The sequence below is a fragment of the Anopheles moucheti genome, chromosome 2 (assembly GCF_943734755.1).
Source record: "Anopheles moucheti chromosome 2, idAnoMoucSN_F20_07, whole genome shotgun sequence".
NCBI lineage: Eukaryota > Metazoa > Arthropoda > Insecta > Diptera > Culicidae > Anopheles > Anopheles moucheti.
Window position 1 is genome coordinate 63,718,601 of NC_069140.1, and position 121,896 is coordinate 63,840,496.

At 39.6% G+C, this 121,896-nt stretch overlaps 21 protein-coding genes and 1 pseudogene across 26 annotated transcripts; 7 read left to right on the forward strand and 15 right to left on the reverse strand.

Annotated features, from left to right (window-relative positions):
- The first annotated feature begins 6,116 nt into the window (after positions 1–6,116).
- Positions 6,117–7,474, forward strand: LOC128299379 (thymidylate synthase). The gene is made up of 3 exons (XM_053035326.1): positions 6,117–6,545; positions 6,642–6,988; positions 7,056–7,474. Exons 1-3 carry the CDS (start codon positions 6,185–6,187, stop codon positions 7,263–7,265), a joined length of 918 nt encoding a protein of 305 aa, XP_052891286.1. The 5' UTR covers positions 6,117–6,184; the 3' UTR covers positions 7,266–7,474.
- Positions 7,475–19,617: 12,143 nt separating this feature from the next.
- LOC128298208 (ninjurin-2-like) lies at positions 19,618–20,375 on the forward strand. The gene is made up of 3 exons (XM_053033953.1): positions 19,618–19,736; positions 19,809–19,994; positions 20,067–20,375. Exons 1-3 carry the CDS (start codon positions 19,647–19,649, stop codon positions 20,250–20,252), a joined length of 462 nt encoding a protein of 153 aa, XP_052889913.1. The 5' UTR covers positions 19,618–19,646; the 3' UTR covers positions 20,253–20,375.
- Positions 20,376–21,566: 1,191 nt separating this feature from the next.
- Positions 21,567–24,566, reverse strand: LOC128296819 (transcriptional adapter 3). The gene is made up of 4 exons (XM_053032307.1): positions 24,019–24,566; positions 23,268–23,952; positions 22,361–22,757; positions 21,567–22,292 (listed from the first exon to the last, which is right to left on the reverse strand). The coding sequence occupies exons 1-4, from the start codon at positions 24,278–24,280 to the stop codon at positions 22,128–22,130; spliced, it is 1,509 nt and encodes a 502-aa protein (XP_052888267.1). The 5' UTR covers positions 24,281–24,566; the 3' UTR covers positions 21,567–22,127.
- A 441-nt stretch (positions 24,567–25,007) lies between these two features.
- On the reverse strand, positions 25,008–26,270 carry LOC128297887 (uncharacterized). Its single transcript, XM_053033601.1, has 4 exons — positions 26,036–26,270; positions 25,800–25,960; positions 25,521–25,731; positions 25,008–25,454 (listed from the first exon to the last, which is right to left on the reverse strand). Exons 1-4 carry the CDS (start codon positions 26,105–26,107, stop codon positions 25,362–25,364), a joined length of 537 nt encoding a protein of 178 aa, XP_052889561.1. The 5' UTR covers positions 26,108–26,270; the 3' UTR covers positions 25,008–25,361.
- A 243-nt stretch (positions 26,271–26,513) lies between these two features.
- Positions 26,514–27,966, reverse strand: LOC128309641 (histone H1-like). Its single transcript, XM_053046075.1, has one exon. The coding sequence runs from the start codon at positions 27,869–27,871 to the stop codon at positions 27,143–27,145; it is 729 nt and encodes a 242-aa protein (XP_052902035.1). The 5' UTR covers positions 27,872–27,966; the 3' UTR covers positions 26,514–27,142.
- A 2,197-nt stretch (positions 27,967–30,163) lies between these two features.
- On the forward strand, positions 30,164–31,085 carry LOC128310108 (histone H1-like). Its single transcript, XM_053046660.1, has one exon. It carries the CDS (start codon positions 30,259–30,261, stop codon positions 30,985–30,987), a length of 729 nt encoding a protein of 242 aa, XP_052902620.1. The 5' UTR covers positions 30,164–30,258; the 3' UTR covers positions 30,988–31,085.
- Positions 31,086–32,289: 1,204 nt separating this feature from the next.
- Positions 32,290–39,870, reverse strand: LOC128300946 (ATP-dependent helicase brm). Its single transcript, XM_053037212.1, has 3 exons — positions 39,161–39,870; positions 33,312–37,635; positions 32,290–33,236 (listed from the first exon to the last, which is right to left on the reverse strand). The coding sequence occupies exons 1-3, from the start codon at positions 39,677–39,679 to the stop codon at positions 33,073–33,075; spliced, it is 5,007 nt and encodes a 1,668-aa protein (XP_052893172.1). The 5' UTR covers positions 39,680–39,870; the 3' UTR covers positions 32,290–33,072.
- Positions 39,871–40,528: 658 nt separating this feature from the next.
- Positions 40,529–41,999, reverse strand: LOC128310163 (acyl carrier protein, mitochondrial). 2 transcript variants are annotated; one of them, XM_053046733.1, is made up of 4 exons: positions 41,743–41,999; positions 41,549–41,659; positions 41,092–41,179; positions 40,529–41,023 (listed from the first exon to the last, which is right to left on the reverse strand). In XM_053046733.1, the coding sequence occupies exons 1-4, from the start codon at positions 41,905–41,907 to the stop codon at positions 40,932–40,934; spliced, it is 456 nt and encodes a 151-aa protein (XP_052902693.1). In that variant the 5' UTR covers positions 41,908–41,999; the 3' UTR covers positions 40,529–40,931. The 2 variants fall into 2 exon arrangements, with proteins under 2 accessions (XP_052902693.1, XP_052902692.1); XM_053046732.1 differs by lacking the exon at positions 41,549–41,659 and adding an exon at positions 41,351–41,476 and having other exon boundaries at positions 40,560–41,023.
- A 5,441-nt stretch (positions 42,000–47,440) lies between these two features.
- Positions 47,441–51,038, reverse strand: LOC128301209 (SPRY domain-containing SOCS box protein 3). 3 transcript variants are annotated; one of them, XM_053037583.1, is made up of 3 exons: positions 50,891–51,038; positions 50,417–50,773; positions 47,441–48,315 (listed from the first exon to the last, which is right to left on the reverse strand). In XM_053037583.1, the coding sequence occupies exons 1-3, from the start codon at positions 50,921–50,923 to the stop codon at positions 47,563–47,565; spliced, it is 1,143 nt and encodes a 380-aa protein (XP_052893543.1). In that variant the 5' UTR covers positions 50,924–51,038; the 3' UTR covers positions 47,441–47,562. The 3 variants fall into 3 exon arrangements, with proteins under 3 accessions (XP_052893543.1, XP_052893534.1, XP_052893552.1); XM_053037574.1 differs by having other exon boundaries at positions 50,851–51,010; XM_053037592.1 differs by having other exon boundaries at positions 50,837–51,010.
- A 2,742-nt stretch (positions 51,039–53,780) lies between these two features.
- On the forward strand, positions 53,781–62,432 carry LOC128301227 (transcription factor Sox-1). Of its 3 annotated transcripts, none has more exons than XM_053037611.1 (6): positions 53,781–53,854; positions 57,130–57,254; positions 57,344–57,985; positions 60,282–60,462; positions 60,578–60,736; positions 60,802–62,432. In XM_053037611.1, exons 3-6 carry the CDS (start codon positions 57,405–57,407, stop codon positions 61,018–61,020), a joined length of 1,140 nt encoding a protein of 379 aa, XP_052893571.1. In that variant the 5' UTR covers positions 53,781–53,854; positions 57,130–57,254; positions 57,344–57,404; the 3' UTR covers positions 61,021–62,432. The 3 variants fall into 3 exon arrangements, with proteins under 3 accessions (XP_052893571.1, XP_052893563.1, XP_052893580.1); XM_053037603.1 differs by lacking the exon at positions 53,781–53,854 and adding an exon at positions 56,563–56,823; XM_053037620.1 differs by lacking the exons at positions 53,781–53,854; positions 57,130–57,254 and having other exon boundaries at positions 57,295–57,985.
- A 1,610-nt stretch (positions 62,433–64,042) lies between these two features.
- LOC128297089 (uncharacterized) lies at positions 64,043–83,561 on the reverse strand. Its single transcript, XM_053032656.1, has 9 exons — positions 83,555–83,561; positions 82,853–83,424; positions 81,630–82,678; positions 80,538–81,575; positions 76,644–76,843; positions 76,114–76,334; positions 64,533–65,311; positions 64,355–64,466; positions 64,043–64,279 (listed from the first exon to the last, which is right to left on the reverse strand). Exons 1-9 carry the CDS (start codon positions 83,559–83,561, stop codon positions 64,043–64,045), a joined length of 4,215 nt encoding a protein of 1,404 aa, XP_052888616.1.
- On the forward strand, positions 78,663–79,256 carry LOC128299123 (peritrophin-1-like). Its single transcript, XM_053034993.1, has one exon. The coding sequence runs from the start codon at positions 78,663–78,665 to the stop codon at positions 79,254–79,256; it is 594 nt and encodes a 197-aa protein (XP_052890953.1).
- Positions 83,562–88,973: 5,412 nt separating the features above from the next.
- Positions 88,974–89,974, reverse strand: LOC128299120 (probable chitinase 10). Its single transcript, XM_053034990.1, has 2 exons — positions 89,252–89,974; positions 88,974–89,186 (listed from the first exon to the last, which is right to left on the reverse strand). Exons 1-2 carry the CDS (start codon positions 89,972–89,974, stop codon positions 88,974–88,976), a joined length of 936 nt encoding a protein of 311 aa, XP_052890950.1.
- Positions 89,975–91,718: 1,744 nt separating this feature from the next.
- On the reverse strand, positions 91,719–92,687 carry LOC128299121 (probable chitinase 10). Its single transcript, XM_053034991.1, has 2 exons — positions 92,107–92,687; positions 91,719–92,031 (listed from the first exon to the last, which is right to left on the reverse strand). The coding sequence occupies exons 1-2, from the start codon at positions 92,685–92,687 to the stop codon at positions 91,719–91,721; spliced, it is 894 nt and encodes a 297-aa protein (XP_052890951.1).
- A 3,386-nt stretch (positions 92,688–96,073) lies between these two features.
- LOC128299122 (peritrophin-1-like) lies at positions 96,074–96,682 on the reverse strand. The gene has a single exon (XM_053034992.1). The coding sequence runs from the start codon at positions 96,680–96,682 to the stop codon at positions 96,074–96,076; it is 609 nt and encodes a 202-aa protein (XP_052890952.1).
- A 270-nt stretch (positions 96,683–96,952) lies between these two features.
- Positions 96,953–97,909, reverse strand: LOC128299119 (uncharacterized). Its single transcript, XM_053034989.1, has one exon. The coding sequence runs from the start codon at positions 97,907–97,909 to the stop codon at positions 96,953–96,955; it is 957 nt and encodes a 318-aa protein (XP_052890949.1).
- Positions 97,910–99,304: 1,395 nt separating this feature from the next.
- Positions 99,305–100,805, reverse strand: LOC128297099 (probable chitinase 10; annotated as a pseudogene).
- A 295-nt stretch (positions 100,806–101,100) lies between these two features.
- Positions 101,101–101,799, reverse strand: LOC128297108 (peritrophin-1-like). The gene has a single exon (XM_053032679.1). It carries the CDS (start codon positions 101,797–101,799, stop codon positions 101,101–101,103), a length of 699 nt encoding a protein of 232 aa, XP_052888639.1.
- Positions 101,800–102,005: 206 nt separating this feature from the next.
- On the reverse strand, positions 102,006–103,452 carry LOC128297117 (chondroitin proteoglycan 2-like). Its single transcript, XM_053032690.1, has 2 exons — positions 103,446–103,452; positions 102,006–103,345 (listed from the first exon to the last, which is right to left on the reverse strand). Exons 1-2 carry the CDS (start codon positions 103,450–103,452, stop codon positions 102,006–102,008), a joined length of 1,347 nt encoding a protein of 448 aa, XP_052888650.1.
- A 2,462-nt stretch (positions 103,453–105,914) lies between these two features.
- LOC128297128 (probable chitinase 10) lies at positions 105,915–107,203 on the reverse strand. Its single transcript, XM_053032700.1, has 4 exons — positions 107,197–107,203; positions 107,026–107,159; positions 106,155–106,962; positions 105,915–106,081 (listed from the first exon to the last, which is right to left on the reverse strand). The coding sequence occupies exons 1-4, from the start codon at positions 107,201–107,203 to the stop codon at positions 105,915–105,917; spliced, it is 1,116 nt and encodes a 371-aa protein (XP_052888660.1).
- Positions 107,204–109,064: 1,861 nt separating this feature from the next.
- Positions 109,065–109,777, forward strand: LOC128297138 (peritrophin-44-like). The gene is made up of 2 exons (XM_053032712.1): positions 109,065–109,652; positions 109,727–109,777. Exons 1-2 carry the CDS (start codon positions 109,065–109,067, stop codon positions 109,775–109,777), a joined length of 639 nt encoding a protein of 212 aa, XP_052888672.1.
- Positions 109,778–110,071: 294 nt separating this feature from the next.
- On the forward strand, positions 110,072–110,733 carry LOC128297146 (peritrophin-44-like). The gene is made up of 2 exons (XM_053032724.1): positions 110,072–110,075; positions 110,135–110,733. The coding sequence occupies exons 1-2, from the start codon at positions 110,072–110,074 to the stop codon at positions 110,731–110,733; spliced, it is 603 nt and encodes a 200-aa protein (XP_052888684.1).
- The last annotated feature ends 11,163 nt before the right edge of the window (positions 110,734–121,896 follow it).

Genomic DNA, 121,896 nt, shown 5'->3' on the forward strand with positions numbered 1-121,896 from the left:
GACCATTCCACCATCAGTTCATCATTCAGATACATTTAGATAAGCATTGGCTTTGGATAAGCTTAATGAACCTGAGTTGTATTTCTTTTAACCTCACAGGTATTTTGAAAATAAGTATTTGATTTAAAAATTTGTTTATTTAAATATCAGTTGAAACACAAGCGTTGGTAATAAGGAACGGATCAGATAAACATAAACAAGTACCCCTACGTCGAGAAGCATTCTAGCATGTAGCGATCTGCCGGGTTTGAGTCGATCTCGCCGGGTTTGATACAGGTTGAGTCCAAAGAGCACAGGCGAGTCGATACGATGGTCAAGGAGTCTAGCAATAAATACCCTTTCCGCATTACAATTACGTTGGTGCAACGATTCCAGGCCAAGTTACGAGCAGCGTCCGTCATAATTCTCTTGGATTCTCCATGAACGGATAGCAAACCGAGTGACTTTCCGCTGGATGGACTCAAGTCGCAGCGTTCCCCCCATGGCCATCATACCACAGATGCCATATTCCAACATGGGCCGCACTAGCGAGCAGTACAGCATCTTAACATCCACAGGATCGTTAAGGTCGTGAGCCAGTCGTTTTAGCAGTTCAGCCCTTGGTCACAATGTGCCAAATGCAACCTAATTTTCACAGGTTTATGATCTACAGCATTCAAACATTGAAATGCTTACAACTTAATCTTTAATCAAGACCACTTGGTGATACTTCTTAACTGTTGACTGTTACTGATTGTTGGGTACGTACGCAGCCAGGCACTCATGTGCGCTGTCCACGAGAAGTCTCTCGCTGGATGAGAAGCACGAGTGGCCGTTGAAGCACAAGGAGCAACTAGGACGATCGGGATCGTGGCCTCGATCCCGATCAAGCTGCGGGAGTCGGGTTTGAGCAGCGGGTCGATAAAGTCGAGAACTATGTGACACTGCACGTTTTTAACTTTTAATATAGTATATGTGTTTACCCTGTAACCAAACAGTTTATTTGCGTTGTGTTGTTTTTAAGTGTAAAATATCACCAACGTAAAACTGATGAAGATAAATTAAATAACTCTTGCGTTCTTAGTCTGTTCCCAGGCAGTGTCATTTCAGTAAAAAAATTCTAAATGTCCTGGTAGGTCGAAAAGTTTTGTTTATGCTAAACGCAATCGCCAATGATTATATTTTGGAATTTTTATCTGTCATCTAGCTGTTAAAAATATATTATCTCAACTAATTATTCCCATCCTACGTTTGCTCGATTACAACAAATTCAACAATATCCAGTATCAAACAACATCCGTTGATTCACAGATACCAACAATTGTTTATGTTCTCGCTACATGTATCGCTCTTGCAGTTTGTAAACCACTAAGGAGCACTAGATAAAAATTATAACTTAGTCATAAAAACATACAACAATTCCGTTCCTTTAAAAAAAAATAATGTGATAAACCATGAATGTTACCTTGTATATGCGTAGCCATTAAGTATTTTCACTTTCACATCCCTTTTCAACTCATTACCATTTCCACTTATTTCAAAACCAATACCATGACACATAACTCTTGGTCGCAGTTAGTAAATGTTCCATTGTTTCTCTGTTTGGATCTTAAATCCGTCCGCTTTGCTGACACATCACCCTACAATGCACACTATGCCGTACAATGAAGGTCATTGTTCGTTACCACGTGCAAGTAGAATCTCGCCTCAAGGGAAATACTAAAACGTTTTATCCTTCACCTTCGTGTCTATCACCTTTGCATGGTTTTCTGTTGGTCAGTCGTGTTCATTTCCATCCGACCACGCGCTATCACCCACGCGACACCACGCTCGATCGATGTTTGAAATGCCCGATACAAAATGACCTTGAACGCTTTGTGCGCTGGCCCCAGAACTTTGCAAGCATGTCAAAGCGTACACGGAGGTATGATTCCGGCGGGCCGCGAAACGTAGCTTTGCATTGGCGCCCTAATGTCTGGAATCGATCCGTGCGGGCTCCACAACACATCAACTCTAATACAATCAACTTGAATCTTGTGATAAGGCACTCATGAAGCCTTCCGGATATGCCAACTAATGGTATTATTTGCTTTTATCCTTCAATCCAACATCAGGAATTTCTAGTAGAAACTAAAATATCGAACTTGGAAGCGACTATTCAAATATTTCATTAGGGACAAATCTTGCTAGTACATGATAAGTAAATTGGAAAATTGTGTATTCGGTGCAAACACCGAAATTATATTACATTGATCGTTTCTAATTCAGTTTTAATTTTCCATACTCCCGTTAACTGCTTGTTTCGTCAAACATTGTACATATCTATGCCCTAGTCCATGCCTATTTTACTGTCACTTCCATAAGAGCCTCACAGTTTTTCCGCTCAAACACAACGCAACATTGACTTGTAAATTAATACAACCCTGTAATCCATGCTCGATCGAGTGACCCATTACTCAATGCCACAAAGAAAGTACAAAGTACACACCATGCGGACAACCTCGTAGCAATAAAAATATTTATACTTCGTAACGACTCCAAGCATTACGATGTTCCTGTGTACATGGGGTTTTATTACCTGACTCATTGATGTTTATATGCGAAGGTTCACATTTTCCGCTTGTTCACGGTCCTGCGAGCCAACGTCGAGTGGTGGTGTTTTGCTGTGAAGTTTTGTGCAAATGTATCTTTTTTTTACACTACAGCAAATGGTCGCTGATTTTTGTGCTCTTGTCAGTAGGTTCTTAACAGTAACCGAACGTAACAGAATGCTACGCTTTCGCTAGTTTTTCTTTTGCCAAATGTGCTCTTCGAAGTGAATATTTCATGTATGATCCTTTCGTATGTCCCTTAAAAAAGAAGCGGACTTCTTGAGCTGTCTTTGGCGAGTTGCAAATATTTTATGGAACGAACTTTCTGCAATGCAACTTTGTAATGTTTATCAATTTTTGTAGCAAGTGTGGTTTGCGAAAATCTGATAGTAAATATGTTATATCTTCGGTGGAAGTGAACAGTAAAATGTGCTACCCAGAAGCGAAATTCGTAAAAATCATGGAATTTTTGTTATGTTACATCAGTTTTTAAACAATGTTCTTGATAAATCTTTACTTAATTTGTACCTACATATTATTAGTACATAATTCGTTACATTAGTCATTAATTTATCAGGGTGCTTGTGATCATACACTTTTCACGACAGTCGAAGCTGGAACTACGTAGAGCCTCCAGTGCTCAAACACACATCGGAGGCAATTCGGATAATAGAAAAACTACCTAAGACGCATTCAAGAAGAATATACTCAAAAGGGCTTTTGAGCCCGAACGTGTGCAAGGGTAAAGTACCCTTACCTTACTACAAGTGCTACGAAATAGACTTGTTAGGTTCTGGTAGGCTAGCCACGCGTCCTGAGAATGGCACCGGACAACTTAGTTTGCTATTGTTGGGCTTTCCACATGGACACAGCAGGCATGGTTGGCCCTACTTAAGATGGCACTGACGTGTCCATCTGAATGGCAGATCTGTCGTAATAACACGTACTCAATGACCAAATTGTACTGCATAAAACAAGTGCGGTTGAAATACTTCTTTTGTATTTGATGACTGGAAACTTGAAGGTTTGCTCAAAATATAAATTTTGTTAGAAGATGTATTTATGGCAATTTTTTGAATTTAAAAACAATTATAACCACATTGGAATTCATGCTCCTTTACTGAAGTAGGGGTATCCGAAAGAATATTTCATTTAATATTGAAATTTAAAAGAAGAATCCATTATTATCGTCTCTTACTACAAAGATAAACCTACAATAAAATCTTCAAAATAGCCTAACTATCCCAGAGAGCAACAGGTTACGAAAAAAACGAGTACCCTCCTGGCAGCTGGCAAGCAATAACGTTGATATTCACTAGACATTAAAAACAAACGCTTTAATTTAGCGTTGTATACGGCTTCTTGGAGTGGGTAGTTTTGTCCCATACTTTATGCGTCAGCCCACTGTAGCACTTTCGGTACATCTACCTCACCTAATTCCAGTTCAGCTTGAGAAGTATTCAAAAAAGTGGGCTTCAGCTTTACCACCCCAACCGTAGTAATGATTAATGTAATGAAAATACCAAGAAAACGACTGAAGAACATCAATATACACTTCACTTAATTTGAGCTACCATCGAATGTTACCACTAAAAACGCCGGTTTTCATACACAAAAACACAAAAAAAAAATGGTAAATGAAGTTTTAAGATTGTAATTTCTTCACGACACAATGGCGGTGTCCGCAATACAACCGAATTTGCAATACTGAATTTTTCATTTTCTATAGAACCGAAGTATAGTTGACGGTTAACTCGAAATCATTGTAACCCCCACCAAAATAATCAAATTAGCAAGTTGTAGTAACTATTTTTCTTTGTGTATCGTATTTTTTAAGAAACATATTTTTGGGATGTCCAAATTTAACAAAACTAACAATAAATACTATTTACGTAAAAGGGGCTTCGTTTTAATACTTACCATCTATCTTCACTTTGTCAAAAGTTGAAAATTGGTAATGTTTTAAGTTGCATTCCTGAAATAAACAAGAGAAATATTTCTATTATCAAAAAAAATTATATTTTAACATTTTTCGAATTTATACGTGCTAAGTGGTCTTCGAATAATAACACAGAGGAATCAGTCATTGCACGACAGGTGCAAATCGCAATAATTATCATTCCCTCTTTTGGACAAAACTGGTTCCCATCCGTCTACAGGTAAATAAGGTTAATCTGCGTTAGAATAAGTAAGCCAAAATATCATAAGACTGTGACCAAAAAAGTGGGGGTTTTGGACAAAATACAATTTCAAAACGGCAATTCATTATTTTCATTCATTATATCCCTGCGAAAATAGTTTATGGCGATCAGAGCGCCCTGGGTAAAAAATTACACTTTACACAAGACACAAACTTGCGCCACCTAGGGAGACTATTTCGTCGGAAAGCATGCCACGAAAGTGCAATGTAGGGTTCTCAAAAATTTACAAATTTCATTTTACTTCAAAAATGGACCATTCAAAAAATGGCCCAACAATTGTAACTGGTTTACTAAAGTTTCATTATATTATAAACCCTTAAATTAATTGCAGCTATTTTGTCCGTCAATTGTTTTATAAATTTTGACAGCAATACATCCCAATGCACAGCGGTCTCCGCACAGCTCATATACTGAAAATAAAAAAAAAATAATAATTTCTAAATCCACATAGAAATCTTACCGCTAATATTCTCACCATTTGCCGTATTTAAATTTATGTAGATCGATTAACCGTAGAGTTGTCAACCAAATTTACACACGTAAGTTGGCAACCGGCATACCCGGGTATTCCATACGTTTTGACGTATACAATTAACGGTTTTCGTAGGTAAACAATGCTTCCTATACATTTATATTCTTGCAAATCTGTGAAAATCGGAACGTTAAATGAATATAGAACTATAACGCAATATTATAAACATTTTTTATATCACACATATTATAATAGAAAAAAGAAACAAGTAATAGGAAATGCGTTGTATTACAATCCATTGTTTACATTTTCGCTAATTCAGCATAACCATTGTCTTTATACTTTTAATTTTATGTAATGTATTTATTTACAATTTTTTCATTTATTCTAGACTTTTTGTTGCTTGTGTGTATCTAAAATCTATTTCATTCATTAATTATGTTGTTCTATGTTATGATTAACCTAACGATCCATTTCAAATTTTAAATCGATTGAATTTGAAGAAGAAGAAGAAGAGAAACGTCATTCTCCATACAAAATGTATGGAATACCCGGGTATGCTGGTTGCCAACTTACGTAGTAAAGTTTAAAATAAATCAAAATAAAATACATACTGCTTGTTGAAAATTACAACTTATGCACCAAAAAATCGGAAATAAAAAGTTGGGAGGCTACAGAAATTTTCAGGTCAATACCAGCAATGAATCAAAAGTAATTGCAGTTTAAAGTTGAAAAAAATACCCGGGTATCCGGTTGCCTACTTGAAGGTTAAAATTTCGTATCCTTTTTTGAACAGAAACAATATATTTTTCTAGGAACACCGCTGTGACACTTAATCTGTCAAACACAAAATAATGGCGCCAAATCATTCGTAAAGCGAACACAAACACGCCTGTGGTGTTTCAAAAAGCAGCGTAAAAACAAGAAATAACGTGTGAATTATGGAAAGTGAGAATGGGAATGTAGCTGTTATGGACTGCGAAAGTCAGTGCAATGCGGAGGAGCAAGCATATTTGCAGTTGATTCGGGATATTATCGATAAAGGAAGCAAGCGGCTCGATCGGACAGGCGTCGGCACTTTGTCAATATTCGGCAGTCAAATGCGATTCAGTCTTCGGGATGGAGTCATTCCGCTGTTAACCACGAAAAAGGTATTCTTTAGAGGCGTTGCTGAAGAACTGCTTTGGTTTATCAAGGGTTCAACAAATGCCAAGGAACTACAGGATAAAGGGGTTCGTATCTGGGATGGCAACAGCACTCGCGAATATTTAGATTCGTGCGGTTTTACAGATCGAGAGGAAGGTAAGTTGTCTGCTTATTCCCATATCGTATGACGATCTTACTTTGATACACAGTCATGATAATTTGCACTTTTTGTATGTTTTAACCCATTCGTAGGTGATTTAGGTCCAGTTTACGGCTTTCAGTGGCGTCACTTTGGTGCAAAATACAAAACATGCCACGACGATTATGCCGGACAGGGAATTGATCAGCTGGCAGAAGTGATATACAAAATAAAAAACAATCCTTATGATCGTCGAATCATTATGAGTGCTTGGAATCCTTCCGATATTCCCAACATGGCCCTACCGCCTTGTCACTGCTTGGCACAGTTTTTTGTTGGTGATGGAGAGCTGTCTTGCCAGATGTATCAACGATCGGCCGATGTAGGCTTGGGTGTGCCGTTTAACATTGCTAGCTACTCCTTGCTAACCCATATGATCGCGCATGTCACTGGTCTGAAGGTAAACTAGTGAATAGCTGTTACAATGGGGATGAAAGCAATCATGCAAATGTTTTTAACCGTTTCAGGCAGGAGAATTTATTCATACTACTGGTGACACCCACATTTATCTGAACCATGTCGATGCTCTTCGCGAACAAATAGAGAGGACCCCCAGTAAGTTTCCGTCTCTCGTAATAAACCGTAAGGTAGATTCAATCGATGATTTTAATTTTTCTGATTTTGAGATAGTGAATTACAATCCGCAATCTGCTATAAAAATGAAAATGGCAGTGTAAAGTTAACCTACATTTCAATTCCATTACTAAATTTTAATATCATATAAATTTTCATTCCTACGAAACCGTTTTATTTTATTTGTTATTACTACGGTGCAAGATTACACGACTTAACATACGATTACCAGTCAAAACTGCTTTTTTGTCTACAATTCGGCGAACCAGGATATCTGAACGAAATATTCAATAAAACGAAATATTCACATGCATTATTATAGTCTTTGTCGATTTGACACGTCAAGGGGCACAAACTCTAATAGGAAATTATTTTAGATTAAAGGAATCTTGGGATTGTATCAAATGGTTCATAATATGTGAGAATTATTAAAAATTCCACTGATAAGATAGTTAAACATCCTCCAACCATTATTATATGTTAACTTTCGTAATACAATTCCCACGACAGTAGCACGAAAAGGTTTAATTTGAGCAATGAAATCGTGTTTTCTATAATTGGGTTGTACCTGACCTAAGCGCGCAGCTTCACATTTCATCCACACCCCGATGTTTGCTAACGTCGGTCAGGAAATTGAATTCTTCCAATCTTCCTATTTCCCAATTTCAAACTTCAGAAACGTCTAAAAACATGATTTACGAAGAAACAAAATACACTCCGATCTATGTATCCTATAGCGTTGATAGATTGAATACCCGCGTTATTTTGACTTCGTCATGTTTTATTGCAATGTAAATTTATCAACAATTCGTCCTACTCGCACATAAACCATTGCAATTCAAATGTTGTTTGATTATTGTTCAACATGTCGTGGTTGCGTTACAATGATACGTCGAAAATAATTTATTGCTGATCTAAACGCGTCCTTGAATCGTTCGTTTGGTTGGTTGTTTGAATGGGTACAAAACTGTTAAGAATAACCTTGAAACATAACGAAGAAAACTTAATTTGCTTTTCGTTGCAATCATATATCACAAATCATTGCATTGAGTCTAATAAATTTACCCTTGTTTTTATCGACTACCGGTCGACCAGCCCAATTGGTTGAATTGATGATTATACTACAATAGGTATAAATCGTGTTGACCAAAAAGAAATTTTCACTGGATTCAACAACGTTTGCTTGCATAACTTGATATCAATGATTAATATTGACTATGCTAGTTAATCAATTCATTCGTTCCCATTAAACTGATGCAAAATAATAATTACATATACCGTACTGTTAACTCAATTCTATTATTCCGTTCAATGATCTAGTACGTTGAAGTTAATAAATATTTTGATAGAAGAACTAAACTCATAAGACTATTTTTCTCCAGCATTACATTACATTTAAAATTTACACACACTTATTAACTCGGCCTTGTTTCTATTCCACATTTCAATTTTCACCCGGTCGTGGATAAATCTACAAATAGATACTCGAGCTTGGATACACAAATGGACGGTCGTTAGTTTAAATACAAAGGTAAATGACCATACGTACCTTAATGGTTACTCAAAATAATCCTTATGTAAATTGATTGCACAAAACCACAGCATTTCAACAATTACAGCTTTGCCTACAGGTTTAATTTACAACAGAACAACGCCTCGTTGTAGTTATACTTATGCACTGTTAATGGTCATCAGTCAGTTATTAATAGCACGAATCGAACGTCTACATGCAGTTATCCAAACACAGTTATGAGGTGTCTAACTTGTTTATATCGTTAGTTTTCAGTAAACAGCAGACAACATAATGATAGATATGATAACATTAGCCTAATCACTTGTACATATAATTGCAATTGTTTTTTTTAGGTGGGATGTTGTGTTATTTTGTAGCTGTTTTTAGGAGGTTACACACTTCACCACTGTAGAATCGTGACAGTGATTATTTTTCTAACTTATTTATGTATCTGTAAAACGAAATATTCAGGTACTTCAATTCCACAAAACATACTTTATTGGATTGTTCAATATGTGGATCTTTTTACTCGCTCCATTCAAGCACGCTCTCCAACATATGTGACCAAATTGTTTTAACTATGGCAAAGAACAAAACTAGCAATACGGCATAGCCGTACTTTATGAATAAAACCACATCACTTCATGAAACAGGTCCACACTTTTATAACAGCTAATTGCTAATAAAAAGCAGCACATAGCTGATCAAAATTGTATGGGTTCTGTGAATCATAATTCTACCTTTATGAAACAACTTTCAGTATTTATATTCATAGTATATGCTATATAGTACTCTGTTTCCAATAAATCTATATTTTTCTTTTTTAGTTAGAACGGCCTGGCCGTATCGACAATAAATCTAATATTTAAATGAATCACAATTTAAATCTTCACATTTTAAATATTGTGAAGCTTGTTTCAGGCAGCGCTGTTTCAAATTGAAGTCAGTTATTGCCACTGTAGAATGTACTTCCAGTATATTCTAGTAGTTGTTCCCCTTTTATTCGATTCTAAGTAGCCAACTCAGTTATGACAAAAAAATGAATTACATAAGCCTTCACTGTCCAGCACAGAGTTGCACAATTGTATGGTGTTTTGCTGCAACGTTTCGCTTTCGATTCTTTTATTTTCGCTCTTTCCCACTTTGGCCGATTTTGCCATTTTCCACTCAGCGGTATTCTCAATTCGCATTGTGAACAAATTAGATTTTAATTATTAATCATCTCCACTACGGTGGTTGCTCTGTACGCGGCACAAGAAAATCGCGGAAACTACCTCAATACCGAAACGCTGGACACTGCAGTACCAAGTTTCCTTTGCCCTATCTACTATTCGTTGTCTTTTCCAGCAATACTGCCGTTTGCGTTAGTGGTCGGTTGCCGAAGAAGGAAAATCTAATCAAGTTTGTTCCATTTTTTTCGAATTTTTTGTCTCTTTCGTTCTCTCTCTCTTTTTTCTTTTGATTTGTAGCCAACTCTCTCGTTATGTTTTACCTTTCCCTTTAGTTTTACCCGCTCTCTCGCTCTGGCATTGTCTATCTTTCTCTTGCTCACAATAGTAAAGCTATCTTTCGTTTCAGTTTTACCAGAAGTATGCTGCCATATTTTGTCCCGATTTTTCCAACGAAATTTTAACAGCAAAGGAAAAGTGTCTCATTACTGCATCACCGGAGATTTGCGCGTTGTTATGTTGTAGTTTTTTTTTAACAGAGTCGAGTACATGATAGATTTCAGGAGCTTAAGCAAAAGCTCTAAAACATACTATTGGAAGTAAACGTTTCTATAGTACACCGGTCGCCAGGCTTAATGAGATGATAAAAACACAATATCACAATGGTTTGTAGCTTTACGGCCTATGCAAATGAGATTGGCGTGCGCAACAAAATGTAGTTCAACAGTATAGAGCATAACAAATATTGATGTATGTTTTTCTTTGGTTCCAGAATACGACAGACAAATCATCTCACTGCCAAATCGTATCCACCATACAGCACATAATTCTAAACGAAACTATACAAAAGTCGGTTTTACTTTACAGACACATCATTGCACTGCACTAAAAAAACTTATTCACCTCCATTTATTCACCATTATCTATATCCAATATCTAGTCCCAAAAAAACCATTATATAACGATGAAAACCCCGTTAAGCTTGCCAGGCAAGCACAGAGCACTATTATTTTTCCGTGTCGCGACATCAAACAACCGTTCACATCTTCCCGAAACCACCATTGACCGTGACTTCACCAGCGAATGCGTCCTGAATCAAAATTTTAATCATTTTCCACACACTTTGATCATCGAACGCAAAACCACGAACAAAAAGAAAACTAACTCACTTGTAATCTCACCGTCCGCTTCACTATCCGGCCGCCGTGCACGGGCGGTGGTACACCTTTCTCCTGCAGAAGCTGATGTCCTTTTGAGCTCGGGTGCACATGACAAACGGACTAGCTCCGCCCGAGAACGATCCCGAACACGTACACACTCTCGCGAAAGTCGTCGAAAGCGAGCATGCTTCATGTCGAATGCTACTCCAATTTTCCACCGCATCTATTTGTGTGTTTGTGTGAGAACATGAGCGGTACACAGAGATAGAGAGAGAGAGAGAGAAAATGCAAGAAAAACTGCGCAGGATACAACACATCGTAAACGATTGCGTGACGTCAAGTGCGAGCGTACTCTATTCGGTGTATTAAAATTCTCACAAGTCTGGTACACTTTGCAGGACGCCGGAAAATATGCGAAATGTTTCCAAACGTATGCGCTTCCAGACTGTACTTTAAAGCCCCATTTCAGTGCTTAGTGGCAATGTGCCTTTGTACAAATGGAGATTACATTGTTGAATCACCCCTCATACAGACCAACTCTGTAGGGACTACCCAACACTAATACCGCACGGTTTTTGTATTCGTGGTGCTCGAAGCGATTCATCCTTGAAGTTTTGGAAGGGTAGAAATATGTACAGCCTTCGCCACCTTGTACATTGGTGCTAGGGAATGCAGGCAACCAACCTGCCTATCAGTCAACAAAACAAGGGAAGAGAATGGTACACGTAACTAATACTAACATACTAGTAGGAAGACGCATATTACAGCAACACCATTCATTGGACGATTAATGCGTTTTCCAGCTGGTCCTACTTTAGGATTTTTTGTTTGTTTTGGATTTTCCTTTTTTCGGAACAAGTAAATGTGTATAACTACGTTTGGATTTCCGAACCGATCGATTATTTGCATAAATCTATTGTAGTTCAACATGCAGCGGTATTGTCCAAGGGCCATATAATCTACTGGAATATTTTTGAATGTATATGTGTGTGTTTGTTTTGACTGTGTGTAGTTTAGTAAGTCGGTAGGTGGGGAAGGTTGACTCATTCTTTCGATTTTCCCTGCGTCCATAAGATTTTTTTTTATTCTCTCTATTTCCACTTCTTTATCGGCGAAAAAGGCAACAAACTCGTATAAAACCACGCGAAGGGCAACTCGGAGGGTAGCGCTTTGTTACATAGTGGCTAGACGTAAATAAACCAAAATGAGGTGGATAAAATTTCACTGTAACACGATACTGGTAAGATGCAGAAATCGACAGTACCCACCGTTGCCGACCATTGACAGGATGTCCAATAACGAAGCAGCGTATCCAGGGCATTTCCATAGTTGTACTGTATTTGCACCAATTATTCATAACATTAATGGTCGTTTCTATATGAGACGATACTTGCTATTTTGAGCATTATGCGGTGTAGGTTTATGGAGAAATATCGTCGTTTATGCATGACTCAACAACAACCCAACAACTGGACCATGACCGAATCTTCCACACACAAAACAGACAACTAAGGTATAGGTGGTTGAAGTCACAGATAACCGGTCAGATAGATAGTCCAACACCGACAAGGGCTAGGAAAAAAAATGTAGCGGACAATGTCTATTCAACGCTTCATGTCTAGCACAGTTACACCATGAGTGATAATAATGGTCATATCTCGATGCAACGCATCTCTGAATGCTGACTTTGATACCGTCAAAGTACATTAGGATTTCACAACGAGATATACTACTAACTTCAACATTCACCTATTACCAGAGCCGGTCAGTACGCAACAGGCAAACAGAATTGAACTACTCGCAGAAGAGATTAAACATCATCACGAGCTCATTTATATTAGGCTAAGGTAATATTGGATGTATGAAGGCATCCTTGGAGCAATACTGATGTTAATATATACACGACACTTTCTATACTCTGAACTTCCAAACAAACTGTACGGATCAAATAATTTAACACTTTTATGGCTTTTTCTGACTGCAGTGCGAGCAGTTCTGATTATGTTTTTAACAAAATAAAACCTAGGTAAAATATCAATTAAATAAATAATTTTCAAATACATAAAAAACATTGTTTCAGAAAGTATAAAAAAATTAACAAATTCGTGCTTTTACAAACATTGTTACACATTTTTCAAAAGGTCGTGATTTGTTCCGTGTATCATGTAAACACTATATAATCACTTAGGATATTCCTTTTTTATAAACCGCGAGTTAACAATGAAAACAGTTAACAGTCATGTTAACTACTAAAAAAAGTTAAATTAAACGTATTAAATATTTATGATTAATAGTTAGAATGAAGGAATTCAACTGGTTAAATCGAACAAGATAATATCCCAGTTTTAACCTAATGAATGTATGAAATACCCAACTTATGATAAAATCACGCATTTCAAGCAACAACTAAATATCGATTTAAAATATTAGGTTTAACACCTTTTAATTGCCTTTCTTTTCAACTTAATTTACCACTTAGTGTATGATTGCTATTATTCCAGCGATTTGAACGTGACGGAGTGTATGTTTGTTACTTTAGGTGATTATTTTTCGTTATGTTACCTGCACAGTTTCAACCGCTTAATTTGTTGAATGGAAATGGAAATATACCTCACAACTTGGCTCAATCCGGCTGTTTAAACGCAACCGAGGGCTTCGCATTGGGCATATTTGTATGCATAATTAAGTAGACCAAATACCGAAACCTCAAATGGAGAGAGAAAAAAAGTAATCAAAGCACACCAGGATGAACCTGACCAGCAGTAAGAATCGAAATGCTCCTTAGAGACTTTATGAGCGGCCCACAGTCAGTGTCCGGAAACTCCATAGACGTAAAGCTCAATTAAAATGGCTGCTAGTGGCAGCAAGAGCTAGCAGTGTGCGTTGAGCTTGACTTGCTGGACAGAAGCAAGGTGCCTAATGTTGCTACACTTGAATGAAGGCTCAATAATTGCTCAAACACCCACAAGAAGTTTGTTAGTGAACCAGATGCAATATCCTTGCTTGGGATGTACCGTAACCTTTTCTACACAGCGATACTATACAAGCCGTTTCGGAAAGCATGCACACGAAACAAACAGAACGAACGACGGGAAACAGAGCAAACGTAAAAAGCCGGGAAATGCGAGAAAATCACTGCAGGAAACATGAGCAATAACAGTAAACTAATCCGTGGCATTTATTTTCATTTTAGTTGCAATCGGGCCCACACCTGAAAACAACATAAATTCTTAAGAGTTTCCCGACACCTTGAAAGTGTATTGAAAAAAACGTGGAAACAGAGGATATTTTGTATAGTTTTTATTTTCCTTTTTTTTGCATTCCATCACCTGGTAATCAGTTTGGTGCGTGGCCATCTTTAGTATATATATATATATATATATATAGCAATATGAATTGTATGATACGAAGTAATAATTAATAAGTTTCATAAAAATATATAACCATAAGAATGTGTTTTTGCACTAAATTCGAAGAAATTAAAAAAATTCAAAACATTGTTGGTAAAAAATAAAAAATTGTATTTTTATACATCAGATTTTTGTCTTTTGAATATGCCTAAATGAAAAAATAGTACTCCATCCCACTATTTCCTGTATTTCTGTAATGTACCTGAACGCGACAATTAATGCATTAACAAATAGTTATCAGTTGAAACTCATCATACTTTTCGTTATTGGACGTTGTTTCTCAGCAGCAATTACATATCTATCTATATGAATATAACCTACAACATAGGCGATTTTACAACGTTGCAATGCTTCAGAATATCAACAGGCACCCTTTGCTACCGCTTGTCTGTACTGTATAGCGTACTGGCGAGCCAAAGGTTCCATCTCCGAAACAAATCATTCCTCCTGATGACGCAGAACGGATCTCGATTCACGCATCTAGCGAAAGATGAGAAGTACAATATTGTACAATTTTGTTTTCATTCCGCTTTATATTTATTCATCCCGCAAGAGTGCCCTACTGCTGCTAACACGGTTGCAAATATAAACCTGTGCTCCTTTGCGTAGCGCACAACCCGACAGATACAAACTGCTAAGATATAACTACCGGGAGAGAAAGAAAATAAAGAATCACACCCGCACAGACGAACCGTGGATGGTTCGGAAATAGAGACATTTGGGACATGTCATAAGAAAGACACAAGTCCTAGTTTGCGTGAAAGGACATCTCCCTAAAGGGAAGAAAATTTGCTTTTCCATGTACAGTGTCAGGCGGTGGCACCGCGTGGTCGATGTTTCTATTTCATGAATATATTTATTTCTCGTTTGCAGCCGCCAGAGGGTAGGAGAACTTACGGCTGGAGCCGTGGTTAAGGTACTATTTAAGACAGAAAAACATATAGTCTTCAAGAATCATTGTAATGAAATTGGTGTCCTCCGTCCGAGCTCGGCATCTGTAATGTACGACCTTATTTTACTAATACTTTAGAGTGCGGTTTGCGGTTTGCGGTTGGCATTGCAAAGAAGTTTTAAGATTCGACGAGTGTGCACTCATTTGACTTATCAAAATTTACTAGTGCTTTCAAGCGTTAATTGAACTTGATTCAAGTTCGAAATAATAAAAAAATATAATAGTCCGATTTACACCACCTTCACTTACCGTGTTCAGCAACGGTATTGGTTTCCCCTTTAACCTAATGCTACTTGAATCCCAATTTACACTAAAACATATCGATTTGGGGTACAGCGAGTAGCCGAATGAAGCAAGCTGTTGTAATCGAAGCATGTGATTTCTATGCTCGAATACATTCATGCACGGTGAAAGCTACAAAGATGAAGTTCGGTGGTGTATGCAACCAACAGCTGATTTGCTGATTTCATTTAAATTTTATACCCTCGCTGAATGTTGAATCTAAGCTAACCTTACTGAACCCTGACTGTTCTGAGGGTGCACACAACCGGTAGCTTTCAACAGCCCCTAGTAGTTTGGACAAATGCCAGTCGTGTGAGGAATCTTTTGCACTGGATGCTGTATTCGCACCTGGTTAACATTAGCGACCAGACCTATCCTTGCGGGTTGTTGAAATATTCCACAAACGTGACGGCTGGATGCTAAATTGCAAGGCAAATGTTCTAGTACGGTTCTATGGCTCTTGTGTGGAATTCCATGGCGCAAGAAATGGTGTAGATTTCCAAGAATTAATTTTCCTGATGAATGTAATATATTGATAGAGATATTTTTAAACTTCACTGATTTCAAGTTTGGAGATTTCTTTCGTATTTTTCATTATGAGAATATTTCCAGACAAGAGAGTTATGTATACAAATTAATACATAAATAAAAACATCCATAAGTATCTAGCAAGTTGAGGTAAAAACTTGTTGGAACTTAAAAAAAGTAAGTAATGTATCGTGAAAAAAAAACATGTATTTGTCACAAATCGACTGTTTGATTACTGCAATCATCGTTTTGCTCACATTGTGACCCAGTGAGCTTCACCAGAGACTAATTTGTTTTTATTTTATTTAAAAACAAGCAAAATCATCGTAACTTCATGGTCGATATCGTACAAAGAGTACGGAATGGAAGGAGTACAGATAAATAAAAATAGTCTATAACGTTCATCCTACGTCGTTGTCGGACACTATACCAAAGCTCCAGGCAACCATTGCGCCTGGAACAGCACAATTTCCACCAGGATAGTGACAAATTTCCACAATAACGTTTAGGGCATCGTAACCGAACAGAAATTGTAGGGATGCATTTTCATTATAAAAATCTCAGCTTAACGTTGCAGCAGCTTGTGCAATCTTGTACAACATGTATTCCGTCTATCGCTGCGTGATACTTTGTTTGGCTGGGGTTGCTTGTGGTGTCCAACATCGTTCGCTACAACAGCTACAGCAGTGCCCCACATAAAGGACACATTTCAATGGACAACAATAACTAACCAAATTACAATTGCATAATGTTGGCCTTGTCAAATTGATTTTTTATATGTAATATATAAAGAAACCTTGTAATCACAAAATATAATGTCAACATTACTTTAATCTTTTCCTTAATGTACATACTATTCCTAAATGTACATAAAAAAATAATGCATAAGCCTTAATAATGTATTTGTGTACCAAGAGCATATTGCTAAAAAACTGAACCTGGCAAGTATGTTATGTATAAACTGTAAACTGCATCTGATCTAAATGTAAATCCGATGCATGAAATTTTAAAATTCAATTAAAGTGAAACCTTGCATCAAAACAACCGTAGCAAATAGTTAAAAAAAAAATAAGATTAACACTGACCTAGACCTTAGTACTCGCTTTCAAAAATTTTCACCCATTTATTTGAGGATTAAAAGATTAAGAAAAAAAAGATGTCAATCTTGATGTCAATTGCCTAGAAAAGATGTCAATCTTGATCAACCTATCCTATCCCTAACCATCACTAAATCCTATAAATTTAACAAAAAATCGTGGAAACAGGTTTATTGATGTTAATCATTATGACAGATGAACTATTGTGCTCTACTACTCACTCTACATTGCACGTCGCTAGTTAAGTACCGGTAGCTAGAGCTGTGCTCTTCCCACTCGCGCGAAACATGCATTGTCCGAGTTCCCCACAGGTAGTACAATTTAAGAACGCTTTTATTGCCCGAGTCCCTCTCGGGCAAAGTGGTTAATGGTTAAAAATTAAAACTATTAAAACATAATTAAAGAAATCTAAATTTGTTTATTCTAAGACTCAATGAAAGATGAGTGTATAAATTAGTACAAAAACTACTCTATGAGAAATCTCACTTAAGTACACATGATGTTTCAATAGTGTAAAAAAATAACAAGAATAGCCAGCGTTGCACTGGTACACGGAATATCAAAATCGATTCCACCATTGGGACAACCTTTCCAAAATGATACAACAAGTTCTTTTTGGCTTCATCGCCATCTACCCACTCAGTGGAACCGTAGAAACAGTTCAAGCAACTGCAAGAAATCGCGAGAAGCTTTTTTGCGCATAACCAATAGTTTTCTCGTTCCTATAAAGGGCAAAGCATCGTTATGCATCTGAAATATACATGAAGCATTCACTTCGGTTGTACACGTTCACGGTTTAGCAGAGACGAGAACGCAACTAAATTTAAATTGTGGAAGCTTGCCACATTAATGAAACAGGATAGATTAGTTCAATGGAGTTTGTCCTTTTTGACAAGCTTTTTTGAATGGATAAATGACCAACCATATTTCTATATAAAACAATTTTACATTATATAGAAAAAATAATTGAAACAAAATCCGTTAACATCAAGTAAAAGCTTTACACATAGACAACAAACAATATTGCTCATAATGTTCGATTACAACAGAGTATATGATACGTTCTGTCATTTTTACTGTACTAATAAAAATGGGGCGGTCCGGTGACATGATGGTAGCGGCGCCGGTCTGCACACGACAGGAACGGTCCAAAATCCCATCCGGACAAATCCTACGTACGCAGGACTTTGACTATCCAGCGACGGGGAATTAAAGTTACAGCAAAGCAGAAATGGTGGCAGGTCTAGATCTCACCTCTTGAGGTTGTTGTGCCGATAAAGAAGAATAACACTATAATATAATAATAACCACGAAAACATCAAATATACAAGTAACATTAATCTGAAAAATTTTCAAGAACACCCAACAGAACCAAGTTCTCATTGATTGTGGTGAACTGGAAGTAAATAATAGTTATGCTGTATACAGCTTTCGAAAACCGAAAACCGAAAAGCATAAGCATAAATAGATAGCAAATAGATCTTAAAAACTAATTGAAAACTATAAACCACTTTACTTAAACACGTTTCTACTCTTACCGTTTATAATCCTATTTTAGATGTTAGTTCCGATAGATATGGTCCGTATATGAAGAACACTCATGCACAACGAGCAGCAGGAACTGTTCATCACTCCAGCTAGTTAAATAACCGAGAATATCTCCATTTCGTAGGGATTAATTAATAATGCGCTAATGCATTCCTTCACTCACCAATTCACTACCGTACCCGAATAAACTACGTTTTCGACTGTATGCGTCTTTACACTTTTACAAGCAGATAAAGAAAAACAATCTCCGGCGGGCAAAATATCTTCTCAAATCCATTCAACAAATTGAACTGACCACATATTAGTGGACGATCATTCTTCTTTGACAATTTGGGAAAAACAACAACCTACCAAAGAACCGACGCGACCCAAAAGACCGTCTTTAAAGGAACATGCGCAGTTCTTGCTGTGACAACTAAATCCCTCTAGAATCGATGATTTTAAAAAACGCACCACGAAATACTGCACGAGCATTTCAAACCAACCGTTAAACTACCGTTAGCGCTAAACTTACGTTAAATGTAAAATTACATTGTCCTCAATATTTCTCCTTTGTATCGTTTATCAAAGACGATAGATAACAATTTAAAGTATGTGAAACCAAAACAGTGCCAACGGAATGGCAGTCGTCATTTGTGGGCGTCGTGTAAGTGGGCTATCACACTTTTGTTAGTTGTTCTCCAAAACATCATCTTTGAGACGCGTGACATTATCTTGGAAAGATAAGATTATATTAAAAAGGTTATTGAAAATATTTCATTGGGGACGCGTGCTTTCAGTAGGTAATTGCACAATTAGAGCCACAGCCGCTACCGATAGAGAAGGTATGGCAAACAATAAATTAGGAGAACAGTCCACCAAAAACCAAGATTCTGGACGGCCTGTAGATAGCCCGGACATATCTGCGAAGGATATAGTAAGTAATTGAAGAACTAAGTAAACACTTACCATCAAGCTCTGAATACATTTTCTTTTTCTCCCATTTCAGTTTCAGAGCATCAAGGGTCTGAATCTTAACAGCTATGCAACGCGAAAATCGATTGCACAAGGCATGCTTGACCTTGCGCTACTCACCGCCAATGCTTCACAATTGAAGTACATTTTGACCGTGGGAGAGGCACATCAATTTTACCACTTTCTACTCGTCCTAATCATTGTATCGATTTCACTTCAGGTAAGTTTGCGTTTAAGCGTTTCACAATAGTTCAGATTTTTGTGTTCAGAAAAATTCTCGTTTAATTTTCAGATATTTCAAGCCCTGCTGATTATCGTTCTGGCCGTTGTTTTCGACATTAATAAGGTGGAAGAACAAAAGCGTTCGGATATTGTTAACAATGTATTGATTGCATTCACAGTGATCAGCGTAGTAGTCAACGTGATAATAAGTGCCTTCGATATGAAATCTCAATCGGATGTTTTAAAGCAAAGTTAAGTTATGTAAATCTATTTCTACACATTTAATCCCTTACCCTGTCAAAATAGAACAATTATTTTTAAAAACTTACGATGTGTAATGTACTGATTGTAACATGGATTGGCAGACGACGACCGTCGACAGTGACCGATTTACAGGACTCTTGCAGCAAACACTAATAAAAACGTTGCTCGAAAAATGGTAACCGTTTTTTATGGCCGTTTGCAGTCAGTCTGTTTTGCCTAGAAGTTAAGTTAAGTTAAGTTAGAAGGATTTGATTCTATGTTTAAGTTTTACCCTAAAAGCATTGCCCTTTGACCTAACACAGGGTGTTAGGTCTTAGAATCACTTAGATCTTGAATTTCATCATGAGATTTTGTTGCAATTTACGGTCACGTTTGACACTGATCACGCTAGATTATGTCCGAAATATCAGACCATGTAAAATTTCTTCACTTCGGTAAGACGCCTGCCGTTCGAAGCTATAACAGAAAAATTATTTCAAACTATCATGGTGTTTCATACGTTATTGTCTCATAAAAACGCTGGATATTTTTTTTGTTATAATTAATGCAGGCACGCCGGACAAGTAAAAAAAAACATTATTTTGGCGTAATTTTGAAATGAGCGCTTATTTTCCCTTCGCCGGTCCCTTTTATCCTTTTTCTAGTCCTGGATGGCCAGTGACCCTCGATCGAACCCATTCCCCATTTCCCCATTCTAACAATAATAACCATTTTTTTGTTATTAAAATTCGGTCCGATCAAACCCGACCTCATATTGCTCGACGACAACAATGGCATCTACGTGTAAGCGTTACTACCAACCATAATTTGAATAGCGATGAGTTGTCCACAATTCAGCAGGGAATTCATAAGTGCATACGTTTTGGACAATGTTTGCTATTTCTTGTCTTAAGTGGCTTCCAGTTACTGTAGTTTTAACCCATGCAGCCCACTGGATGTACAGTTTGGAAACCCCTGCCCTGCACCACATATCCTTAGTGGCCACTTATAATTTAGGGTCTAAAGGCATTTTCATCCCTTTTCATTTTCATACTCTGTTACATCCGGGAGTGGGGAAAGTATAGTCAAAGAGGAGATCACGACAAAGTCCGCATATGATACATAAAACATACGGTTCATTTTGAATAACTAAAGTTTCTTTGTTAATACTAGCATGCTAACGCAATGGATCTTAAACTTATAACATTTGCGAAAGGTTTCACTATAAAATATTTGCTTATGTCTGCAAGGACATGCTTCGAAAATGGAATAAACTATATTCATTGCAACACAAATATGTAGCGAAGGCAGAATTGTGAGTTACCATACTTACTCATCAAGCGTTATTTTTTATTTTCCGGTTTCGATCGTCCTACCAAATGTAACATTCTAGGACGTATAATCACGTCTATGTTGTCGATATCAACAGTTAACCCAGAACCCAAGAAGACGGCTTCAAGGATATAATCAACTATATGAACGTCACGTTAGTGTAAATCGCCATTTGTTTGCTGAACTCGCTTTTATACCATTCGTTTCCATCATAATATTGGATTTTGCTTTGTTATTTTCCACCTCGTAATTTTTCGCTGTGTTGAGCATGACACCTAATGTCATCAGCGTATGCCACTACCCCAATTATAAATGTTCTCCAACAATTCAAAATCAACTGGATTTTACCTGTCATGTTTTAGATGCAAAACAAAACATACTCATTTAGCATTTACCTATATTGTTCAAATGAATGCACACATATCGATTTAGAAATTCGAATTTATATAGAAAATAAAATTAATCACCTTCAATTGAATGAGTAATATCGATATACTATTGAATTTGCATTTTGCGTACAAAGTAAAACTAGCAAATTTAGCATTTAATTAAATAATTAATTCGTAGTTCTACCAAATGGACCATGCACAGGCATAAGTTCTAACTGATCTGAAAGACGTTTTTGTTCCTCGGTTAACCGATAAACTTCATCTCTTTCTTGTTTGGTCAACGTTCTACGTTTAAGTCTCGCTGCAATCACCTTCTGATATGTGTCCGTTATCTGAAATGTCAAAGAACAAAAGATTGTAAGCCGAATACAACAAAACCAAACCTATTCAAAACCGTTACCTCTTGATCAACCCGATCCAGCTTCCGTTTGACTTCAATCCGTTTCATTTCATCTTTTGCCATCGATTGTAGTTTACGGATTTCGTTCGAATTATATTCCGCTATAACTGCAAGTTCGGTGCGGACACGGTTGATTTCGGAAAGAATTTCATCATCCTGCTGGCTTTTTGGCATGTCATCTGCATCAAGAATGCCTTGCTCGATTAACTCTCTGCGGAGCCTTCGCTCAATACTTATTCCATTTTTAAGCAATGCGACGGCACTGCGGGCATGATTGCTATGCGTTGCGTCTGAGCTACTGTTACTGTTTTCATTACTACTACAGTCAGGATGCAGGTTCTCTTCCATCAATGCCGATACGAGTCTTTGAGTCAGCGGACCAGTGATCCCTTCTCCCCTGCAAGTAATGGATACAGTAATCAAAAAATTAATACTAATATAATCAATTAAAATAATATTAATAGTAATCAGATAAGCGACATAAATCATTTAGGCAATTATAAACCGCCCAAGTGGATTACAGAGTACTTTGATAGCAATAACACGATCTTGCTTAAACTAAACTTACTTAAACTTAGTATAAAAAATGTGATCAAAACGGAACACTCTAGGAAAGCTGAATTAGAATTTTCTTTAAAAAGTAATCAATTAGTAATTAGGTTAAGTGAGATTAGATTTAGAGGTGATGTATTGATAGCGGCATCGGTCTTCACATTTCAGGACCGGTTCAAAATCCTATTGCTGGGAGAGAAAATTACTTTATTTTATATTATTATATTACTTAACACTGAATACAGTGCAATGCGTAATTGTTGCATTTTTCTTATTTGATTTTTATAAATTATTTTGAGATTGATTTTATGCATAGAACCGGAATAGAACACTATAATGTGAGATATTTACTTACATTATCTTTTCTTTTTTGCTTGTATCGCCGTTTGTCAGGGTTTTGGACTTAGATTTGGATCCAACCGAATTTGCTACACCATCCTGTTCTTCTTTTATATCATCAGCTGCCCATTGAGTGCTGTAATGCGGACCTAGTTCCGGTATGGGCGGAATCAGTGGCCCTGAATATTCCTCCAACAGATCATCCAAAAGCTTTAAATCTTCGTGCGAAATCGGCATACAGTATGGTTCTACCGAGAGCCAAAATTTGTTAGGTGTATCATTTTTTGGCACGATCGGTTTAGTGCTATCACTGCTCAAATGTTGTAGATGATGATTCTGAGGCAGGAACGGAACCGCATCCATGCTGTCATCCGTATTTTGTGACGGTGCCGGAGATGGTGGCACAAGAGTGGACGAGTGCTTCATCTTTGATATCTTCATCTGATGACCAAACAACTTCCCGGCACTTTCTCGCAATTTTTGTTTCTCCTCCAAGCGCTTTCGCTTTCCCGGCGATGCAGGTGCCCGTTCTAAATGCTTTCCTTTGCGTTCGCGACGCTCGTCTGCTTTGTCAATCGTTTCCAGTTCCGCTTTTAAAACCCGAGATCGTAGTGCAACCGTTGACAGAAGCAATTCCAGTTCCAATTGAATGGTATCTAAATCTTCTGCCGGTATCAACTCTTCTGTTGTATTCGCCAACGCTAGTCGAGGTACAAATTACACATTTGAGCATAAAACTAACAAAATAACTGTATGCAATATCTTACCTACGGTATACTTTGGTAACACTCTCGCGTTGTCCAAAGTTTTGATGTGAGGAAACAGTACGGATTGATCGGGAGACCCGGGCGACGGAATGCTCGTAACCAGTGACGGTTTTACCGGCGGAAGCTTGCTACACCCTGGTCCAACACTGGCAGTGCTAGGAACGGATAACGCCCCGGCAGATACACCACCACTACCAGAGGGAAAACTGGCCCGATTTTTTGATGATAATGAAATTCGCTTCAGCAAACCTTTGTCCGTCATGATGCCGACTCCGAAAGTAGCACGACACGATCCAATTTGTTTACAAAAAGAACAACTCGTACAGTAAATACTCCACAATTATTGTTCTGCAGCAGCCCCCACTAACACTACGGCACAGGTTTGAACTGTATGCGACTTCCTAAAATTTCACGAATATCATCATTCCAGCAAGAAGGATTACCGTTGATTTTCTGCTTAATTGGTTACAGTCTTTGCAGTCAACGTTTGCGAAATGCGACTCAAATGTTTAGTGCAAGCCCAAACAAACCCAAGCATCTAGGTACCTTTTTCAGACCACCAAAGCTACAATTTCTGCTGAACATAACCACAAATGTCAAACTAAACGCCAAAGTCGTAACAAAAAACAGGGGCTTTGGCAGGGTTGCCAGTTCACTAGGAAATTATATGTTTATAATCAAAAGCGTTTTCACTGTTGTTTATCGTGAAACCCATATTTCTTCAGGAGTGTTACGATTCGTAATTACATCCGTTAAATTAAGCGCCTCATTTAAAATGATAAAAAGCAACGATCGAAATATTTTATTCATTGAGCGACAAATGGGAAAAATCAAAACGCAATCTCATGATATTTTTGTTTTCAAAAACGAGAATTGTTGAAGTTTTAGCAAAAAATAACACCACTGTGATGTCAGCTCATTAGACGAAAACTGATTATTTACAGCGTGCAAAAGAAACAGTGAACAGGAGTACATTTTTCATAGCGCTTTTTATATTCCTTAACAATATAGATTCGAAAGCTTCAAGTACAACAAGCTCGCTTCGATTTAATGCTTATCTGCTGTGGTATTCCGGCGTTTGTTCTTTTTTTCAATTTACACTTTTTTATGCATCGCTTACAAAATTTGATTATATGGTAATCTTAAGCCGACGATTAGAGCAATGATAGTAATAAACAGTTGATTCTGAGTATATCTCTACGTATGTCCATGCGTGCAGAAATTGTAATCGCCGATTATTCGTAATCGAATGCGACAAACCAGCAGACATTTCACGAACAAACAGAAGACCAACACAGTATAACGTGAACATAAATTTACAAATTCCGCTTGACGGCGTAATATTATGGAATTCGGAAAGGTACGACAAGATTTTCCGTATGGGTCACCTTTATCTCCGATACAGCAACATTAGCTTTTTGTACCATACTTTTAATCTGAAATTAAAACAGTATGGTGTATAGCGAATAGATGATTAATGTTCACATTGTTATTCAACATACCATGGCCAGATCGTCCGAAGCAATCGGTATGGAAGCTAACACTGGCTCTGGATTGGGTATATCCTTCAGCAGGCTTGAGTTCTCTGTCTGGTTCGGGTGGTTTACATTACTCCACTGCTGCTGTAGACGCTGTGTGTACAGCTTGATCCTATCGTTATACTCACTAGCCTCTAGCTTTTGCGTATCCATTGCTGCCACATCTATGATATTTCTACAACAAAAACACAAACCATTAGATACCTCATGCAGTAGAGCTAAAAGAAATGTATCGTCTAGTACTCAGAAGTTTCTTGTAAAATTTTTGCCAATGCTGACTGTTCATCTTTCTTGGGCACTGAATTGGGATACTCCTGCGTAAATGTATCGTTGTCCCGACGTACAGCTGGACTATTGCTAACAGGATCGGCTAGCAAATGAGTTCGTTCGCTTGGTTCGTTACCCTGGCAAAAAGAATACCAGAATTAGCAACAAAATTATTTGCATGCAAACAATACAGCCCACCAAATGCCTTCTACCTGAGTGGAAGAATCTTCTTGGCAAGTGAAACATCTGGAGGCATAACTCCACAGAGACCGAACACATTCCATGCTGAAGCCCTCTTTTCTTTTCTGTTTCCCGATTGGAGCTTCTATGAATGATCGCTTCGCAATAAGTGCGTTGAACGATAGCTGTGAACTCAAAACGATGACGAAAATAGTCGGAGAATGATAACCACTTCAATGAACAAGTAACGTAGCACTGACACTGCCGTCATCTTGCCGTGTTTTGTTTTGATACGAGATGTTAGGTGGCCTTTACACGTACAAAGAAAAGATTGAGTCCTGGCATGACACGCTGTTGCGTGCGATGTTTTTTTTCACTTAATGTTTTTGTTCACTTTCGCAACCTTCTTTAATATATTTTTCTTGCTTAAATTAAAAATAATATTTTTTTGTGAAAAGCATACATTCGAACAACATATGAATAATAATTATTACAAAAAAAGTACCTGTATTATCGGCATCCAGCCCTTTTATGCTTTATTCAATTTTCAATTCTATATTCGTAATTTGGTGTTCACCTTTCACAAGCTGGGCAACGCGGGTAATGTTCCATTCTTTTTAGTGTTACCAAATTTTTTTTTGTACCATCCCAAACATAAGTGTGTCCTTCTTTTTATTTGCATGTGGTTGATTTTTGAGGCATGGTGCGCGTAGTGTTTTACTACCCATAATTCCTATTTCTTCCACGTTCCATTTAACCATGGATTATAGAAAATAATGGAAAAAGCCAACTGCTTAGATACAGTTTAATAAGTTTATTAGCACAACGTACAGTACTTAACTTGAAGCTCCTATCTTCCTTAAAATTAACATGTATGTACATTCTTTACGTTCAAATACGAAACGTTACGTTTGTCAATAATATAAAATAAACTTTGTAACTTCATTGGAGTCGAGATCAAGGAATCTTAAAACGTTGTCCGCCCTTGACCAATTACACATTGGCCATACGAACGATTAATCCAAAATAACCTTTTAGTAATTCAAGCTGTAGTCCTGAAAAGGACTGTTGTTATAGGACACAAATCTGATGGCAGAGAGCACGTATTGTGCGTCTACCAACAATAGTAATCGCTGTTTTTACTTCTTGGCCGCAGTTGGCTTTTTCGCTGCCGCTGCGGGCTTCTTCTTGGCGGGCGCAGCGGCCTTCTTCGGCTTTGGCGTCTTCGGCTTTGGTGCTCCCGTCTTCTTCGAGGGCTTGGTCGCCTTCTGCTTTGGGGCTTTCACTGCTTTCTTTGCAACCTTTTTCGCTCCACTGGCTTTGGTGGCCGCTGCCGCCTTCGGTTTCTTGGCAGCAGTCGTGGCCTTAGCCTTCTTAGCAGCACCACCTTCCGCCTTCTTAGTTACTACCTTCTTCTTCTTCTCGCCAGCAGCCTTCTTGGTCACTGTCTTCTTCTTTTTATCGCCTGCCGAGGCCGATTTCTTCTTCTGCACTGCAGCCTTCTTCTTTTCCACCGCAGGCTTCTTGGCCTCCGCTGACAGCTTGAACGATCCCGACGCTCCAACGCCCTTCGTCTGCACCAGCTTGCCACTGGTCACGCCCGTCTTCAACGCCTTCTTGATGAACGGTCCCAGCTTGGCCACGTCAACCTTGTAGTTGGCCGACAGGTACTTCTTGATGGCCTGCAGTGATGAGCCGTTGCGCTCTTTCAACGCCTTGATGGCGGCCACGATCATCGTGTTTACCGGAGGATGCGTTGCTGGCTTCTTAAGCTTTTTGGGTCCTGCGGCGGCCTTCGCTTTCTTCGGGGGCTTGGCCACGGCAGCCGGAGCTGCTGCTGCTGGAACTTCAGCTACTGTATCAGCCATCGTTGTCTGCGCTACACACTTCGGTACGGTTCTCGCCTTGCTTTGGATTGGTTTGTTTTGTTTAGATTTGCGATTTCACTCACACCAATGTGACGTTTCACTTTTCCTCGATGCTTCGCGCCATGGATAGGCTACTCGAATCCCAAGTCTCGAAAGGTAAACACCACTCATCTAACGTTCACTGTCATGGCGTCGCAGTATGACAATTTTAAAATTACCTTTTCATAATTCCCCTCCAATCGCATTATTTTACTAAAACACTGCTTAATGTAACTACTGATTCTCATGCTCAAGATATCCAGCTGTCTAAAAACGGCCCCAGCTATGATGGTGGAATTGGTTTAGCTGCTGTAAATGGCAATGGAAGTATGGAAAAGCTCATTTTTCAATTGATGGTCCTGATAATATTGTAAATTATAGCTATTTGATACATTGTTCGATGATAAAAATGCACAGAAGGCGCTAGAGGAACATCTACACTCTCGGAAAACACACGGTTAGCTAAGCTGTGATACTTTTTTCGACCATAAATCTACCATCTAGATTGTGACTATCGAACCTGCAACGTCCCATTCTCAGCCAGCAGTACGGCGATGGTGAACAAGTTAAATTTATTTAATTTACACTATTCTTAATATATTTTCTATAATTTGGAGTCTTTGGATTGCTGGAAGTTTGGTTTTCTAAATAGAAAACATTGCAAATAAAGTATAAAGCGCTATTTCACGATATTTCCATCGAAAATCCATTTGCTTGCAATGGCTATGGTGGCGTCGTAGCCAACGTGAAAGAGAGTTAACGTTCAGTATGGATGAATGCAAAACTCAATAGAAAGAATGGATGGTATTTTAAAGATATTATTTTGTTGTCTAATGAACTTTTAAAGCCAATTAATCAAATTTAGTATAGTGTACAACTAGTTTAAATATCTTAATTGAGTTTCATTTAAGGTATATTTCATCGGACATTGTACCATTTATCATCTGCAGCATAGAACGTTGTATTGCTACTTGCAACGTTTTGATTTCGATATTATTTATTTGTGTATTATTTACGAAGTGTATTATTATTTGAATACACATTTGAACAACATTTTTAAAAAGTTGTAAAATGAAATATATGTACAACCTAAAAAAATACTTTCAGAATAATATGTACCTCACATACGCGTATTGCTTAATGGCCTAGTTTCGGATTGGTCATCCGGTAGCTTATCATGCACTATTTCCAGTTAACTTCAAAAATAATTATAGTTAATAAATCAAAAGTATGCTCATTAATTACCTATAGATGAACTGGAATATTTTAAAAATATGTTTCAATACTAAACTTTGTGATTAACCGATGCTGTCATCCAAATATCATCATACCAAATAACATCATCATACCAGAGATATCATCATACCAAAGAAAAACATGAATTATTCAAGATTCTTTTCAGTAGACTACTTTTGAGTCAGTTCCTTATTTAACATATTTGAAATAAATAACAAAGTTACAAAGAATGTGGTTTGGTTAAAAATGATATCACAAAAAAGAATATCAGTTCAAAGGACCACTACCTATACCATTCCGAACAAAGCGCCTCAGCGAAGCAACGCAATTGTACTACGACGCCACCATAGCCATTGCAAGCAAATGGATTTTCGATGGAAATATCGTGAAATAGCGCTTTATACTTTATTTGCAATGTTTTCTATTTAGAAAACCAAACTTCCAGCAATCCAAAGACTCCAAATTATAGAAAATATATTAAGAATAGTGTAAATTAAATAAATTTAACTAGTTCACCATCGCCGTACTGCTGGCTGAGAATGGGACGTTGCAGGTTCGATAGTCACAATCTAGATGGTAGATTTATGGTCGAAAAAAGTATCACAGCTTAGCTAACCGTGTGTTTTCCGAGAGTGTAGATGTTCCTCTAGCGCCTTCTGTGCATTTTTATCATCGAACAATGCATCAAATAGCTATAATTTACAATATTATCAGGACCATCAATTGAAAAATGAGCTTTTCCATACTTCCATTGCCATTTACAGCAGCTAAACCAATTCCACCATCATAGCTGGGGCCGTTTTTAGACAGCTGGATATCTTGAGCATGAGAATCAGTAGTTACATTAAGCAGTGTTTTAGTAAAATAATGCGATTGGAGGGGAATTATGAAAAGGTAATTTTAAAATTGTCATACTGCGACGCCATGACAGTGAACGTTAGATGAGTGGTGTTTACCTTTCGAGACTTGGGATTCGAGTAGCCTATCCATGGCGCGAAGCATCGAGGAAAAGTGAAACGTCACATTGGTGTGAGTGAAATCGCAAATCTAAACAAAACAAACCAATCCAAAGCAAGGCGAGAACCGTACCGAAGTGTGTAGCGCAGACAACGATGGCTGATACAGTAGCTGAAGTTCCAGCAGCAGCAGCTCCGGCTGCCGTGGCCAAGTCCCCGAAGAAAGCGAAGGCCGCCGCAGGACCCAAAAAGCTTAAGAAGCCAGCAACGCATCCTCCGGTAAACACGATGATCGTGGCCGCCATCAAGGCGTTGAAAGAGCGCAACGGCTCATCACTGCAGGCCATCAAGAAGTACCTGTCGGCCAACTACAAGGTTGACGTGGCCAAGCTGGGACCGTTCATCAAGAAGGCGTTGAAGACGGGCGTGACCAGTGGCAAGCTGGTGCAGACGAAGGGCGTTGGAGCGTCGGGATCGTTCAAGCTGTCAGCGGAGGCCAAGAAGCCTGCGGTGGAAAAGAAGAAGGCTGCAGTGCAGAAGAAGAAATCGGCCTCGGCAGGCGATAAAAAGAAGAAGACAGTGACCAAGAAGGCTGCTGGCGAGAAGAAGAAGAAGGTAGCAACTAAGAAGGCGGAAGGTGGTGCTGCTAAGAAGGCTAAGGCCACGACTGCTGCCAAGAAACCGAAGGCGGCAGCGGCCACCAAAGCCAGTGGAGCGAAAAAGGTTGCAAAGAAAGCAGTGAAAGCCCCAAAGCAGAAGGCGACCAAGCCCTCGAAGAAGACGGGAGCACCAAAGCCGAAGACGCCAAAGCCGAAGAAGGCCGCTGCGCCCGCCAAGAAGAAGCCCGCAGCGGCAGCGAAAAAGCCAACTGCGGCCAAGAAGTAAAAACAGCGATTACTATTGTTGGTAGACGCGCATTACGTGCTCTGCCATCAGATTTGTGTCCTATAACAACAGTCCTTTTCAGGACTACAACTTGATTTACAAAAGATATAACGGCTGACTTCTTTCGATACTGTGTGTGGCTACCTAATCAAATTCCTCAGTATATCAGGACTTTTCCATGATCTTTAACAACTAAATGTAACAGAGACGAATGAATTCTTTCGGAATTCAAAGTCTCTATAAGCCATATAACAACAACTGTGTGTGGCTGTGGTACTGTAGCTAGTAAAAGCCTAATTCGAAGGTTGTCATTAAGAATACCGCGATTTTGCTGCGGCTGGGTTGACTCGGGTTGAATCCTGTTTAGAAGAACAGACTGATTGGGCGAAATATTGCTGTGATGCAATCATAACAAGCCATAGACGGTTTATGGATCATTACTCATAAACTTATCATAAAAGATTTTTTCAATTTAAAATCGTGAATATCTTGTTTCAAGATGGCGCCATCATGCCTTGGTCATGTTCAGGGATCAATTAACTTCAGTTCATGTGCTGAAATGGGCAATTTGTTTGTGTTTAGGCAACATTAAATAATTACGTAATAATCGTTGGCGGTAAGCGGGAATAAATGCAACTCAGCAAATTGTATGTCAGGTGAGGAGATAAGGGTGGGATTGTACTTTAAAAAATTTTTTTGCTATGCACGCTTTTTAAGGACACTTGCCACTTTTATAAAAAAAAATATGTTCTTGTTTAAGCAATTTCATGAACATTGCGAAGATGCTTTCGATATCCAGTGGAACACACTACACTACACTAAAACAAAGCACATTTTATTTTTTGTAGCTAGCACTGTAGTCATAGGATTTTGACCTTTGGTGTTTGCTCGCTTATGTAAAATGGATACAGTGCCTACTACAGAACGTACATTGATTGCGGTACGTACCTCCAATGTGGAGAATATTGAAAATAATTATCGATAGATGAAATAGCATTCGATTTACAGTCCGAGGATTCGAAATATCTAAACCCAAATTGTATAATTAACGGATATTCCAAATGGAACTTGTGATATTTAAGAACATTTCGTTGGTTTCATTCTCAAAAACCGCACAAAAACCCGTAACTTGTTGAAGAAATCGAGAACAAACTCCGAGACGATAACATGAATTTTACAAATTGTCTGACCCGAGTTTGTCTGTATTACCTACTAAAAATGCCATTGCAGTAATCAATTCCATGTCCTATTTGTCTAATAGAAATTTAGAGGCGTTTTCGCAGGTCAGTTAAACGTCTTAATTTATTTTAGGGATTTTTACTAAAGATCGTACTACATTTGTGCTCTGTTGGTAATTTAACACCTAAATATTTGCTTTGTTTCATGTTCGTGTTCGGATGGTATGTTTAAAGAAGCACACTACAATTTTTAAGTTGATTACATTACACTTATTAATTTCTAGACCATCGACCTGTATGAGTCTGTCGAATATGATGAATAGTAGCATGGCAAAGGAGCCAACTCCTATCAAAGTGCCTAAGGGAAAAGAGACCCAAATCATCCGTTGTTTATCTTTACACTGCGATTACAATGCCTGTGGTAGCTACACTAACACAGAGCCATAAATATTCACCCCAAAAGAAAAGATTATACCATCCATGGACTCTAATATAAAGGAAGGATAAGTAAAGGCTTTCGTTGATGGGTGATCGATAACAAGCCTGAACAATCCGTGTTTGTTTTTTTTTATAATTCGGTATGAACGCAAAACGTATTGGTACTATATTTTTCATTTTTATTTTTTACGCTCCTCGCTTCCACGCTGTTTCTGATATTGCTACGTTGTCACCATTGTTGCACGGTTAATGTTGTCATACGACTAAAAGGATAAATTATACGTTATAAATGAACTATGCTTCTATTTAAATGAGTGCTGTGTAGTTCACAAAACTAAAGTGTAGAGAATGGTATTGAAAGTTTTTTTTTATCATCATACACACTGACATTGACATTAAACATCATAATACATCCGTTTGTCGCCACTTGTCATTGAAAGATAAAACCCATAGCAAATGTTCTGTTTATCTAATCAATATCGTCATCATCGTCAGAGATAGTATATTTCTTCTGCGCCCGTTTCCTCCTTACCGGTGTTGCTTTCTTTGCGGACGAGCTGGACGATGTTGATCCTTTTGAAATTTTAAGTTTCATTTTTACGCTGCCTCCCTCCTCATCCGATTCATCTTCCTCTGCGAATACAAAAAATAGTTAGTTTCTACAAATAGCTCGCTAACAAACAAAGTATACTCATTTCGGTGACATACCTTCTTCGTTGGACTCCTCTTCCTCGTGAGTGTCCAGGATCTTTGCCTTTGCATTGCTAAACACCGACTGCAACTCGAGACTGTCTTCATAGATGAGTGACGCCTCTTCATTGTACGTCTGAGCATTCTGACACAGCAAGAAGAAATCGTTCTCCAAATCGGCAAAGTCGACGTATTTTGCCTCCTCAATGCGTGCCAATATTTTTTTTATATCGATCGGTTTCTTGATCACCTCGTAGTAGTCGGGCAGATCGCGTCTCGAAGGCAGCTTGAGGAACGGTTTGCTCAGCACGCGTCCGTCCGCATCGGTGTACTTGATCACTGCTTTCAGTACTTTCTTCATTTGCTTTCTTATCTTCGGATCAGTGATACCCTTCTTGCGCTTCGTCATCGTCGAAACAATGCTCTCGTCGTCCGAATCATCCCTTCCTCTGCCCTTTCGCTTCCGTCCTTTTCGTTTCTTTTCTCGTTCCTCTTCCTCGAGCTCCTCGTCGAAATCGGCCCCGTCATCGATTGCCTTGAGCCACTCTTTCTCAGTCAAGCTATCGGTATAGTCAACTTCCTTTCTCTGGCGTGAACCACGACCCAGAATCGACGTCTCTTCCTCGTAATCCCATCGGTCAACTTCCTCGTCATCCTTCACCAGCCAGTCGGGTAGTTCGGCTTCGTCCAGCAGACGAGGCTTCACTTCTTCGGCCTTTCGTTCAGCATCCATTTTCTTGAACAGCTCCAACTCGTCGTCGGTGCGCGATATCATCAAATTAATCATCTCATCATCTGGTACCTCGTTTTCCTCTTCCTCGTCCATCTCGTCCTGGTGCAAAATGCTTTGCAAAAATTGTTGCCGTTCGCTACCAGTTGATTTTTGATCGAACATACCGGCCTGAATGACTTTTTCGTCCATGTTTAGCTTATAACGAGCGGCAGCCAGAATACGTTCCTCTACAGAATTCACTGTCATGAGTCGCAAAACACGCACTTCGTTTCGTTGTCCGATTCGATGCGCACGATCCTGTGCTTGCAAATCTTGATGGGGATTCCAATCGGAATCGAAAATAACGACCGTGTCTGCCGTCTGCAGGTTCAAACCCAAGCCACCGGCACGTGTGGACAGTAGGAAGAGGAAGTAGTCAGAATTTTTTGAATTGAACTTTTTCAGCAAATCGCCACGCTCCTCTGACTTGGTGGTACCGTCGAGACGCAAATACCCGAAGCCTCGCCATGAGAGGTAATCTTCTATAATCGTCATGCATTGTGTCATTTGACAGAAGAGTAATACGCGATGTCCGGTAGCCTTCAGCTTGGGCAGGATACGATCTAGTAGCTCAAATTTACCAGATGAACGGTACAAATCTGGACCTGTGACCGTACCTTGCACACCAATATGATCGCAATATTTTTCTTCTATATGCTGAAACATGAACGGATGATTGCAGAGCTTACGCAGTTGCACAATCGTGTTCATTAGAGCCTTCGCACCACCCTTACCCTTGTTGCCCTTTTCCGAACCATCGGTCAACAACACTCCCTTGCTTTGCATGTGTTTGTACAGCACACGCTGCAACCCGGACATGTCACATTTGATGATGTACTCTACCTTGTCGGGCAGCTGCGATTCGACCTCCTTTTTCAAACGTCGCAACAGGAATGGACGCAACACCTTATGCAGACGACGAATGATGAGAATCGTCTCTTCCTCGTTCAGTTCCACCTTTTCACCTGTTGTAGCGAACGGTGCGTTGAACCACTGCTCGAACGTTGAACAGGATTTAAAAATAGAGGGTAACAGAAAGTTTAACAGAGCCCACAACTCCGGAAGTTTGTTCTGTAACGGTGTGCCTGTAAGCAACAATCGATGTGGTGCATTGTAGTGAGTGTTGAGCACTTGCGTCAGCTTGCAGTGGTGATTCTTCATTCGATGACCCTCGTCGATAATCATATATTTCCAGGAAATTTTGGCCAGTACTGCCTTATCCTTGATCACGTATTCATAGGTAGTCAACAGCACATTGAACTTGGTTGCTTTCATCTGATTTTGAACGGCACGACGTCCGGCCGGGGAACCCTTATAAGCAACTACACCGACTGCTGGGGCCCATTTTTCGAACTCCAGCACCCAATTCGAGAGTGTCGAAAGCGGAACAATAACCAAGTATGGACCGTTGTTCTTCTTCTTTTCCATCAAATAGGTCACGAGGGCAATCGTTTGAATCGTTTTTCCGAGACCCATTTCGTCGGCCAATATGCCATTTAGATTATTGTTAAACAGCGATACTAGCCACTCGAGACCCTTGATCTGATATTCCTTCAGTTTGCCATTCACCAGTATCGACGCTTGCTCGGTGACCTTCTCGTGGACAGTGTGCGCAATACTGTAGTACGTCTGCTCTTCTGTCTTGTACTCGTCGTCTTCCACCTTCGCCTTCTGGATAACTTCCTTTGTCTTGGCATCATCAGAAAGCTCTTGTTCGCGCGTTTTCTTTTTCCCTCCTTCCGACTCTTCTTCATCGTCGTCGGCGTCACCATCGGAAATAACATATTCCCAACCGGGGTGCAATTGCAGCCAGCTGTGTAGATCGCGCAAGAACGGTGCATCATCACCTGAAATCATCTTGCCGGAAGCTGTTTCCATCACCGTCACGCGACAGTCTGATGCTTCGCAGTGTTCATCCAAATGCTCGATATCACCGCTCTCGAGAATGTGACGTTTTAATTGCTTCTTGCGCTGTATCTCATCGTCTTGCTTTTTCTTTTGATCCACCTTGTGTTGTTTGACCATCTCGGTAAGATTACTGATGTACTCATCCGTTTGTGAAAGCAAAAAGGCCAATCGTTTGTCCTTTTTCTGATCGATAAGCTTACGGTAACCTTCTTCATCTTCAGCCATCAAGCGACGCATACGTTCCTTTTCAATGCGCTCTTGTTCCTTTTTCTGTTCTCGTTCAGCATTTGCATGGTAGTTCATGATGCCCTTGTTCAAACGACCCAACTTAGCGATATTGTTGCGATGGTAGTCTTTGAAATCTTTACCATGCTGCAATACAGAGGCCAGAAATTCCTGATGCTTTTGGCGCCGCTTGCGCTCTGCTTCAAGCTTCTGCTGCTTTTCCAGCTTCTCTGTGGCACGTGCCTCTCGCAAACCCTGCCGCTTGGTACGTTTATACGCTTTTACATTGACGGCCGTCTCGAGCGTTGTGTCGCGCCGTGTACATTGGACAATTTCGCTCCGCAGCTGCCGCTGGAAGTTGAGTACTCGCAATGCGCGCAGTTCTATCAGTGCTTTCATTCGCAGATCTTCCGGCATCGAGGCTGGCAAATTATTAAGCTCTTCCAAGCGAAGTGCAATTCGTGCGGCCAGACGATTTTCGCGCTCTTGCAATATTGTTAATGGATCCAGTCCGGCTGGTTTCGCCACGGTGGTGACACGGTTTTGCTTCGGCATTGGTTGCATCGTCGGTGCTTGTGCCGCTGGTCTTGGACCCGGACCACCAGCAGGTCCTTGTGAGCTGGGACGTGCAGGTTGTCCGACTGAATTCAGTATCTGCTGCTGTTGTTGCGGATGTACATGTGATGCACCTGTATGTGGCTGTTGCATTTGTTGTTGCTGATGGTGCTGACCATGTCCAACTTGGGGTGGACCGCCCATTGTCATACCTGGCATTGGGCTTGGATTAGGTGGTATTCCACCTCCGGTCCCTAGCGGCGGTTTGTTAGACCCGATCGCATCTGAAGCTCCCGGTTGTGCCTGCTTTCCGGGCGTACCCTGCATGACAGGCGGCGGCCCACCAGGATGATTCGGCCCCTGAGCAGGTCCTGATGGTTGTTGTTGCTGGGGACCCTGTTGTTGGTGCGATGGTTGCGCTTGTTGCTGCGCTACTTGCGGCGCCATTCCCGGTTGTGGTGAAGGACCTCCGGGAGCGTTCGGGTATGGACTGGCTGGAGGTGTGGGACATTGCGGAGGTGTCCCATCGGTACGTTGGGCTAAAATTTGTGATGCCAGCTGTTTGCTAATAGGCTGATGGCGAACCAACAAGCGATATGCCATGATTTGGCCACGCAATTGGTGAAGCTGTGGAGCGTTTAAATTTTGTTGCTTGGAATTAGCACGCAATGCTAGCAGCTGAGAATAGCGTGGATCTTCTTGCAACCCTTTCTCTTCCATGGAATCAATTGCTCTCTGCAAAGCGTTTAAATTTTCCTGACCCGGCGGTGGTGGTGGAGGCGTCGCTCCAGGCATCATTCCAGGATTTGCAGCTCCGGGAGGCATTGCTTGTCCCGGTACTGGGCCACCTACACCTTGCATCGGAACTGGCGGAGGAGGTCCCTGTAAATAATACAAAATACAGCAAAAACAAACAATTACATGATTGCAGATTACAACGATAAAGAACATTTTATACATATTTGTTTCAAGTTAGACATGATGATTGGCACAATAACCTTAACTTGTTTTTATTTTTTACAATCATAAGTCGACTAGTTTAAGACCCAGCAAACAGTGTAATCTTTGCTGATTTACATTGCGTAAATATGAATACAGGAACGAACGATGGTTTCGAACCACGACGTCGCACTTCGTGTTTACACGGCTTATCTGACACACACACACTAGTGTAAATGCTCCAAAGCCAAAAGTCATTGGGCGTTTGCGTGATGCTGGCGCTGCGTTCATACCAAGTAGAACAGGGAACGACGGCAGTGGCATATTTGACTGGGTGTTATAATTTGTCGCAAAAGATTCCTAAAGATTTTCAGGGTCGTTGTTATCAATGCTGCATCATGTGTGACGAACAAGAAATCAAAGCAGCTTTTGACGTTGCGGTGGAGCTGGTGAAACAATGTAATCAAATAGTATTGGAAGGATTCTGTTCTGCCTCCAAGCGGGTTGAAGTGAAAGGAAAACACTGGGATTTAGTAACCGAATACGATCAACGCGTAGAAAACGTCTTGATTGCCGGACTGCGGCAACACTTTCCTCATCACAAGTTTTGTGCAGAAGAATCGTCATTTGCAAACGGTGCCCAACTAGAGCTCGGCCCAGAACCTACATGGATAATTGACCCAATTGATGGGACGGTCAATTTCGTACGAGGCATTCCTTTCACGTGTATTTCCGTTGCTTTAGCGGTCAATCGTGAAGTTCACGTCGGTATTATAGCGACTCCAACGACCAACGACATCTACACTGCCATTAGAGGGCAAGGGTCATTTTTGAATGGTTCTCGCATTGAAACACGCGGAACGAAGGAGGTACGTAGAGAGTGAACATTTGGTCTATATTTATCCACATGTATTCTCCATTGATAATATTTTCAATTTCATTTCTACAGCTTAAGGAAGCTTTAGTGGGACATGAATTTTCAATCGGAAGCTACGAACCCATTCGGACAGCTCTATTTGAACGCGGTCAACGATTCATCACTGAATGCGTTGGGTTGCGAGCCTTTGGTTCGGCTGCCCTTACGTTGGCATACATTGCTAGTGGACAGATAGATGTGTACAGCATACAGTTTCTTAAGCCTTGGGACATTGCGGCAGGCTCTTTGCTTATCCAGGAAGCTGGAGGCACGGTCATTAGCATCACAGGCGGAAAATACGATATCATGAAGCCGGACATTATAGCCGCAAGCAGCGTACCATTGGCACAGAGGGTACTGCAAGTTATACGTGAAGTAGATGAGGATTTGCTACAACTGAAGTCAAAGTAACCGGTTTTAATAAAATATAGTATCATTTAATTTACATTGAGAGATTTTCTGGATAAGCAATAAATGCGAGTAAAGGGCCTCGGTTTTATGCCTCTCATCACTACATTAGAAAAAAGGGCAACATTTGCTTACTACACATACCGTGTTTGGAGGCATAGAATGGCCTGGATATCCCCCCGGTACCATCCCTGGTGGTAATGGTGGACCTTGTCCCGGATGACCGGCCATACCGGGATGTGGTGGAACCGAATGCCCCATTACCGGATGTGGTGGATGTTGTGGCATATGCTGGGCTGCTGTCGGAGGCATATGATGAGGCGGTCCTCCTGGACCGTGTCCAGGAGCTCCTTGTGGACCCGGGGGAGGTCCATTCATGTGTGATGGGTGCTGAGGTGGTGGAGGTCCATGGGGATTGGGTGGCTGAGTACTGTGTGGTGGCGGAGGTCCTTGCATCGACATGTGTGGCCCAGGCGGAGGTCCTGGCTGCGGGGGTACATGATGACCAGGGGTTGGCATGTGAGACGGTACCTGATTTTGACCAGGATGGGGCTGGGGAGGTGCTTGCTGGTAAGGACTGTGCGGCGAAGGTGATGGTGCTGGGCTTTGGGATGGTGCTTGCGGCGGAGGCATTGGGCTATTTTGTGGCGTTGGACTAGCCATCGATGTACGTTTATTACACTCTAGCTTTAAAGTATTCACAATAGCCAGTACGCACAACCAGCATAAGCTTCAGCGAACCATCCATCCATTAATGGCATACGCACTTCAGACACCGCTTCGCTGAGTTTCACTGCGGCTTGCCTTTGCAATAGAAAATGGCTGCCGATGGGTATGGTTGCACTGCACGATCTCACAACAAACAACGCTTCACCAAATCACTCCGAACTGATATCGAGATGGGGGATAATGAATACGATCCACACTCTGGAATGCAGTTATTATAAATTCACACTATTTTGTTATTATTCCAGAAGATTTATGCAACTTTTTTATTCAACGCATCACGTACAGTCACGCAGACCGCTTTGTTCGTGGTTGAATGAAATTAATGTCAGATGAGTAAATATTTCTCACTTTTCCGGCGTTCGTGCCAAAGCTTCTCACTTCTGATAGATTCGAGCAGTTTGTGCTCACTACTTCTCACATAGATGATATTCGAGCACGATCCGGGATGCCAACATCGCTGGTTTTGTTGTTCATGTTGTTCGTTTCGAATCCTCTACAATGGTCGCGCGGAGTTATTTTGTTTAATTGAAAATGGCAATGATGTTAAATATCAATTTGTTTTCTTTTCTAAATCGGACTACGGATCGAGTTGCGAAGCACATTGCATTGAAGATTGTGCCGAAATAATACATTAACTCATGTAGCTACAGCAGAAATGATGTTAATGTGTGTACTGCACAAACGAAAACAGTACAGAAATCTACGCAACGATTAACGGGCGAATCAAATAACACAAATGCCGACCAAATGGAGCTAATTGTAGTTTTGCTGCTACGAACATTCTTTTATTCTTCAGTGGAACAACAAAAGAAACTGTTACAATGTAGATGCCATCAACAATCCTAAAAAAATATAAAAAAACAAACAAACCATGTTTTCAACAGGAGCGACGAATAGCAGATACATTTTATTGTAGTTATGGTATTATTCTATTTGTTTGCTCTTTTGCAACACGGAGTGATTGGAAAACCTAATTTATTAGGCGTGTTGTTACGTTCCATGAGCAGATATTGTGCTCTCTTTGTTAGATTTACATACGGCATCCTTTCTTGCTATCAGCGCGCAGACAACGTTGGTGACCATGAATTGTATCTGTTAAAAACATCCATCATCAAATTTTCACACTAGCATCTACAGTGTCTGACAAAAACTGGGTTTTTACAGTTAGGTCCTGCTTATGAAAACCTTATTCATAAATATCTTCTTTGTCAGCGATATACTGAACAATGTCGGCAGGTCTGAAAAGTTTTTCAGCGTCTCCATCAGGAATTTCAAAGCCTACAATAAGACAATCACACGGCATATTATAGCTAAGTGCAGTTTTCATTCCGTTTTGTATTCCTTACCGAATTCGTCTTCCATGGCCATTATCACCTCAACATGATCCAGCGAATCGAGCCCGAGGTCATTGATGAAGTGCGATTCCAGTGTCAGCTGTAACCAAAGTACAATGCACATAACATTAGCATATGTAGTTGCATTTTGTGCTTCCGTAATCCGTAGTACTGCAAAAACAATCGCTGGCAACGAGATGTTGGGTTGCTGGCAGGTTTACAAATTGTTTGGAAATTTGATCAAAAATACTACTGCAGCAACAAAACGTACCTTTTCGGGATTGACTTTGTCGTACAGCTTAAGCACCAACAGGACACGCTCTTTGATCAACTGAAGTGTTAGCGGTTCTTTAGCACTGTAATTTCTGACTATCTCTAGTTGCCATCGACCATTTTGCTACAGACGGACGGGGGGAAGCGAGGGAGAGAAAAAGAAAAACAAATGCTATCAAATCACTAGAATTCGCACCTTATCCGCTGTAACTTTATCATAAGCTCCAACAACTTTCAACACACGTTGTTTGATCGCTTCAACGTTTGGTTTGGCGGAAAAGAATCTTTGTCTGTTCCATACTTTCAGCTGCGGCAAAGGAGTATCGGAAAAGTGTGTTACATAAATGGGGCTCCGGCACGAACCAGACAAAATAACACAGGGTTTCTAACCTCAAAGGGGGAGAGCAGCGCTGAGGCCGGGGCTGTCAAAAACTTCTCGTTACACCGATCCCGCCGGAGCACCGCGACCGAGGACACCGACCGTGCCAGTATGCAACGAAGAAAGGACGTATTTCGGCAGGCCAAGCCGCGCACACTATTCACCAACGATGCCATATTCTGGTACGGTTTCACCGATTTCGGATGGCAGTTTAAAACTCGCGAATTCTTCGCCTCCTGCTTGCTCGTCGGAGAAAGAGATAGTGATGCGTTGCGATGAAATTCGTGCCTAGAAAAATTGGAAACAAGGTGAGAAAGGTTTGACAGTAAAACACCGCAAAAGATTAACGTTTATACTTGTTGAACTCGTTCTTGAACTATGCCACTGAAATGATAGCTCACAGTATGATCTGGCATTTCTGGTGAATACAAGAGATTTGAGATGGTATTGAACGTTTCCTATTTGTGAGTAGAATTTATAACAGAACAAATAAACATACCTGTTATGCGAATGAAATCAATACGAAATTTATTTTACAAAATTCGCTTTGATTCCAAACGATATCCTCGCGTATCGGCAATGGCAACGGGGACTTTGTTTTATTGGTTTGATAGTAACTGGCTCTAGGATATACTTGGCTTTTATTAATTCGTATTATTCGCTGCTTCATTAGTCATCCGTTCACCGACCGGATCGAGCGCCGTTGTCAGCCAATAAACCGGGATAAACTGGCCTTTCTGGCGAATGCATAAACCTCCCAAGCAACCTAAAGCAACATGCAGCGCTACTTAGCGATAAAAAGAGCGCTTCAATACGATGTACGAGAGCGAAGCGAAACAGTCGAAATGCAGCGCTGCCTCGTTGCCGAAATGTAGCGCTCATGCAGCCAATCCGTGAAACAGCTGCAGCTATCGTGAAGCTTTACAGATTAGCTGCATGAGCGCTACATTTCGGCAATATGCAGCGCATGTATTGAAGCGCTCTATTTATCGCTAAATAGCTAAACATGATTGTATGTCCATGTCCTTAAAATTTGAATGTTTCGTTGACATGCTGCTTTCCTCCTCATCACTTCCTGATTCGTTTGCTGTTATTACATTAGGAACGTGACAATTTGCTTCACTATTTGGATATGGTTCTGTTTCTTCTATGGTTCTGTTTCCGGGCTCCTCGATGCTTCCAGTTGGAATTTGTGGTGCCTCTTCGTTTGAGGTCCTTTTTTTCATGTACATATCTCTTTTTCGGTATAACACACCAGACTTCCGCAACCTTTTTGCATTCATTTCACTATGTTTGCTTTATCACAACTAAATTCTCCAAGAACAAACATCACGTACCAAAATGTAGATTGCAAATGACATACACACACCTATATTTGAACTTATACTGTGTGCATTAAGGCGATTTGCCACAAAATCGCTGCAAAACCGCTGCAGGAGAGGTTGCTTGCAGCGAAACTTTTTCAGTCAACGTGAATCGCTGCAAAACCGCTGCAGGAGAGGTTGTTTGCAGCGAAATTTTTTCAGTCAACGTGAATCGCTGCAAAACCGCTGCAGGAGAGGTTGTTTGCAGCGAAACTGTTTGACTTCACGACATTGGCTTACAATTGGCTATAAGAGCGCTGCATGAGAGGTTTCTTGCAGCATAACTTTTACAGCAGCGAAAATCGCTACAATATCGCTAAAATAGCGCTCTGCGAAACTTTAGCGTTAAAAATAGCATGTGAAGCAAATATAGCTATAATGCAGCGCCTCATGCTGCTTTAGGCTGCTTGGGCTCATCACTCCACCTCAATTTGGGTCTATCACGTTTCCTCTATCCATGTGGACGACCTAAAAGGACCAAACGGATTAGGTCATCCGATGTCATTCTCATGACGTAACCAGCCCACCGAAGCCTGACGAGTCTAATCCGCTGAACGACAGTAAGGCTCTTTCATTGTCCTTTCACACATGAGCCAAAAATCTTTCTGAGCATCTCGAATGCGGCTAAGAGGGTTTCATCAGATTTGGATAAAGTCCATGTCTCAGAGGCGTATGAGAGTTCTGGCACTATATAAGTTCTACATAGTCTCAGCTTCGTTCTTCGCAGACTGCAGAATGACAGGTTGGCAGTCAGCAACCTAGCGCGTATCGCAACATCAATGTAGTCGGTGCTAACTGTTAACCCAAGATAAGTTAAATTTTGGAACACTTCGAATTTGCGTTTCGAGATCTTTTCGAAATACGTCCGCTTCGATTCTTCCTATAGCTTTCGGTAGTCCATTAGCTACTTAAGGCACGGAGAGTGACCCTGCGCTTAAGCCCCCAAGTACCTTTGGAGTGACTCGTGATAGCTTAGTTTAGCGTCTGGTTGTCCCCCAGACGTTTAAGTAGCGCGGAAGCTTGGACTAGCCGGCCGTTTCCTGTTTTGAAATGCACCACCGTCTGGGTTGTGACTAGAGATGGGTTGTTCCGGCCTTTAGCCGGATCGGATCAATCCGGTATGCTGCGGGGCGGAGCGCGCTCCGGATTTCAATTTCAGGCTTTAATATTTTGCGCCCCATTATTTATGCCAATAAGCTATTCCATACATAAGTTTCATACAAAAAAAAAAAAAAACAAACATGGCGACATAATACTGAAACAAATATTTGTCAATAAACTCAACATGGCTATCAACAGCATAACCTAGCAAAACAATGCAATGCAATTAGTAAAGTAACCTTACACTTCAAGAATTTTTATGATATCTAATGTTTCCTGTGATATCTATTGTGGGCAGTTGTAACATTCTATTGAGGAGTAATTCCAACAGGAGAATTTGTGTGATTATTTAACATTCTTTAATTGATCGATAAAATGTTTGTTTCTTTTTATTACAGATATTAATAAGCTTGTTATTGGAAGCAAGAATCTGACGCAAATTTATTGAATATATTTTCGATCTACTTGTATCAAAAATACTAACACCCCAATGCGCATAATCAACGTGTTAAGAATTCATAAAAAAGGAGAGAGCTTACGAGAGAGACGAACGAGAACAAACAGTTTTGAGCGCAAATAGTCTGACACGTTTGTATGAAACGGCCGCTCGGCGTGCTTTAACATACGTGTGCAAGTAGGAAAGATATACACTACAGGTTGAGCAACAGGAGGACCATGAGATCGTTTATTCCTTGCTCTCCGCGTATGCTCTCAAATTTTGTGTGCTCACACCTAATTCATCTCACATGGGAAACATTCTCACTATAGGTGCTGCGACTGATCCACGAAATTTCATACATAATGGGATGATCCGGACACAAAAAATCCATACCTATCGGAATCATTCTCACCATAGAAATTCCGGCTGCTCTGGATCTTCATACAAAAGCCGGACTCAAAACAGCTGGAACTACACAAGTAGCCAGATTTGCTTAAGCAGCCAATTTGGCAACGCTAAAGATCGATCTTTAAATAGGTCGTTTGCAGTAGATAACCAGCCTTGAAGTTCCGCGAACTTTTAAGCAACCTTTAAGCAGCCCTCGGCCAAAACGTCAAAAAATGTGAATGCCAAACTACACGGTGGAGCTGTTCATATTTATGGCTTTATGTTTCTTTTTTCTTATTTATTAATTATCATTTTATGAGAATCGAACCTAGGGGTTTTCAGAGACAGCAGAGCAACTACTTCGGCCATTTAGTTTTATTACGTCACACCCTACAAAATACATATATAAATGATACCAATCTAAATGGAAAAAGTTATCATTTTCGTGTACATTCTTTTTCATGTTTTGTCTATTTAGGTATCAATTGTTATTTCGGATTTTTATTAAATTATTGCAAAATAATTGTATATATATTTTTATGTATCGTTGACTTTTTATTACACAATAACACAAAACAAACGAATGCCACTTATTACCACTTTCAATCGGCGGGTGCTACGAACTTTGCCGTAGTTCGTGAGCCTTAATCACAAAAGAGTATGCGCTACGAACTATGTTGCAAGAGCAGATAACCTCGCGATCGCAAGGATATGATGACTGAAGTACATAAGGAGGACCCTCATCCTTAATCGTACGCATGAATCAGATGCGAATTGGAATCCAGCACGTTGATTTAATACACCTTTACGCGGATTAAAACCATTTTATTTTCACTTACAACTTCCCGAAACGGATGGCGTCGTTTGCGGAGCCGTCATTTGACAGTAGAGCTATCAAATTGTAAACAAAGTTCCATCGAGTACCGTGTGCTTCCAAAAGAACCGCATAGTTCCGTCGGGAACCTTTAACCGACTACTTTGGAACTCAATAGTTCCATCGTGCGCTGCGTGCGGTTTAAGCACCCCCAAGGTTCACACACGGTTCGCTTTTTCACTAAGCAGCCCTCTAGCAGCGTTATGGTTCGATTTCAAACGTTTCAGGCTATTTGGGAAGTCACCACTCTGCACGGCTAGGACGTGACGGAATAGGAGTTGAGTAGGAGAACCTATGAAACCTTCAAATAATTTCGGTTCTACCATATTACAGAGCACAATTGTCATCAATTGGGAAATATTTGCTTATCCGAACCGTGAAAGGTCACCCTGTTACAGCTGTACTCGACCGTTATTTGTTTATTTATCTTATCACAAAATTTTGATCATACAAATGTTGATATGTTTTATGTTTCTTTCGTCGTCACGGAAGGACACCATACAACACCGTATGAACTGGACACGTGACCCGTTACAACACGTATTACAAACTATATATTTTACACGTAAAGCTCAACACGTTACAATATTCACGCTCCCGCAACGCTCATCGCTCATAGCATGCCCGAACCGAAGTGTCGACCGCGCGCGCCCGTGCGCTGACCTCTCGTTAGCACCTGTGGATTACACTCACACCATCGACCGCTGACCGTTGCTTGTCAGCGGTGAGTTACCGTGTCGGTTCCACCGATGCGTTATAGGGTGGTCCATAACAATATGTTTTCCTTCAATTCGTCAATTCTTTCATCGATTGATTTTTTTGATGATGTAAAACACAAAACAAACAAAACAATAGAAGCAGCAAAACATTAAACATTATATAGGGGGTTTGACTGAGAGTTGGTTCGTATCCGTTGGTAAGGCTAATAGCGATACAAGCTCGTAGAAGAAATTATAAAATCAATGGCTAGTTTTTTAGTTCTGTAAAATAGCGTAAAATATTCATCATGCTTCAGTTTGGACACGATAAACCAATTCGACCGTTACATATGGAATGAAAGATTCAGTTAATTTTTTTAAAAATATATTTGTTCAATTATAAGCAAGCTCAACAAATAAATGTGATGAAATATAGATTATTCCAGCATTTTTTTTGTGGATGAGTATGTATACGGAATTTTAAGTAAAAATTTTGAAACATAGCTTGCACCACATTACCGTTGTAATTCAAGCTGAATAAGTGTACCAAGTAAATTTAAGTTGTTTTTTTATCGTGAAAATGATCTTATAGACTTAATTTTACCACATAACCAGATAGCCAGTATTTGCTACGGGGAACGGTCCGGATGGGTTTTTACAAGGATTTTCTTTCGTGTGACACCGGAGCCGTTTTCAAATATAGCATCGGGCAGCTCCAGGGAATTTAAGTTTTATATTCATTAAAGGGTTTAAACATTAAATGAGAATGATTTCAAATAAATAAGCAATTAAACATAAAAAAAAAGTACTAAAGTTGGTAGTACAAATTTTGATATTAATTTTTACTTCGTGACCGAGACATTAGTAAAATTAAGTGGATGGCACTGGTACAGTACAGTCGCTTGCAGTCTGGTGGTAACCGTGGCAATGTGAATATTGCAATAATATAGTTAAAAATCTATAAGTTATTAAAAAAAATGGTTCTGTATCATCACAGCTATCTCATCATCCTCACTGCTGGAATTACTGGAACTTCTACGACCATTATGCATATTCGACGAATTTGGGATTTTATCATCACCGTCCTCATTACTCATCAAGTTGTCATAAATCTGACCTTCTGAGTTGATTTCTAACGCTTTGGAAACACCACTGTCGGCTGTAGTAACTGTGTCTGAAAGCTTTAACTTTTTACCACAAAGAACCGCTTCATCAGCCAAATGTAAATTGTTTAGTGCGAAATCTTCGGATTGGTTAGGTTCCTTGAGTTGCAAAAACCACAATTCTTGGACGACATTCCTCAGGCCTGGAATGGCATTCACCTGTGCTACAAGTTTCGGGTATTTACATATAACCTTCATGCAATTGAACCTAAGATTATCTTCGAATGAAGCGGCGTTTATAAGCTTGACAGACGATTTAGCCGACGTAGATGATACCATAGGATAAATTTCTATTCCTTCCTCTCTGGGAATACCGGAATATGCCCGTCCAAGTGAACGTCGGTTTAGATAGTATTCCAAGGTACCGCGCAACATGTCGACGTAAATGCCTATGATCCGACCTCGGCTAAACTTTTTCCCATAATATTTTAATTGTCCGTTGTGTTGGGCTACGCCTCTATAGGAGTAACCCCATGATTGGTCATCAATGCCGAGCACGCTAGTGAAAGAAAACCGATGCCGTAGCAAATCTACCTTATCAGTTCCAATGCCAAACATCTAAAATGAAAAAAGCCAGAAAAAAACATAATTAATATTTTGTTTGGGTTACTGATGTTTCTACAGGAAATGAAGAATAAAACAATGGCAAGAAGCACGTATCTAGAAACATTCACTGTACTGCTCTGGAGATATAACATAGTAAAACATGATAAAACGTTGTTACATTTGTGCGTATAGCATTATCAATCAGCGATCACTATAACGCTACTATAGAAATATCGTAAAAGCGCGGATTTAAAGCTTAAAGCCAATAAAACGATTAACCACGAACCGACAGTGGCCCTAAATTCCAATCGGCTTTTTGATAAAACGTCTAGCCGGAAAACAACCGTCTAGCTGCTACCTATAGCAAGAAAGCAGTATACGTCAGCATTAGACCAATCTTGTTCGAATGGTGTATAAACATTTACGCTTTGCATTTCGAATACAACAGTCACAAGTGATCAGTCTTCTGAGCTGCTTCTCGATTTTTCGATATGGCTAGTGATATGAAAGCTATTTTTCGTGTTGGATATATTCTACTGGGTGCTCTTGCATTTCTGAGTAATAATGCAGCGGCAGCTCGGTGTGATGGCCTTCCCGGAGGAACTTTGCTGATGTATGATACAGCTGAATGTAACCGATACATAGCCTGTCAGCATGAAACCGATCATGAATGGTATTGTCCCCCAGGAGAATTTTTTAATCCACGTAACCTACAATGTGAACCAAGCTGTCCAATGGAAAGAGGTAATTAACAAACTCATGGAAATTGTGATTCCTGCTATCACCTATCCTAATTTTACATTTTCCCCACAGATCGGCTATGGTGTGGTGGAGTACCCGATGGTGTTTTCATCCGTTTGCCACCTGGACAGGCTCCGGATTGTCAAAAGTATTACACGTGTTTTGGTGGAGAAATGTTTCTTAATTCATGTCCTCCAGGATTTTTCTTTTCTCAAATATTGCAAGCATGTGGAGTTAATCAGCAGCAATGTTGAATTGATTATGTAAAATAAAATACTAAATACAACCTAACAAATTCGAATATTACAATATTGATGACTTCTATAAATTATTTGACTGCATATTTACATGGTCAAGACCATAGAATCATGATCAATTGAAAATAGTGTATGATCGATTATCAAACCTGAAAAGCTTTCTGAGGTTCATGTGACCAATAAAGAAACCTATGTTTAAAAATCCGAGAAACGCATTTTACGCTTTCCGAATCGGAAAGATATAATGGATGTATTAAACTTCTGATCATTTGTTGCTAAATTACAGTAAAAAAAGATCTTTCTTAATTGTTAAGGCTGTTCGCTTTAACTTAATCGAACATTATAGGCCAAGGAGTTGTAATAAATTATCTTTTATCAAATTGCATCTCTTTACTAGGTTATCTTTACACTTGGTGGCGTATGTTTTCAACTTCTCAACAGAACGCCACTCGTGATAAAAGGTTTCCTTTTTCGAAACCATTCTCATATTGATTTGATAAAGTCTAGACGATAAGCTTCCGACATTGATCAGGTTCAATTAAACAAGCAGAAAAACCGCGGTCTGCATTAGTTCGTATATTACTCGGTTAGTGAGCAGTAATGAAAGGTACGACTTCCCCGCGCCTTTGGTGTAAAATTCATTAGTGTATTGTTTTGCTCATATATGCAGGTTTTATGTGGTGTGTCATCGGAATTATCCTACTTGTGGGAGCGACTGATGCATATTTCTGTGATGGAATACCAGCAGGAATGAAGATCAGATTCCCCCTGCCGGAAATATGCAATGAATACATCTCCTGTCATCATGGAACCGAACACGAGTGGCGTTGTCCATTGGGACGGTTTTTCAGCCAACGAGCACAGCGGTGTGTAAACGCCTGTGATCCAAGTGAAGCGATCAACATTTGTGCAGGATTGATCAACAATATTTTGCTAAGGCCTCCACTATCGGAATTCCCCTTCAATTGTCGGCGTCACTATGAGTGCGTCGCAGGAAACATGGTTACGCGAGAGTGTCCACCTGGAACCTTTTTCTCGCAGCTAGCACAAGGTTGTGGTTCGGTTAGAGAAGACTTTTGCATACCAGATTAAAGAAAAATATATATAAAACTTACGATATCTGTTCCCGATAGAGGTGATAGTATCTTCAGTTCCCAGTAGTGATGACGTCCCTGGTGTAGCGGTTCGTTGCCACGAATTATGCTGGTGCCTTGACTGTACACTGGATGGAAAATTACTTCTGTTCCCGATATCACGTTTGCTACCGTCAATTCTTTGTCCCAAGTCCAATCAAGTCTCCAGGAAGCATCTTCCCCGCAGCGGCATGGTATCGTTTTTTTCGCAGAATATTTCCATCGCGTTTCATTCGGATACTCGCATTTACAGAACGGCACGGACCAGTTATCGTTGCAGCTTGATCGAAGGAAAGCGACATCTTTGTTAGGTTGTGCAAGAATCATTTCGCTGGTAACCTAGAAAAGGAAAGGTAATAAATATTTATGGTAGAAGATTATGAAATAGTTATTTAAAACTACATTCGACTGTATACTTTATGTTGGAATACGTGTAAATCAAGGTAAATGTTGTACCGGCAACGACACACACGGGATATAGTGTTGCATTCTTTTGAATATAAAATTTTCCTATCTGAGGAACACTTAGCACAGTCAAAGTCGCTAAACATCACACATTACACAAGGGAAGTATAAAAATTGATGCAATTTACAGAGCCGACTGAGATTTTCAATCCGAGAGAATTTTGTATCGAAAAGATATAAACAAAACAGTTGTACGTCAAATAACTTTGATCGCACGAACACATGGACAAATTCTCGTTTGACAGTTCCCTTGTAAAGCGAAATATTGTAATCAGCCGTCAGCGTGTTTTTTTTTGTTGTTACACAGCCCGCCCTGATCAAGTAGAACGTGCATGCGTTATGTGCGTGAAAACCAAAAGCTATCGCTTTTGAACTTACGCAATAACTAGTAGTGATAATAATTGTTTCGCTTGAGTGACTAATCGTATGTGCAGTACGATTGATTGAATAAATATGCAGTGCAACATATTTATTGTAATGACTTCTTTTGTTGAACCTATATATTGAGATTATTACAGTTATTTAAAACTGATAGTAAAACGATTGATCAATGGTTGTACAAACAGGTTCGTAGTTTCTTTGAAGAGGCCTGAAGCACCTTTTTTATCCACTGCATGCTATTTTGGATATTTTTTCTTCCGTTTTGATATGTTATGCACGTTAATGTGTGTAGACCACTCTAGTGTACTTGTTAAGCATTCATAACTCATACGCTAAAAGATTGTGTAAATTTTGATAAGATAGCTTCTTACCACAAGGTAAGGTAGAAATCGGAAATGAAAATAGTCACAGAGATTAGTAATGCACTTGATTTTACTTCTTGCACTTTACCGCACTGTTGATGCTACCGCTGGAAAACGACACTGAATACTAAGGCGCTCGATGCCTCATGATGACTGTATATAAAGAAAATTATCTCGTTCATAATCGTTAATAACACACGCAGCCTCGCAGCAGGGATTGGAAAGAGACTCATCGCTCACAGTACATTAGATTGATATTGTAAACACGTGTTCGTTCTTATGCAAGTAGGATGGTAGACAACCGAAGGACCATCCTTGAAGAAAACGAGCTGAAACTGTGTAATAAATGATGCACAATTTAAATTCCGATGAAATGGTTTAGAGCCACGGCTTATCAGTGGAATTCGAGAGACCCATTGGAATTATGGCTATTTTGCACTGGAAAAGGTCGTGCAAGGATTGTCCATCATGATGATAACCTTTCCGTCATGGACAGCTGATGAGCAGAATCGAAGTAACTATGATGACATTAAGTTTGTAATTATTCCCACGAACAAGTTGATTTTTTCCCTCAAAGTAACTATGATGGTACATGGTAGTTACATTACATATTTTGCTCAAAATTGTTCTACAGTGTTTTCATTCTGAATACATCGTGTTACACTTCTAATACAGAGATTTAAAAATCTGGGCATCGGTAATATATGTTTAAAGATAAAGAAACCAACTCAACTCAGGTTTGGGTTTAAAAATCGACTGGAGTGATTTTTTCAAAAAGCAATTCTACTTAGGTGATTTAAGCTAATTTACATTAATGGATATTGTAAGCCCACCATTTCCGGACAAGGAAAACTTCTTAAAATAAATGTTTTTGCAGGTCAGAATCATTACATTAATAATCATAGTCACTGTTTAAAACTTATCGTATAGAAGCCAATTATGAGGACTCATAAGCGAGTATGTTGGTTTTGTTCGAGGGTTGAGTGAAAGGGATCTAAAAAGGAATTATAGATAAGTAATCAGTACATGACACGGGAAGATGATTCCAAATCACATACGAATCCAAGTTAGCTCACAAACGAGTTAGGCCCTGTTTAGTATCTACAGGTCCGTGTAGTTCTACTATAACGATTATGATAGTAAAAAAAAATCAAACATTGTGGTAAAATATTTACCAAGTTAAAATTGCTAAAGCAAAAAATGAGGTAGTTTAATAATGAACGGATGAATCTGTACAAAGGGTGTAAATGCCGGTGAGAGCTGAAAATTTCAGCAATTGAAAAGTGGGTTACACTGCCTTTTAGTAATTGAAAGGGTGTCGGTAATCAGTTTCAATATCTGGATGCTGTTAGAAGTATCCAAAAATAAACACGCGTATGGATACGATGCAGTGGTCATCATCCACGCCTTGCTCATACCAAGGTGTACGCAAAACATCAACATACCGATCGGTCATTTTCGTATCCCGACTGAAGATCCGATGTTTTTCCGGCCGGATGAAATGTGGCACTGAGTTTTCTCTCGCTAGTGTGCTGTAGACGCGTCGTGAGCGTGAGCATTCTGTTATTTTTTACTCGCGGAGTTGACGGTGTGAGCTGGGAATGGTGTTTTGGATTTTCATTTCCCAGTGTTGTTTTTCTGATTAGGTGGTCCCTTGCTTATGGCATGTCGACCGAACAGGCCTGGACAGCAGGGTTTCTTTTGCATCGTTAGGTTAGCTTGGCCGTGTATAAAGATAAGTGTTCTTCCTCAGTTATATAGAAGCGTCGCACTTGCCTTTCGCTAGGGAGAATGCAATTGTGAATGAGAAGCTGAATTACTGTTTCTTTTTCGTTTCGTAGAAAGAACACTGTGGGTAGAAAGGCTTTTCATGAACATTACAGACAATATACATTTCGACGTGACACAGCTGTGGTGGGCCTAGGATAAAACAATGGGCATGTTTTCTTTTCCATGATTTGTACTATGGTTCCATCCGAGGAATATGTTTATGCGCTATAGAAGAATGATTGCGAGCGCGAGAGAACGCAACGACAACGCAGAGCTGTTTACAGTCAAAGAGCATCGGCAAGTCTAGTGAGAGTTGAATATGAAAATGGAAAAGGAAACAAACCCCAGCCAGTAGTCGTTCCTACCCGAGCCAAAGTGTCTGGGTCCATTCATCGTAGTATTGAGTTGATAGTGTTGCTGTGCAAAAGCACTGTCATCGTAGGTGGGTTCGATTTTTTTCAGTAACTTCTGTTTGGTTCCAGGTGAAAAATCTTTACCTATTACAGCAGGATTCTTTTAATGCTATAAACAGCCTGCTCATGCTCATTTTTCTCCTGCCCATAACTACTTGCTATTGATGGTGGCACAAACATCCAGCGTCCATATTGATGCGAAAAGATTCGACTGAGTGTATCTGCTTGGTGTGCTTGCGAGATGGAAAATCTTGGTGAAATTCGTATACAGAAACATTCTCCAAAGCTGAGAAAGGGATCAGCTCCCTCATCGGCCAGTGTGTTCTAAAAAAGTGCTTATGATATTTGCGCGGAATATGAAGGGGGAATGCTATGGAACGGCGATGAAATATTGCACTCGTCACGTTGCTGGATTAGTACGGCCCTGGTACCCTTTTGAAAAAAAGTTCTGCACAATATGTTGAGCAAGAGAAGTTGTGCAGTAAAAGTATTTTGTTTTTGATAACTGAACTAAATATTACAAAGTTTATATAAAACATTTAATACACGACGAAAGTGGAGGGAAAAATATTATACTCATTGTACCCAACATTGGGAATAGTGAGAAATAATTACCAAAAGAAGTATACGCTGAGAATGTGTAAAATAAAACGTTTGAAGTGGAGTGTATGTGAAGTGCAGTGGCCTCGTGAAAAAATGATAACCCGAGTGTAGTAGCAACGTTTCAATGTGCTGACCTACGAATGCATGTTTAAACGTGTGTTAGTATGTGTTGATATGAGATGGCCGTTAGAGGACAGTGTGATGCTGTTGCTTCCTACAACGATTTCGCATCTCGGAAGCGAATGAGTTAACGGTAGCAGTGGTCTAATGTTTCGATTCGACAAGGTGAAATAGACGATTGGAAGTTCAAGATTTATTGCATTTACGTTTCGGTACAGGAAGAATGGTGTTATTTCCAATATTTTCATCTAAGCTTTCGAGGTATGACCGGTATGAAAAAGAGTTACCCAAAGCATACGTTATCCTTTAGTGTAATATACTTGCAAGTCTCGAAAGATATGCGTATGATGCCGTACATACAAACACCTGCACGTATACCGTATACGTATACCCACACATATACTAACTTGGACTTGAAAAAAGCATATGTGGGGTAATAGACAGGACGGCCGTAACATCGTACGATTGAGCTCTAGGGGACATAACGTCGAAGGAAAAGATTAGCCAGTACAACACTGCCGCAGAAGCTGTGGAAAATTAGAACGCAAGAGGATCTTGGTAGGAGGTATTAAATATAAAAATTCTACATCTAAAATGCTTGTCGTAGTACTCATCACCTAGCAAAACCGTGGACTGTAAACAGGGATAAAGAACTCATTCGTATACACCCATACATTTGCAGCATAAACATTGTAGGCAACAGATGAAGAGAAAAACTTACCACTAATCCATCTCATCCTGGTGCATTAAGTGATGGACAAGAGTGGAAGTAAGCTTTGATAAAGAAGTGAAGAATACGTTCGGCATGTCTAGAAGAATGATGAAGAGTCTTGAATTTGCATGTTGTTTCAGCTATAGAGTGCACTTTGTTACCAAACCTCTTCACATTCAATAACAGAAAAGGAAAGAAAAACGCAATGTTTGAATACGAACAAGGGTTGAAATGAAAGCCATATTATTGAAGATAGATTAAAAAAAAAAAGGATATATTTAAAACAAACCTACCTGCAATAAACCAAAGTTGTGAAGATTACGCAGCATGTCGTCTTAATTACATGCAGCTGATTGATTAATACAAAATTTCGGAACTGTAATTTCATGCCGCATTCTAAGATTGATTACAAAATACTAAATAAGTTCAAGCATGGCAATGCTCAGAGTGTTCGTTTGTGAAAGATCTAATCATTTTCGTGGACATTAATTGTATCATTTGCTGCACGCCGAAACACACTGCATCTAATATCCCTCCTCATGCCTGTGGCTAAAGAATATTGTGAAGATAAGCAGTGTTTGACTTATACGTGACAACAGCTGGTGAAAATGTATGCATCGACGCCACCATCAGCTGTCGGCTCTAACTAAATTAGGCCATTGATTATTGATCGTCCCTCGTGTTAACCGGATGGAGGCTGCATGCAAAAGCTGTGCTGGACTTTCAATAAAGGTTTTGCTGCTCTTCTGGAACAGAGATTGCTGGAATGATTCAATTTCAGTAACTCCATTATTAATTTAGCCTTTGTGTTGTCACACGCCGCATGGCAGAATTGATATTGACGGCGGGAAGGAAGCGGCAGAAATTTTTAACAGCAGTTTAAAATAAAAATACTGTATAATAATGTAGAACAGTTACAGTTATACAGTTAGTTACAGTTATCATCACAAAGTTAACAATTGTTTTCAGTAAAAAAAACTTTCGTCTTGTACGTTTCTGTACTGTACGTTTATTTAAAATCAGTACAGTTTAAAAAACACGGTTATGAAGATGAGCATCTAGAAACCTTCTTTCAGGCAAGTTTTCTTGTGCATCACATTGTACCATTTTTTCTGGCCGCTTATTTGAAATGTTCGAGTGATCAAAACAAGGTTTTAAACGCGCAACCTAGTATGTCGACTCAATGAAGCCATAACTGATAGGCTGAGCGTACGTTGATACAACATTAGCTCATCCGGATTTCTCGTTTTTGTTTTCGTTCTATAATATGGATAAAGTGAACGGAAGGAAACGAAACTTAATAAATGAAATCAGAAGCCATGAAAAAAAAACAAACGAATGGAATCAAAAAGGAAAAGGATGAAATGAACGAAATAAAAGAAAGAAGCAAAACGAATGACACAATAGATAAAAAGTAAATCATATACTCGAGCCTGTTCGATTCGTTTCGTTTAAATAATTAACCAGTTACGTAACTATATATTTTTCCTATTTCCCTTCCATCACTAACACCGACTATTCAGTGAACCGATAAAATAGGATTTAAAATCTATTGAATGATTAGTGAGTATAATGACTGATCTATGTACTTTTTTGTATACAAAATTTGGAATAAAATTCATTGTATTGTTTTTTTGTTTGTTTTCGTTAGAACGGCCTGGCCGTATCTACTTGTTGTACCACGTAGCCGGATATGGTCCGGATGGGATTGGTCCGGATGGGATTCTGGTCCGGTCCGTTCGTGTGAAGACCGGCTCCGCTACCATCATGCCACCGGGCCGCTCCAATTCGATTGTTTAATAACAGATGTATTTCTATGAACGGTTCACGTAAAAATGATAATTTTTTTCTTTGAAATTTCATTTATAGACCAACAGAAACCAGTTAACATGTGAAAATTATGTAACTCCGGCGATGTACAATCGTGATCATCTGCAGTAAGCATGAAGTTAAATCGTCAACGCATCATAGTTATGGATTTAATGCTAATCAGGGTATGAAATACCCATACACCATTTTGCAATAGCCGGAACCATACACGTATATCTACGATTACGATTAAATTTCTGTTCTGCCCAATCAGGTGCGGTGCTAAGTAATAGAAAAGTGGAACACTTTAGTAGAAGCGGTGGCTGCGAGAGGAAATGCATTTTTGGATTGATAAACGATCGCAAGCGTGTGGTTTCGGTAGAGCCCGTGTGGCAGCATCTTTGTCGGGTGGTGGTGGTCTAGGCTTCGGCCATCCGCGACGCGTGCCTCGGAAATCAATGGTCACTCCAATACATCGGTTTCAAACGGTCGACTGTAGTCGCCCTCACGCTCATCGTCAGCAGCAGTCACAACAGCAACCGCATCCACAATCGCAATCGAATCCGTCTGTCCCAGGAACGCATTATTCGTCCACACAAAGTCAGCAATCCTCAGCGCATCAGCATCAGCAACCGCATCATCCACATCAATCGCATGCAGATCCACAACATCACCGTCATCATCCGCATCATCCGCACCACAATCAAAGCGCTAGTCAACAGCAGCCGCACCCGAATAATCAACAACAGCAACAGGTGCATCAGGTGCAGTTACACCTCAGTGGTCAATATAATACCCAGAGCAGCATTCTGCCTGCGCCAACGCCTTATCCACAGCCGAGTCCAAACCTACAACAAAGTCCGTCACCGAACGCTCTAAACTACCACGTACCTGTGTCGATGAACCACGTTTACAGGTAAATTGCTTTATTAGCAGTCATAAACTAACATAATAAATAACTTAAAAGTATCGTTAATAGCACCGTCTAAAATTGAAAGCATGCATTGGTATTTATTTAAATCTTGGCATTGGAATTTATCCAAATAACACCATGATCTGATTATGCACTCTTAGACGATTATTTATGAAATTTGACAGGTCAGGTAATTTATAGTACAAAATTGAAAATTGATAAAATTTTATATTAAATTTATTACAATGCCTTCTAGTTCCACATATTACCTCCCCAAAATGAGCTAGGCCACCGATGCTCCCAAGGTGTAGGGTTGTCCCGTATACTCTAGTACAGATTTTCGAAGAGATGTGCTACCGTGCTGTACATCGTAGACGTATTGCGTAGGGAAGGGAATGAAGAGTTTTTATTTTCTTAGCTCTGTATTAACTGCTGTTGTGTTAACTGCTCTTAGAGCAGTGTTCGGAAAAGTACGGTTGGCGAGTGACCTGCAGCTTTTGGTCACTTTCTTTGTGGCTCTTTAAAATGATTAATTACATTTAATTAATTAATTAATTATTAACTATAATAATTATTTAATTACAAATCCAAACTAAGTCTATATTTTCACATACACATACAGTATATCACATCCTCATGTTAAAAACCCCATTGAAGCCTAATCTGGTTCTTTGCAATTATCAGCAGCTTATTTTTCGTCAGGATAATGATTTCGTTTTCGTTCATATCTTGGTTCTACTAATGTTATTGTAGGTGTATTTTTGTGATATTTGCTTCTTTGCTTCAAGAAGTTTTGTGACTTCTAATCTAAAAGCTTTAGATCCATTCTCGCACCATTGGGATATTATTATTACACTATCATCTAGACTTCTTAGCCAGCCTTTACTCGCACGATGTGATTCGCTATGCGTGTGGTAAGGAAAAGAGCAAGAATAAGAAAAAAAGATGCACTTTGTTTTAATTGCTGTTAATGAATTCTTTTAAAAAGTCACTAGGACTGCTGAAAATAAGCAAAGCAAGAAGCTCACGTTTTAACTATATATAAACTATATATAACTATATATAATATAAACAATCTCTCTCTCTCTCTTCTTGAACTTATTTCTAACTTGTAATTACCCAAACACTAAAATGTTCAAGCTATTATGTGATTAGTTTGTAGTCTGGATGAAGTAATTGATTTCTCTTATTTTTTTCTTAGTTAGAGCGGCGTTAGAATGCGTTAGAACGTATCGACTATTTCTCGTTTTAAATGTATATAATTTTAGTTTATATTTTTCTATTCTGTTGTTTTTGAGCCGCCGCGTTTGCCCCAATCTTCAGTGGGCCCCGAATTGTAGCTGTAAGAGTGCTTCAAGAAAACACATTTTATTTCGTTTTTATTTTTGCACTTACCAATCAAGAAATATTAAAGATTATTTTTGATTTATTAGTGAAAAATTAGTTGGTGCTGGTTTATACAATAAACTTGCAAAGAAATGTACATCTAAGCCTTAAGCAAGGCATCCTTCGTAGCAAGGACAGCTATGGGTACATTAAGTCAAAGAAAGCAGGAAATAGCAGGGCTCTAGGTTGTTGTGTTTGTAAAGAAGAAAGAAAACTGCAAATCTTTTTATGTGGCAGAGCCACGTCATTGTTTGCAATTAAAATAATACACATATATTGGAGATATTTAATTACATTAGGGCAACTATTGTAGCATATTTCGAAGGTTTTAATTTGCATAGAAAACTAAATGGTACTTAGAAAACGTGAATGATTTATTTATTTATTTATTTTCAAATATTTCTGATATTAGAGACTGGTAAGACTTGAAACTCTCGAGGCTCGCCACCACTATTCCCAAATCCTATTTATTACTTCCCTCTTGTTCGATCGTATTGAATGCCCTTCGTTGCTGTGCTCGATTCCTTTTTATGTCCCCAATCGTACTCTTCGTATTCGTACCCCTTTATTTATCCCTTCACGCCATACCTCAGTTGGGCGTAATGATCATCTGCTGCGTACATTTTGTGCGTTAAGTGCCTCGTCTTACATGTTTGATTTTCACCTTCTGTATTCAGTTTCTTTTTACGATCCTCTCTTTAATTCCTAGCCCATTCCAATAGTGTTTTTTCCTAGCTTTTATGTAAATTTAAAGTTAGCTATAAGTTTGTATGTGTATCTGTCTAATGAGATATTATTTAATAAATAATAATAAATATGTTTGTAAAAAAACTACATTTTTATGAGTTGCCGAAGTGACAATGTTTTGTGTAGTAAAAATTACCATTTCTTTTTCTTCACTTTTTATCTTAAGTGCATCAACACAATCATCCGGTGCAGAAACAGACGGTATTAGCAATGTTGGGCAACACATACAGCCGCAAGTTGGACATGATGCGCAATTGTTACCGGCGCACCTGAAATGTGGCATGTGGGCTTCGTTGGCTCTAGCTACGGTGTTTGTAGCTGGAGCGAAGTTTTACTTTGATCATCAGGTAGGCTCGTTTTATGAGCTACAATATGTCTTATTATTTTGTTTTTGGTTTTCATTATATTAATTAAATGATTTAATATTTTAATGCCTTCAATCTGTTTTAACATTTATAACAGGGAACCGGTTTAGAGGTGTTAATATTTTGTGCATTTTCGGCTACATTTTTTTTGGCTGCTTGCACCGTATCTCTATGGAGACGGCCACGTGACATCCAGATCAACAGCAACAACATGATTTCGGACACAATTTCCAACGCAGAACAAAGTTCACTACAGGTGAGCATCCGCGACTGGTGTGTACTTGATTAACAGTATGCATGTGCTGTTTGTTCCTTTTTTAGAACAACCCTGATTTTCTAAGTAGCAACCCATCACCGCTGCTGAATGGAAGTGCCGGAAGTGGTCCATTGGGGGGTCTTGTTCCAGGGAACATTCAACAGGCTTCATTGGCAAGCATAGTGGCACCACCACCACCGTATCATATAGCGATACTTCTGCCCGATACGTCGAAAGAAGCGGAGGAAGCGCCTCCACCGTCTTACGATAAAATAGTGATTTAATAATAATCAACGACTAACGAGAGGATGGAGATACTAGGTACTTCTGTACAAAATAAAATCGCACACCTTTACAATTTCCTTAGTAGAAGTAAATAGTCAACTAATATAATAATGTCCAGCTTACGTGAAACGTAATTGGAAACGAATGGGAAAGACAGGTGCAATAGTGTACTCCATACTCGATAGTGTGTAGTTATTGCTCGTTAGTTTAAGCCGATATTAATTTTTTACTTCAAACGATAAAAAGACACATCATCAAAGCTATGAATGGGTCAACTAACATAGACAGCGAGGATAAAAAATGAGAAAAGAATAAATAATCGAACGGGGAATTGTCGGAATCATTCGGCAGAATGTCTTGCACCTTTGTTGCAACTAAATAAAGCCTAACAACAGTGGACGCTATTGAGAGTATAGGGAAAAAGCTAAATTCACGCATTAAGAACATGCAAAAGAAATATTTTTGTCATAATGTGCCGTATTTTCGCGTATATAATGACCACCAGTGACCTCCCTGATATTGTAATGTTTTTGGAAAAATGTTTGTATGTCTAATTTTATATATTGCAAAAAATTATATTATAAAAATTCATGATTAGCATTATGATTCCCATTATTGTTCCATTTTGTCCTCCCTGCAGTATTATAGCCTATTGAAACGAAGTATTTGTCAATGTTGTCATCCTCGTCATCACTATCTGCACAAATTGTATTATTCTGACTCCGGAATCGAAAAGTTATTATCCGTGTATTACGACCCCTGTAATCTGACTTATATGGCCTATAATATTGTAAAAGGGGGTCACACACGCTAAAATACGGTATGTAAAATGGTGATTTCTTTGCAATTGTTGTAAAACAACGGTAGTCCTCATGTGTCTGGTTATTGGAAACGAGTATGTTATCATTACCATTGTACAGTAAGACGGAATCAAAAGTATTATTCTTTATTTATATTAAAGATTAATTGTGCGGTAGGTTTTAATAAAACTCTATCAACAATACCCTTTCATATTGTTCAGTTTGATTGAAATGAAGATTGTTTTCAATGTTTTCTTATCATACACTTGTGACTATAAAATAGCATGCAGTACAAAATGTAGATAAAACATTAGTAATTTAACATAAATTGTTTCTTAAAGCCTGTTCCTTTCTCGATCGAAAAGCGGTTTCTTTCTTTTCAAGTGCAATGTGCAATTTTTTTCTGTATATTACACTGGCTATAAACATGATCGGCAAGCCGGCCGATCATTCACGATCGTTTGCAGCTCCTATGAAAAATTGCACAAATTTTCGACAATTGCCATCGACGGCAAGGTTTACGAAACCCATGACCGGTCATTTAATGCAACCTGCTTTGCTAGTCTCAGAGCTACTTTTCGAAATTAAAATGGTATCACGAAGGAAAGACTAACGGTGTGGCAGTTCGATTAACACAGACGGTGTAATAATGGTATCTTTTCTGGAGGGGTTGAAACGTATTATGTTTACCATTAGCACACTCCTGTGTGCTCCTGTTTGATACACGAAGCATCATACACCCTACAGTGACTATTTTTTATGAAAGTAAATTATAATGATAGTTTCCATTTTTCTGTACGAATAGCTACGCTGATATTCGATCCTACTGTTCAAATCACATCCGAAAAGGAGCAATATTTTAGCATAACAACTCTGTGCTCTAAATTGTTTTGTAGAACAGTCTTTACACCGTTGTGCTTAAATTGTGAACCACTTGATTTGATTAGAGTCACTGCGGTTACTTCACATTCTAGGCAAAATTGATATGGCGCTGGTAAAATCCAACATCGTTTCGATAATGATAATAAAGCAAGCGCACGTAACGGAAAGCAACGTAACGAAACGTAGCACGGAATATGCTACAATTTAAGTGTATAGTTGTTAGTAAGTAAGTAAGTAAGTAAGTAAGTAAGTAAGTAAGTAAGTAAGTAAGTAAGTAAGTAAGTAAGTAAGTAAGTAAGTAAGTAAGTAAGTAAGTAAGTAAGTAAGTAAGTAAGTAAGTAAGTAAGTAAGTAAGTAAGTAAGTAAGTAAGTAAGTAAGTAAGTAAGTAAGTAAGTAAGTAAGTAAGTAAGTAAGTAAGTAAGTAAGTAAGTAAGTAAGTAAGTAAGTAAGTAAGTAAGTAAGTAAGTAAGTAAGTAAGTAAGTAAGTAAGTAAGTAAGTAAGTAAGTAAGTAAGTAAGTAAGTAAGTAAGTAAGTAAGTAAGTAAGTAAGTAAGTAAGTAAGTAAGTAAGTAAGTAAGTAAGTAAGTAAGTAAGTAAGTAAGTAAGTAAGTAAGTAAGTAAGTAAGTAAGTAAGTAAGTAAGTAAGTAAGTAAGTAAGTAAGTAAGTAAGTAAGTAAGTAAGTAAGTAAGTAAGTAAGTAAGTAAGTAAGTAAGTAAGTAAGTAAGTAAGTAAGTAAGTAAGTAAGTAAGTAAGTAAGTAAGTAAGTAAGTAAGTAAGTAAGTAAGTAAGTAAGTAAGTAAGTAAGTAAGTAAGTAAGTAAGTAAGTAAGTAAGTAAGTAAGTAAGTAAATAAGTAAGTAAGTAAGTAAGTAAGTAAGTAAGTAAGTAAGTAAGTAAGTAAGTAAGTAAGTAAGTAAGTAAGTAAGTAAGTAAGTAAGTAAGTAAGTAAGTAAGTAAGTAAGTAAGTAAGTAAGTAAGTAAGTAAGTAAGTAAGTAAGTAAGTAAGTAAGTAAGTAAGTAAGTAAGTAAGTAAGTAAGTAAGTAAGTAAGTAAGTAAGTAAGTAAGTAAGTAAGTAAGTAAGTAAGTAAGTAAGTAAGTAAGTAAGTAAGTAAGTAAGTAAGTAAGTAAGTAAGTAAGTAAGTAAGTAAGTAAGTAAGTAAGTAAGTAAGTAAGTAAGTAAGTAAGTAAGTAAGTAAGTAAGTAAGTAAGTAAGTAAGTAAGTAAGTAAGTAAGGAAGTAAGTTAGGGACAGTAGAAATATTTTTTATGTTTATTTCGTATTTAATTTACTGAGGATGGGTAATATGAACGAAAGAATCGTTCCTGCATGGTTTACATCTACATTTCGAATAGTGGAGATTGCTGTGTAACTTCACAGTCAACTATACCTGTAAAGTTACACTGCTCCCGGTCGGTATCGAAAATCAGTCCCGGCGGACACTGCCTTACCCAAAGATTTCCATTAAGGCAACGGTAATACACATCACACATGGTAGGATGAGGTATTTTGCTTAATTCACTTTCTCCAGTACATTGCATAATAACAGAGTCTGGTGGTGGTGGAAGTCGTTCGCGCTGTAATTGTAGGCATATTTTCAAAAGTTATATCGTACTCAAAAACCAATGATATTGCACCATAAAGATACCTACTTCGCAAGGATTTTCCACGTCGTCAACTATGCACCAGCCATTTTTGGCATCGTAAATTGTACCTGGTGCACAAAGGCGCTCAATAGTAATAGTACCGATGCATATGAAATATCTGTAATATAAAAGTGGAGATATCGTTAACACTTGTGCTAATCGGATTCAGTGTTGTTTTACTTGCCTTTGACAGGAATTTTGACTTTCCAACGTCACTTGCTTTCCTTCGGGATTATTCCGGCAAACAAACTCCAAACATTCAGCGTGATCAGGAGAATCACAAATAGAAAGAGTAGGGTTAAAGTGTAACCCAGCTGGGCATGATTCTGTTCCAATGTATTGTCTATCTTCACACACAATGTACATATTGCATTCGCCTGGGTACGCTAACTCTACCAGCGAGTCTGAAGAAAGTACTGCACAAAGTGCAGCCAAATCTGCACCTTCTTCAACAGTTGTGGTTTCTATAGCTTCGGTAGTCGTTGTTTCATCAATAGTGATAGTTGTTTCATCAGTTATCGTAATTGGTTCTGTGGTAGTGTCTGCGTCGCTAGTCGTCTCTGTTTCCGGGTTTTGTGTCGTTGTTTCTTCAGCGCTCGTGGTTGTAGTTGCCTCGTCTGGATTGTTCGTTGTTGTTTCCGGACAAGGTGGTGGTTCGATTTCACAATTTACATTTTCTTCATCATCACAATTCTCAGTGTTTGGATTGTAGTACATTCCGATAGGGCAGCACATTTGTATACCGATGCCATTGAAGCATGAAACGTAAATACTGCAATCAGTTTCGCTTGGTTCTGAGGTCCACACCGGGTTGACGCTGCCTTGGCAGGGTACGGTTACAGTAACGTCTGGAAAACATTCTCTCAATTCTGGACAACTTTTGCTAACCTTGACCAAAACAGTCAATATTATCACCAAGCTTTGCAACACACTCAACTTTGCAGAAACCATGTTGTTCGATGGCTACTAAAATGAGAACTAAACTAAGCGCTCTTTACTGCTCCTAATACCGTTGCTCGAATCGGCAACAGGAAAATCAATTCATAGACATGTTTGATAAGCGTCAATGGACATGCGAACATTCCATTGACCGTCGTCTTTATCTTATCCATGGATTAACGAAATTCATTGTCGTGAAACAAAAATCCCCAGTGCTGAACCTTTGTGCCACCAGCACCAACGTAACACCACCGTGGTGAAATGGTAAGGGTATTTCCTTCCGTCATATTCATGGCCATACTGATGTAAAATACGATAATCCCCTTTAAAAAGAGTTTAAATCAACTTTACAAACAGACTGAAACAAAAACGCAATTTCCGCTTTATCATGTGACGGATCGATTTAGAGATTATTGTGTTGTATGGCGGAGTGTTGAAATACTCCCGAGCATTCTGATTGCAGATCATTCCTAGCCGTCTATTTCGACGAAAGACTATTAAGTGGTTCGCGGATTTTGTGTTGTATTCGAGTAATTTTTACTTTTATCTGGTATCATGCATCGCTTGTGGCTAAGTGCTGTATTGGTCGTCATACTGGTGCTACGAGCAGCACAGGCAAACAATCGTTGCTTGGATGTATCAGATGGTGTATTTATAAATGACTTTACGGCTTGTAACGCCTTCTTTACATGTTTTCGTGGAGAAGCCATTCCTGGAACGTGTGTCGAACCATTTTACTTTAACGAGGAAAAGCAGCTGTGTGACCATCCGTGGCAAGTCAAGTGCCTGATCTGTCCTCAAACTGAGGATCTTGTACCGACCTTTGTGGCTATTGAAGGCGACTGCAAACATTACACACTTTGTATTCAAGGAATCGGTACGCTTCGTGAATGTGCAAGTGGATTAAATTTTGATAGTGTGGCAGGAAATTGCGATCTGGCAGAAAATGTTCAATGCGAAACAGGAATTTGTCCAAATAACATAAATCCAGCTCTACCGTATTCAGTGCCGCACGAATCAGACTGCTCAAAATATTACGTTTGTCTCCATGGCGTGCCTACTGTGCAGGAATGTGCGGCAACGTTACTGTTTAATCCAGTGACTAGATTTTGCGATTTCGAAGAAAATGTACAATGCGTAAGTAGATATAATATGCATACAAAAATATAGAGCGTTAAGTAACTTCCAAAACACATGTCTGCTTCCAATTTTGCTAAAGAATTCATAATTTGATATTAATATCGTGTGCTATCCTTTTCTACCCCCAACAGGAAGAGGGAGTACCTTCGCCTACTTCATGTCCTCCTACTGGAATTCACCTTATCGGTAATCCGGCGGATTGTGTTTCTTTTTTCGTTTGTCTGAACGGAGAGAGGAGTGACGAAGCAACGAATTGTGCTGCGGGTTTAATATTCGACATAACTGACTCGGTATGCCGTCCTGCTAACGAAGAGTCACGCTGTGCTGATGGTACGGATGCTTTTCCACCTCCTCCTCCAACCCCACCACCAGTTGCACCTGGTAATTTACGTTGAAGATCTGTTGCAATATATACTGCTAACGTTTGTAACTAACATGAAGCAAAACAAAATAAACACTTTTTTACATGTTTTTTTTTTATAAATAGTGAGTATTGAATGTTTGCACAGATGTACTGTCGTATGCATGTGCAAAGATGACAAAAAGAAAAAAAGGAAAAGAATTCACATTTCTAATAGAAAGATCCAGCTTTGTTGTATCCTTCCGAATTCCATCGTGGAATTAGAATCCAAAAATCGTTAAGTTTCAATTAAATTAATGTTTTTTTTATTATGTCATTAGAACGGCCTGGCGGTAACGGATCGGAATCGACTTATTTCACCTCGTAGCCGCATAGTCATTCCTTGTCCTTGGGGGTTTGATCCGCATGGGATTTTTCCTAAGACCTGTCGTATGAAGACCGGCACCGCTACCAATACACCACTGAAAAAATAAAGCGAAACAAGCTTGCTGACGAAAAGGATAAATACATCGTTTATATTCTTTTCAAATAAATAACCATCCTAACGAAATAAACACTAACATTCATTACTCCTCAATGATCATCACTGTATCGTTAAACTGGGAGCAACGATAACACCGCTCATCCCATGTGTTTCTTACACGTCCAAGGGCAGTGTCCAAAGTCCTTTATTGTTTATCCTTTATGTAGACGTCTATAAATGGCAAATGCAAATAGTAAAAACAGTTTTTGATTAAGATTTAAAAAACATCAGAAAAGTACAGTTATTCCTTGCGGCAGTTAGAAGAAACTTTAAACGTAGGTGACGAAAAGGAAGTTGTAAGCATATTCTTCCATGCATTTATTAAATCAATCGTTGTTTTAGTCGCGAAATTATTATAATATATTCTTTTCTTCGAGATTGTCAAGAATTTCTCGATTGGTTGTCGACGGGAAAATCTATTCGCTCAGAATCGTCTGTTCTCCGATAATGCTGATTAGGACTGACGACGTGGATATGAATGTTGGCCAAATATTTCTTTACCATATGGCCTGTTTTACTGATTTTCGACGTAACGCATGGTAAGAAGTAGCCCCCTTGTCTTCCGTTTCATGTATTTATTAGCTTCTGTTGATATCGCCGATCGCTTAAAACCGTCCGACAGCCAGTACTAGGGCTTCGCTCAATGGACTTCGTCTAGATCACTTTTGTTGTCTCGATTAGCCATAGCTGTCGGAAACAAATTGTTGGAGAGGTCAAATTTTCACAGTGCACACTCAGCTAGTATATATTGATTGGAACGACCACCGGGCATCTGGGTAATCACCAGAAAATCGAAACGTTTTGTTACTTTTTTAATGCATACAATAGATTGCTTTATTTGTATTAAAAGCATTTACGCCATTAAAAAAACGGCCATCATATCGGAAAGACAATCCCTTTGTATACACTCCCTTTCCCTTTGTATATTCCTTACTTTAGTTGCTCAAAAATAAGGCAGGAGCTTACGTTCCGTTCAATAGAAATCTTTACAGAACCTTAATTACCTGATTTTGACTATAATCGGTGTTGGATTTCAATCGTCACAATCGTGAAGGGATAAACGGGGAAAAGAACAGGGACGCGCTCTACGAATTATACGATTAACTAACTGTCGTACATCGGATTGGATTCATCCTGCTCCGGCTTGCTGATCGTGTCATAAAAAAGTGTTGCAGACGCAGACTGTGTCGCATATTTTGCACTCTGGGTTTTTCGCGCCATGCGACAACATCCAGATGTGTGCGTGACACAGGTGCGTCGCTTACCGGTCAACGCGTGATTGACCCAATAGCAACGCGTATGCGTAATCGGCAGGACTTCGGGTTGAGCATCAGCGGTGAGCAGACGTGCCGGCAACCGCTGCCGCACGTCATAATTTTTATTTCATTTAGTATTAATAATTGTAAAATATCGGTAAATGATCTTGTGCTTCCGCGTCCATCCGTCCGAACCCCAAGACAGAACAAAAAGTTAATTTGTTAAAGATTGAAACAAAAACTAAACACTCGTGATATTCAATCGGCGAGAGATTTGAGTAGTGCGCTCGTGAATGTCCGGCTGCGTACCCACCCAACAAATGTATAACATCTTAATCTAAAATTCTTTACTTAAAAATTCTTCGCTTGGATGCCCAAAATTAGGTTTAAGATACTGTAGTGTCTTGAATAAAAAGGTCTCACTCGTCTCATGTAGTGTTGGGCGGATCGGATCGGATAGGATTCTGGGATTGGATTCTTCATTGGATCAATCCGGATTCGATCCTACATTCAGGATCCTCTGGATTGGAATCCCAAACAATCCTTTTCGATCCAGATCTGTTATGACGGGAAACTGGGATCGAAATCCAAAACAAGAGTATCCGGATTCGGATCCTTCAGGATCCGGTTTCGTCAATACGAGAATCTGGGATCGAAATCTAAAATAAGAGTCCAGATCCCGGATCCGGATCTGTCATGATTGGAATGTGGGATTGTGCTAGGGATTGTTTTCGAATGCGGATATTTTGTGCTTTATTGTTTTTTTATCCTGTTCCATGTAAACGTATTTTCTCTAAGGTAGGGCAAATTTATACGGACAGAAGAAATAGGCTGCTCCCCAAGAAACTGAATGAAATATTATTTCTAAAGCATAATTTAAGCGAGGAAGACATAGAAATAATTGGATATTTTTATTTGGATTTGGATTTTTATAGCTTTGGTTGGTTTTTTTTTTTAATTAATGCATTTGGTTTTGGTTTGCAAAAAAATCACATAATGTATTTAGTGATCTTGAATTGAGTAAAACTTGAGTAATTAATTTAGTTTCCTATTTAAGAAAACTAAAGCGTACAATTTTAGCTGTCCATTCCTACATAAAATTGTGATATGCTGATGCTGATGCTGAAAAATGATAATCTCATGAATGTTGAGTAATAATGCAATCGATACTGAAAATAATGAATTAAAAATGAATTTTAAAATAATGAACAAATATAAATAAATTTAATTATTTTTTTTATTTCACATAAGCTCAATTGTGAACGCACAAGAAAAAAATTGTCATATTAGCATGTCCACTATGCATTTTCTTTGATTACAAAACAAAGAGTTTTTTGTGCTCATAAAAAAATCTAGTAGGATTCGGATCGGATTCGGAGGATCGATCCCAAGGCGGATCCGGATCGGTCGGATCGAATCCCACATGGGAGCGATTTTTCCCATCACTAGTCTTATGGTCTATGTGCAACTGCCTATACTTTATTGTCCTCCCGATCATCAGTTTCCAACTAACATACCAAGGTTTATACATTACTAGGTTACTACATTACAGATACTTGTGCTCCAGCTTTTCTATTTTATTGCAACTTATTTCATTTCATATAATATTTCATTGTTGTGTACCTTTCTGTGTGTAGTGTATAAACGTATACTACGTTTAAAAATGTTAGTGATAAGCTAGTATTAGTATAACTGTTAGTTTTGTTGAGAGGTACTATCTTAAAGAAAATACTAGTCAGTGATTGGATTAAGCTTCTAACATAAGTAATTCAGGTTATTCTTCGGCCTGTATGTCCACTTGGTAAGGAGGTTGAAACACAAGAGAGTGCTCAAAATGGATCAGCACAAAGAACATGCGGTTCCGGCTGTCAAACAAAAAACGCATAAAACCTAGTTGACGGTTGACCAAGGTTGATAAAAGTAAAGGTGCTGTTTGTATTATGAGATGTAACTATTTCAACTAGATTAGGAATAGGTTAGGATATAGAAAGTATAGAAGAGAGAAATAGATCATTCGTAGTATAAGAGATTAAAGTACAAGTAAAGTCGTGACGATATAACACTGTGTATAAAATAGTAGTACTGGTTTTACTAACCCGCTGGTCTATGAAAAGTTTTTGCCAAACAAAAGTTTGTCAAAGGAGTGTTAATTTGTTGGCCAAACATTTTTTCGGCAAACAAATGATTTTGTTTGCCGCAGTTTGCCAAACATAATTTTGACAGTTTCTCCATACGATTGACATTTTATGTTTGGCAAACACTTTTCATAGACCAGCGGGTAATTGCTTGTCATACTATTTTTGAGTAAATTTCTTAATATTTGATACCAGTTTTTGACCAGGTATTGTGTACATATTTTCACATTGTTCAATTGTCTTAAATGGTGTTTGTAAATGTTTATGCTGAACAAGTTATCTATTATTTCTCTTTGAAGATATGCTGTTTCTTGGATTAGGGATTTTTATACAAGGAAGATTTGAAGCTGTAATATCTGTCGAATTTACTAAGGTTTGTTATGCAATTAAGAATATTGTGGTGAGTTCTTTACTTTTATATACCTTATAATCAGAAAAACCTTATAATCAGAGAAACGAGTTTAGAGGACTCCTGCTGCAAGTAAAGACCGGAAGTTGAAGCGCCGGATAAGTAAATAAGTCTCCTTAGTTTTTAGTATCAATCGATCATAATCTTTCTGTTTGTGATCTGTCCTTTATTAGTTACTCAGATCACAAACAGGAAGATCATGATCGATTCATCTCTTTATTATTTTGGAAACCTGTGGGCCCAGTGACCTGTGATGCATATGCATATGCATATCAGCAACAAGGTGGTTCAGGTAGAGGACCAAAGAAATCAAATCAGCGTGTTGATTTTGATTGTGTGAGTATTTACCCGTGCTCCTCGAGACAATGGTTGAAGCAAAGTATCGATTGCTGACAAACCAGCAACAATGTATTTCAGTGTAACATTGTTCGTATCATTTGAGAAATACGACCAGGCGTAGCGTCCTATTGGTTTCGGCTTTCTAAACTTATTTTGCCACGTAGCCGAATAGTCATTTCGTATGAAACCGGCGCCGATACCAAATACACTACCACATTTGCGATTAAAGTATCTGAGATTTTTTTTTTATCACTTCAAGTTGCGCTTCAAAAAAGTTTTTCACAGTTTAGATATGGATACGTCTTCAAACTAACTTATATTTTATCGATTATAATTAGTTATTTGTGCATGTTGTGAACTTATCGGAAAATAACTACGATCGAAGAATCGTTAATTTACCGAATCTGAGACATGTTGGAAAACGCATGCACGCATGGAAAGCATTTTATACTCGGTTCCCCTGGAAGATAAGTATTTATTCGTATAAAACATGTATAGTTACACTATATTATCACTTTTTATTTATCAAAAAATATTAAAATGTAGTGAAAGTGTCGGTACACCTATTGAGAAACGGTTATGATGGTATTCTGTACCGATCTTCATGTGCGTGAGTGACACTGCTACTAAATACAGCACATGCCTGCTCAGAACGCACGTGTAGCATATCTGCTATACAGTCTTAAAAACATTCCAAAATCTATTTATGCTAAAATTCACCACATGCTCCTCTATTGAAATATTAGAACAAGAACGGCAATAAACAAGTAACACAAATAACTTAAACCTCAGGCGCAATTAGAACAAATCTTAATCGCTCACAAGTCGCAAGTACATATTCAATGCACACAAGTTACAGATGCAAATCCATTATGCAAAACATAAAAACATATACCATAAATGCACCGAGTGCGTGGAAAGTTACCATCAGTCCGATTCCCACGATCACGCAAAGAATTTGCGCGATGCCAAAAGTAAACATCCATAGCGCTCTTATTACAAGACAGTACAGGTACGTTCCACGCCAGAGTATCAACCATTGCAGTTGAGCAATACACCCCACACTCGTGCGCTTGACTTGGTTCAAGTTTGCAACAGGAGACGACCCAACCGTATGTAGCTTATAGGAAACAGAACTACTCCATCTAACAAGTAAGAACTGAATGCAAGAAAACGTTAAACCAACCAATCAGTATTCAGACAAACAAAAGCATCAGATATCCGAGAGTCCGGTATGTGGACGAATGGAAATTTCCATCAAATTTGTTCTCACGATGTATACCCGAAAATTATGATATAAAATAAAGATTGACCGTTGACTACTCGCAGTCACTTGCACACGCGGTTACTGTCGTAGTTGATCGTCATAACCAACAAAGAAGTAAAGTGTTATAGTGTTTTATTAGGGACACTGTCCCAACATCTACTGAAAGAAAAATGTAGACCCATTACATGGTGATCGTGTCGTGAAGGAGAAGAGCAGTTATAGTACACACGGTTGTTTGCAAATGCAACCGGCCAGGCATTTGGCAATGCTATCGCAGTAGTCATAGCACTATTATCTATACAGGCAGTCTCCGAGATACGTGGTTTCTCTAATACGAGGATTCGGAGATACGCGGTTTTTGGAAATTTGACAGATCTAAGCACAAAATCTAAGCAAAAAGGTGAAAAATTGGTCGAAAATACAAGCAGTCCCCGAGATACGCTATTATAGCGGACCGCTATAATCCGGGAAAAATCTCGGGGACTGCCTGTATTTATCCTATGAATTACCTGACCAATTCCACTCGGCAAATTGGCTTTGGCAGTATGATTGATTGTTTTTTTTGTTCAGAGAATCAATGAAGTTTATTTTTATGTTCCTTTATGAAATTTGAATTTTGGATTGGTAATAGAGTCGTACAATGGAAACTCGTATTTATAGCTTGATGTGCTTGATGTAACTTGATGTAACGGAAATTGGAACAAGCCTGTCACACCCATTGGAACAAGCCTGACACCTAGCATTTTTATAATTAAAATTCAATTAAACGGCAAAATTAATATACACATATGTGAGCTACTAACACTAGTATGTCAAACTGGTACTCGCCGTGTAAAGTTTCAGGTTTGCCATCGATTCAATACTCAAGAAACATCACTTGGTGGACTTTGAATTAGCGGACTTTGCGTTTTGGATTCTTAATAGCGGTAGATGCATCGAGGCATTACCGTGGAACTCTCAACGATCGAGAAATTACAAACGGGACGAGTATGGCTTAACTCATGACAGTTGCCAAAGGATTTCGGCTTTTATACCTTTGTTGCTGTGTGTTATGTGTTTTGGTTTGACGCCTTTGCCCCTTTTAAGGCGGAGCCTAACTGCAGTGCCCTACTTTCTCACGCTAGAACTCTTCTGAATGTGCTTGCGACACTTGTATATGCGTTGTGTTTTTCTGACGCTTCATAAACAAATTTGAGTTTGGTATAATGACATGCATGTGCGCAAACCTTCCATGTTGTGCATGTGAGCAAACGTTTCTTATTATGCAAGTGCGTGACCCTTTCATGTTTTCCCATAATGTAGGGTTTCCTGATTCTTCGGGTCTTGTAACCAAACGTTTGTTTATGGTCAGTTTTGTCAAATGTTTTGAAGGTTGAGCTGTGCAGTAGGCCATGTAGTTCTGGTGTGGCCTTAGTTTTACATTTTGGGTTAGGGTTTGGTGTTAATATTCGCCTGATGGGTATGCAACGTAATATGCTTAACAGATGTAAGCAGATATGCTACACTAGATATAGTATAGTTTTACTTAAAACTAAAGATAGTTTCCATGCAACTAATCCTGCGAGTTTGAACCAGTTTTCATAAAATTTCACTAGCTAACAAATTTATTTTTAAATGAACTATTTTTTCATATCTGTAAAGATTTTTTGATTTGCAACAATGTGCTGGTGAAATAATTGCACTTTTCTTTCGCTGTGCGTAATTTGGCCTGTCACTGTGACAAATGCAATGAGCTTAACATATTAAAAATTAAAAATTCAATAAATATCTCCTTACCCCAAGAAGCTCAATTGAAGCTGGCCGAAGGGCAATTATAACTTATACTATTATTTATTATTGTATTGCTTAAATTTATTGCAATCTTAGTCTGAAATAGTTCTGTTGGCAGTGTAGTAGCAATACTCCACTGATACGGGAATGGATCCGAAGCTTCTAGAAAGATAACATAGGCTCTCCATTCCTTACTCCCACCCAATACGTCTCCGGCGTACAGAACGGTAACATGTTTCTCCAATATCTGAGCTTGGGTATACGGGGAAACCCAACCCCTTGGGAGGATGGGTGATATGGCTAAATTGGGAGGAGGGAGAGGTGCTAGCGTCTGTTCTCCATGTTAGGGGCGGCTGGCTTTTTCTTCTGTCCTGGCTTCGTGCGGGATTTTAACAACTGCGAAGCGTAGGCCCTCCGACGAGACAGGTTGGGGGAGAGGCCTTGCAAGCCACCCCCAATACCATCGCAACGGAAGGACATCAAAATGATTCGAATCGGAATAACGGTAATCGACCCACGCTACGAAATAGGACTAACGATTGGAAACTTGGAACATGGAACTGCAGATCCTTTACGGCACCCGGAAGTACCCGCATTCTTGCGGACGAGGTGAGGGCCCGCGGCTTCGGAGTTTTAGCACTTCAGGAGGTGCGATGGAAAGGAGTTACGGAGCGCCCCTATCGCAGTGATTGCATGATCTACCAAAGTGGGGGGGAAAAGCATGAGCTCGGTACGGCGTTCCTTGTCATAGGTGAAATGCGAAAGCGCGTGATCGGATGGTGGCCGATCAATGAAAGGATGTGCAGGTTGAGGATCCGGGGGAGGTTCTTCGATTTGAGCGTTATTAATGTGCATAGTCCGCACCTTGGAAGCACCGATGACGATAACGATGACGTTCTCATTGATGGAAGGCACTTCTCGGATATTATCGACGTACGGACATATAGAGGAGCAAACGTCGACTCAGACCATTTCCTGGTTATGGTTAAGTTACGAAAGAAACTGAGCGTAGCCAATAAGCTGCGCTATCAGCCAACCCCAAGGCTCAACACAGATCGGCTGAGGCAAGCTGATGTGGCGAGAGATTTCGCGATCGCGTTCGGGGAAGCACTGCCGGAGGACACCCCTACCGAGGTGCAGCAGCTATCTCAGTCGGAGGAAAGTCACCAGTTTTACAGGATGTTGAATGCGGCACGAAGCGGTTTTACTCCCATGATCGCAATGTGCCGCAACGTGGAGAGAGATATCCTGTCGGACGAGCGAGAGGTGAACGACAGGTGGAAGTGCTACTTCGACGGACACCTGAACGGAGCAGATACAGCAAACACATGACGAGGCACAGGAAGCAGAATTCAGCAGCAGAATGGCAGCCAACATGACGAAGACGAAGTGCCCTCGCCATCCTTGGACGAGGTCATCAGCGCCGTCAAACAGTTGAAATGTAATAAGTCAGCTGGCAGTGATGGACTGGTGGCAGAACTATTCAAGATGGGGCCGGAGAGGCTTGCCGTTGTCATGCATAGGCTGATCCTAAGGATTTGGGACCAGGAAGAACTACCGGACGAATGGAAACTGGGTGTCATACACCCAGTCTACAAAAAGGGCGACAGATTAGACTGTGCCTACTTCCGGGCCATCACAGTCCTTAATGCCGTCTATAAGATCCTGTCCCGCATACTCTTCTGCAGACTTGCGCCCCTTGCTACAGATTTCGTCGGAAACTACCAGGCTGGGTTTGTTGGAGGCAAATCGACCACCGACCAAATCTTTACTCTTCGGCAGATCCTCCAGAAGTGCCGAGAGCACCAGATCCCTACGCACCACCTGTTCATAGACTTCAAGGCGGCCTACGATACCATAGATCGGACAGAGCTATGGAACACCATGCAGCAGTACGGATTCCCTGGGAAGCTGGTACGGCTGTTGAGGGCCACTATGGATGGGGTGCAGTGCAAGGTGAGGGTGTCGAACATTCTGTCGGAATCGTTCGAATCTCACCGGGGCCTGAGGCAAGGTGACGGACTCTCCTGTTTGCTGTTCAACATCGCTCTGGAAGGTGTCATGCGAAGCGCGGGCTTCGACATCAGGGGCACGATTTTTACCCGATCGCTCCAATTCCTAGGCTTCGCGGATGATATTGACATCATCGGACGGACATCTGCGGCGGTGTGCGAGGCGTACACCCGACTGAAACGCGAGGCCGCTAGGATTGGATTGAGGATCAATGCGACGAAGACAAAGGACCTGCTTGCCGGGGGCTCTGATCGTGATAGAACCCGACTCGGACGATGACGGTGAGTGGACGGTGACGATCTCGAGGTGGTAGAGGAGTTCTGCTACCTTGGCACGATCGTAACTTCGGACAACAACGTAAGCAGCGAAATCCGAAGGCGCATTGTTCAGGGAAATCGTGCATACTACGGGTTCCACAAACTCCTGCGATCCAGAAGGCTCCAGCAACACACGAAATGCACTATAAACCGCACACTGATACGTCCGGTAGTCCTCTATGGTAGTCATGGATAATACGGGCGGAGGACGCCAACGCTCTCGCCATTTTCGAGCGGCGGGTGCTACGGACTATCTTTGGCGGTATTTTTGAGCAGGGAGTGTGGAGAAGGAGAATGAACCACGAGCTAGTTGAACTGTTTGGCGGAGCAGACATCCTAACGGTGGCTAAGGCCGGAAGGATACGATGGCTGGGGCACGTGATGAGGATGCCGAACTCATGCCCCACCAGGAAGGTGCTCGCCAGTGACCCGTTCGGCACGAGGCGCAGAGGAGCGCAGCGAGTTCGTTGGCTGGATCAAGTGGAGCAAGACCTGTCGGAGATCGGGTGCAGCCGGGGGTGGAGGAATGCAGCCTTGGACCGAGTTTCCTGGAAACGGATTGGTGACCTGGCCATGTCAGCACGACGTGCTCAACTGTGAGCGGGCCAAGAAGAAAAAGAAGTCTTAAATAGATTTCACATTAGTTTTAGATATTCGTTTCTCCGAATAATGATAAGGCACCTTAACTCAAGTGAATTCGGCCGATATTTCAAGCTAATTATGAGCAATAACTCGATATAAAAGTGTCGATTATATGATCATTACTCAGCTCAGTTTAATTTAGATGATATACTTTAGGTTTAGGGAAATATTTTTATTGTTTCCAGTAATTTGTTTTTGAGGTTTAAGTGTTTATGCCTTCAATATGTCAAATTTTCGTATTTCATTACGTATTTTAGTTATCTTGCAAATGCACTCATTTCCTGAGTTGCGCGCCAGTTACGCAAAGCTAAAATTTTTGACAGTTCGTGTAATTTTGTACGTGGAACTGAACGTTTTGTTTGTCCAATTTCAATTTCTTCCGTTACGTTACATTTTAATGTTATTAACATTAATTTTGGTGAAAATTTGTTTTAATTTTCGAAACAAATGTAAATATATCAATTATCAATGAACTTCGTAACCTGAAAAAGAGCATTCCCTGATACTAAATAAAAACTATATTGTAAAGTGAGTTCGATTTACGCGAATTTCTCAGGCCCGCTTTATCCGCGTAACTTGGGGAAAGACTGCAAAAGGCTCAAGCAGTCTGAGATGAAAGCTCAATTATTATCAAATGTGGTGCAATGTGTTGAGGTGTATTATTCCAATCATGAATCATCTATCCTGGTCAAATCGTCATTCATCAATGACCTGTAGCCATTTATAGACCTAACTGTATGTGGCGTAACAATGAGTGTGCAAAATCAAATGATTGAAATTGGATGACAGTTCAGAATCAAAACAATCGAGCATATCGTTCATAGTATTAAATAATACGAACGCTGGATGATATTTTCTATTTCTTATAAACACAGTCTTTCTTACACGACAGGTATTCATGTTTAAGCTGGTGTTAAAGTGCAGCGTAAGGATTATAGTACATTTTTATGGGACAAATGCTCGTGTGCCAGATTATTTGTTGATAAGATAGCGGAAAAAACAATGGATACAGGAAATACCTCCAAATCGTGCAGGGTAACTCTGCATGTGTCATACTGGATGATATCTCTGGCATAGATTTCCAAAACGCAGTTGATCAGGAAATTCATACTAGTATAAAAGTTAACCTCGTCAGGTTAGGCTTCATTAGTAGCACCGGTGCTTTTATTTGTTGCATATCGTTGTAGTATCTTTAAAACAAAAATGTTTAAGATGAGTTACTATGTGTTAGTAGTGTGTACAACATTGTTTGCCCTTGTTATTATGGCTAATGCACAGCGCGATCCTTGTTTGGGTATACCCGATGGAATGTTCGTTAATGATTTCACCAGCTGCGAAAGCTATTTCTTGTGCCTCGGTGGTGTCCCAACGCAAGCCCATTGTCCACCTGGATTTTACTTCAACGAGGCGCAGCAGCTGTGTGATTTTCCGCAAAATGTATTCTGTCACGTGTGCAACCAGCAGACCGGTGTGCAGCTGTTTCCGCATCCAACCATTTGCAACCAGTTTGTCACATGCTCGAACGGGATTTCCTTCATTGGTAATTGCAAGTCTGGTGAAACGTACGATGTAGCGTTGCAAGCATGCAAGAGTGAAATTCGAGTTGATTGTGATCGTTTGCGCTGCCCCGAGATAGACAATCCGAATGTGATCGTATTCATTCCGGGCATCCAATCTTGTGATGAGTATTTCTTGTGTCAAGCTGGAACACCTATTCAACGATTCTGCGCCCCTGGATTACATTGGAATCGAGAAGGTCAACGGTGTGACTTTCCCGAATTGGCTCAGTGTCCGTGAGTATTTTTGTAACTTACACCGCTTTAAATGCTGACTTGACTATTAATGAAATATGTTTGCTTAACTTTTTTGCAGATTGTAAAAAACTATCTTATAGTTTACGATCTATGTAACAGAGCATGCTTAGTGAATAAGTGTAGTTATACAAACGGATGCTATCGTGTTTGACACTCTCGAAAAATAAAATATAAGTGATCTTGCTATTGTTTATAACATTTACATACATTTTTTTCACATTGTCACATGTGGTGTGAATACAATTTTTCCATCTTTTCAGAACGGCCATCCCAAAATCTTACAAACTCAAAAAAATATAGAAACCCCGAACTTAATTACAACATTTTGTGAAGCTCAAGCAAAAGCTGTCGATTGTTATTTCCGAAAAACCACACATCGGTTTGAACATCGTAGATGATTGATGGTAGCAGTAGTTTTGTGGTGGATGTGTGGAACCGTTCTAATACACACCACAGCAACAGACATTCTTGTGACATCGTACAGCCATACACTAACGATAGTTTTGTGGGAGCAAAGCTTCATATAGAAGTTAACACAGATGATATAAGAAATATTGTGTACAATTCCGCAAACACGATAAACCTACCAGCAAACAGTTTCAACCAGCAAGGTATCTTCTGAAGGCAATGAGCGCCGAACGAACCGGCTATCCTTTTTCTGGTTCCTATTTTTCAATCGGATTGCTTCTCGGTTGGGGAAACCTTTGGTTGCGTATTCTTATGTTTTCCAAATAAATTTGTTGAAAATGTACAAAATGTTTTTAAAACGTGGAGACACAAGAGATAGGAGCCAAGGAGCTGCGGTGCTAACAATAAATTTTGATCATTTGTTTTTATTTCCTTTCCGAATGTTTACATTAAATGTTCCGAAACGAACGAATACAACGGAAACATTAACACTCATGGTAAACAAACACACGTTGTATGAATTTCGTTTCAAATTCTAAATGTTGCCAGCAACGTTCATATACCAGTCCAGTTGCCTGTAATTGCATTAGACCAAGCTCTTTGACGAAAGGATACAGGCGATGAAGTATGACAGCGCATGTGAATTGAGAGATTTAATAACAATTAAAACCAACATTTATGAAAACTCGCCATTAATGTTCAAATAATGGGGCATTACTACAATAAAGTTATGCATTTCGGATGATTTTTTAGAAAAGTAGATCCTTGTAATAAGTTCCAAATTACATAAATTTCAAAAATCAGTGGCATTTAATATGACATTCCTGTGGTGGTAGTAGCTAAATGAAAAGGTTACTAGTTGGCTGTCGAGGGGCAGCTCACATTGAACGGATGATCGCAGAACTCCCTTGCCTGGTTCCAGTACTGATTAGGTGGACATTGCATAACGTGTAACGTGCCCCATACACAGCGGTAGAACCTCGTACAGTCTGGATGAGGGTGGTAAAACGTTTGATCGATTGGGCAATTCGGTGGAGTTCCTGGAACACCGGGCGTTGGAGCAGGAGTAGGTACTGGAGTAGGGACCGGTGTAATAGTTGGGATATCAGTTGGATCGGGCGGAGGTAGCGTTGGTCCGATAGTTGGAACCGTTGGACCGGACGTTGGAGCTGTAGGTATTTCAGAAGGCGGCGTAGGTGCAGTAGGAATAGGAGATGGCGTGTCTGTCACAGTAGGAGCGGTAGGAATAGTAGGTGCAGCCGTTGGGACGGTCGGATCGTCTCCTTCCGTAACGGGTGGAGTAGGAGCTGTAGGTACTGGTGGTGTTGGTGCTGTGGGAACAGTAGGAGGACCTACCGTGGGTGGTGTTGGCAACGTTGGGCCTGTCGGTACCGGTGTTGCATCACCCGGTCCAGCAGTAGGAGGAGTGACAAGGTCTACAGCACAGATAGAAATTTCTGGTCTGTTACACAGGTTAGTTATAATGTCAAACACCAGGTTAGGACCGCAGCTAAGTTCAAATGGCATTCCGTCGACGCAAAGGAAATATTTGTTACAATCAAATGGATGAGGAACATTCACGGTGCCGGTTGCAGGGCAACCGAATAAAGGTAGTAAATTCGGTGGTGGAGTTGGAGGTTTAGGGATATCTCCGGGGTTAACTGTTGGTTGTGGATTTAAGATGCAAGTAGATGTCCCAATAGGACCACATTTGGTAGTGTAAATGTCAAAAATCTCCCCTAATGCGCAAGTTCGGTCCAGAGCTTGGTCGTCCATACACATATAGTAACGGTTGCAGTCATGTGGGTGTGGGAAATAAGATATTCCGACATTATTAGCGCAAGGGTTATGCGCAGGTGGCGATGGCGCGGGACTTGGTGGCGATGGCGTGGGTCTTGGTGGCGATGGTGTGGGACTTGGTGGTGATGGCGTGGGACTTGGCGGGAACACTTCCACATCCAGTATGCAGGTGGAAGTGTGTTCTGGTTTGCAGGTGGCTAGATAGATATCGAAAATTTGATCGGCTGCGCATGACCGATCGATGGATTGTGCATCCATGCACATGTAATACATCGTACAATCACTGGGATGCGGCTTATAAACAATGCCAACGTTATTATCACAAGGATTAATATCCAGGATACATGTGGATGATTGTTTTGGACCGCATGTTGTTAGATAGATATCGAACACCTGACCGGATGGGCATGTTCGTTCGATGGATTGCGTGTCCATGCACATGTAGTACCGCATGCAATCGATCGCATGAGGCTTATAGGTAACACCGTGATTGTTTCGGCAGGGATTGTTTGGATTGGAGGGTGCTGGAGCTGGTGTAGGCGGTATAGGTGTAGGAGCCGGTGCAGGTGGCGGTGGTGGTGGTGGTGCCGGGGCAACGTCACGGATGCAAGTTGATTGTTTAACTGGGCCGCAACTTTTTGTAGTTATGTCGAATATTTGGTTACCTGGACAGGTATTTTGGAAGCTTTGTGTTTCTATACAGGTAAAATATCCCTGACAGTTTGAATGATCCGGCACCAGATTAACACCTTTGTTATCCGCACATGGATTAATGAACGGTTTCGGATCATAGATTGAGGGAGTGTCAAAAGCACAAACTGCTTTACTTGCTTCCACACAACGGTCCGTGCGAATATCGTATCTTTCGTGCGGAGAGCACTGAATTTCGTAGACTTCATCAAAGATGCACAAAAGATACTTCGAGCAGTCATTTGGGTAAGCAACGGTGTTTAAGCCGTATCCTTTGCCATCACACAGTGATTTGAAGTTGAGCAGACACTCGGCTTCGCCTGTGTTCATGCACAATTTCGCTTTTCGATCAAAGGATTTTCCGGGGGGACAGGACATTTCATACGCCAGGGAATTAAGACACATAATGTAAGAATTGCAGTTGTTTGGATGGGGCTCAAAGGTCATTTCACTGTTGTTTTGGCACAATGCGCCACTGGACGCTTGCGTTGTTTCAAGTAGGACAGGCTGGAATTGATAGGGATAGGTTAGGTTTAGGAAGGGAGTTTATGATGAGAGATTCACGTAAAACTTAGATGATAGAGTGAATATTTACAGAGCATTCAGCGGTGTTTATTTACAGTGATTTTTATTCGATTTAGAAAAACCCATTTGGATTCTAATTGATCATTATGGACTTACAGGGTCTGAGGAACATGGAACTCTGTCAGCGAGATCACAATTATTTATCTGCGGGTTAAAGCGGGTTCCCGTGGGGCATTGTTGTGCAATTCCTTCCCCACCGATACATATGTAGAATATCTGGCAATCATTCGGGTCAGCTACGAACGTAGGGTTTTGTGGGTCATCCTCTGTAGGGCAGTTTAGTTCAACACAGTCGACTGCCGATTGTACGTTACATTGTCCCTGAGTTCTATCAAATAGCGTACCCGTTGGACATTCACGCTCAAACTGTACTCCTTCTATACATTGAATGAATCTAGTGCAGGAATCGCTTATTGGGAAATTTGTAATACCTTTTCCAGGACAGTTGACACATGCGTTTCGATCGCCATAATCGCATCTTTGGTTAGCTTCGTCAAAAATAAATGGCTCGGGGCATGCCTGTGGATGAGCTACTTCGTTAACGCAGGTATAATAGCGCCAACAATCTGTTTCATGGGCAACGAAACGATAGGTTGGCTGTCCTATGCAGGCAGTTGACTCCGTTTGAGCCTTTGCGCATCCCACGAGGAATAGCGCTAGTGCTAATCCTGAAGATACATGACAAAACAAATGAGAAACCATACATTAGCGTTGAGTTTTCTTGCGTATATCACACTGATCACTCTAGTTGCATGGAAAAGAATCACGTTAAACGAAAACTTTTTGATAAACACTCACTTATCATATTGTACAGCACTTGGTCGTATGTTATGACTGTCGTACTTAAATGTGAGAACAGAAAGACTGCTTCGAGTATGTTATCACCACGGTGCCACTGTTTCTAGAAAATAGCTGCCCGCACAAGTCGGACCATCTCTTTTATAGAAGGTATACGTTGGCTGCCACGATGGTGCCCAAATTCAACGTAAATGATATCAATGTAGAAGGATAAAAAAGGTTCACATTAGATAAAACAGTGAGCAGAAAATGTGTCTCTTATCGGTGGCACCAGATTTCAGGTTCACGGTACGCTGCTGTATAAATTGATATCGTATGTTTAACCATTTGTAAAATTGTTATCATTAGTAATTAATCAATTACGGCAGTGTTCATAATACGACAAACATAAATATAGTCTAGGTGCGATTTTGGTATCGTTTTAAACCGCCAAAAGTGGGGTTTAATTCTACCGTGCAGTTAAAATATGATGTTCTTTTTCATACATAGACAAACAGATGATTTGAACTTTTTTTTAGTTCACGAAGGTCTGGCCGCATTGCGCCCACTTCATGCTGGAGGAATTCAGTATGATTCAGGAACATTCACAGCCATGTCCTTGATAATGTTGTTTGATAAGGACATCTATGTACAGATACTGTGTTAATTTCCGATTACATAGATTGATGAGTACTCATGTCATATTTCCTTAAATGATACAACATTGAAGGAAATCGCAGCCGTGAGGTGTACGAATGACTTGTCTTTTTCATTCACGGTAAGCGCTTCTTACCGTTCTAAAATTGATTGTTTATTGAGTTTGAGCATCGATTGAGCTAGAGTGTTCAATAGTATTTCAAATCATCTGATCATCAAATTTATCAACCTCAGTGTAAAGTTAAGCGTAATGCTAAGTAATGTAGCGTAAACGCTAAAATCAACAAGAAATACTACTGCAGTAATGAATGGAGATGTTTTGATTTTTAGTGATACCGATAACGGGAAAGTCTCTACGCGTAAAGACGGCGCACATTTACTGCTATGAAAGATATCTACAGGTGCGAGTCATTGTTAGGAGTAGTTAGCAGTTGTAAAAAATATCGCTCATGATATCGCAGCAATGTATCACCATGTCACCCAGGTTCAGCAGGTTTCATATAAAGTGTGCAAGAAATTGCAAATATAACATATTTGTTCTTTGAAACGCTTGGCAGAACGTTATTTGTTTCACCTTTCAGCATAAAAGAGGAACGCCATGAAGGGTAAGTTCGATTGTTTATAGACAACCTAACAAAGTCTAATGCTTACATGCCATTTGCAGAATATTTGCTTTTGATAACTATTCTCGCAGTGGTAAATGTTGCATCGTGTGCAGCAATTCAACAAAGAAACGAACCACTTTGTTTAGCAGATGATGACTTCTTCGCTGCCGGTCCAGAGTGCTATAGCTTTTATTCTTGTCGCAATGGCGTTATAGAAATCATTGAATGCCCTGCTGGATTGCTGTGGAATGATGCCATTTCAAGATGTGATGCAGCAGAGAATGTACAATGTGAGGTAACTTTCTGAAATCATTCGATTGTCTGCTTTTTTTAAGCTACGGTAATATAAGATGAATTGCTCATTCATAGGATGAAGGGACAACGATCAACACAGAAGCACCACCTACTGAAGCTCCAACGTTAGCTCCAACGACATCACCTCCTTCCAATACATTCATGCCAGAAGTGGAAGGTGCATTGCCAATACTTTTTCCTGGATCAGAATGTCCACCAGATATAATGGCGTTTCTGCTACACGGAACCGACTGCCGGCGATTTTTCTACTGCTTGTATGGTATTCAATATCCACAGACATGTCCGTTTTTGGAAACGTTCAATTTTGTTGTTGGCCATTGCGTACCGCGGGAGGATTCGTTCTGTTTTCCAGGCAGCGAGTAAAAGCTAAGATAACTAGATACATAGATTAAACCCCTTGACAGTCTAGTTCATGCAGTGCTAAGGGTAGCTGATCGCGCGATGCGACAATAAGAAACTAGTACACGAAGATCGTATTCAGTACGATATTAAAAGTGTAAATAAATTGTTGAAAAGAAGAAAATTTAAAATAATGATATTTTTAGAAGCAAATGAAAACTGATTACAACAAACACCGCGTAGTTCTTGATAAACTGGGAATTCCACTATGTTTAACAGTATTTTTTATACTCGGTGGTATATACAATCTCAACAAACTAAGCTGCTCAAAAAAACCTGTCACGAGAAATGAACAACCCTTTTAGGTCGTCTACATTGGCACTCATGGACAGGCGTAAAGGGTTCGGAGAGAGAGATAGAGTGATGGCGTTTATGCGTTCGCCAGAAAGGCCGGGATAATGGATTGGCTGACGGCTGATTGGTGTTCAACCGCAAGCGGTTTAGAAGACTCCTGCAGAGGACCAAGACCGCAAAGTGCTAGTAGCGCTGAGAGCGAGTTGATCAGTAGTCCTTTAAATAAAGACTTAAAAATTACATAGAAAACTGTTTTCGGCAGGCCCAAGAAATTATATGCCACTGCATCCAGTGCAGTGTGTTTGAGTCGAAATTGGGCCGAAGAAGGTGCAGTTCTATGAATCATGGTTATTGCGCATTTGTTTGAAGTTTAACGACTGCAGACCTGGGGGTAAGGAGAACTTTGAGATAAGTTTACTGTGATCTTTCTTTTTCATTTGTATCACAAGAATGTTTCGATAAATAAATCTAAAGTTGAAGGACAGTCTCATCAATAATTTTATTATCATCAGCATTTGCCGAGTACACATTCCTAATCGATGGCAATAATATGTTTAAACTTTTAACAAACTTGCAGTAGCCGGTCAGATTAAAATTAAATTTTTCACAATTGGTGGGATGAGCTTATCTTGCAGTTCTCGTTTCAGGACATGTTTAAAGGATCTATGTCTATGTGGATAGTGTCCTCAACATTTTTTTAATATTTATACATAGTTTGTAACTTGTAATAATTTGTTTGTAAGGCTATCAATTTGTTTAGCATTACATCACACACGGCATTACAAAACACAGCACACATGACATGCATTTTACTGCATTGCATCTCGCTGGAACAATCCACGTGTGATAACACATAATTTAAAAAGAACAACCGTATGCTATAGTCAGATAAAAGGGTAAAACAGGGTCGTCGATTGTTGGACTGGATTCAGTTGATGTCGATCACATGGTAGTTTATTCGTTCGCCGTTGTTGTCGTATATTGAATTGTTTGAAGTTAGACGTAATGGAACTTTTCCACAATCCACATTTTCAAGGATATCACAAATTCGTTCCCCAGTTTTATGTAAAACATCTCTCGGCATTGCCCAGTTCCTGCTGGTAAAATATTATGACACAATAAAAGTGAATACAAGACAACGAATTCTAGTAGTGGAATTGTCTGGTTTTCCCTGACAAATTTCCATCGGATCGAACTGCTGTGCTTTGACATTTAACAAGTTCAGGGTTTTTTTTCAGGGCTCTGTGAAATTTGGGTGATACTCTACAAATATCGCCTTGCACGATTTTGACATGGCGTTGAAAGGGTTAACCACATACTGAAATTATTTAACATGGGTCGTTTTGAAGTAGGGTTTGATTGAGCTGCCGTGTATCTATGTGATCATACTGTCAATCAGCACTTTACAATTGTGTCCTTGACTGTTCGTTTGTCAGCAGCAAAACTTATAGTACTGCATTGATTTGGTAGGGCTTTCTCTACGCTCCATTCTAAGGGTATCCACCAGAGGTGCACCATTGAGAAATAAGATTGGAAATACGAAAAAACCTTTGATGATTTATTATCGGGTCTCCAATGGGTGAGATCACTGACCGAGTAAAAATAGATAAAAGGAAATAGGACTTGAGTACAAGAGTTCGTGTTTCATTATTTTGCGCCATTTTTAGAGACCGTTCGTACGTTTCGTATGGAGCTTTGTTTATCAGATCTAAATTTTAGGAATGTGTGGAGGGCGATACGTTATCAACAAACAGGAAGCACACTTCCGTTTGCAACTAGATTTATGACGACTTAACAAAAGCACCGAACGTTTAACAAGTGGTGTTTAAAATCAGATAATCTGGTAGCTTTCGACATGATAGTAAATAACTTGTTTTTGTTTCATAACAATATCTATATATCTGTATCGATATAGAAAAATCTAGTTTTTTTTATCACAACGCATTAATACTCCTCCCCCAGTTTTCACTTGATAGTGGTTGAGATGAATAATTCGTTTGTCATCTTGGAACCATAGCAACATTAGGGCTCACTCCATGATTATGTAACACAAAAATTACGCTAAAATTTACTTTTTTTACCATCTATAAATTATGTAACATTTAGTCGATCCCCTCCCCTTGTTTAAAAAAAAACATGCTATTTTCTTTATAAGCAATCCCTTCCAACCCGGAAAACACTGCGTATAAATGTCCCCAATCACCACAGATCCGAAACGAAAGGACATTTCCCTTTGAACCTCCCCCCAACAGCCTTTTATTTGAATGATTGTCTGCAGATCGGAATTGGCTACTTTCACATGCCAATGTCCACTATGTATAAGAGTTCTTCATCGTTTCGTTGGTTATACAGTTCTACCGATGAAACTTCTTGATCATGAAACATCATTGAAAATGATAAAACACAAATTTAAATGTTATAAAAAGAATAAAATAATTGAATAACTTGAATCCTTGTTAAAGCAGTTTTAGTTTTAGAATCTACGTCTGTCACTAATCATGCAATCTCATCAATCAAACCAATGAGAGTACTTCAAGCGCAATATTTGTATATGAGTCGACTTTTGACAATAAATTTAAACTGTATATACTACAACCCACCTGAACCTAGCAGTCAGCATCTGAGTGGACATCAAAACCGAGAATCTTGACTTTTAATTATCAAAAAGTAGATACAAAACAAGGAATATAAAAATCTATCAGCATCTAAATCTAAAAATCAGCATTACGTAATATAGGATGTTCCGTTAAGAAAAAAATATATCGTTTGAACGAGAGTTTACGGACCTCACATCTTCTCCTACGCTATTGAATGTAGCGGGCCGCAAAAATAACCATTAGTTCCACGATTAACCACTTCATTTTATCATTTCTGTTTGGTTTGTTTGTGGTCCCGTCTATCTCTCTTTCCTTAATCTTACATTTTTCTTATGTTCCGAGTTTTTCATTTATTTCGATACAAAGTCTCTAGAACGATAACATACTACTGCAATAACATACTAATACGAATACGAAGGCTCTTTCGAATTTAATTTTAGTCACGGTTTAGTGAAAGCACTCTTTAACAAAAGCCATATGTATGATAGATAATATTGTTTTATTATTTAACAACACTTTTAGTAATGATAACTAGAAGATCAATTCCATTAGTTACAGTGACAGTTGTTAGTACTAATGTAGACGATTTTTGGTACATTTGATCAGGTTTCGTGAAACGCAGCGTGCACTGATCGTGTCCCAATCGGTAAGGAAAGGACACCGTTGAGTAGACGCTTTACCATTCCGGCAAAACAAGTACAAATCGCAGTATGCAGGATGACTTATAAATGTGTCGTTGCTTTTGATACAGAGTGAATCGAGGTCGTTAAGTGTGGGAGTTTTTACCTGTTAGAAGTAAATAAATATATTTCGTCATATTATGCCGTAGATCATGCAATTCACACATTTACCTTGCATTTAACAATATTTGCAACATCACAATGATTTGTTTCACTGTTCCAATAACTGCCAGGAGCACACTGCATAAGGAAAGGTTTCTGTTTGAGGCATATGTAGTACGCTCCGCAACTCGTGGGACTGCCAGTGAAAGAAATATCATTAAGTTGGCTATGCTGGCACACCTCCTCGGGATCGAGTATACGATCATGTTCACATGGAACTACTTCCGGATCGTCACAGTAAAGTAGTACAGGGTTCCAATATCTCCCAGCAGCACACTTTTGGAGGATTGGTTTATGATCGACACAGATGTAATACTCTGAACAGTCGGTAGGACTTTTCACAAAGCTCGGTAAATTTGGATCCTTAGTCTGGCAAAATTCTTCAGGGTCAGTTGTGTTATCCATGGGCGATGATTCGGTGGAAAATACAGCTTGTGTTGTTAACGGAGTTTCCGTTGATGTTGTTGTTGAAACAGATGGAGTTATACTTTCGCAGTCCGATGAATCTATGCTACATACATCCTTGGAATGATAAAACATTCCATTTGGGCATGCGCCGTGAATGAATGTGTCTCCATTACACTGATAAAATTTGGAACAATCCTCAGGATCGGCCACAAAGGAATTACTTGTAACACCATCACACAGCCCGTTTGGTGCGGGTTGTTGAGAATAAACTAGTGTAGCAGCTGTAGTAACCAATAATAGGGGCTTAAACCATTTACACTCCATGATGTTTCGGTTAACAGGCCTAGCACAAACTAACAAACTTTATGATCTGAAAAGCCTTAAATATATTGAAAGGCCTTCGAAAGCGATAACAAAAATAGGGCATGATATCATAGTTCAGTAACTTTTGTTATCATTGTACTACTTTCACTAGTGATGTTGAAAAGATAGCGGGAACAAGAGTGAATGTGTCGAATGAATAATGGAAACGTTTTATCATTAGATTTATAAATGGCCATAAAGCATATAATAATGAATGTAAAAAAGTACGAAAGATTTACAAATTAATGTTCTGCAAGAATATGGTGTAGCTATCCGCTTATCAATAAAAAGTAAAGTAATACGTAAGAATGAGCCGGTTTAAGACAGCATTGTATTTAAGCACGATTTTACCGAAAGATGGCGCTAAATATGCGAATGAAATTGCTGAGGGTTAAGGGTTCTTTACATGTTAGCAACGCAACAAGTAATTTCGTAGGTTGGATATATAAGGACGTTTTTTTACATAAAAAACAAATTTAGAGTTTTCCAGAAACCATGTTTTGTGATCAAGTATTTGATATGTATTAGTATTATTACTTCTAAACTATATTGACAAATATGATTTTAAAATTCTCTGTATTACATCCGTGTAACAGTAAATTGTACCACAAATGCAATTACAAATTTGTTAATTAACTTTTAAAGTCTTATTTTTTGGCTTATCATTGTAGAGTGATGTGATCTTATAATATGCATATGATCGTCGAGATGATTTAAACCAGGAGATAAAAAATTATATGTTGTATTAGAAAAAAAACTTTAGGAAACTTTCTTACTTAGTTCTAAAAGCATGATATCTTGTCAACGCACCTTCAGTAAAGCTTTTTGTGGCACTTCCCAGCCAGCGAAAGTTTGTTCAATTACCCTTAAAGCACTTTCAGTTTACCGTGTAATTTAAAAGTAAATTAAAGGAAAATTTTGCAGTCCTTAGTTTACTCTCTCGAGCAATTTTGACATGTTCCCATTGAGTATTTGAGGCATGTTAGCCACTTAATTAAACGATAAAACCTTTCACTGAGCAACCCAGTCAGACTGCCCCAGTCAGACAGCGCGCTTTTAATTTACCCATTCGAGCAGTTTGCTTCGTCAGGTAATATCATTCGTTCGTGTGTTGTGGAGGCAGTTTGATAGCGTCCCAGAATGCATCAAATAAAACAGTGTTGTTCATGCTTTTCTGTTTTAACGTTTAACAATGCTTAGGGAAAAAATTTCCCTTAATTTATCGTTTAATTACGCGGTAAATTAGGGATGCCCAGTGAGAAAAATTTTGTTAAATTACCCTTAAATCACCCCTAACTTACCAGGAAATTTAAGGTTAAAATGTCCGGCGGTTCTTTATGAGTAAAAAATGGAAATTTCTAAACGTACAAATTTTATAATTTCATTTCCGCATTCAGGACTGCTTTTTCGTGTCTGGATAATTCAAATCACAGCATTTGGGTATTTAGGCCAACCGATATCTGTTTGAAAAGTATATAAAAAGACAAGGTGCATTTTCAAGTATATGAATTTGAAACACATATTCTTTTGTTTTTATATCAATTAATCAGTTTATTTGTGTAAAGTTAACAAAAAACTGAAACACAATTAGAAGAGAAAATTTAGTCAACTACACATTTGCATTTGCATTCCCGTTATGGTAGTATCGATGGTTTATTTGATATTTAGCAAAGCGTAATCAAAAAGCCTTGTAACATTTATTCGGTCAATTTTGGTAGTTGCACGAGTGTGTTGCTTCATCCCAGATGAGCCCATCGTCACAACGCTTCAGCATGGATTTCCCCTTATAGCAGAGATAGTAGTGGCGTTCACTCTTTGGATGTTTTACCCAACGAGCTTGATCGTCCATGCAACTAACTTTCTTGGGGACAAGTGTCGGTTCGTTCACTTCCTTGTAGGGAGTAAAGTTTTGACACTTAGATTCAGCGATTGTTGTGCACCAGTTGTTAACTGGATCCCAGTGGAGTCCCGGAGCACAACTGTGTGCATGAAAATTTCCATTGTAGCAATAGTAATACCTGTTTGGGATGAAGGAAATGGACACGCAGTTAAGTAATATTCAATTGCAACACCACTCTATTGCTGGCACTCACTTTGAACAGTCGAAGCGATCGGCAACAAACACAAGCTTCAGTGGATCGTCCTTCTCAGGGCATACATGTTCCTGTAAATCGCAGTTCGCCATGTTGGGTAGTGTGCACTGGCTTTGAGCCGCATTGAAGTGTAGTCCTGGAGCACATCGCTGCAGAACGGCAGTGCCGTCGAAGCACAGAACGTACTGTGAGCAGCTTCGTCGGTGTGGTATGCTTAGTACACCCTGCGTTGGGCAATTATACTCTTCACTTTGAAAGTCATCGGGCAGTCCGTGATGGTTTTCATCCAGAATTATTCCATCACTTGTCGGCGGCTCGTAGGGTGTTGTCTGAATGGTTGTGGGAAGCTTTGCTGTGCAAAATACTAGCGTTGGTGGTAGGCACAGTCGTCGAAAGTTGTCCCAAAAGAGTCCAGAGGCGCATTCGCCATGCGACAAATATCCACTGAGACAAATACGGTACCGACTGCAGCTAAACTCGTCTGCAAAGGTTGCTCCGTTACGTTTACCGACGCATTCTTCATCGAATGCCAGCGTAACGCTCACGATACCGACGAACAAGGTCGCGGTTAGATAGTTCATGATTGGCGCGTGTAATCAACACAATTGTTCGATGTTAAAATTAAAAATCGTATTATTACAGACACTATCTTTCAGTGGTTGAACTGGTTAGTGTCCAGATCACCTATGTGGAACGCAATGAAACATTTCACTTTTAAAGAAATGGTTTTTATTTCCACAAATGGCACTTCACGGAATGACGGGTAAAAGACAAGCACGAGTTATATCAGCCTAAGTGACAGTGTGTAGCATAAATTGGAAAACTCGGTTAACACACTTATCTGATGGTATCTGAAATGTAGTTATCGTTCATGCACGATCACGATACCACACGAAAAGCGTAAAAGTGTCCGTCTCATTTGTAGTCTCCGTTAAAAATGCATTTTTTGCGCAACTTTCGCGTGTGATAAATTTCCATAGAAAAAATGTTCGTTCGTCGATATAATGAGTAACAAAAGATTTCCATTTTTCTGCAATATCGAATAGATGCAGTTTTGCGATGATTGTTGAATTATAAGATCGTTGGGCATCTTGCGTCCGTTTGATTGTTTTTATTTTGAAGGGTTTAATGCAAAGGGGTTATGCTATCTTAAAACTAAAAAAAAGATTTTTTTATATGAATTGATGATAATACATTTATTTAAAGTATCATTCCTTAACAATTGCTAACAGCTAAATCGTAATAGTAATTAAGGGTAAGTTTTCATCTCACACTTTTTATTGTGACATCCATAAACGTTTGTTGCGATATTAAATAGTATTAAATACTACTATCTTGCTTCCTTTTTACTTGGGGTTGGAAGATTATATTCATGTGAGACTCGATATCAAGATTTGCGCCAAGCATCAGTGGTAGCGTGTACATACAGGTTGCGTACAGTTTTGGTAGCGGTGCCAATACCGCTCGAATGCAAAATTCCATCCGGCCTGTTCTGACGTAGCAAAAACTGCTCTTTAAAATAAATAATTTGGTATTAAAATATGTTTACAGTCACATGTTGGGTTTCATTTTCATTTTATAAGTGCTATAAGTTCATAATAATAAGTGGTCTGCCTATAGAGTAAGCATACTATTATGTATTAAATAAAAACTATGTTTGAACTATTAAATGCTAAATTAAAAGTTATAACTTGCTAGCAATCAACCTAAAATATAACAATAAATATTTAGCAAACTTAGAAGGGTAAAAGGAGAGAAAAATTGATAGAGGAAATGTAAATTTAAAGGCTTGAGGAAGAGAGTCGAGATAGGAAAGCTGCTTAGGGTATATTAAAAGCGAAGCTAGTAAAGAAGTTTTAAAACTTGCGCATACAAACCAAAAACGGTTTAATGTGCCTGTATTGGGTGCGATGGCTAGGCATGTACAGGGGATCAAATGAGAAAAATTCTAGGCATGAGACCCAGGGTTCTCATAGCATATCTGCATAAGGAATCTCTTTGGACATTAAAGGACAAATTGCATTCCATCGTCACCCAAGGTCACGAAAAGTATAGACACGATTAAGCGTCAATCATAATTCGCACAACCACATGCCGAAAATCCTCGCAGTATTGCCGTTGGAGCACTTGTCCACAAGTGAATAAACGGCGTTCAGAATGCCTTGGCTTCCGTTCATACGGTAACCGATTAGTCAACCTGCGAATCATTGCCATAGCTTTTGGCAAATACGATGGCAAATGGCTTGCTGTGTTACTCCAAGGGCCTTTGCTAGTTCGGTTTGTGTTTAGGATGATTAGAGCTTTGTCGTGCTTTGTTCTGTAACAGCCTTCAATTTACCATCTATAAATATAAGGGCCCTCTGGAACCTTCTCCGTCTCCAAAACAAAACTGCCATTTTTTAACTGTGCAAATTGGGAAATATAATTGACACTTGAATCTCAACAATAAACAACTATTTTCATAGTCATGAAAATGTGTGAGAAACGCAAGGGTAAAATAAAGCCAAAAATATCACAAAATTTAAAAGTAACGAGAAAATATGACGTGCAACATTAATACAAATAATTTGCTGTCGATGAAAGAAAAAAAAATCCTCCGTTATGTGCTGCTTATCGCTGGAATCGTACTTTGTTATCAAATGCTTTGCTGTTCACAAGACCGACACGATACGTCAGATGAAGTTCACTCTATACAGTGTATGAATACACGTGCAATACGGTCCATGCGGTAAATTCTAGAATAACAACAATGGGTGCTACACAAGTATGTCTGAAAACCAGACAGAGATTATGTATTTCCGTAAAGCTATAAATCATATGAACCGAGCGCCACTACAGCAACAACGTACTTGATGATGCCCGTCCGTCTGGAACATTGCTGGGGAGTGTAACTATGTCATCAAATAATTAAAAGCAGCGCCAAATCCAAATTGTTCGCAGACGTTTATGGCAGCTTAAGCGATTGTATTTTTGTCTAGAAAAGATTGCAAAAAGGACGTCAGGGACAGTGATATGAGGCTGTTATCACAAGCTCGTGTGCTTCATCACTTGTCTGGGCAGTAATGGATAAAGACAATTCCCACAATGCACTATATGGTATAGACCAGTTTGTGTTAATTTTGCAGTCTGTGACGTAATACTGGCCAATGTCAGGAAATTCAGGGAATTCTGGAAAACTGTAAACGATCTGTGTTTAATTTTGTACACAGTCAGTGTAAAAATGAAAAGACGTTTACCGCATTCCAGACAAGTTAGTAAAAAAAGAAGTTGTCAACGGTGTGTTAAGGTAATAAATATACCTGTTAAACAACTGTATGAGAAGGATGGAATGCGCGAGTAAGTAAGAAGCGATAAATTGAGATAATGTCGTCATCAACATAAAAAAAACACTTATCTCAAAACCCATGGCAATTACATCAAAGATTCTGCGTACATGAGACAATTTTCATGTTTGTGATAATTTTTACATTTTCGTTAGAATGGCAAAGGTCGTATTGATTTATTTTTACTACGAAGCTGGATAATCAGTCTGTGCTAAGGGGGCTTGGTCCAGATGAGATTTTATTTCGGTCCTTTCGTGTACACCTCCGGACCGCGCCATGACTGTAGGATGATTAACATTTCAAACTGTTGGTTTTTCAGTCGCCGAGAATAACATTTAGGAACGAATTGTTCGAGAAATAAAATAATGCTTGCATTTATGCATCGAAGATCGGGAATGGAATGGTTGTCTGATCCGGCTCGCTGATTGACTAAGTTTTGCGTATAGATTCTACTAATACAGACTAGCCATAATATAACTTGCTTGTTTTAGTATCTCGTTAAGCAAAAGAATATTACATACATACAATTATAGTTTTCTCAATTATAAGGTATGCTGTCAGTGCAATTAAGAAACAACAGAAGTTTATTTTTACAATGCTTGATTTATTTAATGAGCAGAATTTGGTATTGTTGCAAATTTTCTTTAGCAATTTTTGGCATCACCAAAAGCACAGAGCTTAATATCGGAGTAAAAGATGAGATTTTTACCGCAAGATTGGATACTAGGCTTGCCCAGAACACAAATGATGTACTTGTTGCAATTACCAGGATGAGGAATCATATCAATGATAACTCCTTTGCACATACCCTTCAGCTCGGTTTGCGTTGGTTCCGGAGCGGTCGTCGAATCCGGAGTGATTGTTGCTGTTTCGGTCGGTTCACCTTCTATCGTGCAAAGTACATTTGTTTCGTGATCGCACACTCCTCTTGACGAATCGAAGATAGTGCCATTTGGCACGCATGTAGCCTCAGCAGCCTCAGATTCGCCTTGGCAGGTGACGAAATTGGCACATGTAGTTAGGGATGGCAGTATGGTACCATCAGGCTGTCCGGCACATCTGTCACTGGTAGCTACCGTCGTCGTAGCCGGTGATTCTGTGCTGGGCTCCTCTTTTGATGAGTTTTCCTTGGATTTCTCCTGCGAACCAGAGTCTTCTTGGGATTTCTCCTTAGATTTTTCCTTGCTCTTAGCGGCCAAGGTGACCGAGCAGAGAACGACAATTACGAGAAGAATGCACAGTTTCTTGTTCATCTTGTAGAGATTCAAGTATGGTATGATATTCATCGTTCAGTTAGCTTAAATACCGTTTCGTAGAGGAGTTGAAGAGATAATGGAGCAGACAAAATCAACAGAAGAAGTCTAACAATACTGGTCGCTTGTCTGGCGCTGACAAGGATGCAATAAACAAAAGTTATATCTTCTTTTTTTACAGTGCTTCATATTGAAGGTTTACAAACAGCACACAGTGCATTTGTTATTGTTTTATTCGGGAATGTAGAACAGATATCACGAAGTATGTACTTAGCGAACGTAGGAAGTGGCACGTCGGTATGCTTCAATCCAAACTGAGTTAGGCACGCACGTCACTGGATCTCCGAAACCGCAGGTTGCTGATTCCGCAATAAAAATGAAGTTTTCCGGACACTGCTGTACATTGGGTTGGCCCAACACACAGATAACGTAGCGCGTACAGTCGGTCGGATGTGCTAACATACCAACGGTAACGCCACGGCACAGATCCACTGGAACACTTGGATCTAGTGGAGGGCGAGTTGGTTCGTCTGTTGGCAATGGTGGAGCCACTGTACTGTTTCCGGATGGTCCCGATTCTGCACATTCGACATTTTCTGGATGGTCACATACCTCCCGCTGCCAGTCGAAATATGTACCCTGAGGCTGACAGTTGATTTCCTCCGCGATGTCTTCATTTTCGCAACGGAAAAAATTGCTGCAGTTGCGAGAAGGTGCTAGAGATCCGTCAGGACGACCAGCACAAGCACCACCTTCGTAGCACTGTACATTCTCAGGATGGTCACATACCTCTCTCTGATAATCGAACAGTGTACCAGCGGGTGCACAAGTAACCTCTTCATTTTCTAGCTCGTTCATGCAGATTATAAAGTTGGAGCAATTTGTAGCAGGAATAAGTGTCCCGTTTTGACGCCCTGTGCAACGGTTTTCTTCCGTCCAGCAAGTCACAAGCTCTGGATGATCGCAAACTTCTCGTTCATAGTCGTACATGGTACCTACTGGCAGGCATTCAACTTGCACTTCCCGACCTCCCTCGCAATTGACAAAGTTCGAACAGTTGACTGACGGGAAAAGTGTTCCATCAGGTTGACCTTGACAGCGGTCTCTGTCAGCCGATGAGTTGCGAGGCACAAAGTTGCCTTGTATCAGAATCGATTGACGCTGGAAAGTAGCAACTCCTGCACCTACGAGGCAGCACAGGCCAGCGATTATGAGTAATTTTGCCATAGCCGATAGTACGATGGTTCTTTTGCGGTCGTACACAAACTGATTCAGAATGCTAGCCTGAGCAGAAGCTTTATAGGGCGATGTGAAGAACTTGGCGTTTAGCCGAAGGCCATAAAACCTCATCAGTTATCGAAGTGTGAAGCCGAGTTTAGAAGAGCTTGGGGAGTCCGATAATACCTGATATGGTGATTGCGTATTGGTCAAACGTGATTAGATATGATGTGTTCGGTCCTTTAGGATTCGCATTTTACCAATTTGAAAGTAATTATTGAAAAAATGCAGTTGTAAAGCCTCAAGTTCAACATTCAGCCATAAGAAATCATGGTATGATAGACGGATCACTGCCACAACCCTTCAACCAGCGTTGTCTTCTTACAGGGCTAGAATCCTTAGAAGCCAAGCGCAACAGGACCCAGATTTTATTTATAGCTGGACTACTACTAGGAACCATCGATGATCCATCGCTATTAAATAGGTATTAAATCGCTATTACATCTAGACGTAGTCAAGATCTGTATGTGTCAAAATCTTCTTTAAACCGTTCTCGGTGGACGAATTCATGAATATAGATTAAATATTAAATATTAAACATCTGAGAAATATAAAATTGTATTCTTATTTTACAATTGTGTTATTAATTCCATTCTTTCAATTCTTTCTAACTACAATTGTAATATTAGTGACATTTTTTACGTATTCTGTTGTTTTTCGTTAGAACAGCCTGATCTACTTATTTTAGCACGTAGCCGAATAATCATTCCATGTTACGTGGAAACGATCCGGATGGAATTTTGTCTCGTTCTTGTGAGTTCCGATACACTACCGGACTGTGCTGTTAGTGATGTTTTAAATAGTTACGTTATGTTATAAATGGGTACCAACATTTGGGTTCCAGAGTTTGATGCTGGTTTGGTTTTTACAAAGTAACCATGGATGCAGACTGGGTTTAAAATAGAAGAATTTCTTAATTATCACTCGTAAAAATCGTTGGAAATCGTCTTATTTTTGTTTACCCAGGTATCACATAGGAATCTAGCCTCATGGGGTCCACGTTACTTCGTGAATGTAGATGGATTTCACTATACACCTTTCGAACCGCTTTCTAAGACCTGTGCCTTCATTGTATTCTTATAATTCCGTAATGCATCCATATATTCATTCATATTGTATGTATCAAATGATTGCACAGCTAATCAAAGTGTGCTATACGTGTCACACGTTAAATTCAATGCGGAGATATTTAATAAAAGAGTTCTTTTGTCGACGTTTATTCAGATTTCAGAAATACAAGGGTTTGCAATTTATTTTCTAAATATCTCTAATTAATTAGACATGAAAACATTATCTTGAGGTCAACGATAGCATTTAAGGACATTTGCTGCATTTATTTAAATCCTAATGGACATACGATACGACTCTCTGATAAACCTCTATCCAAGTCGGGCTAGCAACACAGGTATTCGGATCACCAAACCCACAGGTAGAAAGTTCCGAGATAAAGATGAAATTGTCGGGGCATCGCTGAATAGTGGGCTGCCCTAAGACGCATATAACGTATTGCGTGCAATCCGTTGGATGTGCAATCATTCCTACCGTGACTCCTCGACATATGTCGTTAGGCACGTTAGTGTCCAGTGGGGGACGAGTTGGTGCGACGGACGATGTGGGCGGTCGTTCCGTACTATTGCCGTTCGATCCAGATTCCCAACATTTGACGTTGCTCGGATGGTCACATACTTCTCGTTCCCAGTCGAAATGGGTTCCTTGTGGTTGACAAGATATTTCCTCAAATATAGATTCGTCCTCGCAGATGAAGAAGTTGCTGCAGTTACGAGAAGGGGCAAGAGAGCCATCCGGACGACCAGCACACATGTCACTTTCCCAGCATAACACATTTTCCGGATAGTCACATACTTCACGCTGATGGTCAAACAGAGTGCCGGCAGGAGCACAGGTGACTTCTTCGTTTTCTATCTCATTCATACAGATGATAAAGTTGGAGCAGGATTCCGCCGGAATGAGAGTTCCATTTGCCCTGCCTGTGCAACGGTTCTCCTGGCTGTAGCATGTCACAAACTCAGGGTGATCACACACAAGACGTTCGTGGTCGAAAAGCGTACCCTCAGGAACACAGGCTACCTCGCGCTCGGTTCCTCCCTGACAGGTAATAAAGTTGGCACAGTTCGGAGCAGGGAAAATACTTCCCTCTGGTACGCTATCACACCGATTCCGATTGATCGGGGGTCTTCCAGTAGATACCCATGGTGGACGGCCAGTAGACACCCACGGAGGACGTCCGTTTTCGTTTGATTCATCTGACGATGAAGACGACGAAGATGAGGATGATTGTAATGAGCCGCCCGCTAGACAGCATAGCGCAACCGCAAAAGTAATCCAAAATTTGTTCATTGTAACTCACTGTAAAACCCTGATATTAATGTGAGATACCTTAAACACACGGTCCTATATAAGAAAACCTGTGAGAAACGCTACATGGCGATCATTTCGCCGTCATACAATTATCAGCACCTGATTAGGTATAGTGATATATGGTCCTAGCGAAACATAACGATATAAAGTGCCGCAAACCAAAAGAAATTAATCCGCTTTTGCTACTGCCGCAATGTTCTTTGATTAGATACACTTAGAAGTTAATGAGTGAAAAAATGTACCGTCTATCTCAAGTCAGAAGAGAATATATAGTATTCTAATGAATCTGAAAATTGGACAGGAATGGTTGAATGTCATATTGGAAAACCCCTTCAAGGTTACCATTTTGCTATATTTATTTTACGGTGAAGGATGAAGAAATTTAATTCACATCTTGTCCGTACGAATACTAAATTCGATTCTCGTTATCATTCTCGTACACATGCCAGACGAAAAATGTCGTCATGGTAGTTAAATCGTTATCGAAGTTTTATTTATTGATCAATGATAACACGAAAGCAACTCAGACGAGACGGTTTAATTGTTTCCTGAAACTCGGATTTGTTGCCTAATCTGGTTCACATGCTGACGTAAAAGATAATTTACAATCAAACAAACTGTTGAGGCTCGGTGAGGGAGCGAGTAAAACATTACAGACAGACACTTCCATAAGTAAAGCGGATAACAACAAGATTACGACTTAGTTATAGACACATAATTGATGGAAGTACCCGATGGTGCTTGTCGTTGTGAATTAACATTTATGTAGGTGATATTGTATTAGCTGCACATTCCACGTTTTCCGGTTCGTCACATTCGCCTGTTTCTGGATTAAACCACAATCCATTTGGGCAATTGTTCGGGTAAGCAACACCCTGATAGCAGGAGTAATATCGATCGCACAGCGTATTACTAGGAATTAAAGCAGCGTCTGGTTGTCCGTAACATATTTCCAGGGGATCCACAGTTGGAGGCGTTGAGAGCGGGGTGGAGGTTGCTTGCTCCTGATCACAATACACATCATATCGCGTTCCACAGCGCTGCAGTGTTTCGTCAAACCAGAAAAATAATGGACAGGAAAGAAGATATGCGATCCGGTCAATACACTGGTAATACCACTGGCAAGATTCAATGCTGGCCACGTAACGAAAGTTTGGTATATCGTCACATATGGCAGATGGTTCTGGTGCTGGTGCTTCTGGCAGCGTGGGAGGTTCGGCTAGGTCGCATTCCGATTGATCTTTTGGCACGCACTGCTGCTGCTGCATTGAAAACCATTCATCCGGCGGACAAATTTGTGGATACGCGTTTCCATCGATACAGTTGTAGTATAAGTTGCAAGCGTTTGGACTAGGAATATAGCTTAGGTTTGGAACTTCCTGACAACGGTCATCCTCAGCCAAAGTAGAGTACTGTGATACTAAGAATAATTGAAGTGCTACTTGAAACAACGACCACATCGTAGTAAACTTCAAATACACTGACCAGATTCACTGCCAATGAGACCTGTTTTATACACCTGCTTTGTCTTCGGAAGTCAATAAACCACCAAAAGAAGCGCACAGATAAGAATTGGTCAGGTTTCTATAGTTCGGGTTATAAACTGAGAGCAACATTTATTGGAAATTTCATAGGGCAGAATTTTGGAGTTTACAAGCGCCGATTATTAGACGCCAAATTTCGGAAGTGGTGCGTTACACAGCACATTCTCCGGCAAGTCGCAAAGCATCGTTTCCGGGTTGAATAACAAGCCACCCAGGCAATTACTTGGATATGCACCCTCATTGAAACAGATGTAGAAACGACTGCAGTCGTCTAGGCTGGGCACGTAGGTACCATTGGGGAGTCCATTACACTGCTGGTTACCCGTTTCCGGTGGTCCGGTTGGCGGAACAGTTGGTGGTACAGTTGGTGTTTGCGGTGGAGTCGGAGGTGTCGGCACATTGCAAATAGCGTCAGAAGGTGAGATGCACTCGCGAGTGATTTGATCGAACCATAGTCCGGGTGCGCAGTATAGAATATATCCGATACCGCCCGAGCAAACATAATACGCTTCGCAACGTTGTGGACTGGGAACGTACTCACCATCCTCAATGTCGACGCACACGTTCGGAGTCGGTGTAGTAGGTGGACCATTCGGACAGAAAACATCAATAGGATTGCCACAGGTTTGCTGCTCCTCGTCGAACCACGTGCCATCAGGGCAAAGTGTGGGATACGCAGTGCCTTCCACACAGACATAGTACTGATTGCAGAACTGTGGATTAATAACCATTTCACCATCATTTATATTGTTGCAAATTCCTGGCGTTGGCCCTGGAGTTGAGCCCGGTAAACCAGGATTATTGCACTCTGTGTCTTCCTCCGGAATGCAGTCCTGCGTATTTTCATCGAAAAAGAATCCGTTGCGGCAGATCATAGGAAAGGGTGTACCGTTAAGGCAGTAGTAGAATAATTGGCAAAATTGTGGGCTTTGTACATAAGAAAAGTTTGGACGACCAAAACAAAGATTAGGCTCTGAAGGACCGGGTGGAGCCGTAGGGGTTTGTGTAGGTTCTTCTATGTCACATTCAACCTCAAACCGATTACCACAACGGCCGAGCTCAACACTGAACCAGTATCCGCGCGGACACGATAGCCGATAGGCGAAATTATCGATGCATTGGTAATAAAATTGACAAGATACAGTGCTCGGGAGGTAGGTAAAATCGGGCACATTTTCGCATTCTGGTGACGGTGGTCTTGGCGGTGCTTCCGGGAGTTCCGGTGCAGGTTCAATGTCACAGTCGGCTTCGTCCTTAAGCACGCAACGTTGCAACTCCATAGAGAACCAAAGGTCTTCGGGACATGTGTATCCATATGCCTGACCATCTATACAGGCGTAGTAAAGGTAGCATGCTTGAGGGCTCCTCACGTAAGTAAGGTTAGGCACACCGATACAGATTTCATTGTAAGCCTGGATGGAGCCCACTAGTAACAGGCTTCCAAGGATAGTCGTCACCAGAGCTGTGTTTGAGACAAGACAAGATTATGGTTTAATTTAACTTACGGTTCACTGTTTCAACTATAGTACTAGGTTCACTCGTTTACATCATCACTTTCTTACCTTTCATTTTCCAGCACTCTGCTATAACTCATACAGTGAAGAATATTTTATCGTTTATATAGGAAATAAGTGATGGATCAGCAATGCAGACACTGGCGGCTGCTTGAATCGAGCTATTTGTTATCAGCCACAGTAAATTGATAGTACTTCCGACATTCTGACCAGCTTTATTGTAGATGTTGCATATGGTCAAATCGGCAAAGAGAAGATAATTCAGGAAGGAAGTTGTAAACGTACAATGCCGCTTCATACTTTATCATCGGCATTGTTTCAAACAGCGGCGTTTTTTCCAATTTGATACAGGTTACAGAGTGTTATTGTTACGAAACGATGTACAATTATAGCAGTGCATTGATTATTGATTCAACTAAACTGATCAGTATTGGTTTACCATTGAAGCAGTACTGTCTAGAAACAGGGAAAAGTTAATTTGTTATTTTTTCCTTAAATTCAATGAGCCTCTTGTGAGCCCCTTTGAGCATTTTTTAAATTAGTTTTACAATATTACAAAAAGCAAACAAATTACCAGGAAGTTGACCGTATAGCACGAATTCAATTTAAAACGCATAACGCAACATTTCAGGTTTGCAACGATCACAAACTACATTAAATTGTCGGCATATAATTAAAAACGGATCAGAGGACCCGAAACGACTATGACATTCCTCTACGGCAAGTAACATCCTTGCATGGAGCCTTCTTGCTGGGACGTACATATTTAGCGTCGGCAAGGCAATTCCATAGTCAAGCAGCCCAGCGACAATTAATAGCGACTCCAGACCAAGTAATGCGCAGCGTGTCATAGTGCACTTGGACGTTCGAGGAACGTAGTGCAAACTGCGTGAATTTACGCTGGACAGACTCCAGATGCGCCATGGAAAAAAAACTAAAAAATATCATGTGTTTATGTAATTATGTGTTTACCTATCAGCCGCGAATTTTAACATCTCAGAATTGTTACTGAGCAGTCTCAGTAAGTCATCTCAGTAAAATAGCAAGAAGAATGCATAATCTATTCAGTTCATGTGTGTAACGTTGTACAGAACAAAACTACCAGTTCAATAGTGAGTTGTTAAAATGGTACAATAATAATAATAATAATAATAATAATAATAATAATAATAATAATAATAATAATAATAATAATAATAATAATAATAATAATAACAATAACAATAATAATAATAATAATAATAATAATAATAATAATAATAATAATAATAATAATAATAATAATAATAATAATAATAATAATAATAATAATAATAATAATACAAATATTAATAATACTACAATATTAAGTCGATACGATCAGGCCGTTCTAACGAAAAAAACAAATTTGTCAAATTTAAAAATTGTGGAAACCTCTTGGATTACGAACTTTTGCTAAACTATATACTGTGTGTATGAAATACCTGTTTCAGTTTGCAGCTTAGCAAGAATTGAATACGGTTATGTGGTAAAATAAGTTTAATAAGTCAAAAATGACCGGCAGATCCTAGTAGGTCGTTACGCCAAGAAGTAGAACAATTTGCCAGTTGCATCTAGTTTAGTTTGTAATAGAAATCGAACATATCTGAACTATTATAATTATGAAAAAGTTGTTTTAAATAGACTTAGCTCAGCGAATTTATTTATTTTTTTTGTTTCGTTAGAATGGCCTGGCCGTATCGACTTATTTTACCACGTAGCAGGATAGTCAGTCCTTGCTACGGGGGATTGGTCCGGATGGGATTTTGGTCCGGTCCGTTCGTGTGAAGACCGGCTCCGCTACCATCATGCCACCGGGCCGCCCCCAGCAAATTTATTATTTAAACATTTTTTTGTTAGAAGAATCTTTGAATCTTTGAGAAATTTATAGATAATTCATAGCAGATTTAAAGATAATGATAAACATATGCTGATTTAGCTCGTTATTGAAATAAGAACGTTCACAATACGAAGTATGAATGTGATCATTATGTAATGTGCAAGGATTGTTCGACGCAAGGTTTCTTTATTAAAGGATTACGCTGACGCCGCTTTCTGGACTTCTTCGAGCTAGATCGTTACTTAACTTAGAGTGGCTAGGTCTACTTGATTTGGTTCCTTTAATGTATATATAGTTGTGCCTATAACTTAACGACCGTAGTGATCGTTACGTTCCTACTTTATCTTGGTATGCGTGTTTAAATGGCATTGGTGCTTTGCAAATTGCCTAACTATAGTTACAGTGAGTATACAATTGTTATTGTAGGAATAAACGACGAAACATTGCCTATTCACAAAACCAATGATGGGACTGGTCTCGCGAAATAAACCTAGGATATAGGATTAACAAATTGCGTGAAGAAGCGTTAAGAATAATCGAAACAAAACAAGATAAGCAATAGACTACATCAAACCCATGGCACGGTAAACACTCGTAACAATTGTATTTTCAAGATCTGGTGCGAATAGCGAAAGCAAATAGAACAAACGTTAGACTTATTATTTCTGTGCACAGACTGCATTCGTTGGGAGATCACACTGGGCTGTATTATTGTTCCATAGGTAATTGGTCGGGCAACTCATCAGGATTGGTTGCAGTCCAATACATATGTAGTACTGGCTGCAGTCGTTGTAATTGGGGTAAAAAATTTCACTTCCATAACAATCTGACCAAAGGTAGAAAAAGGTAGCTCGTTAAAGAAGCTTTATTTAAAAGCGATTCCTATAGATAAGTCTTACCGGGAGTACTTGATATGGTCGTTGTTTCAGCGGACGGAGTCGACGTTTCTGGAGCGGCTGGATTAGGTAGATTAGTGCAGTCGGTATTTTCCGGAAAGTCACATTGATTTGTAGCCGTATTCCAGTATACACCATGACCACAGCTGTGCAGGATGAGCTTACCGTAGGCGCAAATATAGTAGCTTTCGCAAGCGGATGGATGAGCGATGAAGCTGAACTCTTCCGGCGTGCAAAATGGGTATGGATTTTTCGGTGGGTAGAAGGGTGGTGACGTACTAACAGGACGCGGTGCAGATGTTGGCCGAATAGTCGTGATGGGAGTTACCACCGCTGGAGGCCGTGTTGTGGGAGGTGCTGTGGGAGCCGTGGGAATGTAGGGTGGTTGATATGGTTTTTTGGTGGTCGTGGTGCTCATAGTCGGTGGAGGAGTAGGAGCGGTAGGCACACTGGGAAATCCTGTAGGAGGTTCGAAAGAAGTCGTACGGGAAGGAGTGGGAGCCGTAGGTATGACAGGTGAGGTAGAAATGTTGGGAAAACTAGTAGGTGGTCTAAAGGACGTCGTGCGGGTAGGTGTTGGAGCAGTCGGAATGAAGAGTGAGGTGGATGATGATGGTATATTAATAGGCGGTAGTGAAGGTGTTTGACCACATTTAACAAATGAGGCCCAATTGCACACCATTGAGTACGGATCGAACAGCGTGCCGAAGGAACAATGTTGTATTTTCTGCACATTATATTCGCATACGATGTATGAAGCACAGTCATCAGTGACAGGTAACTTTTGTCCATTTGGCATTGCTAGGCAAATCTAAAAGATTAAAAATGTCGCTATTAGGTTTAGCAATCTGCATTTCCACCAATTATTACTTACATTATCCGATATAAACCTCGCCGATGTCGAACCAACAAAAAACCCAATCAGGGCCAAAACGATGGCTATCAAAACATACAAATAATGAATATGGAAAACATTGTTGTAATCGTATTTGTTAACCACCACATTTCCTTTGGATGTACAATAATCGGACGTATCATAACTTACCTTGCATTTTTGCGTCTGCGCTGGAGAGAATTTAATTACTGAATGTGTGATTTGTACACTTAATAAACACAACGGCCAATTTTTGCCATCCACTACAAACGAGGTATATTTATATGTTCAGACGATTGAAAGATACTCGTTGAAACGTAACTCATGTATTGGTCACTTGTTGTTGCAAATGTTTTCCATATCTTAATGACCATCATGAGTTTTGTAGAGTTTCCTGCGATAGAGAAACAGAGACCCGAACACATGTGGCAGTGATTCATGCCTCGCGGAGTTAAAAGTGAAAAAATGATAATGATGGGTTTAAATTAAGAATTTCTAGTTGAGTTACTTAACAAACTACTTATAACCATGGATTATTTTATTCATAAAAAACGGCCATGACGTATTGCTTATAACAATGAGTTAATTATAATAAAAGTTGAACAACATTGTTGTATTGTATTGGGGCGGCCCGGTGGCATGATGGTAGCGGAGCCAGTCTTCACACGAATGGCCCAAAATCCCATCCGGACCAATCCCCCGTAGCAAGGATTGACTATCCGGCTACGTGGTAAAATAAGTCGATACGGTCAGGCCGTTCTAACGAAACAAAAAAAAAACATTGTTGTATTCAGTTAATACGTGAAATATGATTCAATATGAAAAAAAAACACATTTTTTCCTTAATAATTCCCCAGGAAAAGATGTACTGCTAATAACTTTTCTTGATGGAGGCTTATGCTCTCGTAACGCAACCATTGTTTTTTCGATAAGTGGTCTTTGTTTTTATTTGGATTTGCTGATTGCTACAATCATTATGAATGGAGTACTACATGCTCAACAGGTCAAAGAATCCACCCTTGAAACACAACGCAAAACTGCGCATTCGAAATGTTTTGATGAATGGCAACATACATTTCGTATTAATACGATTTTGTTTTTATGCGACATCATTGGCCCTATCGTATTTCATCGGTCCAATCGACATCATCGATTTTCTATCGTAAAAGATTTAGTAACACGGATTGGAAGTTCTTCATGGAAAAAGATCACCTTTATTTCTGCGGTATGTCGTCATGAACACGGAACTGATAAGTTGATGGTTATGTGCAGAGTTGTCAAACTCGTATGGTTTTACAGGGTATGCAATTGTATGCAGGGAATACAACGGTTTTGTAAAATGTACTGATAAGTTAGATCAGTGCTACATCTCGTACAACATCTCGGAATCATTATATTTTATTTTTATTTCGTTGTAAACATACTAATCTATAAGAAAATAATGAAGGAGCCAGTGTATTTGCTATATAATCAAAAATCTGGTATGCAATTATGAGGTATGGTGAGCATGTACCTTCAAAATGTAACATATATAAAAATATAGATATCTAAAGAAATTCTAGAAATGTGAACTAAACGCAAGACGCATAAGACGTAAATAAGACAATAAAATTAAGCCAATATCACCCTTTTCTCAAAAAGAGAAAAGTTTGACTTTCCTAGTTATAGCTGTACACAAACAAATATTACAAGACCCTCACTGCTGTAACAATGGATCGTTGAAGCGATTATCCACCGTTTTGTGATAACAAGTTTCAATAAAAAATATAAATAATTAAGCCGTTATGTCGCCAAGATTCGAATGTCAACGAGATATAATCACAATCAATCGTAGATTGATGTGAAATCGATAAGATAATGCTACTGTACAATAAGAAACATATAAAACATCATCGAAAGAGCCTTTGGGGTATTGTTTTGATTTAGCAACCTCGGGATTAGGATGAAAAACGCAGCAAGTAAGTTTTTTATTCGTACTAGATTCGGAAAAGAAAGCAGAGAGCATGTGGAATCTAACTCTTTGAAACCATTTACAAGAAATGCGTCTGCTTGAGTTTTTTGGTCTTATGGCCATAATAGGATGTGCCACAGCACAAACAACGGTGGATCCTTGTGTGGAACAAGGGATTGTTGTTGACCAGTTACTGCCTCACCCGAATGATTGTACGAAGTACTTCTCCTGTTACGGCGGCAAAGGCTACGAACTAACCTGCCCTGATGGAAAATATTTCAATGCCACTGAAGAGTGGTGCGATATTTCTAGCAATGTGGACTGCGTAACTAACAATTGCCCTCCGGAAGGTGTTGTATATCTGCCTGTACCCAACGAGTGTGATCGATACACAATTTGCATTGCCGGAAAGGCTTATGAGGGTACTTGCAGTGATGGTTTATTTTTCGACGAAAAGGTGCAAGAGTGCAATTTGCAGGGTGAATCTAACTGTGTAGTGAATCCCTGCATCCCACCTCCAACGGTTCCGACCGACACTCCCTCAATTCACCCGAATCCGGGAAATTGTCAACAGTATATCATTTGCTTGGACGATGAGCCGATTTTAAGGGACTGTGCACCAAATCTTTTCTTTGATCCACTTGAATTAAAATGCACATTAGAAGATAATTGCAGTGTAAGTGTTAAATATGCAATAACATCCATTTGTAACATTTAATCCAATTTAATTATTTTTGCAATTAAAAACAGCCGACTACTATCCCACCCGTGATGAATGAACCTGAAATGGATATTTGGTAGAAGTCTGGGCATGTGATTTATCCGATGTACGCTGAAACAAAGCAAATAAAGATAGCACCGCTGCCAAACAATTGCGACGTGAACTAAAACAGTTTTATCTAGCCTCGTACATCCGAAACGTGTTTACCTTTTTTGGTTGAATTTGTGACATATACAAATTGAAGCTATATAAACGATTTCCTGTGGAATAAACCCTCATACCGTGATAATTGTTTCGGCTGGGATAACCGTTTATGCTGGGACCCATTTCATTCTGTACTTCTTGAGCTGTTTAATAAAAGCAATCCGTAGAAAATGAGTAAGTAAGTGTGAAGTGTAACATTTAGATCATTATTAATGTAACGCGTGTTTCTTAAGGTACAGTGTGTATTTTGTTGCTCATGTCGTTACTTGGTGCATGCGCTGCCCAAACACTACCAGTTTGCGATAGCACTGTAACTTCCTTTCATGCAGATCCAACGAATTGCACTCGGTACTATTCTTGTTATCAGGGTGTAGCCACACTATTGTCATGCCCGGACCAGAAATACTTCGATTCCAACAGGACTCTGTGTGACATTCCAGCAAACGTCGCATGTACCATTGGCCCGTGTACTGGAAATACCAAACTGAAGGCAATAGCCATCCCGGATGTGTGCACCAGCTACACAATGTGCGTGGGTGACAAAGCATATAACATAACATGTGCTGACGGTACGCTGTTTGATGCTGCTTTCGGAGACTGCGTACTGGCAAAAGACAGCACTTGTGTGGAGAATCCATGCCTTACGGTTGATCCGGCAACAGCTTTACCGACCACGTTTTATCCGGTGTTAAACTCATGCAAGAAATACATCATTTGCGATAAGCTTAATCCGGTGTTGCGCACATGCGCCGGAACAACCGTATTCAGTCGCGCCGTCTCGAAGTGTGTAGCATCTACAGATTATGTTTGTCCTCCCGGAACTTCACAGTAATGCAACAGCAATAAAATAAGAATCATTGTAATAGCTTAAGTTAGGTAAGTCGTTAGAGTAGTGCTTTGCATTCAATACATTTGAACAACTTAGGACCAGCGAATGAGTTAGCACAATACTGCTGTGCTGCGAATTCGTTTGATATTTTATATTTTTATTTCTAAGTCTATAAATAAAATAGATAGTTGCACATATATTAAATGGTTTATATCACTAGCAGGAATTTAAAATTATTCATTTTAATTCACGTTCAAATTACATGAGTAGGAATGCAACAAGCAGAATATGATACATTTCCTTTTCCGGAGTGGAAAAACACGCCTTTTCCTTGGATATTATTATAGTGAGCTGGTTTTATCTATATGCTGAGTGATATATTAGTGAGCTGGTTTTATATGGTTCACGGTAGGAGAGTAAGGCAGCGCTCTATGAAGTGTCCAGTATCCTAAGCAATTATGGAGCTGTTCGGCTTCGGTTATAACTTTAACGGTAATAACGGTTAGATTTGTTAAATTTCTAACACACAAATTTATGACACAATTGCGGATGTTAGTTTTCCTTCGTCGAGTGTTCGTCCGAAATTTGTGACTTGCCGCACAAGTTCAATGTTGTCGGCCCAAATAAACAACCACCCGGAATGGACAGACGCACAATCTATGCAATAAGCGTAAGCGATCAACGTGCAAACATTAAGACGCACCAACGCAGTGCAATTTTGTTTAGCGTAAGATAACATCCTTAGATAAGATAGCAAAAAGGATCTATGCGCTCACAAACATGGTGCCATTGTGTTGTCGACTCGAATAAAAAATAACAAAAAAAGCAGCAATGGAATATTAGATCCCTTACAATCGTACATAAGCATTGGACAGTACAACAGGAAATGCAGGCTAAAAACTTAAGATGCAGCGACGGAAAATACGTTAGACAAGAATCATGAACATAAGCAGACGGAAAAAGGAACAAACAAATGAACAGCATAACAAATAGCTTTTTGCTATTATTTTTTAATAAAGCACTGGTACCTTAAACCACAAGAGGGTATCTTAAGAAGTCGGTATCCAGAGTTCTGACAAGCATCATCGTCTTGTCTTTCATTAAAGAGCTTCGAGAGTCCCTCTATGACTCCAACGAATAACTATAATAACAATTTGAAGGCACACTAACAGTTATAATATTCGAAACTAGTATGAATTTTTAGTTCCCGGTTCAACTCCAAATGAACGAAAAAAAGTAGTGCAACGAAAGTTGTATATTAGAATTATGTATGATGCTGTGTATGAAAACTCCACTTTTTGAGAGGTGACATTCAATGGTTCTTTATAGCATCGATAGATCGAATTATCATCGATTATATTGCTCGTTCCTCAAATAGGACAAATGATACATTTATTTATTTTATTTATATTTCCATGATGACGGCTTTCGCCGTATTATCGACACCGTAGTGTCGAGTGGTGTACAATTTTACAAGGCATTTCCTCCTTGCAATTTGCCTTATCTCGGGCATACTCGGTTGTTTTGGGGGTTGGAGTAAGTCTGTGTTTTTTGTCGATTTGTCTATCGTTGTTGTAATCGTTATGTCTGTTCTATTGTTTTGTGTGTTGGTTGTGTGTGTTGGTCCCGGATACACCGATACGAGATGTTTTGGCTGGCAGGGACATGAGATACATGAGGCTTATCTTCCGCTTCGCCAAGGACAACGGTCTTCTCCTTTGAATCCCATCCTTGTTTCCACGTGAATCCTTCCATCCCATCCTTCGTTATTCGTTGTATGGTCTTTGTAAATAAATGTTTTTTGTTGTGCCATTTTCAAGTTGTTGAGGAAACCGTGGCCTTTGAGGGCAGCACCAAAGCCGCAAAAGGGGGGCTGACTTATTGTAGTACGTCTTAACTTAAAATACTAATTTGAATAATATTTTCTAATTTTGCTGTACGAACCCGATTATAGTTGAATAGAATCGATTAATGAACACATACATTATTCAATTTTTACGATGAAAAAGCTGTGCAAGACCGGTCATAGAAAAAGGCGGCATGAAAGGTGAGTCATACAAAAATCGTATTTCTTATCTTCTAAAGCCCTAGGTATTCTGAAAAAGAATTAAATTTCTTAGAAACACACATTCTATTTCACATAAAAAGTTAATCAAATTTGAAAATTTGAAGCATACTCGGGAATTTGGTCGTTGAGTTGACGGTTAAGATGAAAATCACACGAGCCAGACATAGACTGCTTATTAGCGATTTGATGTCAAGTTTATTTGCCACGCTCTATGTGGTGATGTGCTCAATCGTTCGTAGAGTACGAGCTTTGAAAACATTAAACCATACAGCTACCTGAAGCCTACCTTCAGGCGAATAAAGATTCTTGAAATTAGGACAGAAAAAACTCTATTAGGATAGGAAATACAGGGTTTACGATACGTTAGGGATTAGTTTTTACTCGCTGCACACGTTTTTCGCATCGCCATATTCGATTTAATTTTAGTTCATGTCATTTTTGGATACACACTTTAAACTTATTTTCAGTAAGGTCCAACAGTTCAGTAAAGTTTTATTCAATTTTTGTGCTGTAAATTCAGTAATCTTACTGTACTATACAGTAATTAAAATGAAAGAAGGTTTATTGAAAACACAGTAAAATGATTTTCAGATTACTGAATATTCAGTAGAAGATTGAGCCTTTTACTAAATATCTAGCAACATTTTTAGGTGAAATCCAATTTTTAAAAGACACCATTTTTAAACATCTTTAACAAAATAATTTTAAGCTATTAATGGTACCTATCGCGAAGCAAGTCGTTAAAATTTATCCACCTGCTTGGTTTTATCCACCATTATATATATCTACTAGAAATGGTATCGCGAACGTTTTTCCCCTACCAGTCTATAAAATCATACCAACCATTATAAATACAGATCTAGTAGTTTTGCTATTTGTCAAAATGTATGGTTTGTCTTCATATCGTCGGCTAACGAAGAAGTGTTTTGCGTGATGCAGCAACTTGCAGCACATTCCTTTCACCTTTCCCATTTCACGACTAGGCTAGTTCTTCTATTTTATTTCTTCTAAAGTGACTTTTCCCGTACGCAGGCGGTCCGGTTCTAATCGTCATTTATTCTAGAGAAATAAGTTATTCGTGAATGTTAGTGTAATATGTTTTTCATTTGGACGTGGTTAAATTAAGGTAATTCCGACTCCACATGAACGGCGGTCGCGGCAGTACCGCGAAAAACGCGGCGTTGTGTAAGATGGACAACTCTGCGGAACAGCAACCACGGAAGATTTGAGAACCGCCACGGACCGAGATGAGCCGGGCCGAGCAGATGTTCTGTATTGGCAACGAAAGTTATACGCGTTTTCCGCGGCACCGCTCATGTGGAGACGGCCTAACAGAATACGGTTAGTTTTGAAAAGGGAAGAGATTAGCAAAGAAAAGCAGACAAAAAATGAGAAGAAAAAAGCGGAAGTCCGTTTTACCAGAATAAAAAAATTAAATTAATGAAAGTTTTTAATTTTTTTTATAAGTTTGTACCTTTCCTTTCCAACAATAAATTTCCCATTACATTACATTACATTTCCCGTGAAGTAAGTTCTTAAATCTTAACATAAAACGGGGTTGATACCGTATAACTACTGCATCGAGGCAGTAGGTAAATATATGGGTTGATATAATTAGTTTAGCTCGTTCGCGATACAAATTAAAGACTTTTTTAACGACTACTCGATTTTTACCCCACGATTTGTATGGTAGTCATGACAATTGCCTTCACCGTTTTAAGGGTTGACAAATTTGTTGCGTTGCGATACCAATCCGCCATAACTGTCATTATAAGGGTTGATATTTTTATCGACTAGTAGTTAATTTCGTTCGCGATAGGTACCAATGTTGTAGCATTATTTAGCAATAAAATTTGGCACACAGGTTTTCTTAATAAAAGTTGCAATTAGTTTTATTTCAAAACGACAGTGGGCAGTTACCGGGCTAAAATTATCAAAAATCAATGTTCAAAACTAGAAGATAAAACTAAAAAATATCCAAAGTGAAACATTTTTGAATCTTATACTTTGCTGAGTATAAGCGTTGAAGTTGCAAATTTTAAAAAAATATTAAAAAACTAGGTTGAAAAACGTGTCGAAATGTTATAAATATACTGTAAAGTTTGATACTTCTATGGAAGGGTTTTTTTGTTTCCGTCATTTTTAAGTGTTAGGTTCGTTCGTTTGCAACATCCAATCATTATTGCTCCCAAAGTCACTGATAACATAAAAAGCTGCTCGTTAATTATTAACATTTTCGTTATGGATATTATGCGACTTTAAAACTTAGCAAGACATCGAAACTCAATGCTTGTTGATTAAAGTCTTAAATTTCTTCTATATTTCGCAGAATAAATCATCTATTCGAAATTGCTCCTTTTTAAATCATTGAAGTTAACAAAAAACCATTTTCCATACGCTACTGGGCGACTCCATTCGTCTTTTAATATTGTAATAATAGTTTAAAAAATATGAAAAAATACCTACAAAAAAACGTACAAAAACAAGTATTAAATTACTTACAACTAAATCACATAATTGAAGAATGATAAATGAAGAAGAGTATATTTATTCCACATAATCACATTATTGTGATTCGTGCATTAAATATTATCAGGTTAAGTGATGCATGCATTGAATATATCATGAGCTGTTCGTGGCCACATGGAAGAAAACCAATATACGAATAAAATGTATACATTCGTTAATGCTATGTTTTGTTGCTTTGAAGCTCGTCGCAAATGGAAGAAAATTATACCATATTGGGAATAACAGACATTTTCAACCACCCTATATTGTACCACCATTCAGTAGAAACAAACAAAAACGCTTCATTGATATAACTGTAACATAAATAAAATAATGCTTCATCATGAAGCTTTCAAGAGCTTAAAGCTCCTTCAAGTAACTTTTGTGAACCTAAGGCAGCACGCTGTAAAGAGCCAATCAAACACGACAAACACGACACTATTTGAGAGGTGCACAGTCCCAAACAGTGCATAGTGGACGAAGATCGGGTTAATTTTTTTTTATTTTTATTTATTTATATTATTTTATTATTATTATATTATTTATATTATTTTATTTTTATTTTAACAAACAGGATGGAACAAACCAATTAAAATTTCAGGACATCTTATTTTTACCTATTTTATAATTATATTTGTAAAGTCTTCGTCCACTTTGCTTGTTCTATGCGGATTGCCAAGGCATAAATAGTCTCAGGGTGTGACAAAAACATCCCAGAAAAAACCAAACTGGTTTTTTATGTGTTTTGTTTGTGTGGTATGTTCGATACAAGTTGACAGTGCACGTCCATATGATTACACGGGATTGTTCTTGTCGTGTGGTCTGGTTTGTCTTGTTCGAGGACTGATAGGGCGCTTAGGGCGCAAAATGAAGTACATCGATGATGTTGAAGAATCCATCAAAAAGAACAGGTAAATGAATTAACAAATGTCGAAGAATAACTGAGAGCGGTTTAAAAGAATTCACAGCAGGTTAAGCTCGTAAAGCGTATGTTGCAATTGATTTGTAGGTATCTTTTTATTTTATTTTTTTTTTGTTAACGGGGAGGGAATCTTCAAAAGGTACCCACCTAGAGGGGCATATCGCGGCTAGACACCGCCCCTCGAGATGGGTTATGTGGGATTCATCATGAAGCTTGACCCGTGAAGCGAGTCAAGCAACCGATGCGACCGCACTAAACCACTCCTCGACCTGATCCGAACCCTGCCGATGCGCTGATGTGCGTAGTACTCCATGCGGGGTCGTGTGTGCGTAGTACCCTTGCTGTTGCGCACTGCTGCGTCGTCCTTCCTGGTTGTCCTCGCTGCTGCTGCCGCTTCGTGTCTTCCGTCTGCTGCTGCTGCTGTTGTTCCGAATCCACCCGTCCGTGGCCGCCACTCTCGGGTGGGTCCTAGCTCCTGCTGCTGCTCTGGTTACTCGTCGCTACCGCTGCTGCTTCTGTTTTCCGTTGTCCTGGTGTTGTTGGTGGCGGGGGGCCGCTATTGCTGCCCCCGTTGATCCGCGTTCCTCCGTCGCTGCTGCCGTCGTCTTCTGGCCGTCGGCGGACTCTCCTCATTCCACCTCACTTGGAGGCTTTTGAAGATTGTCCGTGCGGCCGTCCGGACTGCTTCCCATGTGCTGCGGCTGGCACACATTTCCGTGGCAAGGTTGTCCATCGTCAAGCGGGTGTGGCTCTGTTGCTGCATCTCGTGTTGTGCTCGGGCGAACCGTGGACAATGGAACATCACGTGGTCGACGTCTTCCACGTCATGCTCACACACCGGGCAGTTAGGCGAGCCCTCCAGGATACCTTTGTTGACGAAGTAGCTCCGCAGGAACCCGTGTCCCGTTAGGACTTGGGTAAGATAGAAATCTATTTCCCCGTGCTTGCGGCCAACCCATGAACTGATGTTCGGGATCAGCCTCCTTGTCTTCAAACCTGGCGAACTCTGCTGCTCTGCGTCGGCTGTCCACTGGCGTTGCCAGCGCTCCATGGTCTCTTCTCGCTGCCGCTTCCGTATGTCTGGTGCTGGACCTCCCCTCGCTGCCTTTTCGTCGTGGCAGCGGATGTCCTCCTGTAGGAGGAGAACTAACGGGATGGTGCTTGCAACCACGCAGGCGGCGTCGTATGAAACCGATTTGTAGGTATCTTAGTAAATAAGTAAAGAAATAACCCTCTGTTGCGTCCTGCAACAAAGGTCGCGTCCAACAACCAATTTTTCATTAAACCGAATAATTTCTTTTAACAATTTACAATATTATTAACGATTAACGATTTCGATTGCACATTTTGTTATTGTCAAGTGAAATAAACTTTGGGGTTTCAACAAAACAATAATAATTTAAGCATTAAATTTCATATTATAGCTCTTCATAAATTCCATTAGTATTTTTACGTTCATTTTTTCTATGCTATGCCAAGAAATTTCCAGACCACCAAAAATTTCCCGAGCAGATAATTAGGTTTTACATAATATTACGATGAGATTGTTCAACGTGCAGATATAGCACTAGGTATAATATACAAAATTACCAGAAAATTCAATGATTCGTTGCGTATCAAAACATTGTGTTGCAAAGTTTCGGATATTATCAGTATATTTTTAACAGGCTCGTTTATAATCAGAGATGTTCAAAATTTATTACTAGTCTTTACTTCGTTTGCAACAAGAATAGATCTCGATCCTCGAAATGCAGCCCTTTTTATCTGTATTGATGGTGGCTCCAATTCTCTAGATGGGCAGGTTGTGTCAAAAACTTTGACACATTGTATTGCGGCTTATTAAGACCAATATTAAAGTACAGTGGAGTAGTCTTATATAGACTTAGTCTAAAATTGAAGAAACCTCCCTGGAGTCGCGTTCGAAAGGAAGATGCTCAGAAGGATTTTTAACCAGCGGAGTGTGGAAGGAGGCTTGAAAATGATGGACTCTATGAGCTGTATGACGAACATGATCGCAATGTTTCGCAACGTGGAAGAAGATATCCTGTCGGACGAGCGAGAGGTGATCGACAGGTGGAATTGCTACTTCGACGGACACCTGAACGGAGCAGATACAGCAAACACAGGACGAGGCACGGGAAGCAGAATTGAGCAGCAGAATGGCAGCCAACATGAAGAAGACGAAGTGCCCCCACCATCCTTGGACGAAGTCATCAGTGCCGTCAAACAGTTGAAATGTAATAAGTCAGCTGGCAGCGATGGACTGGTGGCAGAACTATTCAAGATGGGGCCGGAGAGGCTTGCCGTTATCATGCATAGGCTGATCCTAAGGATTTGGGACCAGGAAGAACTACCGGACGAGTGGAAACTGGGTGTCATGTACCCAGTCTACAAAAAGGGCGACAGATTAGACTGTGCCTACTTCCGAGCCATCACAGTCCTTAATGCCGCCTATACGATCCTGTCCACTCTTCTGCAGACTTGCGCCCCTTGCTACAGATTTCGTCGTAAACTACCAGGCTGGATTTGTTGGAGGCAAATCGACCACCGACCAAATCTTTACTCTTCGGCAGATCCTCCAGAAGTGCCGAGTGCACCAGATCCCTACGCACCATCTGTTCATAGATTTCAAGGCGGCTTACGATACCATAGATCGGACAGAGCTATGGAACACCATGCAGCAGTACGGATTCCCTGAGAAGCTGGTACGGCTGTTGAGGGCCACTATGGATGGGGTGCAGTGCAAGGTGAGGGTGTCGAGCATGCTGTCGGAATCGTTCGAATCTCACCGGGGTCTGAGGCAAGGAGACGGACTCTCCTGTTTGCTGTTCAACATCGCTCTGGAAGGTGTCATGCGAAGCGCGTTCTTCGACATCAGGGGCACGATTTTTACCCGATCTCTCCAATTCCTAGGCTTCGCGGATGATATCGACATCATCGGACGGACATCTGCGGCGGTGTGCGAGGTGTACACCCGACTGAAACGCGAGGCCGCTAGGATTGAATTGGATTGGATAATATTCAGTTCACCTATCGCTCGTAGTTGTGTATTCATTTTCTAGCAGTAGAGCCTCATTTATGACGGTTGCTAATGCCTTTTGAACAATACTGTTCTTTAGGGAGTCTGTGTTGAGTCGAACCTGCATTGACTGGGGTTATAACGAATACCATTATTTTTAAATGAACTAGCTATATCGGCCCGGTTACATGGCTATGCAAGATAACTATGTAGTGTGCTAAATTTTTTTCTTCTTTATAGGCACAACAACCTCAGGAGGTCTAGACCTACTATCTCTAGCTTTTTTGGCTTTATTTACCCGTAGGATAGTCAGTGCTGCGTACGGAGTTTTGGTGGTCCTGATGTAATTTTTCCTTGATCCTGTTGTATGAAGACCGGCGCCAGCAATACCAGGCCGCCCCGTGCTCTAACTTTTATGTTGCCTATTATTTCAACGTATTCATGTATTCTATTACTTGATGTTTCTTTTAATGTTTTTTATTTATTTACTCAGGAACGGCCAGGCCGTATTGCTTCTTTTAATGTTTTCATCATTCCGTAAATTATCCTACTGCTAGTTGCTAGAATAGAAGCTATAATTGTTTGCACTTCCGTAATATTCGCCAGCTATTGCCATTGCGATACTTGTCGTCTGGTATTATTTTCCCTCACCGATTGAACCGTGAAAATGTCCTGCCTGTGTGTTTTGGAACAGTATTGTGTTTAGTATTTCGATTGTCGCAATTTTTGCAAGTTTGCAAGCCAGTAATGACGTTTTAACTCACACAATCTGTCAGTGTACTACGACATAGCTAGCATTGTCAAAGAATATGAATAACATAATATCGTAATTATTGAAACTCTCTCTTCTGTTTGCACATCATGGAAATTAGACATACATACTGCATTACCACCTCATGGTTCTTGGAATACCATTTCTGACTTTCTTGTTTATAACTTTTTTGAATCTAGATTGTAGGTCTAGCTTATGGATCTAATATTTTCGGAAAACTGAGGAGAAATACGTTTAAGTTTAAGAAACTGTCAAAATATTTTATGATATCCCCGTGTAGAAGACTGTTCAAACTACATTGCAAGAAACTCGGCCATTGCTGCATTTCTTGACGAACGGACAACCTGCACACAATTGGTGCTTCGAACTACCTAAATCAAAGGGCTGCCCGGTGGCATGATGGTAGCGGAGCCGGTCTTCACACGAACGGACCGAACCAAAATCCCATCCGGACCAATAAGTAAAATAAGTCGATAAGGCCAGGCCGTTCTAACGAAATTTAAAAAAAAACTATCTAAATCAAAAATCGAGACGATAGAAATTCACTAATGGATCGAAAAATGTTCATAGCATGGATCAATGACATGGTCAATTGTAAAAAAAGTTCAGTAAGTAAAAGCTCGCCACAGAAATCAACCGTTTTTTTTGTTCATCACCTAAAACATCAACATGAACCTAACAGTTTGCTACGAAATTTCTATAAGTTAACTATAAACTATAAAGTACTATAGTTTATAACTATAAGTTCAATGAAATATGCGTTGAATTACAATGAATTTAATAAACGACTGCGTATCGTAGACTAGCACACTCGCGTAATTATCGTAACCTATGCCTAGATTTTAGACGTATCTAAATCTAAATCTAACTTTCAGTTTAAATGTTTAAGGATCTCATAAGTAACAATACATTTAACTCTTCAGCACTTCAATATATAATAACATTTTTTTAACAGCCTTTTAAATTAAAGCATAATACATTTTCAAGTTGATAAAAGCTACGTGTCGTTGTCTTAACACTGTATTACAGTTGCTTTAACACTGTATCGGTAGGAAAGCTGCTAACTATCCAACGATTGAAACGGAGGTCAAACCATTGACTAAAAGCAGGTGTTGTTTAAACAACACTTACCAGCCCACCAATAGTGAATCTTCTGTTTGTCTGTTTTTTCAAGTACCCTTCGAAGTATTGTCCAATGACATCATACGTTGAAAATTTGATGTTTCGTTTTTTTGTGCTTGCCATTCATCGATGTCGCTTTCAGTTGGAGTAATTGTTTTTACCTCATCGATAGTTTTGAAGCGGTACGTTGATAAGCGTAGTTTGTTATGAAAGGCGAGAATCGATTATTGATGCTTATGTTTGTAGTGTGGTTTCTATCACACACATCATAGAATTGGCCTAGAGTAACTTGCTGACCTACAACCTAACGCTGGTCGACGTAAGTAAACCGAAAAAGGGTCGCAAAAACGCCAATGTCGGTTATCTGATTCACCAGCAAGCAGTCGTGGCTGTTCGCATTACATCATCGTCGTCATCGCGGTAGTAAATGTAAACTGTGAAATTGACCGTTTTGATGGCTACCGTCAGTGCCACTGTGGGTTGATTATTTTTTGCAACGAGAAAAAAAGATCACCAACAACAATCCGTGCGGGAATCAAACAAATCATTGGATTGGAGTGGTAGTGGTCACTTACCGTTCGACTTGCTATGTGATCCATGAATTAGGGAGAAGATGTGTATCGCGTGGTCGCAACGTACACCGATCGTTCTATGATTGGTTTCAGTTGTCTAGTTGTTATGCCCATCTGACACTACGTTCTACGATGCAGGACACAAACGCACGTAGTTTTAAGCACACATTGAGCGCAAGATCG

Bases quoted from the DNA above. Each gene is read 5' to 3' on its own strand.
- LOC128299379 (XM_053035326.1), top strand. From the start codon at position 6,185: ATGGAAAGTGAGAATGGGAATGTAGCTGTTATGGACTGCGAAAGTCAG. The intron at 6,546-6,641 runs GTAAGTTGTCTG...ACCCATTCGTAG, and splicing joins TTTTACAGATCGAGAGGAAG to GTGATTTAGGTCCAGTTTAC. The intron at 6,989-7,055 runs GTAAACTAGTGA...TAACCGTTTCAG, and splicing joins CGCATGTCACTGGTCTGAAG to GCAGGAGAATTTATTCATAC.
- LOC128301227 (XM_053037611.1), top strand. From the start codon at position 57,405: ATGCATTTTTGGATTGATAAACGATCGCAAGCGTGTGGTTTCGGTAGA. The intron at 60,463-60,577 runs GTAGGCTCGTTT...CATTTATAACAG, and splicing joins AGTTTTACTTTGATCATCAG to GGAACCGGTTTAGAGGTGTT. The intron at 60,737-60,801 runs GTGAGCATCCGC...TTCCTTTTTTAG, and splicing joins CAGAACAAAGTTCACTACAG to AACAACCCTGATTTTCTAAG.
- LOC128300946 (XM_053037212.1), bottom strand. From the start codon at position 39,679: ATGGCTAGTCCAACGCCACAAAATAGCCCAATGCCTCCGCCGCAAGCA. The intron at 37,636-39,160 runs GTATGTGTAGTA...TATTATTTACAG, and splicing joins ATTCTATGCCTCCAAACACG to GGACCTCCTCCGCCAGTTCC. The intron at 33,237-33,311 runs GTATGTCACCGA...TTGTATTCGCAG, and splicing joins AGAGGAGTCCAACGAAGAAG to AGGAAGATGAATCGGATGAG.
- LOC128297887 (XM_053033601.1), bottom strand. From the start codon at position 26,107: ATGGAATGTGTTCGGTCTCTGTGGAGTTATGCCTCCAGATGTTTCACT. The intron at 25,961-26,035 runs GTAGAAGGCATT...TCTTTTTGCCAG, and splicing joins AAGAAGATTCTTCCACTCAG to GGTAACGAACCAAGCGAACG. The intron at 25,455-25,520 runs GTATGTTGAATA...TTTTAATTTCAG, and splicing joins CTTCGGACGATCTGGCCATG to ATTAAAAGTATGGTACAAAA.
- LOC128309641 (XM_053046075.1), bottom strand. From the start codon at position 27,871: ATGGCTGATACAGTAGCTGAAGTTCCAGCAGCAGCAGCTCCGGCTGCC.
- LOC128310108 (XM_053046660.1), top strand. From the start codon at position 30,259: ATGGCTGATACAGTAGCTGAAGTTCCAGCAGCAGCAGCTCCGGCTGCC.
- LOC128299122 (XM_053034992.1), bottom strand. From the start codon at position 96,682: ATGAACAAGAAACTGTGCATTCTTCTCGTAATTGTCGTTCTCTGCTCG.
- LOC128299119 (XM_053034989.1), bottom strand. From the start codon at position 97,909: ATGGCAAAATTACTCATAATCGCTGGCCTGTGCTGCCTCGTAGGTGCA.
- LOC128297089 (XM_053032656.1), bottom strand. The intron at 81,576-81,629 runs GTTCCCGCCAAG...ATCGCCACCAAG, and splicing joins TGCATACTGGATGTGGAAGT to ACCCACGCCATCGCCACCAA. The intron at 76,335-76,643 runs GTCCGTCCGATG...ATGGTATCGTAG, and splicing joins CCTCGCACACCGCCGCAGAT to GCCGCCTTGAAGTCTATGAA.
- LOC128310163 (XM_053046732.1), bottom strand. From the start codon at position 41,907: ATGGCATCGTTGGTGAATAGTGTGCGCGGCTTGGCCTGCCGAAATACG. The intron at 41,180-41,350 runs GTACGTTTTGTT...CTTTGGTTACAG, and splicing joins ACAAAGTCAATCCCGAAAAG to CTGACACTGGAATCGCACTT. The intron at 41,024-41,091 runs GTAAGGAATACA...GTCTTATTGTAG, and splicing joins GGCCATGGAAGACGAATTCG to GCTTTGAAATTCCTGATGGA.
- LOC128296819 (XM_053032307.1), bottom strand. From the start codon at position 24,280: ATGACGGACAAAGGTTTGCTGAAGCGAATTTCATTATCATCAAAAAAT. The intron at 22,758-23,267 runs GTAAGTAAATAT...CATTACTTGCAG, and splicing joins AGCAAAAAAGAAAAGATAAT to GGGAGAAGGGATCACTGGTC. The intron at 22,293-22,360 runs GTAACGGTTTTG...TTGACATTTCAG, and splicing joins TGGATCGGGTTGATCAAGAG to ATAACGGACACATATCAGAA.
- LOC128299120 (XM_053034990.1), bottom strand. From the start codon at position 89,974: ATGGAGTGTAAATGGTTTAAGCCCCTATTATTGGTTACTACAGCTGCT. The intron at 89,187-89,251 runs GTAAATGTGTGA...TACTTCTAACAG, and splicing joins CAAATATTGTTAAATGCAAG to GTAAAAACTCCCACACTTAA.
- LOC128299121 (XM_053034991.1), bottom strand. From the start codon at position 92,687: ATGAACTATCTAACCGCGACCTTGTTCGTCGGTATCGTGAGCGTTACG. The intron at 92,032-92,106 runs GTGAGTGCCAGC...CATCCCAAACAG, and splicing joins GATCGCTTCGACTGTTCAAA to GTATTACTATTGCTACAATG.
- LOC128301209 (XM_053037574.1), bottom strand. From the start codon at position 50,985: ATGTTTAGCGACTTTGACTGTGCTAAGTGTTCCTCAGATAGGAAAATT. The intron at 50,774-50,850 runs GTATACAGTCGA...TTCCTTTTCTAG, and splicing joins TACACGTATTCCAACATAAA to GTTACCAGCGAAATGATTCT. The intron at 48,316-50,416 runs GTAAGTTTTATA...TTTTCATTTTAG, and splicing joins CTCTATCGGGAACAGATATC to ATGTTTGGCATTGGAACTGA.
- LOC128298208 (XM_053033953.1), top strand. From the start codon at position 19,647: ATGGCAAACAATAAATTAGGAGAACAGTCCACCAAAAACCAAGATTCT. The intron at 19,737-19,808 runs GTAAGTAATTGA...CTCCCATTTCAG, and splicing joins ACATATCTGCGAAGGATATA to TTTCAGAGCATCAAGGGTCT. The intron at 19,995-20,066 runs GTAAGTTTGCGT...TTTAATTTTCAG, and splicing joins TTGTATCGATTTCACTTCAG to ATATTTCAAGCCCTGCTGAT.
- LOC128297108 (XM_053032679.1), bottom strand. From the start codon at position 101,799: ATGTGGTCGTTGTTTCAAGTAGCACTTCAATTATTCTTAGTATCACAG.
- LOC128297128 (XM_053032700.1), bottom strand. The intron at 106,963-107,025 runs GTAAGTAATAAT...TTAATCTTTTAG, and splicing joins CGAGGTTTATATCGGATAAT to ATTTGCCTAGCAATGCCAAA. The intron at 106,082-106,154 runs GTAAGACTTATC...ACCTTTGGTCAG, and splicing joins GACCATATCAAGTACTCCCG to ATTGTTATGGAAGTGAAATT.
- LOC128299123 (XM_053034993.1), top strand. From the start codon at position 78,663: ATGTTTAAGATGAGTTACTATGTGTTAGTAGTGTGTACAACATTGTTT.
- LOC128297138 (XM_053032712.1), top strand. From the start codon at position 109,065: ATGCGTCTGCTTGAGTTTTTTGGTCTTATGGCCATAATAGGATGTGCC. The intron at 109,653-109,726 runs GTAAGTGTTAAA...AATTAAAAACAG, and splicing joins CATTAGAAGATAATTGCAGT to CCGACTACTATCCCACCCGT.